This window comes from Lutra lutra, chromosome X (genome assembly GCF_902655055.1).
Source record: "Lutra lutra chromosome X, mLutLut1.2, whole genome shotgun sequence".
NCBI classification, from domain to species: Eukaryota; Metazoa; Chordata; class Mammalia; order Carnivora; family Mustelidae; genus Lutra; species Lutra lutra.
The window spans coordinates 65,660,981-65,805,159 of NC_062296.1; the positions used below are offsets into that span (position 1 = coordinate 65,660,981).

Genomic DNA, 144,179 nt, shown 5'->3' on the forward strand with positions numbered 1-144,179 from the left:
ATATATGCACATATACTATATCTACACATATTATACACCCCCCCATTTTCTTTACCCATTCATCAGTCCATGGACATTTGGGCTCTCTCCATGGTTTAGCTATTGTTGATAATGTTGCATTAAACATCAGGATGCATGTATCCACTTTGAATCTGTATTTTTGTCTCCTTTGGGTAAATACCTAGCAGTGAAATTGCTGGATCATGGGTAGTTCTGTTTTTAACTTTTTGAGGAACTTCCAAACTGTTCTCTGAGGTAGCTGCAGCATTTTGCGCTCCTGCCAACAGTGCAAGAGTGTTTCCCTTTCTCTGCATCCTCGCCAACACATGTTGTTTCTTGTGTTGTTAATTTTAGCCATTTTGACAGGTATGAAGTAGTCTCTCATTGTGGTTTTGATTTGTATTTTCCTGATGATGAGTGATGTTGAGCATCTTTTCATCAGTCTGTTGGCCATCAGGATGTCTTCTTTGGAAAGTGTCTATTCATGTCTTTTACCCATTTCTTAACTGGGTTATTTGTTTTTTGGGTGATGTTTGATAAGTTCTTTAGAGATTTTGGATACTAACCCTTTATCAGATACGTCATTTGCAAATATCTTCTCCCATTCTATAGGCTGACTTTTAGTTTTGTTGATTGTTTCCTTCACTGTGCAGATTTTTATCTTGATGAAGTCCCAATAGTTCATTTTTGCTTTTGTTTCTCTTGCCTCCAATGACATGTCTAGTAAGAAGTTGTTATGGCTGAGGTCAAAGAGGTTACTACCTACATTCTCCTCTAGGATTTTGATGGTTTCCTATCTCGTGTGTATGTCTTTCATCCATTTTGAATTTATTGTTGTGTTTGATGTAAGAAAGTGATCCAGTTTCATTCTTCATGTTGCTGTCCAGTTTTCCCAGTATCATTTGTTGAAGAGACGGTCTTTTTTCCATTGGATATTCTTTCCTGCCTTGCCAAAGATTAGTTGACCATATAGTTGTAGGTCCATTTCTGAGTTCTCTATTCTGTTGCATTGATCTATGTGTCTGTTTTTGTGCCAGTACCATGCTGTCTTGATGACTACAGCTTTGTAATATAAACCATAATATAGCTTGAAATCTGGAATCATGGTGCCTCCAGTTTTGTTCTTCTCTTTCAGAATTGCTTTGGCTATTCAGGGTCTTTTGTGGTTCCACAGAAATTTTAGGATTGTTTGTTCTAGCTCTGTGAAAAATGCTGGTTGGGGACACCTGGGTGGCTCAGTTGGTTAAGCAGCTGCCTTCGGCTCAGGTCATGATCCCAGCGTCCTGGGATCGAGTCCCACATCGGGCTCCTTGCTCATCAGGGAGCCTGCTTCTCCCTCTGCCTCTGCCTGCCATTCTGTCTGCCTGTGCTTGCTCTCTCTCCCTCTCTCTCTCTGACAAATAAATAAATAAATAAAAATCTTTAAAAAAAAAAAGAAAAGAAAAATGCTGGTTGTATTTTCATTGGGATTGCATTAAATGTGTAGATTGTTTTGGGTAGAATAGACATTTCAACCATGTTTGTTCTTCTAATCTATGGGCATGGAATGCTTTTCTGTTTCTTTGTGTCCTTTTCAATTTCTTTCATAAGTGTTCTATAGTACAGATCTTTTACCTCTTTAGTTTATTCCTAGATATCTTATTGTTTTTTGTGCAGTTGCGAATAGGATTGATTCCTTGATTTTTTCTGCTGCTGCTTTGTTAGTGGTATATAGAAATGCAACAGATATCTGCACATTGATTTTATATCCTTCAACTTACCTGAATTCGTGTGACTTCTAGCAATTTTTTGGTGGAGTCTTTTGGGTCTTCCACATAGGGTATCATGTCATCTGCAAATAGTGGATGTTTGACTTCTTCCTTGCCTATTTGGATGCCTTTTATTTATTTTTGCTGTCTGATTGCTGAAGCTAGGACTTCCAGTACTATGTTAAGTAGTAATGGTGAGAGTTGACATCCTTGTCTTGTTCCTGACAAAGATGATCCTTGTCATTGTTTATGATGATCCTTGTTCCCGATCCTAGGTAAAAGGATCTGTTTCTCCCCATTGAGGATGATATTAGCTCTGGGTCATTTGTATATGGCCTTTATGATGTTGAGGTATGTTCCATCTATCCCTACTTTGTTGAGGATTTTATCAGGAACGAACACTGTATTTTCTCAAATGCTTTTTCTGCATCTATTGACATGATCATATGACTCTTATCCTTTTTTTTTTTAACCAATATGGTGTATCACGTTGATTGATTTGTAAATACTGCACCACCGCTGCAGCCCAGGAATAAATCCCACTTGACTGAGGTGAACAATTCTTTTAATGTACTGTTGAATCTGATTTGTTAGTATTTTATGGAGAATTTTTGCATACATGTTCGTCAGGGATATTGGCCTATAATTCTCCTTTTTAGTGGGGTGTTTGTCTGGTTTTGGAATCAAGGTAATGCTGGCTTTATAGAATGAGTTTGCAAGTTTTCCATCCATTGGTATTTTTGGGAACAGTTTTAGAAAAATAGGTATTAAATCTTCTTCAGGGGGCACCTGGGTGGCTCAGTGGTTAAGCCTCTGCCTTCAGCTCAGGTCATGATCTCAGGGTCCTGGGATCGAGTCCCACATCGGGCTCTCTGCTCTGCAGGGAGCCTGCTTCATCCTCTCTCTCTCTCTGCTTGCCTGTCTGCCCACTTGTGATCTCTCTCTGTCAGATAAATAAAATCTTTAAGAAAAAAAAAAAATCTTCTTCAGTATTTGGTAGAATTCCCCTGGGAAGCCACCTGGCCCAGAACTCTTATTTTTTGGGAGATTTTTGATTACTGATTCAATTTCTTTACTGGTTATGGGCCTGTTCAAGTTTTCTATCTTCCTGTTTTAGTTTTGGTGGTTTGTAAGTTTCTAAGAATTTGTCCATTTCTTTCATTTTTGTCCAGTTTGTTGGCATATAATTTCTTCTTTTTTCCCTTGTTTTATAGTATTTATTTGATTCACTAAATAAACTGTCTTTTCATGTGATGACGTTATGACTTCTCTCTTATTTATGGAAATTGACTTCTTGATTTTTACCTTTTTTTAACCAACATATAGTACATCATTAGTTTTGATGATTTATTAGTTGTATATAATTTTTCCTAATATTCCTTTATAATTGTTTGTATTTCTGTGGTGTTGGTTGTGATCTCTTTTCTTTCATTTGTGATTTTATTTACTTGAGTCCTTTCTCTTTTCTTTTTGGTAAGTCTGGCAAAGGGTTTATCAATTTTATTAATTCTTTCAAAGAACCAGCTCTTAATTTCATTAATCTGTTCTACTGGTTTTGTTGTTGTTGTTGTTTTATATCATTTTTTTCTGCTCTAATCTTCATTATTTCCCTTCTTCTGCTGTCTGTAGGCTTTATTTGCTGTCGGTTTTCTAGCTGCTTCAGGTATAAGGTCAGGTTGTGTATTTGAGACTCTTCTTGCTTTTTGAGGAAGGCCCGTACTGCAATATATATCCCTCTTAGGATTGCCTTTGCTACATCCCAAAGTTTTGGACTGTTGTGTTTTCATTTTCATTTGCTTCCATGGATTTTTAAATTTCTTCTTTAATTTCCTGGTTAATCCATTTATTCTTTAGTAGGATGTTCTTTAACCTCCATGTATTTGAGGTCTTTCCCATTTTTTTTCTTGTGGTTGACTTCAAGTTACTTCAAGTTTCATAGCATTGTGGTCTGAAAATAAGCATGGTATAATCTCGGTCTTTTTGTACTTGTTGAGGGCTGATTTGTGACCCAGTGTGTGATCTCTTCTGGAGAGTGTTCCATGTGCACTCGAAAAGAATGTGTATTCTGCTGCTTTAGGATGAAATGTTCTAAATATATCTGTTAAGTCTGTCCAGTCAAGTGTGTCATTCAAACTCATTGTTTCCTTGTTGATCTGCTTAGAGGATCTGTCCATTGCTGTAAGTGAGGTGTTAAAGTCCCCTACTATTATTATATTATTATCAATGAGTTTCTTTATGTTTATTATTAATTGATTTATGTATTTGGGTGCTCTGAAGTTGGGGTCATAAATATTTACAATTGTTAGATCTTCCCCTTTTTTAAGTGTTTTTTTAAGATTTTATTTATTTGACAGAGAGAGAGATCACAAGTAGGCAGAGAGGCAGGCAGAGAGAGAGGGAAGCAGGCTCCCTGCTGAGCAGAGAGCCTGATCCCAAGACCCTGAGATCATGACCTGAGCTGAAGGGAGAAGCTTACCCACTGAGCCACCCAGGTGCCCCCAATTGTTAGAGCTTCTTGATGGATAGACCCCTTAATTATGATATAATGCCCTTCTTCATCTCTTGTTACAATTCTTGTTTTAAAATCTAGTTTGGGGGTGCCTAAGTATCTTAGTCAGTTAAGCACCAACTCTTATATTTTGGCTCAGTTCATGATCTCAGAGTTGTGGGATCAAGCCCCATGTTGGGTTCTGCACTCAGCATGAAGTCTATGGATTACTTCCTTCTCCCTCTGCTCCTCCCCCTGCTTACACTCGTTCTTTCTCAAAGAAGACCTTTAAAAATTAAATAATTATATCTAGTTTGTCTAATATAAGTATGGCTACTTTGGCTTTCTTTAGATGTCCATTAGCCTGATAGATGGTTCTCCATCCCCTTTCTTTCAATCTGCATGTTTTGTTGGGTCTAAAATGAGACTCTTATAGGTAGCATATAGATGGATCTTGTTTTTTTACCCATTCTGGTACCCTATGTCTTTTGATTGGAGCATTTGGTCCATTTACATTCAGAGTGATTTTTGAAAGAAATGAATTTAATGTCATTGTGTTACCCGTAGAGTTAGTGTTTCTGGTGATGTTCTCTCGTCCTTTCTAATCTTGGATGCTTTTGGTCTTTTTCTTCCCACTCAAAGAGTCCCCCTTTTAATTTCTTTCAGAGGTGGTTTAGTAGTCACAAACTCCCTTCATTTTTGTTTGTCTGGGAAATTCTTCATTTCTCTTATTTGAATGACAGCCTTGTTGGATAAAGAATTCTTGGTTGCAGGGGTGCCTGAGTGGCACAATTGGTTAAGTGTCTGACTCTTGGTTTTGGCTCAGGCTGTAATCTCATGGTTGTGAGATTGAGCCCTGCATCAGGCTCTGTGCTCAGCATGGAGTCTGCTTGGGATTCTTTCTCCCTTTGCCCCTCCTGCTTATGCTCTCTCTCTCTCTCTCAAATAAATAAATCAGTCTTAAAAAATTGAATTCTTGGCTGCATATTTTTCCCATTCAGCCCCTTGAATATATCCTGCCACTTTTTTTCTGGCCTTCTGGGTTTCTATGAACAAATCTGCCGTGAATCTGATCTGTCTTCCCTTATAGGTTAAGGGCTTTTTTCCCCTTGTAGCTTCAAGATTCTTTGTCTGTGTATTTTGTGAATTTGACTATGATATGCCTTGGCAATGATCAACCTTTGTTGAATTTAATGAGTTCTCTGTGCTCCTTGGATTTTGACATCTGTGTCCTTCCCCAGATCAGGGAAGTTTTTATCTATAATTCGTTTGAATAAACCTTTTGCCACCTTTTCTCCCTCTTCATCTTCTGGGACTCCTATGATACAAATGTTACTACATTTTAATAAGTTGCTGAGTTTCCTAAGTCTACCTTTGTGATCCATTACCTTTCTTTCCCTCTTCTTTCAGCTTCATTATTGACCAAGATTCTTTTACCATTAATTGATATTAAATTTTCAGGACAAGGGATGAATTTCTTCAAAAGATCAAAGAATAGCAGAGTTGATCTCAAAGTTCTGCTTCAATGATCTGTCATGTATTTGCCATACAAAAATAAACAGACACTTCACTTCCATTCTGATGTCTTAATGAAACTGTGGCAGAAACTGAGGCAAGACACTGAAGTGTCTCTATGTGTCTTATTTCAATCAAGTACAAAATGGTATTGAAAAAAATTCTAAATGTAAATAGTTGATGGTAGGGCCACCCCTACCAGATACTGGCCCTTTGTGTGACTTAAAATAAAACATCTATTCAGGCTTATGAAATGCTGAAAAATGTGCCCCCTGGGTAGACAGCTTATTAAAAGGTCACTCTTTTCTCCTGGCTATAAGGCCTGAAGGAAACACAAGACTTGGTAACTGAAGTGCAATCCAGGTTTCAGCCCTACTCACACCTTTCACCTGAGACCTTGGCACAGTGCACAAGTTTCACATCAGTAATGTGATGTGGAACACCATCAGTAATGTGTTCCCAGTTGTAGGAGTCTGGTCATTGTGACTAAACTGGTTTTCCATTCTTTGATATAACCTTTTAAATCTGTCAAAAGACATAAAGGCTACAAAATTGCTGAGTGGTGCCATGTCTCAAGATGTACTTCAACCACCTCCATAATATAGATGTTGAGGAGAGCTTTCAAAACAGAAAGGCCCCCCCAAATATATTCTGTATATACCATCTCTGTACGTATTCTTTGTTCATTTTTATCACATGGGGAGACTTGCCTTGACACTTTGGCATTGGGCTAAGGGGTCCCCGCCATTTTAACTGAGGTTCTAGGGTCACTTGCTTGTGTAGGAGGTCTAACATAGCATTGCCATGCTAATCTATGCATATTTGCCTGGGTATTCTACTATAGTTAAGTCATTAATGCAATATCAGTTAGAAATATTTGACAATGAATTACTTTTCTTAAGTTCCTAGAAACTTAAAATTGGGGGAAAAGAAACCTGTTGATTATTCTCCAACACTGAAATCATTGCAGTGTAATTACTTGATGTTTTACTTCCAATATTGCAGTGAAGAAAGCCTGGAAGAAAGGAAATCTTTGGCCAGTTATATTAAGTGGATAGGATCTATTATGTACACCAGAGACCCAAGGGTCATTGCTGGAGTTTTTGTTAATCTTTGCTGATGCAGTAGATATACAGAAAAAGTGATGAGGGAAGAAAACATAAAAAGTAAAAATAAGAGATTAAAAATAGCTTTGGAAAAATTAAGGCTATATCTTCCTTCCCTGTTTTCTTTATTCCTAATGTTATAAATAATGTCTTTGTAAGATGAAAAGTTAAGAAAGCAAATAAATTCCTATAGTTTTATGTTGAGAAAGATATTAAATTGGTGTATACATAAAAGAAAACTTTGGGGCTTATTGAGATAAAGTGATTACATTATGACAAGAAAATGATTAGAAGTTATTTTTGATTGAGTGAAGACTATACCTTCCATTTGGTTCAGAGAGTAACCCCTAAAGAGAGGTCATTAAAACATGGGCAACCATTTAGATAGTGGAAGTATACTTAGGATTATGTCCTTTATATATAGGTAGTTTGAGGGAGAGCTTCCACAGTGTATATGGCACCTTCTGGTTAAATCATTCTATACTCTCTACTGAAAGAAGATAGTCTGTTAAACTCCATTCTTTCTTTCTTGAGTGGTCCCAAGAAATTACCATAGACAAGAAAGTCAACTTTGATATTTACTAGAAAAAATGGATTTTTCTCTTGTAACATTATCTGCCTTTTCTCCCTAAAAATATATTTTATTGCATGTTCATTGCAAATCTAATTTGTAATTCATCTCTTACTCATTTAAGTCATAGCTATCTGCTAAAGAATATCTGTCAACCAGCCTGGAAACATTCTTCTAATAGTAGAGGCAGAACATAAAGATGGTTATTTTTTTTGTCCTCTGTGAAATACATTATTTTCTTAAAGTTCCACTTATGTTATTTAATATTTTGTGCAAATTTTGATCACCCACAAAAGCATGTAGCCTTAATTACATTATAATAATCCAGTGATGCAAATTTTTGTTATCCTGGTTAAAAATTGTAGAGAAAAGAATGGACTAAAATGTGGCAAGCAGTGCATTTATAGACACGCACAATAAGCACAAACATGAAAAAATTAAATTGCTTCTGCTAGAGAATTTGAACCTACGAAAATATCACTCTGCAATGGATCTTATGTTCCCACCTAGGTTTCCATGGTTTTGCCACTTGTTCACAAAGGCTTCTTTAGGCTTTTGACATTAAATGCTCATTACGGAGAAGAGGTGTGTGCTTTTAAAAAATCCTTCCCACATATAACCAGAAAAAACTCGAATTTGGGCACCGTTATAGCTGTTTTCCAAGAATTTCATCATTTCCTCTATGCATAAGTGAATGTCTGTCTACCTCATTTGCCTGAAAACTGTACTACATCAGCAGGATGGATCATTTGGCTTCCTTGTTGGTCCTGGGGGATATAAACACAGCCCACAGATCTACCAGCAGCTGACTGCCTGGTAAATGTTTACTTACAAATTAGCACGAGTGATAATTTATTAAGGTAATAAGCATAGATTACATTTAATGGCTTAGACATTATGCATTATGAACACAGTATTTTATGTTTAGTTGAAGCAAGTGTACACGACTATTAATATGATACCCAAACTTAACTCGAAATTGTGCATTAGAGAGTTTAAACCAAGTCAAGTCATGTATTGTAGTGCATCGGCGCTTAAATTAAGGCCTTCAGGAAGGTTTCACAATGGTAAAGCAATATCACATCATTCACCTATACTGTGTGTCAAGATTTGTTTATTTCTTAGATTCTCTTCTCCTTCCTCCATAAGTTGACTTATTCAGTTACTGAAGAACATTGTTTCTCTCTTGACAAACATCACTGCATCAAAACTTTGGTTTCTGAAGCTGAGGTGAATAATCTGTCAGCAGGGACACCATGACAGCCTAGGATGACACAACAAAGAAAGAGAAAGAAAGAAATGGGCAAATATTAGCAAGACTCTGCTTAGGGACCTAAGGAAGAGGAAATGGATTGCTGCTTTGAAGGTCTGTAGTTAAAATGTGTTTTCCCAAGGAAATGATAAGGGGACAGTTCTAAATTAATATTTATTTTTATTTGGATAGAGGAAGGTCCGGAAGGATCAGGCCGACCCAAATAAATGCAGAAACGCCATGCTTACTTAGGCCTCATTCCAGAACTAGTGGGTAAGAGAGTTGAAATGAGATACCATGGTGGTAGCCATGATTAGATTTTCCAGTCATAAGTGAAACCTAGGTATTGGTTGGTTTTAGAGAAATATAATCCCTCTCATCCTGATGTTTATGCTGTGGTTTGGTCACTTGTAACCTAGAGAAGTTTAGAATCAATCAGATGTAGAATAAGAAAAGTAAATTGTTTGGGCTAACAAATAATGTCTGCCTGAATCTGGGTCATCATGAAGGAATATTTATAATCGAGAGCATAGCTTCCCATTAGGCTGTGACCCACAAATGGTAATTTGCATTTTTACTCTTCCCAGCTTCCACAATAATGACAATAGTAATAATATCAGAAACAACCACAACAAATGCTTACTGAGTGCTTACTGTGTACTGGACTAAATGCCTTATCATATGTTGGTCACTTAAGAAATATTTGCCAGGCACTGTGCTAGGTGCTGCTAGGTAGAAATGTCTATCCATTATCTCATTTAATGCAATAAGCTTCTAAGGTAACTTCTGTTACTATCATTTATATATGGGAAAATCCTGGAAATAACAGATAGTACACAACCAGGTTTGGACTCAGGTTTCTCTGACTTCACCCTTAGGAGGTGGTTTTACTGCTTTACAGGTTCTTACTGTCTCCTTTTGACCATATTGTACATGTGTCCCTACCCTGTACCAGAAATGCAAGTTTTCTATTTCATAGGTATTCATTGAAAGTATTTACTGAACAGTTACCATGTGTTGGGCCCTGTATTGAGTGCTTTATGTACACCATACCACTTCATATCCTTCCCTACTTGTGTGAAGTGGTAAGAGAGAGGAAGGTGTAGGTATTTCCTGAGTGGTAGTAGTAGGGGATGGATTTGCATCTGCCTGTCCCTAAGATCTTAACCACTATGCTTAGATGACTCTTACTTCATTTAATCCTCATAAACTTATGAAGTTATTTCTATTTTTATCTCCATTATATGAATAAACTGGACTTGCTCAAGATCACATAGAGAGTCAGAACTTTAACTTGATTTCCAAAGTCTGTATTCTAGAAGCAATACCCTGTATCACCAGTAGGCTACAAAAAAAATGTTTTGAGCACAAATATAGGGTGTCATGCTCCCTTCCAGGTATAACGAAGAGCATTATAGACAAGATCGATGCTCTTATGAGGGCGTTTTCATTATAGTAGGGGGACAGGCAACAAACAAAAAAAATACCAAGTCGGGATAAATGTCATTAATAAGTAAAATAAAAAATGGAGGGGCACCTGGGTGCCTCAGTGGACCAAGTGTCTGCTTTTGGCTCAGGTCATGATCCTGGGGTCCTGGGATCGAGCCCTGTGTCTCTCTCAAATAAATAAATTTTAAAAATCTTTAAATAAAATAAAATAAAAATAAAATAATGTGATAACGGAGGCTGAAGAACCTCTTTAAGAGTAGGTAGCAAAGGAAATAGTCAACAAAACAAAGAGGCAGCCCACGGAATGGGAGAAGATATTCACAAAATTATACTACAGACAAAGGGCTAATATCAGATCTATAAAAAACTCCTCAAACTCAACACCCACAAAACAGATAATCACATCAAAAAATGGGCAGAAGACATGAACAGACCTTCTCTGAAGAAGACATACAAATGGCTAACAGACACATAAAAAAATTTTCATCATCATTAGCATCAGGGAGATCCAAATCAAAACCACATTGAGATAGCACCTCACACCAGTTAGAATGGTCAAAATCAACAGTACAGGAAACAACAAGTGTTGGAGAGGATGTGGAGAATGGGGAACCCTCTTACACTCTTGGTGGGAATGCAAGTTGTGCAGTCACTTTGGAAAACAGTGTGGAGATTCCTTAAGAAATTAAAAATAGAGCTACCCTATGATCCTGCAATTACGCTACTGGGTATTTACCCCAAAGATACAGATGTAGTGAACAGAAGGGCCATCTGTAGCCCAGTGTTCATAGCAGCAATGGCCACAGTCACCAAACTGTGGAAAGAGCCAAGATGCCCTTCAACAGATGAATGGATAAAGAAGATATGGTCCATATATACAATGGAATATTACACCTGCATCAGAAAGGATGAATACCCAACTTTTGTATCAACATGGATGGGACTGGAGGAGATTAAGCTGAGTGAAATAAGTCAAGCAGAGAAAGTCAATTATCATATGGTTTCACTTACTTGTGGGGTATAAGGAATAACGCGGAGGACATTGGGAGAAGGAGAAGAGAAAAGAGTTGGGGGAAATCGTAGAGCAAGACAAACCATGAGAGACTGTGGACTTGGAGAAACAAACTGAGGGTTTTGGAGGGGAGGGGGGTAAGGGGTTGGGTGAGCCTGGTGCTGGGTATCAAGGAGGGCATGTATTGCGTGGAGCACTAGGTGTGATTCATAAACAATGAATGTTGGAACACTGAAAAAATAAAATAAAATTTAAGAAAAAAGAGTGGGTAGCCAGTGAAGGCCTTGTTAAAGGAATGACATTTGAGATTTGAATGACAAGAAGAAACTAGGAAGGCCAAACTCTAGGATAAGAACACCTTCCAGGTAAAATATTTTACGCTTCTTTATGGGTTTTTAGGATCATATCTCAGTTTTGTTGTTTTTTTTTATTGTTAATGGTCATTGCAAGTGTCAAATTTATTTTCAAATGTTAAATCTTATAAAGTTAACTTGGAGTAGAGTTGCCAGATTTGATTAAATAAACAAATAAATAAATACAGACAGTTAAATTGGCATTTAAGAAAGCAACATTTTTTTTTAAACTGTAAGTATGTTCCAAATATTGCATGGGACATACCTATACTAAACAATTATTTGTTGTTTAGCTAAAATTCCAGTTTAACTGGGTATCCTGTATTTGATCTGTCACCCCTAACTTGGAGAGAAATAAAGTACTAAAATACTGTGAATTAGATTTGCAGTGGTGTTACATATCTAAGGATCATCCTGATAGCAGTGCTTTGAAGTATCAGCTCTACTGCTCAGTCCCTTTAAGTTACTTCAGGTCCACAGTAAAAATTGTAGGCGGAGGAAGAAAGGTACCTGACATTTTATGAGTTCTACAACCTTCCTAATTACTGAAAAATACAAAAGCAACCTTCGTGGGGAGGAGAGGGTATGTTTAAAAAACAAAATAAAACAAAGGGATCCAAAGGCTTGTGCACTATGGAGAGAATGATATGATTACTAGAGTGTTCTGAACAGCACAGCTAGAATTCACCCAACATGGAGGCCTTGAAAATCTCCTCTAAGTACTGAAAGAATATGCATTTGCTGGGGAGGGCATGTACTACGGTGAGCCCTGTGAATTGTGTAAGACTGATGAATCATAGACCTGTACCCCTGAAGCAAATCATACATTATATGTTAATAAAAAAAGTTATATGCTTTTGGAGCAAGCCCCACCCTATTTAGTTATGTATTTGCCATCAGTCATTATGGACATGTTAGAACTTGAGGCTAGATTGTATTTTTCTTTTCTTCTTCCATCCTGATTTTAAATGAAATTATGTGTGGAAATTGTTCTCTAGACAGTAGTCCTGTCCAGTAGAACATTCTGCAATTATCAAAATGTTCTATGCCTGTGCTGTCAGATACAAATAATGTAGCCACCAGCCATGTGTGGCTATTGAGCACTTAAAATGTGCTTAGTATGTCTGAGGAATACACTCTTACATTTCATTATATTTTAATTAGTTTAAATTTAAATAGAAATAGCCACAAGTGCCTAGTAGCTATTACACTGGATAGGGAATTTCTAGAGGAAAACAAGTATTGTGCCTTTAGAACATCCCAGAGAAATCTATCTCAGTAGTGTTGAGCCTAAATGCCATTTCAAATAAGTTACCTAAGAATCATTTCTTTCCATGTAAAATAGGAATTTAGACTAGATAATCTCTAGGGTCTCATCTCCCCTGAAAATATCATATTCCTATGAATTGTACAGGCTAACTGGGGACTACATACTATTCGTTTTTTTTGTTTTTAATCTCCAATGCCTGGCAGAGGGACCAGCACCCAGTAGATGCGTAGTATACAACTGCCAACATGAACTTCACTCAATGGGACCTCCAGTCTCTAACTCAGAGAACTGAAGAATGTAGCATGTGTGTCACCACCTCTCTTCTAGAATCCATGTCAGGTGTCACTAGTCAGTTATGTCACTTTCTTTCTGAGACCACAGGTAGGCTTAGAACCTTCTGAACATAGATAACAGTACCCTGTTGCTGAGACTGAGGACCCTATGATTAAAAACCATTTGCCATCTGTATAGTTTGATCTGTTGATCTTATCTGTGAGGAAACCAGGACCCAGAGAGGTAATACTTATCCAAGATGGCAGAGTTCACGAGCATTAAAGACTATATAAAATATATAAAGTATATGTTGGCTAACTGAAGATAAAAAAGTATATAAAGTATGCAGTATATAAAGAATGCATCTAGGGTGCAAGTCTTCTCACTCCCAGGCAATATTCTTTCTATTTTAGATGCTCTACCTTCATTTTAACATGGCTATGCCTCTTGTTTGCTTTGAAATATATTTTCCCCTAATAATAGTGGGCACTTCAGGAAGGTAGGGTATGGAGAGATGGTGGTAGGTCTTAGGCAGATGGAAAATAGATGGACATAAGATTTCCCTTTGTTTATGTATGTGTGTATCTATCTATCTATCTATCTATCTATCTATACGTATATATATGTATATATATTTATCCTTGTAAGCATCTTAATAATGTGAATACATGATGTATTTAATTTTTTAAAGTAAATTCAATTTAAAGATGTTGTTTAATAAGATCTTCAAAAATTCAGAAGTGCAGAACATCTCCATAAATGATATTTTAGCAACATTTCTTTTAATTTTTCCCCACTGAATTTCTGCAAAGGTCATGTTTTAACAGATTTGGGTTGATTTATCTTTGTAACTTCAGTCATCTTCTGAGAAAGACTAGAGCTTGAGGAAAATTTTTTGCCATGCCTCTTCCTGGGGTATGTGGTTGAAGAGCTCACATTTTCTTTTTTGCCATCTAGATCTTTGCTACTCAAAATGTGGTCTCCAGGACAGCAGCATCTGCATTACCTAGGTGCTTGTTAGAAATGCTGGATCTTGGGCCCCATCTCGGGGCCTATTGAATCTATCTGCACTTTAACAAGATCCCTAGGTGATTCAAATAGTTAGAATGGCAAAAATTGACCAGGCAAGAAACAACAAATGCTGGAGAGGATGAGGAGAAAGGGGAACCCTCTTACACTGTTGGTGGAAATGCAAGTTGGTGCAGCCACTTTGGAAAATAGTGTGGAGAGTCCTCAAAAAGTTAAGGCTATCCTATGACCCAGCAATTACACTACACTACCCAAAGATACAGATGTAGTGAAAAGAAAGGCTGCATGCACCCCAATGTTCATAGCAGCAATGTCCGCAATAGCCAAACTGTGGAAGGAGCCAAGATGTCCTTCAACAGACGAAGGGATAAAGAAGATGTGGTCCATATATACAATGGAATATTACTCAGCCATCAGAAAGGATGAATACCCCACATTTGCATCAACATTGCTGGAACTGGAGGAGATTGTGCTAAGTCAAGCAGAGAAAGACAATTATCATATGGTTTCACTTATTTGTGGAACATAAGGAATAGTATGGAGGACATTAGGAGAAGGAAGGAAAAAATGAAGGGGGGGGAATTAGAGGGGGAGATGAATGATGAAAGACTATAGATGCTGAGAAACAAACTGAGGGTTTTAGAGGGGAGAAGGGTGGGGGGGATGGGTGAGCCTGGTGATGGGTATTAAGGAGGGGATGTATTACATGGAGCACTGGGTGTTATATGCAAACAATGAATCATGTAACAATACATCACCAAAAACTAATGAAGTACTGTAGGGTGACTAATGTAACATAATAAAAAATTTTTTTAAATAAAATTATTTGATATATTAATAACTCATTCATAATAAAAACTTAGCTCCTTAAAAAAAAAAAATTTTTTTTAAAAAAGCTTTGGAAGCACTGGTCTAGATAACATGGCAGTCGCCATTTTGGCCAAAGATAGTGTCCTGAGGTGGCCAGCTGGAGGGTACAGTAAAAACAAAATCATCCCTCCTATTAGATATGACAAATTTAGACCTGACATATAACTTTCCATTGGAAAGGAAATCATGATTGGCTTTCAAGCAGCCATAGTGGAGCTCAAAACCCTCCTGGTCACCGTATTAGGTCAACAATGAAAAAGATGTCAGTGATAATAATTATAATAATACTTACAGTGTATTAGATACCATACTAAATGCTCTACATGTATTATTTTAATGCTCACAATAACCCTATCTATTCCCATTTAGATAAAATAGCCCTATCTATTCCCATTTAGATAAAATGAATTCCCATTAGATAAAAAAAATTACCAGAGTTTTTTCCAACTCATTTTTCTGTACTCCAGAATTTGAAAGTTATAAACTACTTTTCCCAAAAGCTACAGTGCTGACATGACACTCAACTGTAGGTACTCAAGTCTTAGAGTCATAAGTGAACAACGTGCATTGAAAGCCATGGTCTGAGAGATTAGGTCTTCTGGTCTAAGCAGATGGGGGGTATCTGGTTCAGCTGGGGCAGTGATAATGGAGTATCTGGCATTTAGTTTCAGGGGTCTTAGGTACCAGGCTTTGCGTAGCTGTGTCAGTGCTGTTTGGCTACTAAAGAACCACAATGTTGTTGGGTGATTTTCTTGCATGTGTTGTTTCTGAATATGTGGTGTCCAGGAATGACTTGCTGCACCTTCTTTCCCCAGAGATTCTGGGCACTGCTAAATGTCTCTTAATAAATTCCTATATTATCTTTTTATCTTTCCTAGAGTGGCCTCTGTTTGCCAGCAAGACCCCAGCTGGTACAGTAATTGAAATCAGTTAAATCACTAAAAACTAAAAAAACAAAAAACCAAAAAAAACAGTGGTACTAAATTATAGCACATGAACGTCGGTTTTTCAGAGAAGAAGGTGATGCTTGGACTATTGTAACACACAGATATAAGGTTAATATTTCCTAGAATAGCAGTGATGAAGATGAAACTTATATTAAGTGGAGCAGTATTTTGTTAAATTAGTTTTGTTGCAGTTCTGGAAATGTTCAGTACCTAAAGCAGATATATCTATAGAGCCAAAGTCAAGTAGAGAACCAAAACAATGATCTGGGTAAGTCATAAAAGGAAGAAAAGAGAAAGGAAATAAGATATCTTTAAATACTCATTTTGTGCCAGGCACTGAATTAGGAATCTTTATAAATTTTAACAAGGGGACTGTAAAATAAGAATTATACAATATAATGGTTGGCAGACAATGGTGGCTGGTGTTCAGGCTGATTAAGAGCAGCCTCAATTTTTATTAAAATAGATATATTTGGGGGCACCTGGGTGGCTCATTCAGATGAACACCCAAATCTTGATTTCAGCTCAGGTCATGATCTCAGGGTTATGAGACTGAGCCCAGCCTGGGGCTCCACACTTGGCATGGGACCTGCTTGGGATTCTCTCTTCCTCTCCCTCTGCCCCGCCCTCTGGCTCACTCTTGCTCACTCTCTCGCTTTCTTTAAAAAAATGGCAATAGGGGCGCCTGGGTGGCTCAGTGGGTTGAGCCGCTGCCTTCGGCTCAGGTCATGATCTCAGGGTCCTGGGATCGAGTCCCGCATCGGGCTCTCTGCTCAGCGGGGAGCCTGCTTCCCTCTCTCTCTGCCTGCCTCTCCGTCTACTTGTGATCTCTCTCTGTCAAATAAATAAATAAAATCTTTAAAAAAAATGGCAATAAAATAAAATAGATATATTTGGAAGGACATCAATTTTATACCATTAAAAATACAATATAAATGCTAAGAAGCAATAACAATCTATTATGAACTTCCTGGGAAAAAAATAGATGCCATATGAGTAAGTCATATAGGTAGATAATCTCAGTTGCTTATTATTTACCAAAAGGCATGAATGACCAAGTTAGGGCCACACAGAGAAACTCTTCTTAGCTTCCATTCCCCATTTCTTGCTTACCATGATTGTCCACTTCCTGTTTTCAGCCTCTGGGAATACTAGTGATCGTGGAGAATAAAACACCTCATCATCCACTTCTTCTGGCTTTCTGGGCAAGCAGTGTAAAAACGTCCAGTCAGAGGCAGCAACTTTAGCAGTCTAAAGAAGAAATAGGATGCATCTGTGTTTTGACTAGTATATATGGCTATTACTTTTGTCTTCTTCAATATTAAAATACACATATGGTGTGGAGTCAGAGACCAAATGCAAAGGGAGAGACAACGAGGCAGAGCGGTGGTTTAAATTCAAGGCACCAAAAGGAAACATAAATGGTACTTTCAACTTATGGAATTTTATAGTCATTTTTTTTAATTTGGGAGAATGTTACTCCAAATTAAACCACTAACTCAGTTTTCTGGTTCTCTGTCTAGAGGGATTGTGAACATTTCAGTAAAGAGTTCCATGGGTATAATGCGTGGCTGATAGCAAAAGTTACCCATTATGCCCCAATATATTTTAAAAGTTGCTTTTATGAGGTTATGTTACATTTTGAGCTTATCTACAAGTTACGGTTTTTAGCAGTTGAAGTATACTTCATCACTAATTAAAACACTTTTGAAAGAGAGTGTGCTGAGATAGGAGTGCATTAAACAGGATTATGGGCACTATATACAAGAGGTTTCCTTCTTAATGCAAAAGTCCTAACAGTTGTGATTTTCTCCAGCCATTAAGTCCTGAAAGCTACATTTTCCCATCCATTTCCATTGTTCACGTACAGAGTCAAAACTGCAGTACCTCATAATTTCTTACCTCAAAATTACTGCTTTTTACTAAAATTTTTACTTACTGTACTCGTTCGAGGTTCAGAACCTTCTGAATTTCTAAAATAATGGCTAAGTTACATGGGAAAGGAATAACATTTGAGTCAGTCATACATCAGTGTGATGAATGTGCTTCAAGCCTGCAGTCCTAACACCACAAAAATGCCTAAGGCTGGTCAAGGCAAGGACGAGGTAAGCCACAAGGAATTTAGAATTTCTCCATGAACGTATTTCCACATATATGCCAACAGATTAGCCATAATGTATAAATAACTCCTATAACCAATAATGGCAAAAAAATAGAAAATGGGCAAAGGATATGATAGCATTTTAGAGAAAGACACATGGAAATGGCCAGTAAACAGGAAATAATGTTTAGCTTCATTAGTAATCAAGGAAATGCAAAATTTAAAAAGCATGAGATACAGATTTTAAAAATTAAAAATGTAAATAACTAAGAGTAGAAAGAGTATGGAGAGAGTAGAAATTATCAATTCTTTTTGGATGGCTATTTAGCAGCATTTACCTATTTTAAAAAGTATATACCACTTTACACAGAAGTTCTTTTTCCATGGATCTATTCTCCAGTAATACTTGCACAGAGAAATATGTATAAGGATATTCATTGCGGCATTGTTTGTAATTGGGATCATTAAAAATAGCCCAATTTATCAACATAAATCATAGTTCCCCCAGACCTTGGAATGTTATGCAACCATTTAAAAGAATGAAAAATATCTAAATAAATGGACAAGAAAATCTAAGATTTGTTAAGTGGGGAAAGTAAGTCAGAATAATATGTCCGATATGCCATTTACAAGACATTAATAGTTGTGTGTGTGTATATGAAGTCATATATAAATACACAGAAAAGGTCTGCAAAGAGATGCATCAAATTGTCGAGTCATGGCTCCCTCTGGGAATAGTCACTATTGAAAGGATAAAGGAAAGACACTTTCACTTTTTATTTTCCAAACTTCATTCTATTGACATGGATAAATAAGGAGCTAGTATTTACATATTGCTTTATCAATAAAATATCTGTTGTGTTTGCTCAGTCTCTTTCTCCACCAAAACAGACTAGCTGCTCTGCTGACAAAATCCCAACGTATACTTGCCTGGTAGAGTATTCCTCCAGAAGAGCAGTTCTCAAAGTGTGACCCTGGAGCAGCAGCATTGCATCACCTGGGAACTTGGTACAAATGCCAGTTCTTGGGTCCCACCTCTAATCTACTAATTCAGAACCCCAGGGGAGTGGGGTCCTGCCAGCTGTGTATTAAGAGCTCCAGGCAATTCAGAGGCACCGAGAAGACTTGCTTCAGATCTTAATGAAAGACATCAGAGTAGATGGGATTCCCCTGGGAATGCCCTGGAAGCCGTAAGCAAGGCTAAACTGGACTCGAGTGTCCTGAACAACTAGAGGCAAGGACTAGCCTGAAGAACCTAATTATGCAGCTTTTCTTAGAGGAGAAATAGGAAGAAACTGAATGCAACAGAAGTAACAGTGTCTCTAGACACACACACAGCAAAGCATTCTGATGCCTCCACGGCCCCATCACTGTGAGAGGGAAAAGCTTGCTTCTCTCTTCTGCCTGATTGCAAATGCCTGCATCCAGGACAAAAGAGTCTTTCCAAAGGACATCCATAGCTAAGCTTCAGGAGGAGAGAAATCCCTGGAGGATGCAGTCAGCACATCCTTTATAGGGAAGGAGAGGACAGTCTGCTGTCCCCAAAGCGAACGAGTGATCAGATGGTTCGGCCCTTTGTGAATGGAATTAATGAACCTTCAGAGAGACATCAGTTTGTACCTTCATTGTAACCTGGTAACCTTGGAAAGCCTGGAGCCGCTTTTTCTTCTCCTCTTCTTGTCCCATGCTTATCCACGTGTCTGTAATTAACACATTGCCTCCACGAGCCGCTTCCAATGGATCATTTGTCAGTGACAGCTTGGTGCCATTCTAGCATACACAAGCATGGCCGTTAAACAAGTTCATGGGACAGAGAAAGGCCATTGTAAGTTTACATATAAGGAGCATACCTCCTTGGCATACTGCTCTGCCACCTTGGTCACACTGGGATCTGGCTCATAACCCTGCAGGGGGAAGAAATCAACTGTTATTTAGGCAACTGTTTTGAATTAGGCTGTCTTATATATGCATTATTTTCCTCTCAACAGCATGTCCGCTGTCTTTCCCTTTGCTGCTTCAAGTGGGATATGGTATTGACATCTAAATTCCAAACCTTCATAGGGCTTTGGGGAATTTAACAAGGTAACTGGCTGCCCCATCTTTCTCTTATTATCCTTCACCTCTTCAATTATCAGATAAACAGGGCATGGTGCTTTCCAGCTCTCAGTAGGGCCCCTTCTCCTTCCTCTAATAGTGTTAAGAGGATTACATATGTAATTCTACAAGCAGGTGCCATTTTGTCTCCATCTTTCCAGGAGTTGTGTGGGGTTTTTTTTGCAATTTTTTTGTTTTTGTTTTTGTTTCTGTTTTTGTCTGGGACTCCGTTTGCTTCATGTGGCTAACGCTTTCAAGTCTCAGCTCAAATGTCTCCTCCGCAGAAGAACCTTCCCCAAGCACCCAAGCTAAATACTCACAGGCCACGTGCCAGTGTTCTGAGTGCAGGACTCGTGCTTTGAAATGCCATTTACACCACAAGCACCCTGCTTTTGCTCAAATATATTTGTTTGGGATCGTTCGGCGAAAGCAGGGTCAGGGCTTGGGTGAAGCAAGTGAGGTGCTGGGACACAGAGTTTAAGCAGAACTGTCAGAGTCTTTGTGAGCACAAATGGCGCACCAGAGGGGCCTCGCTTGCTTGGCTGAGTCTCAACTCTGGGTGAGGGGACATTAGAGGGCACTAAAGCCTCCCCCGAGCTATTCCAGACGCCCCAGGTAGCCCTGCACCTCCCCCTCCCCCTCCAATCTGTTCTGTCAACAGAAGCAAGGATTGTTCTCTCTGAAGCCTGCAATGTTTACCACTTGTTCCTTAAGTCCAAGCTGATTAAGAGTATCAAGGCTTCCCCCTGCCCCCACATTCCCTGTTTCTGTCTCTCTTAATTCTTCTCAACATCTTGCTGTAGGAAAGGCAATCTTATTGTTATCTCCGTACTATGTCTTGCCCTTTTCTGCCATCTCAGCCTTTTACCCTTGAACACCTCCTCCTGTCCCCTCCTGGGGGTCTTCGTTGGAACATGTCAGCTCTTCTTTTGTCAAACTTTAGCCCAGCCCCACCTCTGGACCCTCCATATGGAGGCCTTGTCAGTCCAAACAGCACAGTTATTCTCACCTTCCTCCATCCTTCTCATTTTCCCGAATTCTTAGCATTTATTATAAGTTGGGTTTTAGAAATTCTCAGTGGAGCATTGTGATACACACTGTGATATGCCACTCACATCCCCCCTTCATGAATAAAGAACTTATTCCCCCAGCTGCTGGGCGTGCTGCCAGAAGCTGGCTTTCAGCCGCCAGCCCTCTTTGGGCAATGCCTCAGCTGCAGAGAGCTGACTCATCCAAGGTCACATCCCCTTCTGGGACGACCTACATTCAATGACTGATTGACAGAAGGGGTTGGAAACTTGACTCCCTCCTCCCAACTTGGAACAGCTCTAAATGGCCATCTCGGATCTAGAAGTCTCTGTAAGGTCAGACGAGGCTGTTGTTCGACCTGCAGTGCGGCTCGGCTTCTTCCTCTGCCCACTCCTGCTTTCCTCCCTTCCCTTCCACAGGTGTTGGTCTCAAGGGCGTGCCCTAATAAGCATCCTGCATACCAAACTCTGTCTCAGAGTCTACTCCCAGGAACCTCAGCCCGTCACAGGCACGTTCAGGTTCATTCCTTTGAAACTGTCTATTTGCACATGAGTGTCTACCATAGTTCCTTCTCATAACAAAATTCTTGAAAGAAACTACACATGACGCTGATGATGGTGGCACAGACATTTTAGACCACCCTCAAATAGCCATAAGTTCTAGAGCTCTTTTATAGGGATGTGGAGAAGGTAATTAATAAAGCTTTGCTAATTTAGTAACTAATGTGACCATTCATACCAGTAAACATAAATGAAGAGGCTTGGCCATTACCCCGTGTGCCTCCTGCCCTGAAAATTTAGCCTTCCCTCTAGAGAGCAGGTTTTATACTCCCTACATATAATCATTCTTACAGAAGGAATCAATAAGTACTTAGAGAACCAACAGAAAGGTTTGGAAATTAGAAAATCACCCAACCTTGCTTGCACTGGGCCATGACTGAGAATACAAAGAGGAATTCTTTACTCACAGCTCAGCTTTCAATACTAAATCACTCATTGGCTTTTACATAAATCTTAAAACCAGAGGAAGAAGGTGATTAACAAACCCAGTTCAGTCTAAATATTCACTTAGAACAATGTTAAAATCATTACCATCAATAGTTTATGGAGCAATTTTACAATCAAGGACAAAATTATGTTTTCTTGAACATGTAAGTGATTCCCAGTTGAAGAATGGGGAAATAGATTAATTATGGCCTTGGAGACTTCAGGGCTTCTTAAATTTACAATAAATCTCCTAGCTTTATCTTGAAAGGAAATAGGCCTACTTATAAATTAACTGAACAACTTCTGCACTATCACGCTTTCCCAAAGACTTCTTAAAACTCTTACTCCCACCAAGATTTGACAAAGTTTTTTTTTTAAGATTTTATTTATTTATTTGACAGACAGAGATCAGAAGTAGGCAGAGAGGCAGGCAGAGAGAGAGGAAGGGAAGCAGGCTCCCTGCTGAGCAGAGAGCCCGATGCGGGACTCAATCCCAGGACCCTGAGATCATGACCTGAGCCGAAGGCAGTGGCTTAACCCACTGAGCCACCCAGGCGCCCCAAGATTTGACAAAGTCTTAACGCTGTCTGTCATTTAAATGAGTTTTTGCCTAAGAACAATATCAAAATTACTTTGTAAGATTCAAATTTTTTCCCTTTAGTGGTAATAAAACATCTCTGACACACCATAAAATGTTTAAATCCTATATTTTTCCAACAGAATAAAACCTCTCCAGAAGCATCTTCTATCAGGGAACAGTTACTGTTAATAAATGTTGTCACTGTAGAAACTAAATGCAATCACAGTTTGCATTAATACAGAGCTTTTCTTCCAACTTGATTTGGGTGACAGTGTGTTAACTCTTCCCATAAAGTGAAGGAGAACCACCTTAAGCACAAGTCGGATCTGACCCTTCATTTCCATTTATGCTGAAAGAAAGAGAATTATCTGCTGTAAGAATTCTCTCTCTGAGGGGCACCTGGGTGGCTCAGTGGGTTAAAGCCTCTGCCTTCAGCTCAGGTCATGGTCCCAGGGTCCTGGGATTGAGTCCCGCATCGGGCTCTCTGCTCAGCAGGGAGCCTGCTTCCCCCTCTCTCTCTCTGCCTGCCTCTCTGCCTACCTGTGACCTCTTTCTCTCTGTCAAATAAATAAATAAAATCTTAAAAAAAAAAAAAAAGAATTCTCTCTCTGAGTCCCCACAGTTTACTATAATAGGGTGGCTTCTAATACATGCTGTTGTCTGTGTCTGCCATTTCTTCTATGACAAGTGTATTAGGTAGAAGAGTGTCCTCCCAAAATTCATTCTCAGCCAGAACCTCAGAATGTAACCTTATCTAGGAGGGTATTCACAGATGTAAGGAGTTAAGATGAGGTCATACTGGATTAGGGCGGGCCTACTTTTTACATGACTGATGTTCTCCTATGAAGAGGGGCATCTGTACAGAGAAACAGAGACATAAAGGCAAGAACATGGAGGAAGAGACTGGAAGGATGCAGCCACAAGCCCAGGAAGCTTGGGGCTGTGGAGAGAGATGAGGATTCTTTCCTAGAGACTTCAGAGAGAGCGTGGCCCCACCGCCATCTTGATTTTGGACTTCTAGTCTCCAGAACTGTAAATAATAAATTTCTATCATTTGAAGCCACCCAGTGTGTGGTACTTTGTTATGACAGAGGGCACATTGACTCAAACTGGTTCAGCAAGAGCACTAGAGAAAAGCATTTTGTTTTCTTTTTCTTTGGCAGGAGACAGTGGACAATGCCGGTGCTCTACGCAGATGCCATCGTAGGATTTCTTTTCACAGCTTTTGCTCCCTCTCCCCATTTCAATGGGCTTTTAACAGCACTTGCAGCTCTTCCTCAGAAGACAGCCCTCTGGCTACCCAGCTGCTTTTCCTGCTGAAAGTGCCAGGGGATTTACTACCCCACCTCCCCTTGCTGCCTTTGACCAATGACTGGTTCAAAGAATGAAAGCCCACCTACTTGGGTGTGTGGCTGACACAGTTGGTTAATCATCTGACTTTAGATTTTGTCCCAGTTCATGATCTCAGAGTCCTGGGACAGAGCCCCGCATTGGTTCCCAGTGCGGAGTCCTCTTGGGATTCTCTCTCTGCCCCTCCCCTCGATTGTGCGCTTTCTCTCTCTCTTTCTTTCTCTCTCTCTCTCTTTAAAATAAATAAATAAAATCTTAAAAAAAGAGGAAGCAAGCCCACCTTCCTTGCCTCAGGTTGAGACAACTCTGGGGCATAAGTTACGCTTTTGAGCTCACCTGTGGGATCAGGCTGTAGCTTCCTTCTGTAGGATGATGCCTGACATGGCACTAGAGTGACCAATCATGCCCTTTGCTTGGGAGTCTCCCAGTTTTAGCACCGATAGTCTGATGTCCCTGGAAATCCCTCAGTCTTAGGCAAACCGGGATGGTTAGTGACTCTAAATGGCCCTCTTGCTTAGATTCTTCCCTCTCTCTGTCCTTCTACTTTCCTACAGGTCTTCCTTAGGAGTACTCCTTTAATACCTGTACACAAATCCTCACTAAATCCCTTGTAGGGAACTCAGCCCAAGACACTGGTGGAGGAAGGGGTGAAGAGCGCATGAAAGCCTGGGGGACTGGGGAATTTCCTATTAGAGAAATTCAGTCATTAACCCATATTGTGTAATTCATGTTCCTGGTGATTGGCAAATAAACATCTCAAACTCAAGAAGCAGAAGCAGGGAGTAATTTTAGGCCTTAGTAATTTTAAGATGCCTCTGGACGTCTTAGTTTGTTAGAGGGAACCCTCGCACTCACTACTGAAATAGCAGCAAACAGATGCCTGGTCAGAAACACACTAGTCCACAGTAATTGTGAAGAGTTGCTCTTACTGACAGGGCCAATTTTATCTTTCACTTTGTTTCTCTCTGTCTTTCTGTCTCTGTCAAATAAATAAATAAATCTTTAAAAAAAATCCATTAAAAAAAAAAAAAGACTTCCGATTGGATATCATTAGCCAATCAGAAACATAATGGGGAAAATATTCAGTAGTGATGGGATTTTTTTTTTAGGATTTTATTTATTTATTTGACAGACAGAGATCACAAGTAGGCAGAGAGGCAGGCAGAGAGAGAGGGGGAAGCAGGCTCCCTACCGAGCAGAGAGCCCAATGCGGGGCTCGATCCCAGGACCCTGAGGTCATGACCTGAGCTGAAGGCAGAGCCTTAACCCACTGAGCCACCCAGGCGCCCCAGTGATGGAATATTTAAAAGGTTCTGTGGGGATCCTTCAGTTCTGGTTTGTGTATGAGTCTCTTGTACATTAATTTTTGTCCTGTAAAAGGCTTATTTATTTTGTATGAGGCAGGGAGTGTCTTAACATAGGGCTTCTCTTGGAGGCATCTACACTTTTTTATTTGGGTGTATTATTTATGGATTTATGTCATTATGTAGGTAAAACATTAACATGTTGAGAAATTCAAACCACATAAAAGGATATACCATGAAAATAAAGTCTCCCTCCTATCTCTGTCCTTGAACCTCCCACTTCCCCTTCTCAGAGGCAGCAACTATTACCAGCTCCTTACATATCAAAAGTGTTACTTTTGAAAATAACCTATGAAAGAAGTCATGCCGCCTGTACATTCTGTGTGAGATTAGCAGCAGAGTAGGAAGTAAATTGGGGACATTTTCACAGCTTCGTGGGACTCAGATTCGAAAAGCTGCAGGGCCCCTGGAGTTGAGTTTGAAATATTAAGCTGGTATAGAAGCCATCACTGTGACCTTCACACTAGATTGGCATTTTTTCTACTAAACTGCAGTATTAGAAAAGCGATGACATTCTTTCTATGCCTTGGGAATTCTACACTGTCTGGATTTCATTGCTTTCTTCAGCCTCTGTTGTAGCGGTGCCCAAGGATGCCAGTCATCTTACTGGCTGGCTTCAGGGCCGTCAAAGGGATAATTCAGAGAGGCTTTTAAGAAAGACACACAGATGAGAGGCTTCATGGGAATGGGCACTCAAGAGGTCACATAAATGTAATAGTAATGCTAGTTACATAGCCTTAAGTTTGTGGCCTCACCTGTGCCTTCCTTGAATGGAAGACTGGTTTGTTTTCACTGGTAGTTGTATCTGGGATGATTTAAGAGGGGCTTAGTCTCAAGGCAGAAAGTTCCCCTACCTTTGGAGTGGCTGCCTGAAGGTGCATCCCGAATTTTGCAGCACTCATCATGATGGAATGCAGAATGTTGTTCCCATCCCCAATCCAGCTGAGGGTAAGGCCTTTCAGAGAGCCATAGTGTTCCTAAAAGCCAAGCGAGGAGGAGATTACATCCAGGAGGAAAGCCACTTGTGTGAAACAATTATTAGAGCTAAAATAAAGGAAAGAGTCAGCCTTCACCTCATTTTTTATAGCTTTGTTGGAATGAACAAACTACTAGTTTTTTGTTTTTGCATTATATAGAGCAATTCAATAATATGAATGTATAATCACAACAAATAGCAAAATGACTTAATGTCTTAAACCATGACATCATATGAACTCATACAGAGACTCATAGTTTCATACATTTCCAAATCTGAATCTTTGTTGGATTCACTCATTCGTTCATTCATTCATTCATTCACTCAACAAATTGAGTGTCCAGAGGCTTTCCTTGGTCCTGGAGATAGAACAATGAAGAAAGGAGAGAAAAAAAAATCACTACCATTATGGAGCTTACATTCATTGGTTTTAGAATGGGGAAACACAATGCATCTTGAACAGTGGAACATGGTGTCTATGTTTGCATTTATATAAAGTTAAAAAACATGCCCATTAATATTTTGGTTGTTTACAGATATAGATGTGTAGTCAAAATATAAACACATGCCTGGGAATTATAAATACAAACATCAGGAAAATAATTTCTTTGTCGGGTGAAAGGAAATGGGATCAGGGAGAGTTACACAGTAGGCTTCAACTCTTTATAATATATTATTTAAAAACAAAAAAAATTTCTAAAGTAAGATTTGACAAAACTATGTAATAGGCTTAAGGGCGTTTGTTTGTTTTATTTTTCTTGAAGTGTCTGTAGGCTTCACAGATTTTATATATTCACAAAGATAATATTTTAAAAATAGAAAGGCTAAACAACTTTGAGATCGCAGAACTACTACATGATGAATCTAGGATTTAAATCCAAGTCCATCTGATTTAAATGCCATGTTCTTAATAAGCTGCTATTTATTCACTCAACTCCTGCTTTGAGTATCTTCTATATGAAGGCATTGCACCAGGCCCTGCAGGGGACAATATGATGAATAGGAAATTTTTTTTATTGTCCTTCAATGAATCTGTAATCTAGTAATGATGAAGCCCCAGGGGGGGAGCATTAAATTATCTGGCATATATGTAAAGCCACACCTGCCAGCAGCCACTTGGTATCTAACATTGCTGTATCATCTTCTCTGCATCAATCCTATCCTCATCACCAAAGAGTTCCATTTCATTTTGAGTTTAACTTCACATTCATATGTGTGTGGCTCATTCAAATAAGGAGGAATATGGATCCATCAGTTCTCCCTGTCTTCCAGAACAGTCCATCCACACAGAAACCATGATTGTCAGGATTCCCGATGGCAAGACCATGTAGATTGGCTGTGGCAAGCCAAATGAGATGAATCTTTTCAAAGTTATTCAAGTTTCTAATTTAAGGGGACATGGCTAATTTTGCCTCGGTTCTATAAATTCTACATGTTCTTAACTCCAGTCTCAAGCAATCAGTTTATTAAAATGATAGAAAATGGCCTCCCTCTCAGAAAGTGATTTGGTAGTGGACCATTTTGAATATTCAAAGCATACTCAACCAGTCTTCATTCCCAAGCCACAGAGCCGGATGTATGTAGGATTACATAAAACATTTCCATTCTGTATGCTCCAGCATTCTCTGTTCACCCATTGTGTTAAATATGTCCCAGAAAACAGTGATTGAAAGAAGAGGGGATGGGGGGGTGGGACTAAAAGAGGTTGTGAATTGAGTTGAGAATAGAAGGATCTGATGATCTGTTTTTAACAATGCCCTGTCTCCTTTGGAGATCTAGCATTCACACATATGCTGTAGTTCTTTGCCAAAATGATATTTGAAAACAAAACACCAATACCATGATTTAAATGGTTCCACTCAAAGCTAGTTGGGAACAATTTATTTATTTTGCTTTTATGTAAGGCAAAGAAATAAGCCAACCTGGAGCGTGAGGTAATCAGCCAGGATCTGGATAGGATGGTACAAATCTGACAGCCCATTGATGATTGGAATGGATGCTTCTTTAGCCAGAATATCTAGATCTGATTGTTTGTACACTCGAGCCAGCACTGCATCTGTCATGCTAGACAACACACTGCAGGAGACCAAGAAAAGATAATCTAAGTTATGCTTAATAATTCCTTCTTTAGACATGATCTTAAACAGGAATAAGAAATGCTAATAAATTAGAATTGTTACAAAGTTACAGCTACTTAACATGACAGATTTTAAAGCTAATATTATGGCACCTGGGGGGCTCAGTCAGTTAAGCATCTGCCTTTGGCTAAGGTCATGATCCCAGGGTCCTGAGATCCAGCCCCACCTCAGGCTCCCTGCTCACTGGGGAGTCTGCTTGTCCCTGTCCCTCTGCCCCTCCCACTGCTCATGTTCTCTCTCTCATACTTCCTCTTTCTCTCTCAAATAAATAAATAAAATCTAAAAAATAAAAGCTAATATTAAACATGTAGTCATTATAGGAGCCAGATGTTGTTCCACTGATCTCATCCAGTGACCACTGCTTTTACTGTTTTTTTACAGGGGTAAGAAATCAATTGTGGGCCTAGCAAGTTATGACAATGAATTATAATTGATAAGGGGCAGTTGGTAAAGTTAAAAGGACAAGATCAAAACAAGGTATACACAGTGACATTAATGGTCTGGCATGTGGCTCATTTTCTTTGATGTCATCCCACAGACATATATACATTTTCAATGTAAAATTGAAAGTACGTGTGTGGCAGCCATGAATGTTGCACACACCGGTTGCCGCACAAGAAAGAACCTTCTGGGAGGAGTCTCATTAGCCGACAACCCCCAGCTGCTGCACTTTTGGGATACACTGTAGTGTTTCCACTAAGGCCACACTTCCCCCATACTATATTCCCAGCCAATGGCTGAGCAGAGTGGGGGCAACAGAGCTGAGTTACTCTGCCTGACATGGGACTGCTCCAATGGGCAGTCTTTGCTCTGAGGTTCCCCATTGTCCTGGCCAAGACTTTCTCAGACCTCTGCTGCAGTCTCAGGTTCTTTTTACCCTACTTTTTCCTCCCTCTTCTTCCTTCAATACAGTATGACCTGCACTGTGGTCTGAAGGCTTTCCCTGCCTACTTCTGCTTCCTCCTTCCTTCATCCTTCAGAGTTGTTTCCCCCATCAATCTCTTGCAAGTTTAATTTCATTTTGGAGTCTGCTTCTTTATGAATTTGAATGACACAAACCACAGTAAACTTCTGTAGGGGCTGAGCCTGAGAAGGCATTCAGCCCTTGTACCTGCACCCTACATAGCTATCAGCATCTCTGAAAAAAGACAGAAAGTGTTCGACATCATAAACACAAAAATCCACCAAAAAGGCAAGGCAAACCAAATCATGGCCATGAATTCGAATAGCATAGAGAAAGGTGAATGTTATTATTCTCATTTCATAGCTGAAGGACCCAAGACACAAAGAGGTTAAGTAACTTGCACCAGACCACACAGCTAAGTAAGTTGGAGGAGCTCATATTCAAACCAAAGTCAATTTAAGTCAAAACTCCATGTTCACTATGGAGTATTATGCCTCCATCAGAAAGCATGAATACCCAACTTTTGTAGCAACATGGATGGGACTAGAAGAGATTATGCTGAGTGAAATAAATCAAGCAGAGAGAGTCAGTTATCATACGGTTTCACTTATTTGTGGAGCATAACAAATAACATGGAGGACATGGAGAGACGGAGAGGAGAAGGGAGTTGAGGGAAATTGGAAGGGGAGGTGAACCATGAGAGACTATGGACTCTGAAAAACAACCTGAGGGTTTTGAAGGGGCGGTGGGTGGGAGGTTAGGGGAGCCAGGTGGTGGGTATTAAGAAGGGCATGTATTGCATGGAGCACTGGGTGTTGTGCAAAAACAATGAATACTGTTACACTGAAAAGAAATTTAAAAAAAAAAAAACACTCCATGTTCTTGGGGCCCCTAGGTGGCTCAGTTGGTTGAGTGACTCTTGCTTTCCCCTCAGGTCATGATCTCAGGGTCATGAGATTGAGCCCTGTGTCAGGCTTTCTGCTCCACAGGGAATCTGCTTGAAGATTTTCTCCCTCTGACCTCTTCCCCATTTGTTTCTCTCCCTTTCTCTCTCTCTAATAAGTAAATCAATCTACCAAGAGTATAAGAGTGTTCCCCTTTCTCCACATCCTCGCCAACATTTGTTGTACCTAGGGAGGCAAAACTGAATGGGAAGAAATCAGAGAGGGAGACAACCATGAAAGACTCTGAACTCAGGGAAACAAACAGTATTGCAGAAGGGAGGGAGGTGGGGGAATGGAGTAATCGGGTGATGGGTATTAAGGAGGGCTAGTGATGTGAACACTGGGTGTTATACCCAACTGATGAATCGTTGAACACTATATCCAAAACTAATGATGTACTATATGTTGGCTAATTAAACTTGATAAAAATAAAAATAATTTTTTAAAAAAATAAGTAAATCTTTTAAAAAGTCCATGTTCTTACTGTTAAAACACATTTCCTCAACTCTGCACGTGTAAATATCTGGAAGGAAAGCCTGGGATCCATATTTTAATTTTTTTCCATGCATCAGAGTGATGGTGTTTCCTCAGCTAAAGCTTCAGCCTTACAAAACTAGCAAAGATGGCCTTTGGTTTAAAATCTCATTTTCTTATTATTTAAAGGGAAACCTCTACAATAGAGGCTTCTAACCATTTCAGTTTTAAAGAATCTTTTTTTTTAAATTTTTTTTATTTTTTTTATTTTTTCAGCATAACAATATTCATTATTTTTGCACCACACCCAGTGCTCCATGCAATCCGTGCCCTCTACAATACCCACCACCTGGTGCCCCCAACCTCCCACCCCCCACCCCTTCAAAATTCTCAGATCGTTTTTCAGAGTCCATAGTCTCTCATGGTTCACCTCCCCTTCCAATTTCCCTCAACTCCCTTCTCCTCTCCATCTCCCCTTGTCCTCCATGCTATTTGTTATGCTCCACAAATAAGTGAAACCATATGATAAGATCAACGGGAAACCCAGCCAGGACCAAGTTCACCTACTAAAGAATCTTTTTTTAATGACAAAAGAATTTGGAAAGCCACTCATAGTAGCAGTTAGAGTAAATATAATTATGATTATAAAGTACCCATTGGGGCTTGTTCTGGTTCTGTAACTTAATGAGCTGTGTGACCTTGGAAATGTTATAAAATTTCTCTGTGACTTAGTTTCTTCATCTCTAAAACAACAACAGTAATATCTATCCTATTGAGTTGTGAGGATTACATGAGATTACCTATTTAAAGGGAATAGTATGATGTCTTATTCATAGTAAGAGATCAGTAAGTAGTAGATATTATTACCATGTCAAAAGAAATCGCAACTCAACAACAACAACAAAAAAATCCAATTAAAAAATGGGCAAAGGACCTGAATAGACATTTTTCTAAAGACATGCAGATGGCCAACAGACACATGAAAAGATGCTCAGCATCACTCATCATCAGGGAAGTGCAAAAAATAAAAACCACAATGATGTATCAATTTACACCCATTCAAATGGCTAAAATCAAAACCAAACACACCAACTTAAGAAAGAAAGAGAGAGACAGAGAGAGAAAGAAAGAAAGAAAGAGAAAAGGAAAAAAGAAAGGGAAAGAGAGAGGAAGGGAGAGAGGAAGGATGGATGAATTTCAGAATCACAGGCCCCACTCAAATTTACTGAATCAGAAGCTGCATTTTAATAAGGTTTCCAGGTGATTAATTTGCATATTAAAGTTTGAGATCCCTAATAGAGACAGAATTGAGGCCACTAAATTTTTTTTTAAAGATTTTATTTATTTATTTGACAGAGAGAAATCACAAGTAAGCAGAGAGGCAGGCAGAGAGAGAGGAGGAAGCAGGCTCCCCGCTGAGCAGAAAGCCCGATGCGGGGCTCGAACCCAGGACCTGGGATCATGACCTGAGCCAAAGGCAGCGGCTTAACCCACTGAGCCACCCAGGCACCCCAAGGCCACTAAATTTTTAAAAGTACCATCCATTCATTTCTTAGAACCCTAACCTGGCCAAAAAAAAAGAGAAAACTATCAAGAGATGGCAGCCCACAAAAATAGGATTCTGTCCATAATCTCTGGCAGAGAGTGCTTTCTAGTTCAATTGAAGGAAAAAGGCATCTCAAATCCTAAGAAATGAATAATCCACTCCATTAAGGCCTCCCTTGTTAGAATAACCAGGTGCCCTGAGCCATCCGATGACCTATGGCAATGGTTCCCAAACTTTGGTGTGTATCAGAACTAAATAAAGAACTAATAAACTACAGAGCCCCAAGCTCCTGAAATAAGGGAGAAATCTGGGTCTTTGTACTATTACCAGGTTTCCCAGGTAACTCAGATAACCTTACAAATGTTGAGAACCACTGTCCTAAGGCATAAGCTTTATGTTAAAAGAATTTTAAATCTTCCTTTCTTCAAGATCTTAATAAAAATTCCCTCCCCAGTACAGATATACTGATGCTTCATGGTATGGAATGCAGGCTTTTAACTCTATCATGATGAAGTCACTTAGATGGAGGTAGATATCCCACTAAGGTTTATAACTGTAATCACTTATCAGTTCCCTATTTCAGAAGAATTGGTTAATTTTATGATACCTAAAATCCTGAGAGAGAGAGGTAGAGGAGTGTTTGACTGGAAAGGACTTCTTTAAATATGCATCACTTCCTAAACTGTGTACAAATAGGATAAAAAAAAACAATCTGGATTAACCATTGCAGTTGACCTTATTTTATTTATATTGTAGCTTCTCAAATAATTTTAGTGTTCTAGAACCATAGGTCTCCAGCCTCTTAAGGTTTTTTTAAAGATCTTATTTATTTATTTGACAGACAGAGATCACAAGTAGACAGAGAGGCAGGCAGATAGAGGGGGAAGCAGGCTCCCTGCTGAGCAGAGAGCCCAAAGGGATTGTGACCTGAGCTGAAGGCAGAGGCTTTAATCTACTGAGCCACCAAGGCGCCCTTCCAACCTCTTAAGGTTTCAAGAATTTTACAATGTATTGTTGAGTTTTGCTAGATTTAGTGTGTGTTATATATAAATGTTATCTTAACCTCATAGATGAGGAAACCAAGGCCTTGCAAACCTTGAAGTAATTAGAGCAAGGTTAGAAAGAATGAAGAATGATGAAGCTGAAAGAGGGAGACATGAGGGTAGCAGCTGGAGAAGTCAATGCCTTATGGACATGAAGATTTCAAGATGATTGGAAAAGAGCAATTGTGGTTCCCTCCCTTGAACAATTCCAAGAGCTCTCGAAGCAAAGCAGCCAAAAGACAAACATGCATTTACTTGACCTGTTTATAATGTGAAGTTGATGTCTCAGGAACCTATATGGTAGAATCTTATGGGAGAGTACCTGGCCTGCTTTACTGAGATTGCCCAACACCTCCTAGGACAGAGGTTCTTGACCTTGGCTGCCCATTAAGATCACCTATGGAGCTGTAAAAATCCTGATGCCATATTCTGCCCTTTGGAAAGTTAAAGCAGAGATATGGTGGAAGATTCACATCGATATTTTTAAAGCTTACCAAGTTATTCCAATATGAAGACAACAAGACTGAGAATGGTTGTTCTCAAAAATAGAAAGAGGAGGTGGGAAGAGAGTGGGATCTTCTGCTGTGGGATGGAACAATGGAGAGCAGAAAGTCTCAGTAGTCTCAGAATCCTATAGTATAAGAAAAATAAGAGCTAAAAACATGATATGCTATACTGGAAAGAACAAGATCTTATACACTTATAAAAGAGGCATTTTGGGGGTGCCTGGGTGGCTCAGTTGGTTGAGTGGCTGACTCTTTATTTTGGGTCAGGTCATGATCTCGGGGTTGTGAGATCAAGCCCTGCCTCAGGCTCCCACATAGTGTAGAATCTGCTTGAGATTCTCTCTCTTTCTCCCCCTCCCCCCAACTTGCTCTCTTTCTCTCTAAACAAATAAATGGATAAAATCTTGAAAAAAGAAGATGTATTTATTTTCCTTTCAGCTCAGTCACTACCAGGAACAGTTCAATGGCAGCTGCAATAGCTATAATCTTTTCCCTTTCAGCACTTATAAGTATCCCTAGTGCCCAGAATTTGGTCTTAATATTGTTCTATTAAAAAGAAGAAGAAGAAAAAGAGTGGCACCTGGGTGGCTCAGTCCTTAAGTGTCTGCCTTCAGCTCAGGTCATGATCCCAGGGTCCTGGGATCCAGCGCCGAATCAGGCTCCTCGCTCAGCAGGAAACCTGCTTTGCCCTCTCCCACTCCCCCTGCTTCTGTTCCCTCTCTCACTGTATCTCTCTCTGTGTCAAATAAATACATGAAATCTTTTTTTAAAAAGAAGGGGGAAAGAGAAACTATTACAGGATAGTTGATTCCATGTCCTTGGGCTGGACTAAATCATTACAGGTCTATAACACCCTGTGGTTTCCAGGAAGCAAAAGCAATTTTAAAATGGCAGAGGCAGTGCTAAAAGGAAAAAAAAATCAACTTGAAGAAGCTCCCATTTGTCAAGTTGTGGTCACTTATAGTACCAAAAATCATCAAATAAAATAATTTGTGCCTCTAAAAGTCCATCATGCTAATAAAGAAAGAGTTAATGCAAAGAAAATGTACAAAAACATAATTGTAGCATCAGTGAAGAATGGCTATTACCATGTACATTTGAATTTATTTACTAAGTAAGAAAGTATTTATATATATCTACATATACAGATAGATCTTTGTGGGTTATTGTTAAGTATATTTCTCTTTTTTATTATGTTCAGTTAGCCACTGTATAGTACATCATGAGTTTTTGATGTAGTGTTCAATGATTCATTAGTATATTTCTATTTATAAAGCATAGATACATACCATTATAATGTGTATAAATCACAAAGAATTACATTAACTTAGAAACCAAATTCCTAGAACTGGTAGAAACCATAACACAAATGGGCAGATGCCGTCAGCATTTGTGGTTTTATAGAAAGTGACGTAGAAAAGGAGTCTAGCAGTTAACTAGCACCAGTTGCCATATACAATTTCCAATTAGAAAGATGACATGACCATTTATTCCAAAATAATGGTCCTGAAGAAGAATCTAAATTTTCAGCCTCACCTTCCTGCCTCCCTGGGAATAAAACTTCTTGATGACCTGACTAATTATAAAACAATGTCATTAAGAAAGGCATATATTTTAAAATATCCAAACCAGGCCAGGTTAATATATCATGAAGACATTACAGTGGGTCTGCCAGAGATGAAAAACAAAGAAAATAAAACTTAAAAGATACCTTATCTTTTAATTTCTGTAAAAAGTCAGAATCTATATGAAAAAACTAAAATCAGGGTCCTATGGTACATACAATAATGCCCCCCACCCAAACATGCCCATGTCCCGGTACCCAGAACCTGTGATTAAGTTACCTCAGATAGAAAAGGAATTTTGTAGATGGGATTAATTAAGGATCTTGAGACAGAGAGATTATCCTGGGGAGGGCCCAATGTAATTACAAGGGTCCTCATAAGAGAGAGGCAAAAGGTCAGGAAAGAGAGAAGATGCTAGCTTCTTGAAGAGGGAGGAAGGCTAGAAAGGGTGAGGACTTGGATTCTCCCCTGGAGCCTCCAAAAGGAACACAACACTGTGGACTCATGTTAGACATCTGACCTCCGGAAGTGTAAGATAATAAATTTGTGTTGTTTGAAATCACAGTGTATGGTAATTTGTTAAGGCACCAATAGGAAACCAATATAGATCTATGATAAAAAGTGAAAGTGATGTGCTCAAAATATATTCAGTCTAGTGGCCAGCCATGTGAGTTTAGTTCATCTTGACATTAGCAACCAGTTCCCACAACCCAACCAAAACTGAGTGTTCAGCAATCCACTTAACCTGCATTACTAGCCTCCCAAGATGCTCTTTCTTTTTTTCCCCTTTCCGGTTTGGTAGAATTACAAAGGTAAGTTCTGAAAAGGTATCAAAGTAGTCTTTTGTAGGATTCCTGACAAACCAGCAATGTAGAGAAGTTTCAATTCCAGGGCTATAAAAGATAAGAATAAAAGTAGGGATAAGAATGTAGAGCAACATCTATGATATTAATAGCATGGTGCCCAGTTCTGTTGTTAAAATATTAATCAGCTCTGTAATCAATGGGCTATTTTTTGTGTATCTTTTCCTTTTTCAAAATGTTTAGAGCATCCAAGGAAATCCAAAACACTAGGCTTGTGATTAAGTTAAATGTTTAAGAGCATTTGATTTAAGTTTGCAATCAGTGTTTAAATGGTTGAGGAGACTTGTTTTGTTCAGTTAATATGTATTTGACTTATTGGTTAAGTAGTATGTGACTGTTTAAAGCAGTTGTTCTGAAACTTGAACACACATCAGAATCACCAGGTGGGCTTGTTGAAATACAGTCAGTTGGGTTTCTGATTCAGTAAGTGTGGGTTGGGTCCCCAAAGAACTTGCATTTCCAACAAACTCCCAGGTACAGCTTATTCTGCTGGCTTGGGGACCACACTTTGAGAACCACCAAGGAATGTTAGCTATTTTATGTTTAAAGGAATGCTAAGTGCTTGATAAATTCATAAGATTAATATTTTGGGATGTCAACAAAGTACAAAAAATAGGGTTTATTGGTTTAGGCTCAGAAAGCCCCTTGGAGATTAAAACATCTATGGGCAAAAGGGAGTATGACGAAGCTTGATAGAAAATGCCACTTTGATCCTTCTACCACAGAAGCTGAAGATGAAGTAGAATTAATGATAGAAGTGGAAAAGGAACAGTTTCCAGGTTGTTTTCACACTGGAATCACTTATGGAAACAAAGACATTAAAGACCTTTAGTTACTTAGTTCTATTTTTTTGTCAATAATGCTGCTTTCTACTTAATGTTTGTTTTTGTTTTTTTTTTAAAATTTTATTCATTTATTTGACAGGCAGAGATCACAAGTAGGTAGAGAGGCAGGCAGAGAGAGAGGAAGGGAAGCAGGCTCCCTGCTGAGCAGAGAGCCCGATGCGGGACTCAATCCCAGGACCCTGAGATCATGACCTGAGCCGAAGGCAGCGGCTTAACCCACTGAGCCACCCAGGCGCCCTCTACTTAATGTTTTAAAGTTGCCATAAATCATAAAGAAATTACCACTCTTATTTTTCTTCTTCCAGGTTACTAAAGATCTTTAAAGAACAAAACAAAACAAAATAACCTTTTCACTGGAAACAATGGCAAAGCTGTAACTAGAGCTGGACTTACAGAGCCATTAACAGTAATTTGAACTTTCTATGCCTCTCCATCAATTTTTACCCAGCTTTAAGTATTGTAAGAGCCGAGTTATATGTGCTACAGATGAAAGGCTGACAAGTTAAAATACTCTCTCTAGCTCTGTAATGACTTGATTTTTGTCAGTTTTCATTTCCATTGAATATATAGAATTCTGTTTGCCATCTGGTGGATTCCTGCAGCTTTGTAGACTATCTTGGGCCTCTGTCACTGATGGTAACAAAACAGCTTTTACAAAATCCAAATTACCCAAATTTAAAGTTTCTCACATGCATCAGTTTCCTCTGGATGTTTGATGGCCAATATTAGGGTTTAGAAAAAATAATCCATAAGTTAAAACATTTATTCAACTTGATTCTACTTGAATGTTTAAAATGTGGTCTACTCCCCCCTATACTTACCCCCATCACTTCTTCTCCTAGGAAAAGAGGCATAGGACTTTAAGTGGAGAGATGGTTCAGGAGATAAAATGTTAACATTGATTATTTTAGGATGATGGCAGTATTGGTGGTTCTGTCTATATTTTTATAACTCTTTTAGTATTTTCTACGAAAAAGATGATTACTGTAATAACCAGGAGAAAAATACCTCATACCATTCAAAAAAGGAACATTTCTTCCAAACACGATTTTGAAAGTAATTGAGAATAAATTAAGGCTTCTTAGAGCAATGGCTAATTCGTGGCCTTGGTAAGTAATGAAATGTACGGGATGAGCCTGGAACATTTTGCCATATCAAAAAACAAGGGAATTATCAAAGCCTGAGAGAGTTAGGTCAAAACGACCCAGTAGCCAGCTTGAGAACAGATCACACTGGCCAAATATGGGTAATTTGAGCAACAATAAGAATAATAACTGCAATGAATTGAAGCCTTTGCATATGTTAAAATACATGTTTATAGAGAGATGAAAGAACAGAAGAACATTGACAAGAGTCATAACGACCAATTTCAAGTTAATGTAGAAGAGAACTCTCAGGCAGTTTGTATAAACTCTCATCAGAACAATCAGACCGCATAAAAATGAAACAAGATTGCACGGTATGTAGCAAGCCCTGATAGCGGATAATTTCATGCAAACTTCAGGACAATTCTGAAGAAATGGTGTGGAGGAGGCATGAAAAGGATGGATGATCTAAATAACCCATAAAGACCTTTCCAACATTGAATTTTTATGATTCGTTGATGTTTTATCCTTTGGTATAAGATCAAAACTTTTTTAGGAATTAATTAAAACCCCAGAAGACCAGAACAAAACAAAACAAAAAATACCATAAGCAAAGTTCCCCATGGCCTCAGGAAAGCCCCTGCAGAGTCTTTGTGGTTGGATGAACAGACGCTAAAACAAAACAAAAGAAAAGAAAACAACCAACAAAACAGAAAAAAAACACTAGGAGTGTCTTGGGCCAGATCTTACGAGCAAGCATGGATATTGGTGAGCTGGACAATCATACAATAATCCTGATGCTGTTAGAAGTTGAGTTGTTCCTAAACTTAATGGAACGTGGTGAATGTGTTGCAAAAGCCAAAGGCAAACAGAACTTGTATTCTCATGGGGTCCTGCCCCCACATTCTTCCTTTTGTCCTTATCCTGCCTTGAATCAGACTGTGTGCCCCCTAAATTCCAGTTTGTTATCAGTGACAGCCAGATTTTTTTAGTTATATCAATATAAGAATAATGAGGACACAAAATAATACCTTTAACAAAGCCAGATGGGCTCCTCTCAAATGGGCTGGTGTTGGAAGAAATCCAGGGATGCTGAATAATTGCTACATGAGATTTATTCATGAAAGCTTTTATAATGGCCAGATTACTTTGACTTAGGTATTAGTGCCTAGTTTTGAGGACCTCGGGGATAAATGGGTAGGGCATAATGGCATTGAGAATGACTTCCTCAAAATGTGTCATAGGAATTTCAGCCTTGGGTCACTGTAAGCTGACTAGGAGACCACGGTGATGTCTCAAATCAGAGCTTTCCTGAGATTGAATCAGGCCATAACTTGGTTCAATCAATATTACTTGAATTTATTCTGTGTGCCTGTCCTTTATAAGCATTATCTCATTCATCCTCATGTAATTCATTGAGATAAGTATTTGTATCTCCACTTTACAGCTGAGGAACCTGACTTAGAAGCAACTAGTCCAGTGTGGTATGAGTTGTGACTTCAACCAAACCCCAACCCTGTTTCAAAGCCCCTGCAATTTCCACTGTGGCAAACTGCCTCTATACTATGAAGAGTCATAGTTCATGTTGCGAAGGACTGAATTTTGTTACCATTTACCCAAGGACATACAACGGCCATGACTGCTAGCTTTTTGGTGACCTCTGTAAAGATTCATGGAGATATCATATTTTCAATTTATAGATACATCAATTTATTAGTACCTAATTCAGTGTAATATTTTAGAACGTTTTAGTAAGAAATCTAAGAAAGATTGCCTTTTTCGGTCTTAATATCACTCATATAAATACCTTCAATAAGAGTTTTCCAGCTTTTTAAAAACATTCCTTTCAACATGGCAGTGGTTCACTCCATTATTTGAGGACTGTGTTCCATCCACAAATCCCTCTGTAACCTCCATTATTTGAGCTGTCAGAATGAGAAGGATTTGAAACCTTTCCATGCTGTTGCAGGGGCATGTGGATGTGTGATTATGTAGTGGGTTGAATGGTGTCCCCTAAATTCATATCCACTTGGAAACTCAAAATGTGACCTTGTTTGGAAATAGGGTCTTCATAGAAGTCATGAGTTAAGATGAGGTCACACTGGAATAGGGTGGGCCTTACATCCAATAACCAATGTCCTCATAAGAAGGGGAGGGGATACACAGACATACAGAGAAGACGCCCAGTTGAACATGGAGGCAGAATTTGGAGGGATGTAGCTACAAGCCAAGGAACACCAAGGATTGCCAAAAGCCTTCAGAAGCTAGGCAAGGCAAGGAAGGATTCTACCCAGAGCCTTCAGACACAGCATGTCTTTGTTGACACCTTGATTTTGGACTTCTAGCCTCCAGAACTGTGAGCAAATAAATAATCTCTATTGTTTTAAGCCACCAAGTTTGTGGTCATTTGTATGGCAGCCCTAAGAAATGAATTACAGTGGTTTCTGCTGATTTTCTTTTCTACTAGTTTTACATTGGTGGAACACATTTTAGTAATCTCCACCATAAGTAAATTACACCTATAGGGAAAGTAGTTAGAGTAGAACAAGGTTACACTGGTTTTCTATGGAGCCTTTCATACACATCGTTCCTGAAGCTGCATCACTAGGTGCTGTATGAAAGCGAAAATGAGGGTAAAGCTATTATGCCCCTTTCAACTGCGGATTCAGAGTTTAGGCACCAACAAGCCGTCATTATGGAAGACACAGAAAGCCTTGAACCTGGAGAGATAATGTCCTACTGCCGTGGTGAAGTTCCATCCAATTTTAAACTTCCAAGGAATCCATGATCTCAGTCATGCTAAGGTGTCACTTCTGGTGTTATATCTAAAAGGATAAGGTCAGAGTGAAGGCAAAAATAGACTGCCCAACTCTTAACCCCAGTAGAGTACCAGAGAATTGACAAAATCTGAAAACACCTTCAAGTCTGAAGCAAGTTTAAATGAAAGAATGTGTATTTTGTGTGTCTTGTGATATGTTAGGGGATGGAAAAGAATTACTAAGAGAGATTTTTCAAAAGAGGGAAGTGAACAATGATTAATTCTGTCTATTGGGAGCTTGGCCCTATAGGGATCCACACTGAACAGAGGAAACAGTTCGAATCTTGAGGCTTTCCTTCCATGGGTACAATATATACTCCCTTACCAGTTAGAGTGTATCTAGGTAAAGGACGTTTAGCAAAATCCATAAGAGATGAGAGCCCAGTGGTGCAAAACATGAGTTAACACAGCAGTCCTAAGATGGCTGTCTTTGAAATGCCCACTTACAGGGTTGGCCCTTGGCTGGCATCCTGACCTTGGACTTTGGAGGGTTTCCACCATTCTTGGATATAGTAAGGATGGCTCACTGCCTAAATCCTATAAACACTATGGATTACACCGAACACTTCCCTTCCTTCTGGGATTCTAGAATTTGGGTTTATAATAGGCTGAGGATGTCCATGTCACCAGCTGTCAAAAGTCTTGAGCACTGTGTCTCTAACAAGCTTTCCTGATAGACAACATTTGGCATGTGTTGACACAACTCATTGCTGGGGGTAATTAAGCATGTCCTGTGTGGCTCTACAGGGAGAGGACCCTTGGAAGCTTGTGCCTGGTCTACCCTGGACTTGGCCCCATGTACATTTTCCCTTTGCTGGTTTTGTTTTACAGGTTTTTGTTTTTGTTTTATTTTGTCTTGTAATGGGTCTTAGCCATTAATATGACCATATATTGTGTCTTATGAGTGAGTCCTCCTAATGAATTCTTGAACCTGGGAGTGATTTGGGGGACCCTGACACACGAGCTCTTCCACAATATCAGCCAACAGTTCCACCTCAGTGTGCCCCTATTCCCCATTAGCACCCTCAGATTACACAATACTGAACTCAGACTTAGCTAAGGAGAATTTACCCACGATATTTTGAAGAGTGGACAGGTTTTATTCTTGTAGTCAAGAAAGTAAAGAGCGACACATTTTATTTTGGATGTGTATTTGGGTACTTCTTGGTCTGGTTGATCTTTCCTTTGGTGGCTGAAACAGGACGAACTTGTAAGGGTACTTCTTAAATTATTTGAATATCTAAAATATGTTTACTTGCAAATTTTAAAATACTGCTTGCTGTCCTTCTGTTCCTGAATACATTAAACTTGTTCTTGCCCTAAGCTTTTGTAGCAGCTTTTCCTGTCTGTAGTGCTTTTTCCCACAGGTTTGCATACCTGCCTCTGCCTTTTCAGTCCGTTCTCAACTGTCATCTCCCTGGAGAGAGGCCTTTCCTGACCACACTATCTCAAGTCAGCCCCACCCCACCCACAGATCACCTTGCTTTTGCTGCATCATAGGACATATCCCAACCTGCTGTTCTATTCATGCTTTGTTTAGTGAAAGCCTCCTCCCACTGAAATATAATTTCCAACAAGGATTTTGTTTGATTTGATCAGCATTTTATTCTGTGCTAAAACAATTCCTGGAAGAAAAACTAGGCATTCAATAAATATTTTTGAATACACAAATAATTAAATCATTTGACTAAATAATTAACAATTTAGAAATTGCACTTAACAGCTTTTAGGAGACTAGCCCAGTTTTGCCTTTTATTTTTCTTGTTGCCATATTCACTGTATTCCCCCTTACATTCTCCTTTCATCAATGGGCAGTCACTGTTTTCATTTCACCGGACCCCCAAAGTAGCCAGACAGGCCGATCGAGAAGCAACACCATCAATCAGTGTCAGGTGTGCACCATCTTCTTGATTTGAAAAGGCCAGCACTGTCATTTAAACATCATCCAATCTCTTTGCATCTTACAAAGTTGGATTTCCACAAAAAGCAAGAAGGCAATTGCTATGGATTGTATGCTGCATATTGGCAGGGTAGATGTCATTAAGATTCACTTCCTTGCTTCTCCAATTCAATTGCTTCTGTGAAAGGCAGTGGATTTCTCTTGCCTTCTTCAATTTAGATTTATTGAATTTCTGAATTTCAGCCATATCTTGTTTGTCAGATATTTTGGCAGATTAAGCAGTAATGGGGTACATAGAAGAAAGTCAGATTCCATAGAAGGTACTATGCCCCGCTCTCTGACGTCTCCATTGCTCATTTCAGCGTCTTCTGTTAGTGCACTATGCTTATTCTCCTTGTACCCTAAGTATTTCCTTCTGCCTTCCCTAACAGGACCTGTCCTCAAGGTTCAGCCTTCTGCAATTCTCCCACAAGGAAATTCTGGAGCTCATTTTCTACCACTGAGTTTATGGTTCTATTTATCCAGCTCTCAGCTTCATCCAAGGTCTATCTCCAGTGGCTTGTGGACATTTGCATCGGAGGTTCAGCCTTTAATGCAATATGTCTAATACCTAATCTAGCACCTACTCTCCAAAGCAGAAACTCCTTTCAATTTTCTGCTTCTGCTAAAGTACCCACATATATTTTAAGAATAACAAATCTGAAATCATTCTTTCTCCACTATCAATGTACCCTTCACAATCAGTTATCTTGAAACCATATACATATTTTATTACCTATCCCTTCTTTACCATTCCCTTCACTCACACTCTAGCATAGATTGACAGCACAATACCCCAAGATTACTACAGAGCCTTCTAATTCAGGGTTTCGCAAAGTATGGTCCAGCCACCCAGGCAACAGAATCATTTGAGGAGCTTGTTATAGATTCCTGAAAACGATCTGAGCTCTCACTGCAGAATGAAAATTTCTGAGTGTGGGGCCTAGAGTTCTGCATTGAGATACACCTCTGTGTAAGGACCACCACTTGATACCTAATCCGTTCACATGCAATGGAGAGTATAAATTGCACCTTAAGGATCAGAAAGCCCTCATTTTATAGAAAAGGAAACTAAGATCCAGGGAAGTTTTCACTTATGAGTCACAGTGATAGGTAAGTGGCAAAGCTTGGACTAGATCTCAAGCCTTATAATTTTCAAGCCATGCCTGACTGGTAGCCTTTTAAAAGCCTGCATGGGGGTACCTGGGTGTCTCAGTCGGTTAAGCATATGATTCTTGATTTTGGTTCAGGTTATGATCTCAGGGTTGTGAGATCAAGCCCCATGTCAGGCTTAGTGCTCAGGGTGGAGCAGAGCCTGCTTGAGACCCTCTCGATATTCCCACCCTCCTACTCTCTTTCTCTCAAATAAATAAATAAAATAAAATAAAATTTTTTTTGAAGAAAGGCCTACATATAATGTTGGCCTTTGGATGGCATCTGGGAACTTTGATTTGGAGAGGGTTTCCAGGACTGATAACAGTGGCTTATTGTGCCTAATTTTTTTTTTTCTTACAAAAAATATGGTTTAAAGTGAACACCAGCTTTCCTTCTGAGGGTCTGGATTTGGGTACATGTCAAACAGAGGATGCTATGTGAACAGCCCCCAATAAAAACCCTGAGTACTGAGTCTCTAAAGAGCTTCCCTGGTTGGCAACATTTCACAGGCATTGTCACAACTTGTTACTAAGGGAATTAAAGGTGTCCTGAGTGACTCTACTGGGAAAGTACTCTTGGAATCTTGCACCTGGTTTCCCTTGGACTTTGCTACATGTGCCTTTTTCCTTCATTGATTGTGCTTGGCATAATTTCACTGTAATAAAATCACAGCTGTGAATATTATGACTGTATGCTAAGGCCATGCATCCTCCTAGTGAATCATCAAACATAGGGTGGTCTTGGGGACCTCATGACATGCAAGCCAACGCTTTCCATAATGTATTTCACTGCCACTCTTATGGGCTATATATAAGAGGTGGTAGGAATAGTCAAAAGAGCATCACCTTAAAGAAGAAAAGAGCATGATCTAAATGCTGACTTAGTTGCTAAGCTCCATTACTTTTCTGAGTCATGCTTTTGTTGTCTATAAAACTAGGCCAATAATATGTAATTTTTAAGGTTTTTACAAAGATTTTGATATAATAGTACAAGAAATCCACCTTCTAGGGAAGAGCTATTATTTTTATTCAGACTCTTGGATAAGATGGAATGATCAGAATTAATTCTATGGATCCACATTTATGTATCCATATATCCATGTAGCAGTGGAACTAATTATATAGACTAAAAGGTTCCAATTATGTTGGAACTTGTGAGCAGACTGTTTTTCTCAGGATCTGCGTAGAGCTCCTCTAACTAAGGACTTGCAGTGGGAATTGTTGTGTGGAGAGCGAGCACAGAAAGAACTCATTTATACTCATTCTCAGCTTTCAACCCATGCTTGGTTATTTGTCTATTGCTTTTAAGGGGTCCTGCCCACTCCACTGATTTCTGGGTCCTGACCTCTTTCTCATAGCCAGTCTGCACTCTGTAACCCTTTATTGGATGCTCAGCTACTCCTCTAGCTTTATTCTTTTCCAGCCACTACTTCACACGGGACTTACTCACCATCGTTCTCTTGGTTCTCTGTGGCGAATCCCCACTAAAACTTCTCTCCTGGATGTGCCCTGGGCTTCATCCCTTAACCTGCTTGTAATATTTGCTTTTGAGTAAAGTTTAGTTTACTTTTGTGGAACCAGAATTATTAGGCAAATGTAATCCCAGTCAGTGGCAGCATAGTTGGAAGAAAAACTCATTTATGTTTACTTATTCTTTTAGTTCCATGCATCCAGAAGATGAACACAGCACTTCTTAATACTAACGTTGTCCCATCTGAAATAATGTCACTAAAAGGCTTAAAGATGAGTTATTTCAAATCTCTTTAGCAATTCAAATGGGGTAGAAAAATTCTTTTGTGTTACCAATCAGGAATATCCACACTTTGTTAGCCACCAACATTTTGAGATTTTATATTATAGTAGCTAGTATGTTCCTAATTAAGTTGTTTCACCTCTTTATGCCAATCTATTTGGGCTGTTATAGGATTAAATGAGTTAGAACAATGCCTAACACATATTAAATGCTCAATAAATGTTAGCTATTAATAGTATTACTTGCTCTGATGCTAACTAGTTATGAGTCATTGACCATGTCAGTTTCTCTGGACATCTATTTCTTCAACTGTAAAATATGAGTTACACTTGACACTTTCTAAGTTTCCCTAAGTTTGAAATTTTATAATCAGTAATCTCTTCAAAGATTGCAAAGATTGCTAAGAAGAAAATTATCTTAAACCACAGAAAGTGACCAGAGGATGAAGGGAGAAGCATTCGGAACATCAGGCAAAGAGAGAAGGGAGGAAACAGAGAACAGTACAAAGGATGCTGAGCAGGGGGAAAAAAACCTTATTTAAAGAGAAGTATATTTTCTTTTTGAAATTCACCACTTCTGAAATAAGCTTTGAAGAGAAGATTTACCAACCGGGCTGTGTCTGTGAGACTTTCATTCACACCCAGATGAATGTCTTGTGTGGTAAGAAAACAAGGGTGTCCTCCCAGAAGTGCAAAGCCTATAATAAAAGAAAAAGAAAAAAAAAATAGTCTTTTGGGAAAAAAAGAACCAAAGTAGCAAACAAAATTATGAGGAATTGGCACTATCTCAATTGAAAAGTCAAAATCTTTAAAGCTCTCTATCGTCTCTGCGAGGGAATTCTGTACCCTCAACTCTCCTTCAGATATGTACCCATTTCTCCTCCCTATTGTTAAGAACCTGACAATAATGGGGCATCATTCCCTTTTGGAGGCCATGCCTGGTGTTGGTTCTTTAAAATATATGATGATATTCATCCCAGAAAATGGGAAAATAAACTATAGTTTGGGATATTGTGGATTACAGTGGAATATTACTCAGTAATAAAAAGGAATGAGCTACTAATACATACAACATGGATCAATCTCACAAACATTAGGCTAGATGAAAGAAGCTACATACAAAAGAGTAGATGATGTATAATTCCACTTATAGGAAGTTCTGGAACAGGCAAAACGGCCAGACAGTGGCAGAAATTAAAAAAATGCATTTGCTTCTAGAGAGGGTGAGTAGCTGGGAAGGAGCATTGGTGAACTTTCTAGAGTAATGGGACTATTTTATACCTTGATAGAATTTGTAGGTCAAAAAAAAAAAGGAAGTAAGTAGTTCCTTCTGAAATGGAATGAAATAATTATATCCTACCTATCTTATACTTTTTAAGAGTGTTGGCTTAAATATGTCCAAACCAAATGGTTTTTAGCTAGAGGGTACTATGTTCCGACTCTAGCAATGGCTATTCACAGAACATTACCATAAGCTGACACTTAATAAACATTCTTCCATTGAAACCTTCACTCTAACAAAAGTACAGGAGATATTCTATATAAGAATTTAGAGACAAGGATTCTGAGAATCAAGAGCTTAAAACCTTGTTCAAGATTGTTTTTAAGAACTTGTAGCCCTAAGGTTTGCCACAGGGGAGCCATGCCCTGAGCCGACTTACATTGGAATTTGCAAAGACAGGACAATATAGTGGAGCTGGACTCAGTCTTCATCTGGAAAATCAGGCAACTGGCCTAGATCCCTAAGATCCCTTGCAGATGTGCTGTGCTACATCCCAGGTAAAATCAGACAACATGAAACACAGTAATGATCCTACTTGCAATGGGTCCTGTAGTAAAGAGTCTGACTCCAGTTATGATGTTTAACTACTACCAGTTGTAAAGCCAACCATCACACTTCCTTCTCTTTCTACCCTGTATCTAGGCAAGCTAGTAAGAAAGTGCACATGCTCCTTCCTTTGGCACTAGCAGGAGGTTCAAACTAAACAAGGCCTGCTCTGTGCATGGGAATCTTCACCCCAACCTTACCTCCTATCCACATCCAGGCCAGTATCATTTCTCCAGTCTCTAATGCCACTCTAAGGCCAGCATGGGACACAGTCCTACCCTACCCAGAAAGCCACATTATGTGAGTAACAAACCTGTTCATACCCTTCTGGTACATGTGTGGCATCCTCACCATCAACAATCAAACCAAATTTTGGTGGAAGGCACATTTCTTCTCTGTAGAGTGATCATAATAGGCCTTGGCATCGCAGCATGGTTCTGAAATTTATTCATTCATTCTAAAAGCATGTGTTTGGTGATACTCTATGCACTGGGGAAAACATTATAAACAACAGGGTACAATTCCCTGCTTACATAGAACTTACATTCCAATGGGGAGAGCCAAATAATAAACTGAATGAGTTAATTAAATATGTTGTATGTTAGATGTTGATAAGTGTCATAAGAAAAATAGAGTGGGGGGTGGGGATAGGGAATGTAAGGAATATGAGTTGTCATTTGAATGTGGTCAAGGAAGCCACACTGAAACATACCAGATGGTGGAAAGAGAATGTCCTGAGGTCCTTAGAAAGGAGCATGACTGGTGGGTTCAAGGCACAAGAAGATTGGTAGGGAAGGTGCAGAGTATGTGAGGAGGAGAGTAGTAGGAGGTGAGGTTGCAGAAGGTAGGTAGAGAGGAAGCAACAGCTTTGACTTTTGTCTGAGTAAGACAGAAAGCCCTTAGAGGACTGGAGCAGAAGAGTCACATGGTAGACTTATGTTTTAATACAAGCTCTGTAGTGGGGCAAGGGCAGAAGCAGGGAGACCAGTTCCTAGACCCGTTTGCAAAACTTTGGGTGAGAGCTGATAGCTTGGACCAGGATGGTAGCCCCTGAAATGATGACAAAGTTAATGGAGTCTTCATATGTTTTGGAAAGTAGAGCCGGCACTCAGCTGGTGACCTTGCTTCATGGGTCACTAAAAAGACAGTAGCAATCAGAGAACTTCCAGATTCCACCACCCATTTCCCCACCTGCCAGCATCTGTACCCATATATTCTGCTTTCCTTCCTATTAAGCATAGATGATCTTTTTATATCCTATGTGTGTACTAGAAACCATGCCTCCTTGCGTACTCAAGAACATTGCTCTAGCAATTCTTTCCTTTCTCCCTTACATTACCTCCATCATAAAAATTCTCTTCTCATTTTTTCACTCATTAATAAAAAACAAAGGCAAATTTTCTCTTGTCCCTATTTCCCCTGCTAAGTAACCCTTTAACTCTTTGCTCACTCTGCAGCAAAACCATGTTTTTTCTTTCTCTCTTGAGTTTCTCTTTTCTCATTTCCCTCAAACCTATCCCCATAAGACTTTGCCCGCCCCCAACACTGCACCAAAACTCCTTTCATCAGTTACCAGTGATACATCTAATGGCCATTTCGGTTCTCAGTTTTCTTGAATTAGCAGCATTTAACAAAGTTGTTCACCATCTTCTCCTTGATAAACTTCTTCACACATTGCCCAGGACAATCTTTATAATTTTGATGTCCCCCAGGCCCAGTCCTTGGTCTTCTTCTTTCCATCTATACTCATTCCCTTTCTAATCATATCCAGCCTCATGGCCTAAAATGCCATCTATATGGTGATGACTCCCAAATATCTCTAGGATAAATCTCACTCCCATACCCCAAACTAATAGCCAACTGCCTTCTCAACATCTTTGCTCATGTATCTTAACAGACTTCTTAAACTCAATACTTCCCAAGCTGAACTCTTGATCTTCCCTTCCATCCTGCTCCACCTGGTCCATCCTGCTTACAGTTGCTTAGGGAGAAACCTTGAAGTCATCCTTAAGGTCTCTTCTCTTACCCAATACATCAGAAATCTTTTGGCTGTCCCTTTAAAACATATCCACAACCCCTCTTACTCCCCCCTCCCACTGCTACCACTCTGCCCTTGCCTCCATGTATTATGCTACCTACTGATGGATTTCACTGCTTCTATCTTGTCTCCACCCCCAACCCCTGCAGTTTATTTTCAACAGACCCGTCCAAGAGAGCTTTTTAAAATGGAAGTTAGATCATATCCCTCTGTTCAAAACCCTCCAAACAGGAGTGCCTGAGTGGCTCAGTGGGTTAAGCCTCTGCCTTTGACTCAGGTCATGATCTCAGGGTCCTGGGATTGAGCCCTGCATCTGGCTCTCTGTCCCTCTGCATCCCCCCCTCTGCCTGCCTCTCTGCCTACCTGTGATCTCTCCCCCTGCTTGTACTCTCCCTCTCTGTCAAATAAATAAAGTCTTAAAAAAAAAACCCTCCAAAGATTCTCCATTTCACTCAGAGCAAAAGCCAAGTTCAAATAATGGAGTAGATGTTTTGCCCTCAGTTCCAGGAACATTCTTCTCCTTGTTTCCAACACACTGTATCATCCACTTATTTATTATGTCTATTGTTTATTGTCTGTGTACCCACTAGAACATAAGCTCAATGAAGGCAGGAAAGTTCCTCTGTTTTGTTCACTGATTTATCACTCTCAAGAACCTAGCATACTGGTACATAGTAAGGACTCAACAAATCCTTATTGAATGAAAGTAGGAGGGATTTTGACTCTAGGGAGGGGACCCATTCTTTTCATTTGCAAACGTCTCCTAATGTTATTAGCAGAAAGAACAGAATTTTCTATTATGTGAGAAGTGGACTGATGGGAATTTAGTGATTATAGTCCATAATCACTCTTGAGTATTTAATCTGTTTCTAAACGGGGAACATCACCTAAACAAATGTGAATACCGCACATTTACCAAGAAAGTATTTATTGTGCACCTACTGTACGCCTAGTACAGAACTGAATGTCACTGAGGGTTGGAAACTATGGAGGGAGGTTTGAAACAGTTTAAGACCTCTCCGCAGGTCTGCTCCAAGTCATACTCTTACTTTGACTAAAAGTTATTTTGCTGTAACAATGCAGGATTAGGGTGCTGCCTTTTCACTTTCCTCTTTGAGCTACAAAGAAGATTCACATCAAGCCTGGGCTTATGAGATAGGAGTAGGGAGAGCGGTTATAGAAAATGTTAAGAAGTGGGAGTCCAAGCCTTCAGCAGTTCCTGAAGGAGATAAGATAGGGGGACATTGCCTCTGAGAAGGAATTTCCTCTGCAATTGTGGTCACTGGTCAGAAAGGAGCCTCAGACCCCAGTTTAAAAGCACAGGTCAAGCATTTGCCAGCTTACTGGACCTGGCTGGTGATAAGTGCTTCTGGAGAGCATCAGGGATTTGGAGAAGCCTCCAGGAGCCACCATTGCTGAGGAGAGGAGGGCAGAGGAATGGGGCTCGCCTCTCTCTTCACCCTTCATCCATAGAAGTCTGCTTTTATCTGTGATCTGTTTATGCATTCTTGTGGGATATTTTTGAACAAAGATTTTCTTCTGTTAATATCTTGGTTTCTGCCTGGGAAAATAAGTGTACATCTGATTTTGCTCTTTCCCTCACAGATCCGTGCAAGCTTTGGAAGGAAAGGTATAAATAGAATTCATGCACTAGAAATGTGAGGGCTCTGAGGGCTCTTGGTGGTAAAACTAAGGCAGCCATGAGCCTCCCTGTGCTTCTTTTTCATACCTGCAGAATAGCATCACGATTTTTTATTTTGTCACCTTCGTAAAGATGATACATTTGAAATAACTTGGAAAGCATCAGCTTCTTTGTCGCCTTGAAAGTGAAATGCCAAAGTTAAATAATGAAAAGAACCCTCTCTTAGGATGCCTTGTGTGTTTTTTCTATCAGCTACTGCACTTACTGAGATTAATAAACGTATCCCTCTATCTGCTCAATTAATTTGCAATAAAAGAATATAATCATCGGTAGACACACAGGAGAATTGCACAGTTTGCCTGGCAGGCGTATACACAGAGTGGGGGAGGAATAAATGATCTACAGCTACACACAGTGACGTCGGCACATCTCACTAACATAGTGCCGAGCAAAAGAAACCACACACAAAAGAGCATATGCTGAATGACTCCATCACAGGCAAAAGGAATCTGTGGTGTTAGAAACCAGGATCATGGTTACCCTTTGGTAGGGGGAGTAGCAACTAGAAGGAGATACAAGGGAGGGCTTCTGGGTGCTCTTAATGTCCTATTTCTCTCTCTGGCTATTAATTACAAGGATATTTTTACTGTAAGAATTCATCGAACCATATACTTCAGGATTTGTGCACTTTTCGGTAGGCATGTTACACCTTAATGAAAATATTACATGAGCAATTCGTATGGCTTAAGTTGAGTGGCGAATTTTATTCTGTCCTCTGAGATAAGTAGAAATACGGTTGTATCTCTGCCACTCAGGCTGGGGATGGAATCCTCCAGGACTTGCCTCTGAGGAGGCTGGCACAAATCCGAGGCAAGAATAGGCAGTTTTAATTACATCCTACTTCCATTCTGAATAGCAACATAACAGGTTTTGATGAAGAATTGTGCCAAAGGACAACGGATGAGGCACATGCGCATTATAGAAATGCTCTGCTGTGATTTTGTTTGAGGTTTACTGTGTTTACTGTTTCTGTAAACATTTAAAGCAACTCCTTACTCTGACAGATTCTCCTCCTGTTGAGTTTGACTGGGTGCCATGTACAATTAGACTCATGGATATTTATTGAAGATAATAGTGACTACTCTGTGAACCATAACTTTTTATGGTCAGATGTTGCTTTTCTCATGTATTTGTTGTTACAGTTTGCAATTTGGGGCCTGTTTCAGAGAGCTTCTATATAGAAAACCACCGCCTAACAAAATGTTTAATGCCATCTGTGGAAACAATTTTACTGGAATAAAACATGACTATGACGTGTTCAAATTAAATTAGATACTTAAAAAATACATTTAGTCCTAGCTTCCAATCCTGGGTCTGCCATTTATTAGCTATGTGTCTGTGGGCCATTTGCTGAACCCGTTTCTGCCTGTTTTCCTCAATGGTCTTGTCCTCATGGAATTGTCATAAGGATTAAGTGAGATAATCCCTGTAATTAATGTGGAACACTTGGCACAGGGTCTGCACCCGAAGGCTTATTAAGTCTTCCCTCTTGGTTTTATTAATAGCTTAACTACCACATTATATGTGAATGGCAAAACTGATCAGTTATTCAGGGGTATTTGACATCAAAAATAGCATAGCGTCTGTACAGAGAAAAGTTGTAGAAAACACCAACAATTAAGAAAAATTAATTTTAGGGGCGCCTGGGTGGCTCAGTGGGTTAAAGCCTCTGCCTTCGGCTCGGGTCACGATCCCAGGGTCCTGGGATCGAGCCCCACGTCGGGCTCTCTGCTTAGCGGGGAGCCTGCTTCCTCCTCTCTCTCTGTCTGCCTCTCTGCCTACTTGTGATCACTGTCAAGTAAATAAATAAAATCTTTAAAAAAAAAAGAAAAGAAAAATTAATTTTAAAAACCTTAAAATTGAGGTATGTACTCATCCATTCTTTTGATGACTTCAGAACAAGAACACCTCTCCTAAGTACTAATGATAAAATAAAATTCTGCCCAACTCATAGAAGGTCAGTGTTATAAAGGAGCAGAATTTGCGAATTACTGACTGGTTTATGCAATATTTATTTTTCCTCAAATGTCAACATGATTTCTTAAAGGAGCCATCTTTAAAAAGCAGTATGTAGGGGCGCCTGGGTGGCTCAGTGGGTTAAGCCTCTGCCTTCGGCTCAGGCCCTGATCTCAGGGTCCTGGGATCGAGCCCCGCATCATCGGGCTCTCTGCTCAGCAGGGAGCCTGCTTCCTCCTCTCTTTGCCTGCCTCTCTGCCTACTTGGGATCTCTCTCTCTCTCTCTGTCAAATAAATAAATAAAATCTTTTTTAAAAAAGGCAGTATTCTCATATGTTTTCTTCCTGGGACTAAAAGACAAGGTGACACATTATGAGTGTTTCCCCTCACCCTCCTTTCTTCTCTCCAGGGTCAAGGGGAGTGCATTAGTAAGAACAGTAAACCTGAGATCTGAATCCTGGTGCTATTTGTATTACCAAGTCACTTAATCCCTCTGAACTCTATTTTGCTATATATTTGATGAACCTCATTACTGATTATTACAAGGCAAGAACTACATGAAGTAGTTGTTTGCTTCTAAACCCTAGAAAGCTCTTATGAGGCACCTGGGTGGCTCAGTTGGTTAATCGTCTGACTCTTGATTTCAGCTCAGGTCGTGATCTCAGAGTTGTGAGATCTAGCCCCGCATTGGGCTCTGCCCTGGATGTGGAGCCTGCTTAACATTCGCTCTCTGCCCCTCCTCTCTCTCTCTCTCTGTCTCTCTCCCAATCTGAAATTAATTAATTAATTAATTAATTGACCCTAGAAAGCTCTGATGCTTGTAGATAGGATGAGATATTTGAAGAATCAAGTAGTGTGCTTTTGTTTGTGGTGCCTCCTCCTTGAGCCTCTCCATTTGTCCATTTGAGCAGTCATGTTATTAATTCAAGGGAGATCTGACAGAGCAGAAATGCAGAGAAAGAAAAGAGGTGATATGTGGCTTATGAGTTTCAAAATGGACTTTTGGAAATATAACAGAGTTAATAGTTTGAGAAAAAAGAAATTCTGAGTTTCCATTCCTTACAATTCCAGGCACAAACAGTAGATCTGAAAGAAATCTTGGATAGTCAGAGCCAGTTCTTTCTTCCTGTTTTATCACCTAGCCCCCGATACTGGCACTTGAGAGCAGAAAATGAGGAGCAGGAGAGAAGCAGCAACAGAAACAGAAATTGATGGACCTTTGACACTGTATCCTGTGGTCTGTCCCGCAGGCCTGCTACTGAAGTGTGGGAAGCATGATGGAAATTTCCGGTGAGTCTGGGGAATCCCAAAGCTGATAACACCCGTGTCTCGCTTTTAAGACAGAGCTCTAGGAGACAACACATGTTCTAGAACTCCCTGGCACACAGCCTGAAGAAAGAAGGAGAGAGAAAGCCTTGCAGTATCTCTGTACCCAATATGACATGGAGAGTTGTCAAGGGGTTGAGAGAGTCAAACCAAGAAACATTTCAGGTCTTGTGATCCGAGTGAAGCAAACTGCAGCCAAGGTCCAATGGGGATATAGAAGTCCCAGCAGAGGGGCGCCTGGTGGCTCAGTGGGTTAAAGCCTCTGCCTTCAACTCAGGTCATGATCTCAGGGTCCGGGGATCAAGCCCCGCATCGCATCGGGATCTCTACTCAGCAGGGAGCCTGCTTCCTCCTTTCTCTCTGCCTGCCTCTCTGCCTACTTGTGATTTCTGCCTGTCAAATAAATAAATAAAATCTTTAAAAAAAAAAAAAAGTCCCAGCAGACCCCAGTGTGGATATCTGCTGATGATACCCTGATTACCAATGCCCCGATCCCCATAGTCCTGGACATCTTCTTCACATACTCTCCAGGGCTTACCCATGACTGTGGGGAAAGAGAGAGGAGAACCTACATTGAGGAAGGAAACCCTAAAATGGTTGAGGATGCCTAACATTGAGGAGATTCAGTTTCCACCATCCTGCAAAATTAGAACAAGCAAGAAAAAATTCTTTACCTGTTAGGAAAAAACACATTTCTTGCCCACATGAGTTTGAGGGCTGAGATTTTGTGTCCACTCACATTTTGTACTGAACCTGAAAAGCTCTTTGGGACTCGTAATCAAGTCTTCATGGAATTCCTACAGATGACGCTAATCTTTCAGCTTACAGCTTCTTTGAGAATTGTAAAGAACACCCAGAGGCTCGCACTGCTACTCCCAGTGACAGTGTTTTCCCTTTGTGCTTGCTAACAAGACAGACAAATTCCCCCACTGGGCGACTCCTCCCAGATCCTCACCCTCTGGCCCCCTCCTCAGCACAAGCACAAGTCTGTCTGTGGACTCACCTGTTTCTGTGGAAAGTCTTGTTCGAGTACTTCTTTTTTCAAAAATCATGCCTAAGGACTTCCCTTGTAATAAGGGCAAATACTGAAAATTAAGGACAAGAATACAATTAAAATGAAAAATATTTTATTTCCAATATCAAAGATTATGTTTCAAAAGCTATTCTTTACATTATCAGGAGATGTAGAATAATTTATCACTGCCTCCAAATGAGCATTCAAAATATTACTTAAAAAGTGAATTTAAAGTGTTCCTTTTTTCATGTTCTTTACAAGTAGAGGAAGGGAACAGGAAAACTCCTACAACTTATTGACTTGTAATTAGAAAATATTAGTTGCTCTGGGTTCAACCTGAATACTTGTTCCAAAGTATGCTGATATTTCCGACTAGAACCATCTTTTTACCTAAATTCATGGAAACCCATATCAGTGTTCAAGGACCTTGAAAACGCTTGGTTCAGAGGTGTTTTCTCAGCTAGATGCAATGCTACTCTGTCACAACATGGGGCATTTTAAGACTCCTAAACATGAAGCCCCAGCTACACTTTCATCATACATCCTCCTGGGAGTGCAAAGACTTTGTTTCTGGAAGTCATTTGGAAACAATCTGGAGAGTTTGGGTGTGGGGTGGGGCTTTCCTCCTTCCTCTTCTCAGAGATAGAGTCTCTCGATAGGATGAGTTCTGGAACAAACAGATTCCTGCCAGCTGACTTTCTTTATACACAAAGTATGAAGAATAGGCCTGGGGTCTTGGGGACCTTTTTCTCCTATTTCAGGTCTTATATGAGAATGTCAACTCACAGCAGTTGGAAACTCTCCTGTTTTCTGAACTTGGAGAGCTAGTGAAATAGATAAGAGAACCGAAGTTGTATAAAACTTCCTCAACCTGAAACCAGCTCTTTAAAGTGCTTTGAATCAGCTTGGAACACAAATATGCTTTCACAATTAAGCAGCCTAAATGAAGCTGCTGCATTAATTAATTGAAATTGGTTGCCAGGAAAAAAAAAGTATCATCCTTATTTTTAACTTGATAGAAAATGCACAGAGAAAAGAATGAAGGTAGAAAAATAAAATCTTTCCAGAGAAATGATTCCTTAGGTCCTGATCCAATTAATAATGAATTTCAACATTCCACATGAAAGAAGTGGTTTCATTACTTAGCTACTGTTTAGGAATTTTAATATATTTTCTTTCCCCTCTTTCTTTGGAAAGGCTGTCTTTAAAAAGACGGGTTGGTAGTATCAGAAAGAAAATGCTCCATACCTCTCCTTTCTGTTTTATCCTGAATTTGAGATCTGCCGATAGCCATAACATATACTTAATTTCTTCTCCTGTAAAATCCTTTAGAGTGAGGAGGTCACGACCCTTCAGCTGTACTTTATTTTGTAGTGGTTGTCCACATCTACAAAAAAAGAAAGAAAGAAAGAAAGAAAAATAAAGAGAAATATATATTTAAGGGAAAAAAATGCATGACCTATGGTGATTCGTTGTTTTATTCTTGAAACCAAACAGCGAATCACCTGGAGCCTCATGTGTCTCTGCAAAGTATTAAAGCATTAAAATTGATATGGCATTGGTTTACATTTTAGATATCCAATATGTTGGATATTGAGAGAAAAGAAACATTTGAGGAAGGAGTTGAATTCTTATTGGCTGGGAGTAGCCGTATCAGTGGTTTTGCCACTTACTAACTGGCAACTTCAGGCAAGTTAACTAATCTCTCTCTGCACCTGAATTTCTCGCTCACCTAGAAAATGAGTATAATAATCTTACAGGGCTATGAGGATGAAATGATTTAATACATGGAGATCATACAGGATCTGCCATATAATAAGCATTTGATAAATTTTAGCTGTCGTTATTGATTATCTGATTGATTATACAAACAGAATTTGCAATGTCCATACAATAGAAAACATTTTCATTCTTTTTCCCCTACCGCCTTTCAAAGCTGTTCTTGGAGATTTGCTCTTTACTTGTCCCTGGTCAAATACAATGGGCCTTGTGGCTTTTCTAGTAACTTTCAGGAAATAAAGTTTAAAAAATCCTCTATGCTTACTTTATTCCCCCACAATGAGCCTCATTAAAATAATATGTAATAATAATGATGATTTTTTTAACTTTAAGAAATGTACTGCAAGTTAACACCCTCTTTCCTTCCAGTTCATGCCTAATTCAAGCTGGACCACTCTAGAGGGAGGATGGACCACGAGCTGTCTCCTTTATTTCCCCGCCTTTAGTCCCTCCAAGTAAAGCCTCAGGAAGGTGAGGAGTTAAGAGTCAGGTAAAGTCCGGTTCTGTTCTAGCAATCTAGCAATGGTATAGGTGCTTGAGGCTGTCTCCTTCTCTTCTGGGGTGCTTTTGAGGCTCTTTTGGAGAACTCTGCCATCACTGGGAATTTCTCACAGTAGTCCTTGGTGGTGGACAATTATATTTCTCATACCATCCAAGGGAATGCATCTTGACTCCTTTTGCAGAGATCTCCCCATCCTTCAGGAGGTCTCTTGGCCATCATGTGAAACAATACCATGCTAGGTCTCTTTCTCAGTCTGTATTGGTTCACGGGAAGCTCTTCATGTTCTATGTTCTGACAAGAGTCAGTTTCATTCCAGTACAGACTCCTCTATTGTTCTGCCATCAAAACAGCTAGTCAGCCCCTCCCTCTTACTCTAGATTTCCCAGGTAGAGGCCTGGATTTGGCCTATGGTGTCCTCAAGCTCTCCTATTAAAGAGAACGATGCCATTAGAGTCACTTTCCCTAGGTTTAAGGTGAGGAGAGAGTACCTCTTCCTGTCGTACACAGTGGTAACACTTTAAAAATCCTCTTCTAATCAACAACCCAGCTCTTGGTTTCTGTAGTCCATTTTAGAAGCTGGAAGTGGTCACCAGTGGGTTGCAAAACTAATTCTTGTGTATCTCCTTTGCTCCTGTTTTAGTGGCATAGCATTTTATGTTGGAATGAGGGAAGAGTCAACACCTGTTGGGCCTGAGCAGAAACTGAGATGGAAAGAGTCCCATTTTAACATTTGGTTACATTGTGATGACAATAATTATTATTTGGGATAATCAGTATCTAAAAGTGGAAACATTTATTCTTTCATTTACCCAGTGTTACCTCTATTTAACAATAATTATATTGTATACAATTAGAAATTATGAGTAACGAAGGGCAAATTGTGGTTCACCACAGGTACTAAACATTAACCTTATTAGAAGTAAAACAACGTCACAAAATGGTCATGCTTGAATTTCAGCCTAACAAAAGAGCTTGGGCTACCTGAGATGAAGAATAAATCCTCTGGTGGGATTTATGTATGTCTTGCAATGATGACAAGAGGATAGGTAGGAAAATCACAAATTCACTCAATTTGTTGTTCCCACTGCATGATGTCAAATAACTTAGACCAAGGAATATTTTACTAAACATCCAACTATCTGGCAGAGTTGATTGGTTCATTTAGTCTTTGATAGATGAATAGATCTTTTTCAGTTGACTTTTTGTGATGTTAGGTCCTTCAGAGATTCTAGTTAGTAAGGAAAGGAACTTCCATAAAGATCAAGGGTTTATGAGTTAGTTGGCTAATGGTTGATTGATTTATTTAATGTAAGACTAATGACGGGGGCGCCAGGGTGGTTTAGTCACTTAAGCATTTGTCTTCAGCTCAGGTCATGATCTTGGGGTCCTGGAATCAAGCCCTGTGTCAGGCTTTCTGCTCAGTGGGGAGTCTCCTTCTCCCTCTCCCACTGACCTTCCCCTTGCTCACACTCTTGCTTCCTCTCTCTCTCTCAAATGAATAAATAAAAAATCTTTTAAAAAAGATACTAATGACATTTAATTCTTTTTTAAAAGATTTTATTTATTTATTTGACAGAGAGAGATCACAAGTAGGCAGAGAGGCAGGCAGAGAGAGACAGGAGGAAGCAGGCTCCCCACTGAGCAGAGAGCCCGATGTGGGGCTCCATCTCAGGACCCTGGGATCATGACCTGAGCTGAAGGCGGAGGCTTTAACCCACTGAGCCACCCAGGCACCTCATGACATTCAATTCTAATAGAAATTAGTGTTTTCATCTTACATGTAGATCAAAGTTTTGGTACATACCTGTTTCGAAGATGTACCATAGCCTTCAACTTTTATTTTATTTATTATTATTTTTTTTGAATTTTTCTTTAAAATTTTATTTTAATTTTAGTTGACATACAGAGCAATATTGGTTTTAGAAATAGAATTCAGTGATTTATCACTTACAACTTTTAAAAATATGTCCTTCATCTACACTCTAAATGGAATTTTCTTTAAAGCAGTGGTCCACAATTTATTTTTTATTACAGACCCCTAACATTAAAATTTGGGGGGGGGGTGCCTGGGTGGCTCCATGGATTATAAGCCTCTGCCTTCGGCTCAGGTCATGATCTTAGGGTCCTGGGATCGAGCCCCACATGGGGCTCTCTGCTCAGTGGGGAGCCTGCTTCCCTTCCTCTCTCTCTCTACCTGCCTCTCTGCCTACTTGTGATCTCTGTCAAATAAATAAAATCTTTAAAAAAAAATTTTGGATATGGATCTACAATGTATGTTTGCTTATTTATATATGTGTTACTACCCTAATAGACTGTGTACAAAACAAAACATTAAAAAATGCAGAAGTTTAGACTGAAAAGAATCAAATATTTAAAAAACAAATTTGTAAGTATACAAAAATATACTGGCTAACCAAGTTTCTAGAATAGACCTTCATTTTCTTCCTTCCAATGGAACCCTAGTAAATATCTTACAAAACTGTGTCCTAGATTTGGATAATACTATTCAGAATTTGATAATTTAAAGACATGGCAGTTAAGCAGAAATGTACTTTTACATATGTATTTTGGTTATGTGTTTGGTTCTGATAATGTTTTTTTTTTAAAGATTTTATTTATTTATTTGACAGAGAGAAATCACAAGTAGGCAGAGAGGCAGGCAGAGAGAGAGAGGAGGAAGCAGGCTTCCCGCTGAGCAGAAAGCCCGATGTGGGGCTCGAACCCAGGACCTGGGATCATGACCTGAGCCGAAGGCATCGGCTTAACCCACTGAGCCACCCAGGTGCCCCTGGTTCTGATAATGTTAATTAGTGATAATATTAAGCAACACTTGGAATATACAAGTACTGATACTGTTGAGAAGTAAACCCTTAGACTGATATTGTATTTTTTAGAGTCAGTTGGATTTGGGGATCTGTAAACAGGTTTATCATGTCTGACCTGAAGTGGAGGCATTGCAATTTATACTTTCCCAATTCACAGGTCATGTTTACAAACATTTTTTTTTTCTGGAACAACGTCCAAGTGAGATAAAATCACAGGGGATAAACTCTCTTGACTCTGTATCTCAAATAAAACATTAATATTCTATGGCTTACGACTTCCTCCAGTATTATTTTTAAGGGAAAAAATCTTTGCTGGAAACCCTGCTCCCCAGGATTTAAGAAAATTTTTTATTATGTTCAGTTAGCCAACATATAATATTTGTGAAACATCGCTATGGTTGTTAAACTCCCATCGACAACAGGAGAAGCCACTCATATGCTAATTTTGAGGACTTATTTTTTTGCCCAGAGCTCAAGATCATTCTCCTGGTAATTTTGGAGCCCACAAAAGCTGAATCATCAGGGTACCTTTTAAGGGATTAAGAACCCTCCCACACTCTCAGCCCTTGCAGGATTGTGTTGTATCTACTTCCTTCTAAACACTCACAGGACTACAAGTTTCATTCAAGAGAATAGCATGGATCTTGCAATTGTGCTGCTGATGGTCTTGGTGTTGAAAAAGAAAGGAAAGGATGCGTGCTACTTAATTTTTCTCCCCCCTTCACATGAGAGAAAGCAGGAAAATAATGGTGAAAAAGGAGACCCAACACCACCTTCAGCTACTTCAGAAAAGCTCCAACTTCCAGCTCTTATAAGCAGGAGACAGAATGGGAGAAGTAAAATGTCTCTGGGTGTTTCTCAGATTTGTCCTTATGCTCCAAGACATTGGGATTAGGGTTAGGTTTAGGGCTGGGTTAATGTGCTATTGGGATTGCCTTGTGAGATGAGGCTCTTGCTATTTCTCCATTGACAGATTCAAGTTTAAAGATAAAAGAAGACATGAACATCCTGCTTGAATCTTCCCATTTTGTCCAGACCTTTCATTTTAAAGTTTATGTAGCAACAGAAACCTTATTTCAAGATATTTCTTTTAGACCATAAGTAATCAGAAAAATACCTCTTTGTGACTCGGGTCTCCACAGGGCAGTTACTGATAATATCGCCTTCCCTTTTGCCCTAGGGTTGCACCTTCAATAGGTATTAGCAGATAAGCTTTTTCTTTTTCTTTTTTCTTTTCTTTTTTAAAAAAATACAGTTTGTTCTGAAAATACAGTTTGTTCTGGTTTACATGGTAGTGTGGGACTGTAAATGACCATTAAGCCTGCAACCATGCATAGCAACCATAATAATAAGTTGGAAAATTCACAATCGTTCCATGACTTTTAATTTTTTGTCAAGACATTAAACACTCTCATATTGTCAGTTATAAATGTGTAGGGAAATGAAAAAAATAGTAAGATAAATATATTTATTACACTGTAATTTAGAACATTAGCAATATTGAGAAGTACAGTGTTTTATTTTTATAAAGACTGTCAAGAGTAGTTTGAACCATGCATGCTCTCTTATTATATAGCATATGTTACAGAACAAACATCTTGTCTATGCTTTGGTGAATTGCCAGGCTTTCTAAGTTTGGATCAACTTCCAACATTTTATCCTTTGCACTTTCAATATGTAAAATATCTCTGATAATTTCTTGAATGTGTAAGCGTTTTGCTGGTGTCAGTTCCTACATCTTTACACTTTGTGTCACAACCACTTTGCTCATTTATGTCGGTAAGTTTGTCTTTGCTCAAGACCTCTGACTGCATAGCTAGAGCCTCTCAAACAGTAGCAGCATCAACAATCCCACCATCAGTTATTTCTTCTATAAATGCATTCCCATTTGATTCAAATGTAACTGCCAGTGTTATTTTTTTTTTTATTTCTCTGCTGCATTTTGGTCTCTGTCAGACAGTTCCTCCTTTCAGTTATTCATTTTTATCAAACGGCACATCAGTTTGTTGCTGGGAGAAAAAGCAGCACAACTCTACACTTCGTTGTTCATATGTAAACTGAATAACAGACACACAGTGAGCAATCACCAAAACTTGATGTGATTGGTCACTGACCATGATGTGCAGCTATTATTTACATAGCAATTTATGTACAAAAAACCAGCAATGAGGTTTTTACTTTATGCAACTATTCACAATTAAAATACTATGGCAGCTGAAACTTGAACTGTGTACTTGAAAGACTGGCATTATTTGACTCAACTGCGCTAATTGAAATTCCCGCATATTGGGGCCTTGCAAAGGTAGGACTGCCTGTGCTCCAAATGCTTTCTCATTGTAGGACTCTCACATACCATTCTTTCTATCCAGAACACTATTATCTCAGTAATCCTGGCTCCTTCTCATCCTTAAGCATAAATACCACCTCTTGGGAGATTCCTTCCCTGACTGTACTAAGTAGTCTCTATTTTGCCTTCATTTTGTTCATGATATTTATCAAAATATTTAAGTATATATTTATGTGTCTGTTTATATTACTTACTTTTTACCTTCCCATTGAACTATATGATTGATGGCAGGGATCCTGCCTGTTTATTTATTAATATATAGGCAGTACTTATTGCAATGCCTGGGATAGAGTAGGTATTCAATAAATATTTCTCAGGTAAAAGGATGAATGAATGAAATTATGTCTCTGGGCAGAAGTACAATAATTTGTTTAAGAATGAATTCAGCATTTTTCTGAGAATGAAGTTAGAGAAATTTGCCATGATCAATTTTCAATATTCTGATCAAAGTCTGATGACAAAAAAAAAAGATACCAAGAGCCCCCAAAACAGAATTAAGGCTGAGGGAAAGCAAGGGCCCAAGCTGAACACAAGGATTGAGTGTCATGGAGGAAAACTGATTGTGGCCTAGTGTTTTGCTAATGCTGAAATTCCCCATGGCTCAACTACTCCCACATAGTATTTACACTCCTGGGGAAAATAGTTGGACACATGCATGTGAAACAAGAGCATTATAACCTTGGGGCTCAGGCACAGCAGTCTGAGTCAAGTCCAAAACCCTGGAAAACTGATGAGAGGATCTGGTGGGACAAACTTTTGCCCATAGCACCATGAGAGCCAAATCCAAAGTGCAGTAACAGTGAACTGTACCAATACTTTGGTTCCCTCTGTCCATAAGCCCCTCTTGTACAGAATAAGTCCCTAGGGCTCTTGGGGGCAAAACGGGTAGAGAGGTAGATCCTGGAAATTTTTTTAATTGCATCTCAATCAGTGAAGGGGGATCGTACTGTTCACCACTGGAAAATCATTAAAGTAGTCACCACCTTTCTCGATTCTATTCAAGAGGTGGGGCAGGAAATGTTTGCGTAGGAAAAATAGCTGTTTTTCATAGATATCGAGAACTAACCAGGAAAATTTATCACTGGAAGGAAAGCAAACACAATGGTTCAAGTTTAAGTCCCTATCCTGTTTACTGTCTCCTCATAGACCTACTCTTGGCTCTGAAATGGAGCTGCCACACCTCTTTCCTAAGCTATTTAAAAATTCGAGAAAAGTAGAAGAGTTCCACAACTGTACCATGTTGAAATGCCTCTGCCACAGACCCACTTTTTTTCTGTATCAAGCATTTCTTGCTTTCTCATGATAAATCCATACTTGAATTAGCCAGCTAAAACCACTGGCAAAAATGGCTTCTAAGTTCTTATAGAGACCCTGTGCCTCAGTTGGAGGCAGGCTTCTCTGGTTCTGGAGCACCTGAACCAGGGCCAGAATACTATTTTAGTGTTCCCATAAAATACTTGGTTTTCTTATATTTCAGTGTGTTTCCTTGGTAAACCAGACCTAAACCACATTATCATTCTTCAGCCAACACATAATAAGGAGGATATAATATTAGAGAAAACAATGGGAACCATGTACAGATTTTCTGTCAAACTGTCATTGCAGTCTGGTTAAAGCCAGAGCTTTTGAAAAAAGCAAGACTAGTTCCTTGCATTAATTGTATCCCTTAAATAATAATTACAGAGATTTCTCAACCCCAGATCACTGAGTGCTAAGAAGTTAAGCCAAGGTAATAGTAGACATTTGTGTTAGTTTTACCCAAATATCTTCCTAGCTAGAAAATGGAAGCATATTCTGTATTGGCAGAATAAAACCTTTCATTGCAAGAGTCTGCGTTTTCCAACTCTGGTAAATTGTTTGGAGCACGGGAGGAGATCTGGATGTGTTCCCTTATATAATTGTATTTTGTTGGAATAAAAAGTGCTTGATCTGAGTAAAATGTGGTCAGCCAGAAATAAACTTCACCAGAATAGGAAAAAATTCAGTGTTAAATGGTATCTTGATCCCCATGGAAAATTTGAGATGAAGACTTTATCTTCTGGAGGCCTAAGAGGGAGTCAGTGGGCCTTATGGCTGAGATTTTTGTGTTTCTTTAATGTTCCAGATTGGTGCAACCATTAAGGCATATTTTTTCTTATTTTTTTTCTTTACTGAGATATTTTGGCTGTATTTTTAAAAAGGAGATTGTGCAAGGGTAGAATGGCCAACTTGATCAGTTTGGAAGGATCAAAGTAATCAAAGCAGTGGAAGAAAAAGGGCAGTGGTTTTAATTATTCCAATTCTAGTCCTAGTTCAACTATGACCTTGGGAATATCATTTGCCATCCTTGGCCTCAATTCCTGATCTGAAAAATTAAGAAAATCCACTCAAAATCAGTGATCCATCTTGTCTTTGTCTTCCACAACACTCGTGAAGTTTATAAACACAAGATTTCCCATGGGCCATACTGGAGCCATCTGAATTCTCAGTGACCTGCCTTTAATTTCATCCCTTTATTGCCATCTCAAGAAGTCACATTGCAGTGCATGCAAGAGACAGTGACTTTGTTTTCACAAAACTCTTGAATCTCATCCTACTGATCTGAAAAAAAAAAAGCACCGATTAAAATTTCTTTACTTCTTTAACAACAATAATAATAGTCTCTTACTAAAAATTGACCTGCAGCCTTTCTCACTGTTGCTGCATGTTCATATATGGTATAAGTCACTGTTGTAACTGGGTGACTAGTGGTTTCTAAGAAACCTGATATTGTCAACCCAAAATGGCGTGACTTCCCATCATCTGAAAATTGAAGAGGGTTAGCTTTGTGCAGATGTTATTAAAAGGGCTGGAACCCCAAAACTGTTGAAAATCTGTATCTGCCTCTACTTCTATTTCAATTAAATCACTAAATTACTAAAAATAACAAACCAGAAATAGACCCAAATTTTACTGTTGGCCTAGGGAAATATCATGACAAGGTTCTCAGACCTTGTAGTTTTCTGAAGTCAGGAAATATGTTTTTAAAAAGCATTCATTTTAAGTTATGACAGAAGGTGTGAATAATCAAAGAGGACTGTTTTCTCTCCTCTAGGCAAGAGCATGGATGGCCTATAATTGCTTCATCTGTATGTCCATGCTTGTAGAGAAAATGTGTGTGGGATGGCGGGAGCCTAATGAGTTATGTAAGCCCTTAAGAGAGGTCTGGAATGAAATACCTGAAAACCAGTCACCTCCACCCCAATCCATAACCTCCACAAAATTGGGTGGCTTAGCTCAATATTCTCTGAAGAAATTTCTATTTGTGAGATGAAATTGAACTGCACTTACAAATTGGTCTTCTCTGATAAAGACAGAGATTTTTTTAGTGGTTTCTTTAAAAGCTATAAGTGGTTTCCCTAATAGGCAACAAATCATGGGACACTGTCTATTATCCAAACACCGCCAGGCTCTAGAGCCTTGTTTGTGAGATGAAAAGCATATGGATTGGGTGTTTTCGGCAGTCTTGGTGTCTGATCCTATCGATTTTGGAGAAAAAAAGAAGTAATAATTGACTAAAAATGATTGATTTGGGAACCTGCATGAATGGCTTCAGCCTCACTTAAGCTGTTATTTTTATCCTGTCCATGGCGATATGGCTGCTCACTTCAAATCTCTGCAGTCCCTATTTTGTGGCATTGCCACACCCTAACCACACATTTCTTATTATTCGATAGTGTTAAGATCGCGTGATATGTTCTGTAGCGAGGTCTCTTCACCTTTTCCAAGAGATATGGGGGAAATAAAGAGCTCGAATCTCTGTGGAAGGCTGAAAATCAAAGTAAAAGTACAATACAGGCAGAGTTGATGGGAGTTTTCTCTGTTGTTGAGAGGTCATCCAAAGCCAGAGGTCTTACTGAAGATCAGCAATTCTGAGTTCATCTCGCTGACAGGTAGCATAGCTAACTAAAAGAACTGGAAAAAAAATATCCATGCCACAGGAGAGCGACACCATTTCAACATTATCCCATTTTCACGAAAGGCTTATGCTCTTAAGTCTCTAATGACATGGGTGATTCAAGGCTTTCATATTTTCAAATAACAGGATGTATCGATTTGGGCTGATTTAGACATGTTTTTGCCTCAGCCCCCATTCACTGTGAGAGATGGCTTGCCAAGACTCTGTGAATTACAGTCTGGCTATTGGATATAGATGATAGATTATTAGTAAATACCAAAGAAGCCCAATTATTTGGAAGGGGTTTTACTTTAAAAACTTGAACTTGTTATCATTATTTTAAAAATCAGTCATCACTGTAATTTTCTTTTTTTCTTTTTTTTTTAAAGATTTTATTTATTGATTTGACAGAGAGAGATCACAAGCAGACAGAGAGGCAGGCAGAGAGAGAGAGAGGGAAGCAGGCTTCCTGCCGAGCAGAGAGCCCGATGCGGGACTCGATCCCAGGACCCTGAGATCATGACCTGAGCCGAAGGCAGCGGCTTAACCCACTGAGCCACCCAGGCGCCCCATCACTGTAATTTTCAAAGAAGAGTATAAGTTTAAGCTCCAAGCTTTGTTTATTCATTCAGTTGATTATTTTCAGCTCAGTGATGATTCTTTATTAGAAACTATGGAAAAAAATTTCATCATACTTTTATCTGATATAACTCAGTGGGATGGAATAATAAAATAATAAACATTCGTCTGTCACTTTACAGTTTTCACACTCATTATCTCACTGATTATCAGTAGACTGTGACTTCATGTGTCTGGTATGAGAGACTTTCCTTACCTTCTTTGCCACTCTATCCCCAACACCTTGCAGATAGTGTGGCACAAAGTAGGCGCTCAACAAGTATTTATTGATTTATTGATTTTTATTGTGTTATGTTAGTTACCACACAGTACATCATTGGTTTTTGCTGTAGTATTCCATGATTCATTGTGTATAACACCCAATGCTCCATGCAGTCCATGCCTTCCTTAATACCCATCACCGGGCCAGCCCATTACTTGCCCCTCCCCCTCTAAAACCCTCAGTTTGTTTCTCGGAGTCCATAGTCTCTCATGGTTCATCTCCCCCTCTGATTACCCCCCTTCCTTTTTCCTTTCCCTCTCCTAATGTCTTCCATGCTATTCCTTATGTTTCACAAATAAGTGAAACCGTATGATAATTGACTTTCTCTGCTTGACTTTCAATATTTATTAAATGAATCATTGAACCACCTTGTGATGTAAGCAGAGCAGATATTACTCTTTTTCCATTTTATAGGTGAAGCAACATTACAGAAACTTTATTGACTTGCTCAAGGTCGATATAACCAGCAAGTGGTGGTACCAGGCCTTGAACCTAGTTTAGACTCCAAAACCTGAGCTTTCCTCCACATTCTTGGGTTGTGTGCTCTAACTCTAGTACTAATCAGTAAATGCCATCATCTGCCTAGGCCTCGTTGACCTTATCTGTAAAATAAGAGAAGGCTAATATTATTCTATGGCTCTGTGGTCCCAACTAGGTCGAATACTACTGGCTTAATTACAGTATCATCTATAATGTCATCTGGCTTCCGAGAGTCTTCTCTTCACCAAAGAAATGGTGCTCATGGCAGAGTCCAGAGAGCACAGAGCTTCCAGGTGGCCCAGAGGAGGGACTCAAGGCCACTGTCACAGGTCTGCTTCCTAACAGTGGGAGAGAACTTCAAACTAGAAGTTTCTCCCTTTAGGAAGTCAGTGAGGTTGTTTTGAGGTACCTTGTAAAGAGCCTCTGAAAAAATTCTATGGGATTATTAACATGCAATTACTCTAGAAGCCTTCTGGCAATGATGTGCACATTTCATGGCCTTCCTTCCTTGGTTAACCTATTATCCCTGTCCCCTTCCCCACAGACACACGCCATGCCACCTTCCACTGCATGTTCACTAGCTGTAAGCAAGATGTCACTTTTATAATGAATTCACTGGAAACGGCCTTCTTTCACATGCTACCAAGAATCTCAAGGATGGATTTCAAATGTGAATTTTAGTTAAAAAAATATATTATTATCCTCAGCATACCTAAGTTTCCTTTGCAGCAGCTTCATAAATATTTATCCAGTTGTTATTTGAGGTCTGTTTTTTTTTTAAAGAACTGATTAATCCCCCTCCCTAGAATGATAGATTATTTTCAAGCAAACCCAAATACAAGCTGAAGACCCTGTGTAAATTAGTTCTAGTTTTCTTCAGGCAGTAGTCCATTTAAAATGTACACAAACAGAAGATGTCAAGAACATTTAGTCCATTTTACCTGCCGAGGTTAGCACCCCCCACCCCGCCACACCAGCCTGCTATGAAATCTGATTACACAGGACTGAGAAATGAAAGCTCAGCTGGAATTAGAGACAGCAGGCTCAAATAAGGGTAGAACCTGGCATTACACCCTGCAGAAAGAGGACTTTTCAGGCTGCACTCCTTTGCAGACTAGAACTTCAGTTATCACCATAGTTCCTAAGTCAGACTCCAATCTCTGGCCATCACTTACCGAAATTTTCGAACCACGAAACTGTGACCATTTCTAAGAGCTGCATTGTTCAACAGGATCCTCAAATTAAGCAGCATCTTCTTTTGATAATGAAAAAGATGAGTCTATGCTCTTGAAAACGCCTCACTAAGGTAGACAGTGGGGTCCACCTAAAAGCTAAGAATGATTTCAATGGCAGTGAGAGAGCAAAGGTACTATCACCCTTCAACTACCTTATCAAATTCCCCTAGTTAGAGATACGCAGGGCAGGGTACAGGAACACTTGAACTTTAAGCCAAGCTCCACCTGTGTGTGTGTGTGTGTGTGTGTGTGTCTGTGTGTGTGTGTGTGTGTGTGTGTGTGTGTCTGTGTGTGTCTGTGTGTGTGTGTCTGTGTGTGTCTGTGTGTGTGTGTGTGTGTGTGTGTGTGTGATTCTTTTGGAGTACAGACTTGATTCTTTTGGAGTACAGGCTCCTCATTTTTCATAATATATTTACACTGTCACATACCCATATGAAGTCAATTGACAAATAACTCATTGAGCACATGATATATGCAGGGCATTGCAGTACTGGCTGCTGCAAGGATACATAGAAATAACACTTTCAGAAAATGTGAGTCATCAGTGTGAAACCCCAGAGGTAGACATGACAGCCCTGAGTATTTCCAGTGATATTACTTTTGTAACTCAAAGTCTCATCTTTCCCACAAAACATTTGTTTTTGTGGGAAAGAGAAGAGCCCTAGAGCTATTTTTTGGTGGCAAGAAGCTGGAGTGGGGATAGAGGTCTAATAAAAAGATCTCAGTCCTGTACCTCCCATTGTTCCTCGCACATAGTAGGTCTTCAATAAACAAGTAGTTGCCTATTCTAGCAGGAACCCACAATCAGTAGAAGTGGGGATGGAGTAGCCTATGCTCCTCCTCCCCTGGTCGCCTCTCCAGATCACTAAGTGGTCCTCCAACACTTTACATTCATTTATTCATCCACAATTATAAATCAGATATTTTCAAGATCAGTTCTGTGTTGGATATTGGACTAGCCTGGAATTTCAGTGAAGGAAGATGCTCTCACTCTCACAGAGTTTATAGTTCAGTAAGGGTACATGACCTGTAAATAGATACCACAATGCAGACCCATAGGAGAGGTCCAGATAAAATGCTGCCATATCACAGGGAAGAGAAAGTTCTCGAAGCTGGGAAGGGTGGGAGGCAGGAAAAGAGTGAAAGGGCTAGGGGCTGCCTCTTCTGGTCAACTGACACAACTTTAGGAAACCCAGGTGAACACTTGCTAGAAGGGCATGCTAATGTAAAAGCCTGTATCTTAGTCAAGTGTGCTACCTCCACAAACAACACCTATTAGCAATGCTGGGGGAGAAATCAAGAAGTGTCTTCCATGCTGTGGTACAGAAAGGGGGCAGCACTTCTGAGATGCCAAAGCAACTGAGAAACCCTTGTAATTCTGTGGAGGTAGGAGCTCAGTCCCCCAGAGGTGACTCAGAAAACTGAAACAACCCATAACCCTTAGGGAGGTTGGAATAGAGAAGCTGCACTGCAAGTGGGATGAGGTTAGGGCAATTTCACTGAATCTCAAGAGGTAAGATATCCAGGTAACATGTGGGAAAGCACCTTACAGGATTTGACATTAGTCCTCAGAATTCATCCAGAGGCTTTTCTTGACCCAAACCATGACTCCTCTAATTCCACGTCAACTGCCTGGTTTGGCTCCCGACCTCGTTCCCTTTGTTCACCCAGTCCTCCATTCACTCATTTTTCTCTTCCACCAACAATAGCTGTTGCAGCTCTCGCAGGATGGGTCTCTGTACCAGGTGGGCTCTGAAGGATGGAGTGATAAACAGGAGCAATGAGTGCTTTCCCACGTGGAAATGGAGTCAAACATTTGGAATACTCCAGAGGACAACTTTTGTCTCTGTTCCCTGACCCCAGGCATTCTAACCAGTGGAGAGGGGTTTATTCTCTGCTCCTTTATATCAGACCCCATGGGACCTCCAGCTTGGCTTGCTCTTCTTCCAGCTTCCACCATCAGGGGGTAGGGTAGGGAATAGATGGGGTTCCTGGAGGAGGTGGCAATGATCCTTGATGAGTTGAGAAGAGTTATAGAGTTGTCAAAACTGAAGGGAGCTACAAAGGATATTACAGCAAAGGAAGAAACCGGAGAGTAGACCCAAAGGAAGGAATAAATAGGGTGTGTGGGGTAACAACAACTTTCACAGTGATGAATCTGCCTCATCATTGGCCATTCATTTTTATTTTTTAAAAGATTTTATTTATTTATTTGAGAGAGAGTGAGCACAAGTTTGGTAAGGGAGAGGCATAGGGAGAAGCAGGCTCCCTGCTGAGTAGGGAGCGTGATGTGGGACTTGATCCCAGAGCCCTGAGATCATGACCTGTGTGAAGAGAGATGCTTAACCAATTGAGCCACCCAGGTGCCCTATCATTGACCATTTAAATGACGCCTCACTACCACTCAGGAATTTATGTAAAACATAAAACCATGAGTGTTCATCTCCTGTTTGTATCCTCTTTGCATTCAATCTCCCCTACATACCTGCCACTTGTTAATGAGAACACCCACAGCTGTCTGCCTAAGAACACTCCTCACCCCTGTGTGCAACCATGAGGCATATTTTACACAATCCCCTAAAGGGCCTTGGTAGTACTGAGCATTTATTACCCGTAGTTGTAACCTGTTCATCAGTGTACCCTATATTAGCTGCTGTCCCTTCATTGTCTCTCTTCCCTTATTCCCCTAACCAGTGCTTCCTGGGATCATCTTCCAGATAAATCGTTTGACCTCAAATTCCTTTCTCAAAATCTGCTTCTCTGGGAACTCAATATTTGCCCAGATCTACCTTCTCAGTAATTTTCCATGCTGTCTCATGTTCTCTTCCCACAGACCCTCTTATCTCTTATTTGGTACCTGGGCTTTCAGTGTCATCTTTGTTCCCACGCCATATGGAACCCTTACTCTCAGATTGAGCCCTGGTTACCTTGAAACTGGCAGTGTGCTAGCAAATGTTTAACAAACAGCTCTTAAAAAAGAGAAGAATAGAAAAAAAAAAAAAAACCTTGTGATCTGTGGCATTGACTGATCTGTGTGGTGTAAATGCTCCCATCGCGGCCAGATTCAGGCTACCAAAGTGACATCACTGAACATGGAGTTGGGAAGAGAAGTGTAAGACTGGCTCTTGCAAGCCATTGTGAGCACACCACTGCCAGCAACTCCCACCCTGAAAGGAGAACCCTCTCTAGGTCTGGAAAGGAATATTGGAGCCAGATTGTTGAGGGCCTTGAAAGCCAGATTATGGGATTAAGAATTTAATCTGTAGTCAAAGGAAGATTACTACAGTTTTAGAGCTGGGGCAGACAGGTGGGCATATGTTATTATTTGCATTGTATTTTGAAAATATCAATCCAGCAGCATTGTGTAAGAAGTACGGTGGACAGAAAATTGAGGCAAAGAGACAAAGGTTATTGTGTTCTAACAAGGACATGAGCACATACTGGGGATGTGGAAATAGAAAACAGGATGGATGCAAGAGAGATTTGGCGATTAGATTCCACCTATCAGAACAACTGATAGGATGTTGACAGAAGGGAGATGATAAAGTTAGTGAGACTCCCGGATTTCAAGTTTATCCTGTCATTTGACATTTGAGTCTAAAATTCCAAATGGCCAAATGTTACCATTGGGGATATAAAGAATGTTAGTTTCTTGACATTTAAAGCTTATAAGCATCGTGTATGAACTTGCAATATTCCTTTGAAATTGCTACTGTTTCCCTAGTGAAGTCCAAGCACTGAAGGGGGAATCAATGTGATATAAGGAATTGTGGGAAGGATGCTTGAAGATCAAATGTGACCTCTGGCTGGGTTCCTAACAGATACTGAATTTGGCCAAATCACTTGGTTCCCTTAAGACACTCAGAGTCCTCACCTGTCTAAATAAAGGTTTTATAAAATGAGCTATTACACTACTTGGGAAACTTCAACATGCTAACCAAACATGAAGTACAGTGTCTAAGTGCCTTGGCATGGCTATTGCCAAAGATGTATTGCAAATTTCAGCTCTGTACAAATAAGACATATGGCTGTTACTGCAGTGAGAAACTCTGTTTATTTCAGTGTTACTAATTACATGAATACTTTTTATAGCTGGTTGTCTAGAATCTTTAGGATCCTAAGAAACACAAAGCATTTGCATGCAGCACACTCTTCAGTTACAAGCTCTATGGGATTGTTGCTGGCGCTCTATCTTAGGCTAGATAAGGACAAAAAAAAGCATGTATTCCTATCTGAGACCAGAAGCCATCCCATACCCATGAAGAGAAGCAAGACCAGAGGTCATCCTGTGGCTGTGAGGAGAAGCAGCCTTAGAATGAAGCTGTGCTTTGCCAGAAAGTAAGAAGGAAGGAATTTTAGTCATTTATGACATCATTGAGTTGCAAAATCAACTGACCTCATGACCCTCCCTATCACTAGACACCTTGTTATATAAAGTAATAAATTTCTTTTCATTTAAGTCACTTTGGGTTGAGGTTTTTGTCATTTACAACCAAGTTCATGCTAACTAATACATAATTTGGCTTAGGTTTTTGAAGGTTTATTTCTCATATAACAACAGGGAAAGAATAATGTCCTTCAAAGACACGGGTTCTAATTCAGAATCTATCATTTATTTTATTGAATGACCTCAAGCAAGTCAGTTTCCTTATCTGCAAACAAAAACAATATTCTTTTTCTTTTTTTGAAAAATGTTTATTTATTTTAGAGAGAGAGTTGTGTGAGAGAGCATGAGTGGAAAGGGCAGAAAGAAATAGAATCTCAAGCAGACTCACCTCTGAGCGGAGAGCCCCATATAGGGCTCAATCTCATGACCCTGAGATCACAAACTGAGCAGAAACCAGAAGTCCAATGCTTAACCAACTGTGTCACCCAGGTGTCCCACCTTCATTCTTTTTATTTTGATTAAATGAACATACTTATTATGATGTGTAATTTAAAATTATTAAATTAGCATGCAGTAAACTTAACCTTTTTTTGTTTTGGCGCACAGAGCTGTGAGTTGTAGTGTATTAACAACTACCACAATCAGACATGGAACAGTTCCATCTGCCCCCAAAATACCCCTTTAAATTCTTTTGTAGTCATGCCCTCCTCTCACCCCCAATCCCTAGCACACTGATTTTTCTCTCTCTCCTATGTTTTCTCCATTTACAGAATGTAAAATAAATGGAATCATGTAGTATGTAATCTTCTGATATTAGCTTCTTTTACTCAGTGTAGTACCTTTAAGATTCATTGTATACTGTGTTTATCACTAGTCTGTTCCTTTTTATTGCTGAGAAGTATTCCATTGTGTGTGTGTGTATATGTGTGTGTGTGTGTGTGTGTATCATAGTTTGTTTATTCATTCCCCATTAAAACACATTTGGTTTGTTTCCTAGTTTTAAAACTTATAAATAGAGTTGTTGCAACATTTGTATGTAGGTTTTTGCATGAATATAGGTTTTATTTCTCTAGGGTAAATATTTAGGAATAGAGTGGCTGGATTATGTGGTAGGCATACATTTAACTTTTGAAGAAACTGCACAAGTATTTTCCAGAGTGGCTATACCATTTTGCAGTTTCCCTAGTAATGCATGAGAGCTCCAGTTGCTCTGCGTCCTTGTCAGCACTTAGTATTATCAGATTTTTCACTGTTACCATTCAGATAGGTGTGTAGTAGTTTCTAACAGTGCTTTAAGTTTGCATTTCCCTAAAGGCTGATGATGTTAAGCATCTTTTCCATGTGTTTATTTACCAACCATATATCTTCTTTGATGAAGTGTCTGTCAAATCTTTGCCTACTTTATTTTTTGTCCGTTTTTATTGAGAAATAATTAACATACATCACTGCACATGTTTAAGGCATACAGCATGATGGTTTGATTTGTATGTGTTGGGAAATGATCACCACAATAGGTGTAGCTAACATCATCTTCTCATATACATACATTAAAAATAATAAAAAAGGGGAAAAAATTTTCTCTTTGTGATGAGAACTATTACTTTCCTACATTTCATACAGCAAGCCTATTTAATTTTTTAATTGAGTCATTTGTTTTCTTACTGTTTAGTTTTGAGTGTTCTTTATATATTCTTGATACAAGATCTTTATTGGATATGCAGTTTGCAAATATTTTCTTTCAGTCTGCAGCTTATCTTCTCATTTTCATGATAATGTTTTTTGCAGAGCAAAAGTTTTAAATTTTGATCAAGTTGCACTCACATTTTTTTCTTTTTATAGACTATGCTGTCAATGCTATATCCATGAGCTCTTTGCCTAAGCCAAGGTCACAATGATTTTCTCCTGTCTTCTGGAAGTTTTATAACCTTCCAAATTACATTTAGATCTATGTCCATTCTGAGTTAAATTTTTTCTGAGGTATGAAATTTAGGTTGAGGGTTTTGGGGGGTGGACATACAGGAATTCGTTTTCCCTTTCCGTAAAAGCCCTCTATGTCCTGGGTCACATTCAGTTTGCTGAAGAATCCAAAAAATCCTTGTATGTTAGTGTCCCTGGGATGCTTTGCAAACTGTAAATCTGTGTTCTGTTGTATTGAATGTATTTTTTAAAGATTTTTTATTTATTTATTTGACAGAGAGAGAGAGATCACAAGTAGGCAGAGAGGCAGGCAGAGAGAGGAGGAAGCAGGCTCACTGCTGAGCAGAGAGCCCGATGCGGGGCTCGATCCCAGGACCCTGAGATCATGACCCAAGCCGAAGGCAGAGGCTTAACCCACTGAGCCACCCAGGCGCCCCTATTGAATGTATTTTAATGTGGCTTGGATATGCATGGGAATTGACAATAGAAAATAAATTAGAATTATGATTGTAAAATAAATCACCCATCCACTGGCTACTGTTTTTCTCTCTCATATATATATATCACCCACAGAGCTCCTGCTTTACAGAGAATTTGAAAATTACTTTTTAATTAACAGATAGTAATAGGACTTTTTCAAAATATTGATTCAGGGGTGTTTTCTTGCTGCATCACTGCTAAGTATTTGTTCAAACATGCAGGCCCTAGGGGAAATTGTGAAATCAGTGAAGATTATCTCTGATCCCCTCTCCACCTCTTTTCCCACCATATCCTTTCAACTGAGGCATGTGAAGAAGGTAGACAGAGTCCTACATGAAAACCCAAATTCTGAACCAGAGCGTGAAATGCTGATTATCAAATTCAAGTGTAATCTCTTTTCTCTCTTGTCATAAAATCACATTTCCACTGAAGTCACTCATCTGTTAATCATTTACTCTGGCAGTTGGTGATTTTAAGCAGGACCTTGAATTTTTCAGAGCTTAGATAGGGACAGAAATCTCAAGTTTTCCTACCTGGTGTTCTTTGTTTTGTGATCTGGTAAATTCTGGCCTTAGAAGGCAATATTAAGAAATGCACACACAATTTATGAGGTAGGAAAAGGGCAAATAAATATGGTTAATGATCCAACCTTAGTGCTAGAGGCAGATGAGATGTAAAAGGTGAGGTTATCTATTATGGGTGCCCTTTTATTTGCTTAAGCTCCCACCCAGAATCCTAGAGCCATCTCTTTCCCAATAGGCTGATTCCAATTCCTCCCCTCCAAAGCACAGAGGTCAATCTGTGCATAAAGGAGATTTATTAGCAGACCAAAGGCTATCAGGCATTAAGCAAACAGGGACATCACAGAGATTCAAAGTCCACCAAAGGCCTCAACAATCATACCTGATGCTCCCCAGGATGGCCAGATACTTCTAGAGTTTGAGTGCTGTGGGGGCCCTGCGAGACTATGGGCAGTTCTTCCTGCTGCCCAGCACTTGGTCTAGAAGCACTGTCCCAAAAGTAATTTCCACAGCAATATTCTCACCTTGAGCCCAAGGCACATTTCCTCGATGTCCTCAAAATTCACTGTTTGGTTGGTGAATGCCTTCCCCACCCCTTTGTGGGTCTTGATGAAATTCTCTCTGTGGTTGCTGCCTCTCTCCAGACACTACTTGTGAAGTCCTGTTCATCTCCTCACAATTGTTTATTTGACCACATCTTCTAAGCTCTGCCCTCACCTTAAGTGACTAGTTAAACACAGCCTTCATCTTTTAAGCCTGCTCTACTGGTAACAATTTTGTGGCCTATAAAGATGGGACCTAACCGGGGCCCAGATGATAAACTATGAGTATCTTGTCCCTAAAGTGAGAGAGAACAAGCCCTATCCCTGGAGCTTTGTTGACTGTTTGGAGTCTGGGACAGGGGATTAGGCACCCACCATGATCGATTCCATCCTCCACAATTCTTCAACTGGAATTCAACATCATTTCTTCCAAAGAACCAAGGAGTTCATGGATTCCCAGGTCAACCTCTATAGTTCCCCAGTGTGTTACCATTAAGAAATGAGCAAATCATCTGGGAAGTCATATAAAGAGATTTAATCCAGAGATTTCAGAGTCAGTTACAGTTGAGCTTTTTATTGTGAGCAAATTACTCAGCCTCACTAAACATGTTTCATCCTCTGTTAACTGGTGGTATTATATCATGACTTTGTTGTGAAGATGAAACGTGATTGATGGATATAGTGACTGATGGATATACTCCATATGCTACTATATACCATATTGCAGTAGTCTACCTTGCTTGGTGTTCAATAAATGTTAGCTTTTAGTAGTTACAGGCATCAGAACATGCAGTGAGAGCCCCTACCCCCTCCCAGTTGTTGGTTTATTATAGTCACTCTCCTAGAAATAAAAGAGAGGCGCGTCCTGCTATTTTCCCCCCACCATTGTCCTCTAAACTAATGAAAATAAGGAAGAAATAAAACCAGTGTTTCTCAGTGAGGACCTATGATGTGTTTTCTTCTCTCTTTTTCTCTTCCCTCTCAATGATGGGAAAACCAGGGACTTTGTTCTCCCTCAGTACTTCACTAACTTTTCATATTCTGAGTCTTTTACTACCTCATAGTATTTTCCTTCTGGAACCCTGCCATGCTAACCAACCTATCCCATTTGAAATGGAAAGAAGATAAAATAATTAATGATTAAGTGCTTTGAAAATACAAAGGGCTCTGAAAACGCCAACAGCCAGTGTTGCTTTCCAGTATAATGAAACAGTGTAATAAAAACAGATCATAAAATCTTTTTGATACCACAGCCACTGCTCTTTTTGCCAGTTAAAATTTATAGTTGTTGCCTGTTTGTTCAAAGCAGTGAGGGGCATGAAAACAGTCCAGTAAATTTTCCAAAATAGGTGTCCTATTCAGCATCAGCTGAATGCAAAAAGTCTGGAGACATCAGCAATACGTTTTGTGAAATTCATATGAGAATAGCACATCATAATCACCTTCAGTTTCAGATGATATGACTGACTCTTCCCCCCACCCACAAGCCCTTTTTTGGCAATGGATGTTCCATTCACATCTCATGTCTTGTGTGAGTTAGTTTATATCACTACCAGGTGTTTCATGTTATTTTATTTTATTTTCTTTATTTGAGAGAGAGAGAGAGAGAAAGAATGAGCAGGGGGGAGGGGCAGGTAGAAAGGGAGAAGCAGACTCCTCATCGAGCAGGGAGCCTGATGTGGGGCTCAATTCCAGGACCCTGAGATCGTGACCTGAGCTGAAGGCAGATGCTTAACCGACTGAGCCACCCAGGTAAACACTACCAGGTGTTTTTGTGCACAATGCATCATAAGAGCAGGACACTGGATACAGAGGATAAATAATCCAGGTAACCTTAGATTAGGTAGGGGGCAAAGAGTAAATGCACTATTGAGTTTAGAAGTAACTGTTTGATCAACTTAAAGTGAAAGCTATTTGCTAGTTTTCCTATTGTAATTCCAAATGGGACAACATTTTGAAGTTGCTAGGTGTAACTGCCATACCTTGAAAGCCACCTACTTCTTGGTGTTTAGGGAAGCCTGGGAATTTTAGCATGATTCTACAAATGACTAAGACATAGTGAAGAATCCAAAGAATTAGGTTTCCATTAGAGGCTCTGGACACATTCACCACCCGGGATTCAGGGTTGTTTTGGAACCCAACACATATAAAAGTGTTTAAGCATTTTGAAATTGATCACAATTTTCAGAACATTTTGTGCTATTTGTTTCTTTTTCATCCCAACACTACCCTTTCATTTAACAAAGTAATATTGGCACCTGACACTCTTCCTTAACTCTACTAAGTAGTATAATTAAAAGTTATTGACGTTCAATTATTTGCTTATCTGCTCCTTTGATTGTGCTTTCTCTTTTCATCAATGCCAATTTTAGGTTCATTTAATCAAAGTGGTGAAATAATTAGATAGATAAGAGATTTAAAGTAAAACTGATGTATCAACCTTGATAAAACCCTAAGGCCTCCTGGAATATTAACTTGCTTTATCACTGTTCTCCCTAAGGTTCACCTTGATTTTTATACACCTCCTAACTTGGATGGCAGTTACTGGGGAAGCTATTAAAATCAACATGAAATATCAAAAGGCAAGTACAGTTAGAATGCTTCAATATCTAATGTCATAGGAGGAGTTCCACAAATATTATGATTTGCTGATATATGTAGAAGCTTCAAAGACCATGAGAAACTGGGTCAAACTGACCATTTAGGACTACTCATTAGAAAAAAGGAAAGAGGGGCCCCTGGGTGGCTCAGTGGGTTAAAGCCTCTGCCTTCGGCTCAGGTCATGATCCCGGAGTCCTCGGATCGAGCCCCGCATCGGGCTCTCTGCTCCGCATCGAGCCTGCTTCCTCCTCTCTCTCTGCCTGCTTCTCTGCCTACTTGTGTCTATCAAATAAATAAAAATCTTTAAAAAAAAAAAAAAGAAAAAGAAAAAAGGAAAGATTTTAGACTATGCAGCTATTAAACATTTAATGTAAGCATAATATCTTCCTTACTAGATCCTTGAGAGGTCTGAGATCATGGAGTGTTAGACATAGATGGACCCTGAATATCTTAATCCAACTCTTTTCTCCAGAGGACCAGGGAAATACAGCGACTTTCTCAACGTTGGGTAAAGGAGGGAGAATGAGAAACAGCAAGTGAGAGAGTGAGAAATATAAAGTGGCTTCTCAACTGTTAAGGAAAGCTCTTTCCATTACTGATTGACAAAAAAAGGAGGGGTTTTCTCTGCCCAGCATTTGAAATCCCCTCTAATTCTCATTGTGTGTATTTTAGTGTAGTCTTAGCGTAAAAGTCTTCCCTCCCTCCACCCCCTGCAAAGCCAGGTCATGGACACATAATCAATCCAGCAGACAGGGGCACCTGGGTGGCTCAGTGGGTTAGAGCCTCTGCCTTCGGCTCAGGTCATGATCTCAGGGTCCTGGGATCGAGCCCCACATCAGGCTCTCTGCTCAGCAGGGAGCCTGCTTCCCCCTCTCTCTCTGCCTGCCTCTCTGCCTACTTGTGATCTCTGTCAAATAAATAAATTAAATCTTTAAAAAAAAATCCAGCAGACATTCTCACCTGCGGCTTTGAATCTTGAAAGAGTAAAGAAAAAGAGCCAGGGAGATAAGATACAATGATACAAAGATACAAATGATACAAAGATACAATGCTATGATCTACCAGCATTTCTGGCTGTGTCCAGTGGCTAACACCCTCTTGCCATGGTGACTAGGCCCAGTAATGGCTGTGGACTACAGCGAAGTCAGCAGCAACATCCTTCCCCAGTCTCTGGCTTCCTTGTCTCCCTAATCTTTCCCCTTTTCTCAGGCTATTCCTCTCCAGACCATCTGTTAATTCTCTGGGTTCCTGATGATTTCCTACTAACCCTTTTCTCTACTCCCCTACAAGAACTCTGGCTGATTCAGAAAATGGTACCACAAAGTGAGTCACAGACAACTGACCCTCAGGGAAAAGTGATAAAATCAGTATAGGTTGACTGACCTTAAAACCTCCCCTTAGAAATACAGTGGCAATACAGCCGATTAAACGATTGCTTATGGTCACCTGGAATGCTGGCTGAGAGTACAATTTAAGGAGAAGCATGTGAAGGGTATTGAGGAGTTCAGTGACAGCCAATGAGATGGCTGCTTCTTATAATGCATACCGTAAAGGTGAAAAGTCATCTGCCTCACCAGATCTGAGAAGGTCAAAGATAAACTCAGACTTTGTTTTGATCCTGTGTGCTGATGAATTACAATATCAGTGGTATTCACAGCCCTGGTTTCAGAGGTGCATATTGTGGCATTATCTATCTGGGTTAGACTGGAAGCTGGAAAATTCACACGGAAATATATGAGAGGATTTAGAGAACCCTAAGCATGCTGAACCCTTCATTCTCATTGATGCTCCCTTGCCAGCTCAAGAAATTTCTCCTACCTTGTCTAATGACCCTGTTCTTCCCTTGGTTGAAGATGTTTTTTTGTTTGTTTGTTTGTTTTTGTTTGTTTGTTTTTTTACTAAAGGGAGTTACCTTGTAAGATGAAGGCAGTTCTCCTCATCCTCCCCCACCAATTCCCAAGATTGTCAGATCTCATCATAATTCTGGGAAGGGGATGGCAATGATAAAGTCAGAAGCCAAGGAAGCCCAAAGAACTGCTGGATTTAGAGTTTATAGTGAAGAAAGTACTCTGTAAAGTGTGTATGAGAATAGAGTAAAAGGATGCTTGATCAAGGATCAGAGATGTAATCTGGGGTTGGTCTGGATCCAACAGTTCAAGATTCACTGTAGATTGGGTAGCTATATTGAGTCCAAGGAGTAAAGAAGGGAAATGCTCCTAGTGGGCAAAACTTCAAGTAGAGTACTTTGACAGGCATTCAGCCTGGAGGGAGAGAAGCCCTGAGGCATAGATCTATAGCAATTCACAAGCAGTTGTTAATGGTTTGGCCAGATGATTAGGGACATGGAAGGGACAAGATTAAAGACTAGGGACAAGTGTTTCCTATATGAATTGCAGCTAAAAAACACCAGCATTGTATTGAGAGAAATACATGTTCAATGAAGTTTAGGTATTAACAGCCCAAGAGATTTAGGTGTTCTATCAGGAAAACATTGATTAGGACATTTTATTGGGTGGACTAATACATATATACTTTTGATTGCCCAGCATTTGAACCCCTAATTAGACTTAAAAATCTTATTGCTTGGGGTGCCTGGGTGGCTCAGTGGGTTAAAGCCTTTGCCTTCAGCTCAGGTCATGATCCCAGGGTCCTGGGATGGAGCCCTGCCTGCATCGGGCTCTCTACTCAGTGGGGAGCCTGCTTCTTCCTCTCTCTCTGCCTGCCTCTCCGCCTACTTCTGATCTCTGTCTGTCAAATAAATAAATAAAATCTTTAAAAAAATCTTATCGCCACTCTCTTAATTAAAGATCTAGAGACATAAAAGGAACTTCCTAAGATGGGGAAATGCGGGAAGGAAGAAAATGAGAGAGAGAAAGAGACCAAGCAGTGAACTAGAAATAAAAACCAAATCTCTGTACTCTTCCTGATAGTCTTACTGTTGCGGATTAATGAAGGATATCTAGGATGTCGTTTGGTAATGGAGATTTGCCTTTTTTTTTTAAAAAAAAGATTTTATTTATTTATTTGACAGAAATCACAAGTAGACAGAGAGAGGGAGAAGCAGGCTCCCTGCTGAGCAGAGAGCCCGATGCAGGGCTCGATCCCAGGACCCTGAGATCATGACCTGAGCTGAAGGCAGAGGCTTAACCCTCTGAGCCACCCAGGCACCCCAATATTTATCTTTTTTTAAGAGAAGACAGAACTGTCTTGGTTTTGAGCTCTTGCCAATTTTCTAGAAATCCCAAAATGTGTGAGTTTTAAAAGAAAGCAGCAGCCCAGTTCCCATCAAGAAAGCCAAAGGAAGCAATATTGCCTGTATTCTCTCCCCTTGACAAAGAGGGTGAACTAGTAGGTGAACTAGCCCCAGCCAACTGGATGCTTCCACCCAGGACTTTGCTCTCGAGAATGTGACCAAAAGACGAATGGACAATGAGATTAGAAGCATGGTGAAAGCAGTGGCTTTGTCTAGCAGTGATGTCCTACCTAGACAGATTGCTCCTGCTGTGTAGCTTTCCTTGATCTATGCCTTTTTATTTTTAAACAAGCCCCATTCCCCAATCTTCTCACTGATTCTCTGCTTTAGTTGATAGCCTCAAGTGCTAGATGTCAACAAGGAAAGTTGGTTTGCATGGGCTATATCAACGAGCTCTCTTGTCTTCTAGCTTCTGCTTGGATTTGGCCATTAGAACCTCAGCTGGAGAATAGAGGAAGGGAGGGAAGTGAAGTCAAAAGATTTATCCTTCTGGTTTCTCAGGAGGTCACCTTTGGTTGGCAGTTCCTCAAGAGAAATTCACTGTTCCTCCCAAGGTGGCCCACTCTACACAACTCTCTCTCTCCTTCCAAGTTCTGATAAGCTCACCATCTCTTCATCTTTGGGAGCCAAAGCTGTCTGCCTTGTGTCCTTGCCCTATGCCTTGCAGTTGCCCCAACCCCCTCCCAGCACTTTTAAATTAGGTCCTTTGTAAATAAACCGTTCTCCAATTATCCTAATAAGAGGGTGTCTTCTGTTTGTCAGAAACCTGACTGATATGCCTTCATTTTCTGGTTAACTTTGTGCCAAAGAAACCCAACAGACTTTGCATTCTGACAGGAGGATAAAGAAGGAGCAAAAGCCCAGAGTTGGGATCAAGGGTGAAATTTTCAGTGAAGAGTGATAAATGAGTCTGAATGTAGCCAAGGGAGTCTGTTAGGAAAAAGTTGCCCATGGAAAGGCATAGATAAAAATAGCTCAAAATCCACTTAAAGTCTTCAAACCTGACCCCTAATCGTAATGGGCAATGGCTAACAGTTGATGTAAAATGAAGCTTCTGTTCACAGACATACAATTGCTGAAGAGCTGGGCCATTCATTTTTAAGTGTCTGGACAGCCATTAATTCCTCCCTCCCTCTCTCCCAAGTCCTGTGGTGTTTTACACAAAGGAAAATGCACATGGGTTCTTCCACACGTCTCCTCTACGGTTTTCTTCGCTGTCCGAAAGACACAGCTGCACCCTGTTTGGAGCGATACAGCATGAAAAAGCTATTAATCTAGCTCCATCTAGATGCACCAAGCCTAACTGCAGGGCTGCCTCCAGCTTCATTAGAAGGATATGTACAAAGTAATGAAATTCTAAAAACATGGACCGTGAAACAAAAACTGGGAATTACAGTTATGGGAGAAAGTAAACAATATGTGAAGAGCCTACTGAAAAGCCAGACACCACAGATTTTGTACACATAATCTCATTTAAACTGTACAGTCTTATAAATTTGTAGTTATTCTCCTGATTTAACAGGTGAAAAATCAGGGGCAGAGTAAGCAACTCTCCCAGATTACTCACATAACAAGTGGTAAATCCACAGCTCAAAGCCATGCTGTCAAACCCGTTTTCAAAATTGAGGCAAGGGCCCCCCCAGGAGGTGCTCGGGACAATCCATTTTGGTGGAGCAAAGCCAACGTTAGAACTTTTAGTTATTTTTTTTAAAAAAAAGATTTTCGTTATTTTAATTTTTATCAGATTATCTGAAATCTTTGTGTGCATGTTTCATAATATACGTAATATATTCGTACAGTAGTACATGCAGGTAAATATGTAAATGCACATGTGTGGTTTCTACTGGGTAGTTTTCCTCGATCTTTGTCTTTATTTTTTCTGAGCCTCATCCCTCAAACTACTCGCTGATCCTCTACACCAGCTGATAATCTAGGTATAGACCCAGGAGAACTGATTTGCATGGGTCACCTCAATGAGCTCTTGTCCCTTCTGCCTTCTTGTTGGTTGTAAGTGATGGGTGAGCCAAAAAATCCGAAGACCACTGCTCTGTGCTCTTTCAAAAGGCAGTATAGTGTAGTTGTTGGGAGTGTGGATTCTGGAACCAGGAGGCATGTGTTCAAACCTCAGTTACCCCATTTTAGCTGAGAGATGTTGGATAACTTAACCTCTTTGTGCCTCAGTTTTCTCTTCTACAATATGCAGATTTAAATAATTAATACATAGAGTGTTTAGACCAATATCTGGCAAAAATAAGAATATAATAATATAAGCCATTGTCCTCACCTTACATGATCCTTCAAAGTCATAAACCAGGAAAGCACCTTGTCATACAACTACTGTCCTATATGCCTTATAGTTCTTCTTTAGGAACAGCTTCATTTTACATCAACTGGTTCGGTATTTGCTAATAGAATCACTTCAGATCATTAACATCTGTAAAGTGATTTAAAAATTAAAAATAGAGCTACCTTATGACCCTACAAATGCACTACTGGGTATTTACCCCAAAGATACAGGTGTAGTGAAAAGAAGGGCCATCTGTATCCCAACGTTCATAGCAGCAATGGCCACAGTCGCCAACTTGTGGAAAGAGCCAAGATGCCCTTCAACAGATGAGTGGATAAAGAAGTTATGGTCCAGGGACCTCTGGGTGGCTCAGTGGTTTAAGCCTCTGCCTTCGGCTCAGTTTATGATCTCAGGGTCCTGGGATCGAGCTCCGCTCAGCGGGGAGCCTGCTTCCCCCTCTCTCTCTGCCTGCCTTTCTGCCTACTTGTGATCTCTCTCTCTGTTGAATAAATAATTTTTTAAAATCTTTAAAAAAAGAAGTTATGGTCCACATATACAATGGAATATTATGCCTCCATCAGCAAGGATGAATACCCAACTTTTGTATTAACATGGACGGGACTGGAAGAGATTATGCTGAGTGAAATAAGTCAAGCAGAGAGAGTCAATTATCACATGGTTTCACTTACTTGTGGAGCATAAGGAATAACACGGAGAACATTAGGAGAAAGAAAGGATAGGTGAATTGGGGGAAATCGGAGTGGGGAGATAAACCATGAGAGACTGTGCACTCTGAGAAACAAACAGGGTTTTGGAGGGGAAGGGGGTGGGGAATGGGTGAGCCTGACGGTGGGTATTATGGAGGGCATGAATTGCATGGAGCACTGGGTGTGGTGCATAAACAATGAATCTTGGAACACTGAAAAAATAAAAGTTAAATAAATAAATAAGTAAATATTCCTTGCTGCAGGTTTGGGGTGAGAGATGAGCTCAGTGAGGTGGAGAGTCAGATGTTTTGGAATACTGTTAGGATTATGGCTTTTATTTTCAGTGAGAAAGGAAGCCATAAGAAGGTCTTGAGGAAGAGAAAGGTATGTCATGCTCTTAAAAGAATCCATCTGACTCCTGGGTTGTGAGGACTGTTAGGATGGAGACAGGGACACCTGTTAAGAATTCATTATTCATTAAGAATGAATACCCCGGGGCACCTGGGTGGCTCAGTGGGTTAAAGCCTCTGCTTTCGGCTCAGGTCATGATCCCAGGGTCCTGGGATTGAGCCCCACATCAGGTTCTCTGCTCAGCAGAGAGCCTGCTTCCCCGCCCCCTCTCTCTCTGCCTACCTCTCTGACTACTTGTGATCTCTGTCAATAAACAAATAAAATCTTAAAAAAAAAAAAAGAACGAATACCCAGCTTTTGTATCAACATGGGCAGGACTGGAAGCGATTATGCTGAGTGAAATAAGTCAAGCAGAGAGAGTCAATTATCATATGCTTTCACTTATTTATGGAGCATAAGGAATAACACGGTGGACATGGGGAGATGGAGAGGAGAAGGGAGTTGGGGGAAATTGGAGGGGGAGACGAACCATGAGAGACTGTGGACTCTGAGAAACAATCTGAGGGTTTTGGAGGGGTTTTGGGGGTGGGAGTTGGGGTGAGCCTGGTGGTGGGTATTGTGGAGGGCACATATTGCATGGAGCACTGGGTGTGGTGCATAAACAATGAATTCTGGAACACTGAAAAGAAATTTAAAAAAATAAATAAAAATTTAAAAAAGAAAAAGAAGTGATGGCAGTGGTCCAGGTGTTTTGGGACAGGGAGGTGATGAAGTCATAGTGGAGGCGATTAGACATAATGAGCTTGCATATATACATACATACATACATATATATATATTCTTTTATTTGAGCATAGTTGACACACATGTTACATTAGTTTCAGGTGGATTTGACAAGTTCATACTTTATGCTATGCTCATCACAAGTGTAGCTACTACCTGTCACATACAACGTTATTACAATGTCATTGACTATACTCCCTATGCTGCTACGCTGTACCTTTTATTCCCATGACTTACTCATTCCATGACTGGAAGCTTGTACCTCCCACTTCCCTTCACCTATTTTGCCCATCCCCCATCCCCTGTCGCTCTGGCAACCATCTGATTCTGCTTTTTAGTTTGTTTATTCATTTATTTTGTTTTTTAGATCCCACATATCAGTGAAATCATTGGTATTTATCCCTCTTAGTCTGAAAATTAAAAATAGAAATACCATATGATCCAATAATTTCATTACTGGGTATTTACCCAAAGAACATGAAAACACTGATTCAAAAAGATATATACACCCCTATGATTATTGCAGCATTATTTACAGTAGCCAAGATTTAGAAGCAACCTAAGTGTTCATAAATAGATAAATGGATAAAGAAATCTCTCTCTCTCTCTCTCTCTCTCACATACACACACGAATGTTATGCAGCCATAAAAAGGATGAGATCTTGCCATTTGTGACAACATGGATGGACCTAGAGGGTATTATGCTAAGCTTGCAGATATATTTTGAAGCTACATCTTTCTGAACATATATTTAAAGGGATAATGTAGGCAAAAGGCCTCCTATGCAATAAAACCAACAAAGGGACATAATCGTTACTACTTCATGCTCAAAATTTGTACAATAATCAGTGAATGGCCAGTTTGTTCAGAATTGGTATGAACTAAGATCTCGTAACTTATTTTTTTCATTCCTAACATATTTTAATTTTTCCTCAATAGGCAGATAATATGGTCCTGAGAGCTAGGGTTCTGTAGCCAGACAGATATGGGTTCAATTCTTGGCTCCACCTCTTACTGTTTGACCTAGAGCTAGTTACTTAACCTCTCTGTTCAGTGTCTTTACCTGTAAAATGAGGAGATTCAGTAAAATATACCCAAGAGAGTTTTGTGAGGATTCACTCAGTTAATGTATGTAAAGAATTTAGAACTGTGCCTGCTACACAGTAAATGCTCATGAAATGTTAGCTATTATTGTTGACTAACTTCTGTTAGTTGTTTGATTTCTTATTTTTCGTGTTGAACACTTTTGATTGAAAAAGCAAATGGTGTTAATTGTAAAAAGAAAATTAAACCCATACAGATATGTATGACTTAGAAATTCAAAGTCCTCTCTAATTCCACTCCCCAGAGGGATGTACTATTAAACGGTGTAGTAAATGTTCCTCCAGATTTTACCTATGTGTTTATCACACCTATTCATGTATGCACATATGTTAATTTACTTTTTATGAAATGGGATAATACTCTGCATATTATTTTGCAATGTGTTTTTATCACTTAAAATTCGATCTTAAGTATTTTTCCATTTAAGTTCACATAAAACTATTATACATGATTGCATGGTATCCCATTATATGGAAGCCCAATAGCATATTCATTCAGTTGCTTATTGAAGTCATTTAGATGTCTTTATTTTTCCTTTTTTACTGTATCAAACAATGCTACAGTCACATCCTTGCCCATGGTCTTGGTGCAAATTTCTATATTTCTGCAGGAAAAAGTTCGGAAAGAACTCATCTATAGAAATGGTTAGAATGAGTAAGAATGATATACCTTTCTTAAAATATTGTAATTTATATTGCCAAATGACCTTTTGAAAAGATCATATATATTTTTTAAATTCCCACAAACTGAATAAATGTGCTTATTTGCCTACTAACTATATCCTGGCAATCTTTTTAATCTTTGCCAGTTCAGTAGGGAAGATAAATAAGTTTTAAGATTTAATTTGCACTTTTAATACTGGAGTTCATTGTTCAAATGTTTAAAGTTTAATTCTTTTTGTACATACTCTCTATTTTTGTGCATTGAATTTTTTTTTTTTTTGGTTGGGTTCTTTTTATTTATTTTTTCCTTTTTCTCCTCTTTAAGATTTGGAAAAAGCAAGCCATAGGCTGGGAAAAAATATTTGCAAAACATAAAACTGACAGCAAACACTAAGTATCTACCCAAAAGAAGAAGTTTGAGATTTGTACACACACACACACACACACACACACACACACACACACACACACACACTCATGAATAGCCATAGCTGCTTTATTTAAACCGGAAAGGACCTAAAGGTCCATCAACAGGTAAATGGATGAATAAATTAAGGTAGATCCGAAAAAGGAACAAATTACTGATAAACCCAGCAACATGAAATCATTTTAAAAACACTATGCTGGGGGTGCCTGGGTGGCTCAGTGGGTTAAGCCTCTGCCTTCGGCTCAGGTCATGGTCTCAGGGTCCTGGGATCGAGTCCCACATCGGGCTCTCTGCTCAGCAGGGAGCCTGCTTCCCCCTCTCTCTCTGCCTGCCTCTCTGCCTACTTGTGATCTTCTCTCTCTCAAATAAATGAATTAAATCTTTAAAAAAAATGCAAATTCATAGGGCCCACCCAAGAGCTGCTAAATCAGAATCTGAATTTTAACAAGACCACTAGATGATCTGTATGTGCATTCAAGATTTTTAAATACTGGATTAAATGATTAAGAAAAGTGCAAATTTTCTTCCTTGGGGTAATAGCGTAGTAGTCCCCACCTAATTTCTGCTACTTTCTTATAAATGAAATTCCCCAGCTTTGGACCTATATGTCCTCAGTTCATATATCCTGGAGCTGTACCACAAAAGTTCAGAAATCAAAGTAGCTACTAGAATCGGATTTATTGATCTCCGGGTCGTGAGATTGAGCCCTGCCTCTGGCTCTGTGCTCAGCACAGGGTCTGCTAAGATTCTCTCTCACTCTGCCTCCCCCTGTTCCCCAGTGTGCGCGTGCGCTCTCTCTCAGATAAATAAATCTTAAATATATATATTTTTTAAAAGAATCTCATTTGTGAGTCTGGATGTCTACAAGATTTGGTAGTAGGGTTTTCCAAGTGGAGATACACCAAGTGGAGATACAGGTGTATCTGATTGCCGAGAAGGAAATGGTGTTGGCAGTGGCATTGTAATGTCATTCAAAATGCAAGCCTTGGGGGTTTTGTTGACTGCTGCTAAGAAAGGAACTAGTTCAGTGAGGAAGCGTACTCCATCAAATGTCTTCCTTGTTTGTACATGCTTCTATTTTTAAGTTGACACAGAATGCTCCAGAACTGAATAACAACTAGAATTAATGGGGGGAAATTGCCCAGAGTTGTGCATGTTGTCAGACATGTGATGACTTCTCTGTATCAACGTGATGTCCTGAGGTTGGCCGGCTAGGAAGGGGAGCACTCACGGTGAGAGCACAGGACCGCAGCCAAGAGTCATGAAATTATCCCTTAGCACTCTCTGCCTTCTCCAACATGAGGAAAGTGACTCCGCAGGTTGAGACCATCTGGCTACGGGGATGTGGTGGAGACACGTACTTCTTACTGACTGTCACGAACTCTCCCACCTTTCCCCGCCTGCCTGCAGCGCATGGGGGCCCAGAGCACTGGATCTGGCCACGGGGTGGTAAGAAGCAGAAACATGTTACCTCTAGCCGGAAATATTTCATTCCCCACTTCCCCCCTCTCTCTAGACCTGCTGCGGCCACCAAAGAGGTCAGGAGTCACAAACTGTATAGTTACAAGATCGTCAGACCTCCGTCAGTGGTCCTGGCCCCGGAGTGATCAGGTAAAGCAGATCCCCCCGCTGACCCACAGTGGACATGTAGCATGAGTGAGGGAAAGAACACTTCGGTTTGTGTTAAGCCACTGAGATTGGAGTGTCGCTTGCAATGAACCATAGCCTGGGTTACATGGATACAGTGAGCAGAGCTGACTCTGCCTTATTCGTGAGAGCTAACACCATTGAGTGATACCCTCTAGCCCAGGTACCACACTGTAAGCTCCACGTGCATGATCTAGTCCCTCAGCTTCTGGGATAGACAATAGTATTATCATATATTATATGACATATGCAATATGCATCTGTATCATATGAATCAGTTTTATGTATATATGATATATAGATATATATGACCTATATATATATATATATATGACATCTATATCTATATCTATATATAATATATATCATGGGCATAATGTGCAAGGAGGTTTGCTTCCTTTTCTCTTGTTATGCTAAAAGTAGTGTCTCCCCTTCTAGCTAAGACTAGTCTCTCCACAGATCTGGATGCCATCTCTTCCTCCCTTAGAGGATTGGTTATTCCTTCACTCTCCTAAATCTGTTTTCTCTCCTACGTGTTTTGCCCCTCACCATTCTCAAGTCTCCCCAAACTTTTTTTAAAAAAGATTTTATTTATTTATTTATTTATTTATTTGACAGACAGAGATCACAAGTAGGCAGAGAGTCAGGCCGAGGTGGTGGGGTGGGGGGTGGAAGCAGGCTCCCTGCTGAGCAGAGAGCCCGAAGTGGGGCTTGATCCCAGGACCTGAGATCATGACCTGAGCTGAAGGAAGAGGCTTAACCCACTGAGCCACCCAGGTGCCCCTCAAGTCTCCCCAAACTTAACAGAAGCCCTCTATCCATGTCCCTTCCCCCTCCAAATACTATCTCCTGTCCCCTCCTAGCCCATTTCAGTCTCCAATGTCTGAGGGGTTCACCCTCACTTGTTGCTCTCAGCTTCTCCCACTTTCTACTCCAGTATTGTTTCTTCTTCCATCACTCTACCGAACACCTCTTTTCAGCACTACAAATGATCTCTTCATCGCGAAATTCAAGGGGCAGTTTCCACCTAACTTCATTTCTGAGCATCACGTGACACAACTGACCACATCCTTCTGTTGAACCCCTAATCTGGGAACTCTCCTTCTGTGGCTACTCTCTGCTTTTCAGCTTCATCATTTCTTGCTGGGCCGTTAAGTGTTGACCTTTAGCACGACTCATCCCAGTCTCTCTTTCCTTTTCATTCTATAGTCACTTTCCAGTCTTTCACCTAGAAGTGTTTCCTGAGGGTACCTAGACCCAGGCACCCCCAAATATGTCCCTCCACCTGCGGCTCCTACTTGCCAATTGGCTGCTCCGCTCAGCACTTCCACTTTGATGCCTTAGTGGGCTTGAGGCTGAACTGTAATGTTCTCCTCCCCCTGCCTACCTGACTCCACCCTTCCTTCCCTTTCCACGGTGTTCCCGATCTTAGTGAGTGGCACCAGCCGTCCCCCATTTGCTTACGTTGGAAACCCTGGAGTAGAGCTGCATCAGTACCTTCTGGAACGCTCAGCAGCAAAATGTGCTTTCTCTTTTTGAAATAAAACAAACAAACTTGGGGCACCCAGGTGGCTCAGTGGGTTAAGCATCTGCCTTCAGCTAAGGTCATGATCCTGGGGTCCTGGGAACGAGCCCCACTTGGGACTCCCTGCTCAGGGAGGAGCCTACTTCTCTCTCTCTCTCTCCCTCTCCTCTCCTGTTCCTGCTCTTTAGCTCTCTCTCTCTCTCTCTCTCTCTCTCTCTTAAATAAATAAGTAAATAAAATCTTAAAAAAGAAACCCTAAAGCATACCATAACTAAAGGAAGTCTTTAAAAATTCTTCTTTTCCCACAGTGTCCTGCACTGCCCAAGAGTCAGTAGTCAGTTACCAATTCCTGGTGATGCTACTTCCGAAGACGTTTTTAGGTTGGCCTCCTCCAGATTGGCCAATACACTATATTCTAAGCCATACTGACTGGTTGTCATTATATCTGCAGTAGCCTCTGAGCCCTCCTCCTTGCTCCAATTTATTCCCCACAAATCAGCCAGGCAGGATGATTCCAGGAATACACATAGCTGATCCTGTCACTCCACTACCTAAAACCTCTCAATGACTCCCCACTGTCCTTAGGGTGGAATCTCAGTCCTTCACAGGTTCACAACCCCGCCACTTTGCCATGAGCTAGTGTCACCTCTTTGAGCTCCTGCAAAGAGCTCTGTTCTTTATGAGCCTTTGCCCACGATTTACTTTCTGCCCAGAGCTCTCACCTCTCCCAGCTTCTTCCAGTTCTTAGATTTAATGATGTTTCTTCAGATAAGCATTTCTTAACTTCTCACACCAGGCCAGTGCTCCCCATTAAACACTTTCTTAGTACCCCCCACTTTGCTCTGCAAGTAAATGATTATTTGTGTACTGCCTCGTTTACTCTCTCCTTCTGGTTTTAACCAAACTCCCTGAGAAAGTCAATAATACACTCTTCTCCACACAAGGTTCTTGAATCCGGCTTCTAGCTGGTGCCCACAACTACCACATGTACATACATTTCCTCATCCTGGAACATAGCTTTTTGCCTTTTTGTTTTATGGTGTATGGGAAACTAAAGTTTGTAGGAAAATATCTCTGAACGAATTCTAAAGCAATGGTGGTCTGCTGTTTGTGAATCTCTTTGTGCATTTCCTGTCAGTAGTGGATGTCACACCTCAGCCTTCTCAGGGAGGACAGAGGGAGAGGTCCAAAGGACAGGTTGGGCTGGCTAAGGTAGACCCTAGCTCTCCTCCTTTGTATAATCAACACATCCATGAGGGATTAACATGAACCACCTTACAGGATTGCGGTAGGATTCATTCATTCGAGAAAGATTTAATGAGCATCTAGTATACGGTCTCCGGTTACATGCTGGGAATACAAATGCGTTTTGGATATTTAGCAGAGTCCCTATTTCATTTATAGTTAGAGATGGTCACTTATTACTAGTATTGTTACGGTTATGTGTCGACGTTTGCCTGTGTCACATAGTCTGAGTGACAGAGTATGTGATATTTGTGACGTTTGTCATTACGCTTACGAGGTCCCTGCCGGGCCTAGATAAACCACCACCATCAGCGCGCGGGCTCAGAAGCATCCCTGCGCGCGGCGTGGCCGCCCCTCTCCTCCCGGCCACCAGAGGGCGCGCGGCCTCTACCGCCCCGCCCGCTGCGTCTGCGCCTGCGCCCGCGCCGTGCCTGCCGCCCGGCCCACTGTTCTCGTCCCCCGTCTCCGGCCCCGCCTCGCGCCCCAACGTTCCGCCTCCGTTGCCCCTAGCGGCTGTTTGTTGACTTCCGGGGACGCGGTAGTAGCCGATGTCCGGGGTGTCGCTATGGGGGCCCGGGGGGCTTCCGCGGCCCGCGTCGGGACTGAGGCACTGCCATAGGCCCCACCGAGTCGCCCCCGCCACCTTTCCGGGTCAGGCGCAGGCTCCCCGCATCCCCCTTGGCATGGGGGAACCCGAGGAGGTGGTGCCCGGTGAGTCGCGTCCGCGGGGGTGGTGGCGGGCCGGGAGGGAGGGTCCGCGGGCGGGCGTGCGGCCAGGTCCCGCCTCCGGGCGGCCCCGTCGAGGGAAAGGCCCAGGCAACGGCCGCCGGACTGGGTCTGGAGCTCGGGCCGCGTCTGGTTGATAGTCTGAGAGGAGCAGAAAGGAAGGGCAGGGGGAGCACGGGGAAGGGGTGCTTGTGTTTTTTTTTTTTTTTTCTTTCTTTCTTTTGAAATAAGCTTTCGATGAGTTTCTCGAACGCAGGGGCAGTTTTTACCTCCCTATAAACTTTCCCAAAGTACCCCCTTCGAGGTCCCCAAGACCCAGTTATGTATTGAATGCAGTAAAGAGTGGGTGACTAGGGGGCGTGGGGTAACAGACGAGAGGGGAAAGCGACTTAGAGAAAAGGGGCGGTGCGAGCCATTAACGAGTGCTCCTGTAAAACTTTTCCCCTGAGCTGCAGAAATACGTTTGACATTGTGACGCTGTGCCACACGTATAGTGTAACAGAAGTAAATGTTTCATGAAGTGGTGCTTACTCTAACCACTTGGTTGCTCTCAGATCTGTCGTATAGTACATTCCTTTGAAAATGATAATCGTGACCTACTAAATTGATTTTCTCACCCACTAATGGGTCAAGACCAAAAGTTTAAAAAAAAAAAAAGTACTGGATTACAGCAGTATCAAGTGTGTGTGTGTGTGTGTAGCGTTTTCTGCCATGTTCTTCTCTTTAACATGATTAGATTCCTGACCTGGAGTTCACAACCTAGTGAGAAATACTAGAAGGTAAACAAAATGATAGTACCATTTCACAATAGATAATAACTACTAGGGGACAGAGCGAGCCACCAAACCTTGGCTTGGGGTGAGGGTATCAGGGCAGGCTAACTGGGAAGCCAGAATAGAACAAAACGAAATTACTCATTCTAGAAACACCCAAAGTGTGTTATAGAACCTGGCCTCTCCAATCTAAGTAATTGGTTTCAATTGACACACCTCACAATTGTTCTCAAAGGGTTTTTCATAGTGGCTAGTCCCTGGCACATTATCATTTATTATTAATACTTATGTTCCCTATATTTATGGCACCCATTAGTTTCTTTCTGTGTGATTATTCTCCTTGAGATTTCCTCAAAAGTTGGATCTGGCCTCGTGTGTGTGTGCGTGTGTGTGTGTTTAAATGGTTATTGAGAACTGGTAGGGATTTTTGGTCTCTCTCTAAAATGGTACTGGACCAAAATAGTTTGTGAATACTACTCAGATCAGGTAGTGTTTAATGACTTAAGAGTGTTAAATCTCAACATGCTCTATGGACATGATGCTAATAATGAAACTCAATACTGTCCTAGTCCCGTATGTGGAGAGAAGCCTTCAATCAGGCTAGACCATGAGGTGTTGTTAACCAGTGTTAATAGGGCAGGATTGTTATCAATCAGCTCATTCCAGGGAGCAGATGGTCCACCTGGGGAAACAGACTTTCAGTAATGGAGGACTGCCTTACCTTTTTTTTTTTCTTACTTTCCTCCAATAAATGAATAATACCTATTTAGTAGATTTCATAAATAAAACCACAATAAAGTCTGAGGAGTAAGACTGAATTAAGGTAGAAAGAGGATGTAAACAGTGCTGGAGTGGAAGCAGAGCTGCCATGAGACAAGGAATCTGTACAGATAAGTTACCGAAAAAAATATTTTGGTAACAGACGACATAGTAAAAGTTGTAAAATAGAAACTGTCATATATTTGCAGGTTCGGGTGCTGTGTTTACATTTGGAAAAACTAAATTTGCTGAAATATTCCCAGCAAATTTTGGTTTAAAAATGACATACCTACATTTCTTTCATGTGGAGATGAACATACTGCTATTGTTACAGGTTAGTACTGAAATCCTAAGTGAGGATGGTAATCCGGAAAGAATCCTATATGTTATAGATGAGCCGTGTTTCGAACATGTTGAATATACTTTCCTTTACCAGAATAATGTTTTTTCTGTCTTTCATCAGAGATTTCTTGATAATGTGTTGCATCAAGAGAGTGTTTTAAATTTTAAATCCCCTTGGCATATTTAAATAGGATTTTGTATAAATGCTACTTTCTTGGAATAAATTTATTTTAATATATCTATATAATCAAACGTGATTAATGCATAATCTTAGACACTTTTTACACCTAACAGAATCTGGTAACCTGTAATGGACAGCTAAAATAATTCCTTTTAACCTGGGCAAGGTAACCTGTTTCAACACGGGAAAGCAATACAACTTTTAAGTGTAGCCTTTTTTATTGCTTTGTGATGACTTCGTCTCTCATCACTTTATGTTGAAAATGCTTCAATTTCTTATGTCTTTTTCCTTCCCACCAGGAAATAATAAACTTTACATGTTTGGCAGTAACAACTGGGGCCAGTTAGGATTAGGATCAAAGTCAACTATTAACAAGCCAACGTGTGTCAAAGGTTTGGGGTCTTTTCTTCTTTATTGCTTTAAATACTTAAACCTCATAAAGTACTTTTGTATTGATTGTGATGTTCTTTAATATTATATTAGGATTAAAAAAAGCCTTAGTTCTTTATTTTCCATTATTTACTTGACTATTATTGGTGTCTGACTTTATTTTTTACATGATAATCAGAACTACTTTTATGTGTTAGGGTCTAAAAATCACATTGCTTTTAAACCCAAAGAACACAAAGGAAGTAATGATTCTTCGGTATTACACTTGAATATCCTTTTATTTTGCCTGTTTGTTAACCTGCTTAAATATTACTGTTATTGTATATACAAAGACTAACCAATACAATATATAAGAATTTTGAGCTTTGTCTCATTTGTTAAAGTTGTGGGCATCATGGTTCTAGGTAGCTGTTGGCTTTATGAATTATACTTGACCCTGCTGTATATAGTGAGTAGATGTACTGAATGAGACATTGGGCCTAGGGGTTGATTAGTAGTGTCCTTACAAGAACAGGACAAAATATTTTAAATCAGGACTGTCCCAGAAAATATGGGATATATAATACCTTTACAAAGCTTTCCTGGCATTATGTGTAAAGCTTCTGTTTGGCTGTAACCTGTGAACAGGTGATGGAGATTCCTTGGGATGTGACAAGAGCAATATTCTTAATCTTCCTAGCCAAATTTGTAATTTCAGCTCAAAATGTCAGTGTAGTTTAGCATATCCATGCTATTTACAGATAATGTTATGGAATTTTCAAAGTATTCCACTTGGTCAAAAAGTATTTATTGAGTACAATCTACTAAGCCCTGGGTTTATTCACATGATCTTTACTCTCAAATATCTAATAGCTGAAGTAACAGGATTGTCTAGACTATGAGATCTTTGACACCAGAGACTCTGTCTTAGTGATTTTTGCAGCCTCTATGGTAAGCACGTAGGCAGTGTTCTTTAAATCTCTTTTGAACATGTAAATGAATGAGTGAAGAGCTTTACCATAGGTTATACCTGTGACTCTTGGACTTGTAGTGTTTCACTGTGTGAGATAGAAGGTGAGCTTGGCAATGGCGATAGCAGATTAGGGACTAGGTGATTAGTTTGGTGAGGAGGCAGCATAACAGTGCCATGAATCTCAGTACATATTCATTACCTGTGGACATTTTAAAAACACTTAGATGCCTAGGCCTTACCTCAGACCTGCTGACTCAGATTCTCCAGGGGTAGGGCTGAGCTATCTGTACTTTTCTCAAAGCTCCACTGGTCATTATGATGCACAGCTAGTTCTGAAAACTTTTGGCTTATTAATTAAGAACAACTTTGGAGTCAGATGGGCTTGGGTTTAAAATCTCATTTCTACTGGTTAGTTACCATTTGACCTGTGTTATTTATCACTGTTGTAAACATAAAATCTTTTGTCATTTTTTAAATATTTTTAGCTTTAAAACCTGAAAAAGTGAAATTTGCTGCCTGTGGACGGAACCACACCCTAGTTTCAACAGGTATAGTATTCAATCTGTGTGACTTCCTTCCCAATTTGAGGACAGCGTTCTCACTCCAGTATGGCTTTATAAAATTAATAGAAATGGTACCTTGGCAATAATAAGATTAGGATTTTTTAAAATATAAATGGTTAGCACACTTGTTTGCCTTTGAAAATACATAGATAAATGTTACATGCCTGCAGAAAATCCTGGATTATGTCAAGGGGCAGCCCATCCTTACCTATGTGTATACCTCGGGGGCCGCCCGCTCCTGATCTTGTGCTTTCCTCTTTTCTGAGGGTGAGTGGGACCTACCCCCAAAAGGCTATTGATGTGAACACAGTTCCAATTAAAATCCAAATGGGCTGTGTATGTCTGTGTGTAGAAACTCACAAGGTGCTTTTAAAGTTTGTATGGAAGGGGCGCCTGGGTGGCTCAGTGGGTTAAAGCCTCTGCCTTCAGCTCAGGTCATGATCTCAGGGTCCTGGGATCGAGCCCCGCATTGGGCTCTCAGCTCAGCAGGGAGCCTGCTTCCTCCTCTCTCTCTGCCTGCTTCTCTGCCTACTTGTGATCTCTATCAAATAAATAAATAAAATCTTTAAAAAAAAATAAAATAAAGTTTGTATGGAAAAGCACAAGACCCAGAATAGCCAAAACGGTTTTGAAAAAAACAAAAGCAGAGGACCACCACTACTGATTTCAAGACCTCTAAAGCCACAGTAATCAAGACATCGGGCTACTGGCAAAAAGAGAGACAAAGATTATCAGAACAAAACAGAGTCCAGAAGTAGACCCCCACATATATGCCCAACTAATGTTTGGCAAAAGTGCCAAGGCAATTCAATGGAGAAAAGGTAGTCTTTTCAACAAATGCTCCTGGAACAAATGGACATCCAGGCGCTGATCAGCGAGCTACCTTTCCTACCTCCTTCCCCCCACCCCCTACCGCCCGCCCCCATAGCCTCTTCTGTGTTCAGGTTATTCTCATCGTCTCTGGCTCCTCCTTGGCCCTTTCCCCTCATTCATACCTTTGCCTTGCTAAAATGTCTTTCTCTTATTCAGATTCTTGTCTTTTAAGATCCAGTGTAAGTCTTCTTCCATGGAGCTTTCTGTGGCTCTTCAACTTTGACTCATGTCATCCTCTGAACTGCTTAAGCATTCCACCAACTCTGGTTCACCCGATATGTGTTAAATTCCATGGCCTTGTCGTATGTTCCATTGGAAAGCTAGTCTTGGTTCCTCAATTAGATTTCATCTTTTCTAAAATAATATCTTAAATTTTTACTGACTCGGGCTGGTTTTGCTCACAGTTTCCCCTATAATTTAGTGAGGCTTTAACTTCGTGTGCATCTGTATGACAGATATAACTAATTTTTAATATGTGTGTTTTTAAAAATCTTCATTACTTTTGAGCTTACTGATGATTTTTATTATCTAGGCATGATATACTTCATATTTAATTAATAAAGTAATTAACACACATTTATATAGTGTGTACAACAAACAAATGCCGTTCTAAGAATTTTATAAATGTCAGCTAATGTGATCTTCATACATGATCGGGCGCGTTCAGGGTGGTATGGCCGTAGACTAATGTGATCTTCATAAACAGCTCTGTGAAGTAGGCACTATTCTTATCCCCATTTTGCAGATGAGTAAAATGAGAGCCCCTGTGAAGCACAGCTTGCCTAGGTCACACACCTGACGAATGGCAGGCCAGCATTCACACCCAGGAACTCTGGCTCTCCAGTCCTTTCTCCTAAAACACAATACTATACTGCTTTCTTGTTTAGCGAGAAAATTAAAATACACATAGAATTTTCATGTTTCTAATTATATTCTTTTTGGATTTGCCTCATTTTACTCATTACATATTATATCTCAACTTTAATGGGTATGGAAGTTAAAATTAATGAACCACATCTCTTTTAAAATAGTTTGATTTGGATTATAAACTAATTTGGAAATTACTTTTCTCTTTTTGCTTTGATTTAATAAAGCAAGGAAATACATTCTGCACATTCTGTGCATTTCAATTGCTACTTAAGCTCTAGACCAATTTAGAAAATCTCACAAAAATGTATAACCTTGCTTGTTTTGCTTGATTTTTGACAACGAATTGAAGTTGTTCACCAAATGGTAGGATAATGTCAACTTTCGGCTTTCTTCACTGTTAATAGAGGAAATATCTGGAAACTGGCCTGTCTTGTAAAGATGGTGACTGTAGTATATGGATGTTTCTTTCCTTTTTCATGTGCAGAAGGAGGCAAAGTATATGCAGCTGGAGGAAATAATGAAGGACAGCTGGGACTTGGTGACACTGACGAGAGAAACTCTTTTCATCTAATTAGTTTTTTTACTTCCCAGCGAAAGATTAAACAGCTCTCTGCTGGATCCAACACTTCAGCTGCACTAACTGGTGAGACTTTGTTCCACATCAGGCTGGGAACCGTCCCTTTCCTTTAGACCAGGATAAGCCAACTGAGTCATCTGACCCCAGTGTTCTGTTTCGTTTTCTTTCATTAACCATGTGTTTTCAGAAGACATAAAAATTGAACTTTGAATCATTACGTCTAACCCCAGTTTTGTGCTTATCTGGGGTTAGACGTAAACACACACGTAGCTGCCATGCTTCCATCTACTCCTGTAGATACTAAATATTCATCCTGTGTTCTGGACATTATATTTGCAGCTCTAATAAGTTGCTGTCAGAAACAGAAATCGGTTGGATATGTGTTACCAGAATATGGTCTGGGGGGTGCCTGGCTGGCTCAATCGGAAGAGTACGTGGCTGATCTTGGGTTGTGAGTTTGAGCCCCACCTTGGGCATAGAGGTTACTTAAATACACTTTAAAAAACAAATTACACAGTCTCTATTGGTCATTGCATCTCTCTGCCCTCCCTCTCTAAGCCCATATGAGAAATGTCTTTAACATGGGAGCCAAGGTACCCAGGGTGTCTGTGAAGGAGCTACAGTGGGCTTCTCTGCTCCAGTAGGGAAGCTGAGTGGCCCCTGGCGCTGCCGCTCCAGCTGCCAGGAGGGCTGGAGTCACATGGCGGCCCCGTGCCCGCAGTACGGTCCACCGTCCTTAGCCTCTCAATGTCCTCGTGGTTCTGATTTTCCATTTTCCTTTCATTTGGCTTATTATTAAACCACTTCAAAGTTTTAAAAAATTTAAATGAATTAAAAGACGTAAGTCTTGATAATTTCCTTCCTAAAATATTTTGCCTAGCTTCACTTCTTCTTCCCTTGAAACCCTAATCAGAAAGAGCACAAGCTGCTGCTTTCTGGAGATGCTCTGTGTGCTCAGGTGGTTCCCTAATCTCTGAGGTTGCAGTGTGTGTTTTCAAGGATAAATTGTAAAACAACAAGAACAACAACAACAAAAACCCTGAACTGCATTTCTTTTTCTTTTTTGTTTTTCTTCAAAACATTAAAACGTTTATATAGTGTTCTTAAGAGTAAGGTCCTCCAGGCCCTTTTGACCAGGGACTTGTCCAGGAAAGGTCCCGGGCTGCCCATGCTGTCGTTCAGTTCGTTTGCAGTCTGAGTGCTTGAGAGGAAGAAACATTTGCTGTTTGGAGATGGTAGACTAAGAAAAGGGAAGAATATTCTGTCTTTGCTGTTGAGATAAAAATATGGACACGAAATGCATCATGTTATCCTCTGTCCTTTATCATCCTAGAAGCCTTTCCTGTTAGAAATTAAACTCTTATGCAGCTAGCTGGTGTGAATGTCTTAGTAGCACTTTTCTATCAAGACACATAGTTTTTCTGAATTAAAGAGTAAGTGCTGTGTTGGAAAATATAATAACTTGATAGCCTTGCTACCTCCTAAAACCTTGTTTTCCTCCTTGTATTTTCTTTGTAGAGGATGGAGAGCTTTTTATGTGGGGTGACAATTCCGAAGGGCAAATTGGTTTAAAAAATATAACTAATGTGTGTGTCCCTCAACAAGTGACCGTTGGGAAACCTATCTCCTGGATCTCCTGTGGATATTACCATTCAGCTTTTGTAACAAGTAAGACAGAACATTTTGGATTCATCATGTTACCTCCTATTTCTAAGTGTTTACTCAATTGATAATAAAATCTAACTCTCTGCCATACTGTGGAAATAAGGCCATGGCAGTCTGTAATGAAATAATTGTGGTCCATTTTTGGTCACACTGTTTTCTCCATTTTAATAATGAGAGTTTACTTTCTCTGAGACGTTAACTTTTTTAGTGAATATTAGAAAAGCAAAATGTGTATGTTAGAAACTTCTAAACCTTGGTTCTCAACTTCTTGGATTGCTTGACATTGGAAGTGAGATCTATGGGCCACTTTCCATTGGGTGCACTTGCCTCTGTACTTAGACCTCGTCTGCTCTTGTCCTGCTAATTTGCTTTTATTGGTTCAGTAAGGGAGTCATAGACTTCCATTGTGAGAGCAGGGATGTAGAGTAGCTGGAAAGGGAAGATTGCTCAGTATGAGACAGGATTTCCTTTGCCGAACTTTGCTTAGCATCCCCAATCTCTCCCTTTCTGGGGCTCCCTGGCAACCTTTATCTGCCTTAGTTAAATATTTGAAATGTTAGAGTCTGTGTCTACACAGAGAGTGGTAGAAGTATGATCATTCCATCTTATTGGTGTTTTTTTTTTTTTTTTTTAACAGCAAAAACACCTAGAGGAAATAGTTTTCTGGCCCCTTTTAGAGATCTCTAAGTCTTTGTTATACATTCTGTGCTCCTCAGATTCAGATTTAGAAAGTGCTGACTGACCCATTACTGTGGCCCTCAGATTTACCGGTGAATTGGTAGCACCATGGTACCAAGAGAGGGCAAACTCTGACTCAGCTGCCATTGTTTGCCACTCTATCAGCTTGTATCTTGGACAGACTAATAATAAATATCATCAAATGAGGGAATAAGTGAATAAACAATTAACTGTGTTCTTTGGCGCAGTGCTACCTACCAACTTACTGGCAACTTTCTGGCTCCTGGGGTTGGTGTAGTGCTCACTTTGTTTATGAGACAAACAAAAAACACAAACGGAAAAACACAAAAATCCCAAGCAAGAGCATTGTCTTATTTAGATTTTAGCAAAACTGACAAATTCAATTTTATGACTAAACTCTACTTTCAGCCAGTAGGAAAACAAGGAATTGCTCATTGTAGCCAACAGGCATTACATGGGGCTTTTTTGTTTTGTTTATATTTATGCCTTTTTAAAAAAAAAAACAGCTTTATGGGGTGGAATTTAAGAAAGAAGACAAACGAGCAAAGGGGAAAAAAAGAAATTAAGAATCAGACTCAACTGTGGAGAATAATCTGATGGTTGGGGGCAGGTAGGTGGGATGGGTGAAATAGGTGAAGGGGATTAAGGAGGGCACTTGTCATGATGAGTACCTGGTGGTGTATGGAAGTGTTGACTCACTATATAGTATACCTGAAACTAATATTAAAATTAAAATTTTAAAAATTAAAAAAAACATACACAAAACCAGCTTTATTGACATATATAGCTCACATACCATACAATTCACCCATGTTAAGGTGTGAGGAGCAGCAGGAATGTATAGACAATAGTGGAAAGAAACTCATCTGCACCTAGTAGCTCTTTTCATATCAGAGGCAAGAGGCATGGGAAAAAGAGGAAGGGAGCCAGAAGAGCATTTCAGTGCCGGTGCTAAATACTTTTTAGAAAGCTGTGCTTCAAAAAATTTCATTTTCTGTGCAGAGCACTCCAGAAAATCAGTAGGGCTGGGTTTGTAGTATTTGACCAAGTTTTCAGTGGTGCATACTATGTGTGTTGGATGTCCCACAACCTCCCTAAGTTCTGTTTTGCTAGGAGAACTCTCAAGCTGCAATAGCTTGAGTTCTACTCACAGCTAAGATTTATCACATCAAAGGATACAGAGCAAAAATGGCTGGAAGGAGATCTATGTCCTCCAGGGTAGTCTCACATACACTTCCTAGTCCTTACTCTTTGCGGCACAAGACATGCTTTGAACTACAGGGATGTGTGCGTAATGTCCCTGCCCAGAGAAGCCCACTCTTCTCAGGGTCTTTGGCTTCTGTGTGGGAGTGCTGATTGTGTAGGCACACCCTGCTAGCAACTACTTACCGCCACTGAAACTCTGATCCCTTAACAATGAAACCAAGTGTACATCATCAGTGTTGATGGTTGTTCAAAGCAACCCTAAGGACCTCAGTTGGCGTAATTTGCTGTTTGGGTTACAAAACAAAATCATCAGTCATTAACATAACACTCCAAGGGCCACATTCCCAGGGGTTGGTCAGTGACCAATCATTGTTCTCTTAGAGACACGCAAATAAATACATAATAAACAACCAGATTTACTGTGTTACCTCTCTCCTGACATGAATGGCGACAGGTTCTGTGTCAGATTAGGTTATATATCTACAAAGGTTTTTAAATTCTTGCTTGTAGAACTCCATTCAGTTCATAGAAATGAATTCTAAGAAGTTCCTGCTTTCAAGAAGCTCATAGTCGTAGTGTGATAAGTATAATAAGACAGCAAGTTAGTAGTGTTGGTATGGACAAGACCGTGAGTAAACGTCATGAGTTCCTTGATAAAAGAGAATCTGGAGGAAGTGCCATTGAATTGAGCAAAATCTTCTATTTTAAGGCTCAGTCAACATATTCACACAGAAATGCATTTCCTTAAAACCAGTTTCATAAAAGCAATTATTTATTTAACAAGCATTCATTGAATATTTCGTATACCAGACATTGCTAGGTTCTTGGAATACCCAAGTGAACAAGACAAAATCCATGTCCTAATGGAGGCTTAGTGTCTAGTCATTTTTGCTTTACTGTAAAAGGAAGTAGAAGTAAGATGGTTTCTATGTGAAACAGCTAAAATCATTTTCTACTTCATTTGTAGCGATGGTCGTGAATTCATAAAGAAATTGGATTAGCATAATCAAGGAGAAAAGAAAATCTTAGCTTTATTTCCTTACCATCCAGTAAAAATACCTTAAGGAAGTGTAAACTGATCAAGTTGTCATTTTCTAAATTTTTTATTGAACATGAGAATGTGTACCCCAAACACTAGTATTTTGTCCATAATTATGCCGTCCTTGATCATTGTTATTTTCCTTCAACAGCAGAGGGAGAACTGTACACATTTGGAGAACCAGAGTCTGGGAAGTTAGGTCTTCCCAATCAGCTGCTGGTCAATCACAGAATGCCCCAGCCAGTGCCTGGAATTCCTGAAAAGGTGGTCCAAGTAGCTTGTGGTGGAGGGCACACCGTGGTTCTCACAGGTACGTGTGGCTCCTGCTGCTCCATTCCCTGCTTTCTGGGGTGGCTACTAAAAAAAAAAAAATTACACTCATTTTCTTCTTTTGGGATAAAATACTTAACATCTGATCCAATCTCCTCACAGATTTTTAAGTCTTTAATACACTATTGTTATCTATAGGCAGCGTGTTGTACAGCAGACCTCTAGACCTTACCTTGCAAAGCTGAAACCTTATACCCATTGATGAGGGGCACCCCTTTCCCCCTCCCAGCCCCTGGCGCCACCATCCTAGTCTGTGCTTCTAGGAGCTTACAAGGTTTGCATCTCTTTTCATTAAAATCTCTAGCTTTGATTTCCATAGTTACTACACATCTTTGGCCTATGGAAGAAAACTGTAAGTAGAAAAAAATAAATCTTGTGGAATTGTTTTTGCCAACATAATGGACATTTTCATGATCTTCACATGTTTATTGGCAGAAGATAATTGTTTTTAGCTTGTTTTCAAGGATAGACTGTTTTCCTCGTGTGTGTGTGTGTGTGTGTGTGTTCTGTATTTCTCTAAAATTGGTATAATTTTTCCTGAAATACCTTCTTTCCCCTGTTCATGCTATTTTCTACATGTCATTGATAATTCTTCTCTTATGTTAAGAATATAAAACTTGGTAATTTCTTTTGCATTTTTGTGTTCTATTATAGTAATTCAAAAAGTGTTAAGATTTTAAATTACAGATAATAAAAGAAAGTTAGAACCTTATTAGCAATGTCAGTTTTGACTTCTGAATGTTATATTTGGTATGACATGTCATTTTTCAGGGTTCCAGTCAATCTGGTAAGATATACACACTACTTGATAACATGCTTACTGAATCGCTGCCTCCAGATTTGTTCAGCATTAACTTGAGTAGCGTACAGGGAATACAGCTAGTGAATTGTTAGATTTTTTTTTGGTCTGAAAGAAATTAACAAGTTTCTGAAGTCACCACTTAATCTTCAGTAACCCAAAGTTAGCAGTGTTGTAGGCAAATTTTGAATAATACCCAGTTCTCAGATGATATGCTTAATGTTGCTAGGTGATTGTGCGATATTTTATCTTTTGAGTTTCCTCTCTTACATCGCTTTTCCTTGACTTTTTGTTCTAGTCCAAGTCATGCTTTTTAAGTGGTGATTTCCCAGAATTACAATTCCCAGATGGAATCTGTTTCCAAGTTAGAAATAATTTTTTTCCAAGGCCTCCATTCTATATTTGGAAATAATTCTGAGGTTTAAGATTTCTTTGAATTTCTGTTAACAAAATGGATTTTCATATATTTTTGAGAAGATTTATTTTAGGAATTAAACTTAGAAATTAATCTTTATAAATTATCTGAAAATGCATTCTGTAGGCAGAAATTCAACTTATTCTTTATGTGTTCTATAATTTCTCTAGTTCAAACAAATTTATTAGGTGACTGAAGGTTATTCTAAAGAACACAAATGTCGATTATATAAAAATAACATCTCAACTATATATTATAAAGTATTGTTACATAAAATGAGCACCCAGATAATCCATGATACTTTTAATTATGCTTAGAAGTTTAAATACACAGAAGTGTAGGGTTTTTTCTTTTTGCAATATTATAGGCGTTTAGCTTTCTGTGGACTTAATTTTGAGGTTAAAAACTATGTTGCCAGAAATTATTCTGTCTAGATTTTTGCAGACTTTGGGATCTCACAGACCAGTAAAGTTATTGTATTTTAAGTTTTTTAATCTTGTGACACAAATATGAAGACCAACAGATGGTTTTGATCTTCTGATTTGCATTTGACTAAATGAGGGCATTGCAGGCCAAATGCAACCTTTTCACCATTATATCATAAATAAAGGGGCATTTCAAAATAAAAATTAAGGAGCTCTCACTTTTATTGTAAAAGACACCCTCTTAAATTATATTCACTTATCTCTATGGAAAATTTACTGCTTTGCCTATTTATCACATTTCCCCATGGACCTGTGAGAGCTTTATTACAAGCCAGCCCTGGTGAGAAAGCTGTATTCTGGAGTACAGTATGGATATAATAGTCCTAACTGATGAAGAAATGGACCTGAAGCACATACTGATTATTAGTTTGACTAAGTACTAAACGGAATACCTAAGAGTTTATAGGATACTTTGAAGACCTTAAATGAAAGAAAAGAATAGCTAACCATCTGTTCTAGATCTTTCCCCTCACCAAAGGAAAGGGTTTGAATAAGATGATTTTATGGGGGGCCTTCCCTAGCATTGTTTTTCCTTTTGTCTATAACTCTGATCTTAAAATCTTTCTGGGTACCATTCATAAAAATACTTCAAAGATAATTTAAATTAGTTCATTGCCAGTGAATTTATTTAAAATGTAATACTCCATGTGACCATAAGAGGTGAGAAAATTAAACTACTGGTTGTGGCGATGCTATGATTAGTTTCTCCTTTGAATCGGGGAAACAATGGACTGCTGAGAAAGGGTAAGTGAGGCAGAGTGATAGATGTAATCTCGTATGTCTTCATCAGCGTTAGCAAAAGCCAAGAAAGTCCTGGTTGTAAGATAGGGTCCACAACGAAGTCTGGATCTCAAGGAAAAATAAGAACTTACCTTCTCTAGATTATATATATTTTAAAGATCTTATTTTTTATTTTATTTGACAGACAGAGATCACAAGTAGGCAGAGAGAGAGGTGGGGGGGAAGCAGTCTCCCTGCTGAGCAGAGAGCCCAATGCGGGGCTCGATCTCAGGACCTTGGGATCATGACCTGAGCTGAAGGCAGAGGCTTTAACCCACTGAGCCACCCAGGCTTCCCTCTAGATTATATATGGACAAACTCATGATCTCTACAGGGCAACAAGTTACTGTTCATGAAATCAAATGTATTCTGAGAAACCAGAGTAGTATTCATATGAAGCCACCTACTAAAACCTGTTTTCCTAATAGGGTATCATTTGTCAGCATCGAATTACATTGTTAAATGTTAAAAAGATAAGACCGAAAATTATATTAGTTGTTACATGTTTAAAAAAAAAAGAGTGTTAGGTCATTAAAAAAAAAGAGAGAGAGGAGACAAACCATGAGACTCTTAATCTGACAAAACAAACTGAGGGTTGCTGGGGGGAGGGGGGTATGGAGAGTGTGGTGGGGTGATGGACATTGGGGAGGGCATGTGATATGGTGAGTGCTGTGAAATGTGTAAGCCTGACGATTCACAGACCTGTATCCCTGGGGCAAATAATACATTATGTGTTAATAAAAATAATTAAAACATTTTTTAAAAGTGTCATTGCTGCTGATCAGCCAAGTACCTGAAAGCAAACCCAACAGGGTAAGGAGCAAAACTTTTATCACGTGATTCAGGCTGCCTAAATGGCCTCTTTCACAGGCTCATCTCAGCCCACGTAACCTAAAGTGGTCATTGGCCAGCTAGAGGTGGACACTTGTTTTCATTTACCCAGCATTCTACTGTTCACCCGACATTCAGAATTGGTGACATGCCATGCGGTTATTAAACTAATTTTTACATTAAAATAAGGATGTTTTGGGGGCGCCTGGGTGGCTCAGTGGGTTAAAGCCTCTGCCTTAGGCTCAGGTCATGATCTCAGGGTCCTGGGATCGAGCCCTGCATCGGGCTTTCTGCTCAGCAGGGAGCCTGCTTCCTCCTCTCTCTCTCTGCCTGCCTCTCTGCCTACTTGTGATCTCTGTCTGTCAAATAAATAAATAAAATCTTTAAAAAAAATAAGGATGTTTTGCCATAACCTCAGTGTGGCTTCATATCCTTGACACAGCCTGTTTTCTTTAAGAGGTATGAGCTCTCTGTCTTATTTGTGAAGTGTTATTAGACAGGAAGAATGTAAAACCATATGACAGTAGATAGTTATGTGTTCATCAGGATCCTCCACTGTCAGAAATGAGATGAGTTGATTAGTTTTTAGAGAAATGTTCTTAAAACAAAATGTCCTAGTGTGTGTTAAAATCTGCCTGAATGTTTTTTCATGTAAGCCTCCCAGCAACTCTGTTAGAGAGGAATTATAACATCAGAGAGTTTAGGTAACTGGCCTGCTTTCCCCCTCTAGTAATAATGGAGGTGTGGACTCCTCCCCGAAACCAAAGGTCTTCTTCCTCTTCCTTCTGTAGCATAGAAAGGTGATGTGTTGGGGTTTGGAGAAGAGACCATGCTTCCTGACTCAGGGCCAGCCAGAGTTGTGTGTCTAAAGGGACCCTTTCATCACCACTCACTTAGCCTGTTTTTGTGCTTTTCCATCTCTCGAGAACATGTGAGCTAATGTTTAATAAGTTATTGGAGGTCCTTTGGAGTCACTTAAAAAACGTTAATATCAAGGAAAAGCTTTTGTCCCCCTTTCATTATTACGGCACTTCTTAGTAAAAGAGCTTTACCTGTGAGTTAATCAAGCATATCTACAGTGAGTTTCAATTCTCATGCAAATTCTCCTCTGAAATTGTTTTACAAAATAGATTGTTCTGTTAAACTATTTTTGAGAAGTAGGAGTTTTTCTGTAGGAAACACTACTCTGTTTGTTTGTTTGTTTTTAGATTTTATTCATGTATTTGACACACACACACACACACACAGATAGCGAGAGAGGGAACACAAGCAGGGGAAGCGGGAGAAGGAGAAGCAGGCTTCCCACTGAACAGGAATCCTGGATCCTAGGACTCTGGGATCATGACCTGAGGGGCAGACGTTTAACGATTGAGCCACCCAGGTGCCCCACTGCCCCCCCCCCCCCCCCCCCCCCCCCCGCTCTTTTAAGGCAATGAAAGGAATTAGCTTAATGACAACTGATGCTATTTTGAAAGAGCTAAGTGGTAATTATAGGGACATGTTAGGTAGCTCACTGACTGATGTGTCTTTAGCAACTCTTTTTATGGTTATATGTAAAAGGTAAAATCAGGCCCATGCCCTAACTTTTTTCCTCTCCTTCATCATTGAGAACGTGTACCTAAGTATTCGGTATTCTTACACCGATATTTCAGAGGCACCTAACTTTCATTATGAAAGTTTGAATGTCACAGTTTTCTAGATATGACGGTGACAGTTTCTGCTTCCCTGCAGTCTTTTTCTCATATTTGCTTATTCCCTTTCAGAGAGAGCCGTGTATACCTTTGGGCTCGGACAGTTTGGTCAGCTGGGTCTTGGTACCTTTCTTTTTGAAACTTCAGTACCCAAAGTCATTGAGCATATTACAGATCAGAAAATAAGTTCTATTTCCTGTGGAGAAAATCACACAGCTCTGATAACAGGTACAGATGAGAATTTCTGTTACATATATCTAGAATGGGGTATGTCTTACTACGAAATACAAACTGTGTGGAATGAATGTATCTAGCGTAAGCAAAGGAATCAGTGACTGAGAAAATGGAAGTTCTTGTTTAATATGCCAAAGTGTAAAATCGTAAACTCTTTTTTAATATTTTAGTTCAATTTCAAATCAGTTAGTTTAGTTCAAATTTCAAATGATCCAAAGATTAGAACCTCAAAACAAGTCAGTGCTGTCAGAGGTAATATCATAATATTATACTTTGTCAGAAGGCTGGAATCTTTTTGAAATTGCATCAGTTTGAAGGCTCTTAACTCTGCTCAGGCCAGAGGGAAAAGTCTTACAGGAAAGAACTTTTAAAACGTTCTCCATGTTCAGTCTGACCCAGCTACGTACAGGCTGAGTTAATGCCTGTGAAGCTTTTGCCGCTAGGAGGTGTTTTTAGGAGTGACTCTTTGCTACTTCCTCCGCAGGGATAGAAAGGCACCTCAAAGGGCACTAGGCAGATACCTGGCTCCCCTAGACCCTTTACTCTGTACTTTCTTCTTTATCCAGGGAGACACTGCTTTGGGCCTACTTCTCAACCTCAAAAACTAGGTGCTGCTAATATGGACTCAGTAAAGAGTCTCCTCTAGAAATAACTCACTTCCCTGTAGGTAATTGATAGACTCCACAGTTGTGATTGCTTTGGAACAAAAGCCCCTGAAATTCACTATTTCTATCTCACATTTCTATCTGCAAATGAAGTAAAGCTTTAAAAAGGCAGAAATCATAGAGTATTTTGAAATAAACGAGATACTGATATTTCTCCATTTGTTTCCTTCTTTCTAAAAAAGCTACTGCTAAATGGAACTCATCTAATGGTATCTAGTTGGGGCAACTAGTAACCCACAAATACAACGTATACTACCATACACTGTTCCTCCTTCCCCAAAGAGCCTTTCAGAGAGAACTACCTGCCCATTTTCAAGTGTCAATGTCCATGTTAATATAGCATGAAATAGAACTATATAGAATGTAAAGAATTATTATTCATTCATAGTCCCAGAAGAATTGTTGATATGTATCCCTTACTGCAAGGTCCTAATGTCAATTCACTGTCCTTAAACTGCTGTTTTTCATCATCCCTAAATTGCCATTGATGGGAAATACATACTTTTTATGGCTCATCTAACACACAATTAGATTATTTGGTTAAACTTTCATGCTACTATTTCCCCTGATGAAAGAACGTATAGCACAAACAATTGAACGTTATTTTTGCTTGCTTTTTGCTCATAAAGCTTCCTCAGGAGAAAGGTGTTATGAATGTTTTTCCAGGACTAATGAGAGGTGTGTAGTGAGTTATCTGTAAGTTCTTACCAGTTCCGCATTATGTAGCCAGTGACTCGTGGTTTACAAAAGTTTTCAAGTTGGAAGTGCAATCAGGTAGCTTGGATCAGAGTTTATCTTTTCTGGCCAAAGATAATCAAGTTAAAACACAAAGCCTAAAAATTAGCACTTTGGGTAAAGAAATCAAGGGTCAAAAGAGGAAGAAGAAGAGAAAAGAATGATAAGGAATGTATATAAAGAAGGGAAATAAGTAGCTGATGATAAGAATTCTAAGAGTCTCAATTTGGGGGTTAAATACTGGTTATTGTTTATTAATAGGGGATCTTTTCTGCCTATTAGTTTTTTTTAAAGCTTTGTTTATTTGAGAAAGAGCGGTGAGTGAGAGGGAACAAGTGCACAAGCACGAGGGGCAGAGGGAGAGAGAATCTGAAGCAGACTCCGTGCTGAGCACAGGGCCCAACACAGGGCTTAATCTCATCTGACTCTGCGATCACAACCTGAGCTGAAACCAGGACTCAAACACTTATCCGACCACGTCACCCATTCGCCCCTCTGTATTAATTTCTGAGCTTGACACTTACTGAATTATTATTTCTCAGCATTTTTCCTTTGGTTCTCTTGGATTTTCTTAGTATGAGATTACTTTGCCATCTTAAACTAGAAGTTCCCACATGTGATCTTACCATTTCCTGGCTTAAAACCATTCGTTCAATGTATTGCCATTAAGATAGAGTTCAGAAATTCTTAATATGAACCAACAGGGTTCTCTGTGGTATGGTTCTTTCCTACCTCTTCAGACTCCTCTCATAACACTGTCCCCTTTGTGCTCCAAGCACACTGGTTGCCTTTCAGTTTCTTGACTGTGTTATGCTCTCTCTTGATTCAAAGCATTTGTATGTGTTTTCCTGTAGCTAAAATCCTAATCATCCTTCAGGTCTGTTTAAAAGCCTTCCCTAGGGGCGCCTGGGTGGCTCAGTGGGTTAAGCCGCTGCCTTCGGCTCAGGTCATGATCTCAGGGTCCTGGGATCGAGTCCCACGTCGGGCTCTCTGCTCAGCAGGGAGCCTGCTTCCTTCTCTCTCTCTGCCTGCCTCTCTGCCTACTTGTGATTTCTCTCTGTCAGATAAATAAATAAAATCTTTAAAAAAAAAATAAATAAAAGCCTTCCCTAATCCCCAGACCAGAAGGAAACTCCCCCTCTTCGGCAACCATCCTGGCCCCCTTTCCTTCCTTCTGCTTCCATGGCACTTTCTGCCAATTGAGAGAGTGGGTGTGAAGGAAGGCCTGAGAAGAGTACTGAAGGTTTGGAATAGTTGCTTTGGCAGTGGGCAGAGGGGTGAACTGGAGAGCAGCAGGAAGACCCCTTACATTATTGTGGACCGTAGAGGCCTTGCCATTGCTATGGGGGCTAGTCACTGGGGTCGATTTACGGCACTTCCCTCAGCAGCTTCCATAGCCCCAGAGCTGAACTGATGAAAGAGACAGTTGGATTGATCTAAGCCACTAGTTTTCCACCAGTGGCCATCTTGTTGCCCCGGGATGCACAACAGTGGAGACGTTTTTGATTGTCCCAACTGCAGAGGCAGGGCGTTTTATGGACATTTAGTAGGTAGGAGCCAAGGATGCTGCTGAACATCCTGCAGGGCACAGAACAGACCCACACAACCGAGAATTACCTGGCACTAAATGTCCAGGGTGCCAAGGTTGAGAGACCTCAGTGTTTTTCCACTAGATTGTATCGGGACATAGGGGATCAGACTCCAAAAATCTCCTTCCCCCGGAGAAGATGGTGTGTATCTAGAGATAGCTCATGCTGGGTTGCTGCTGTTCCACACAGTCCTCACACGACTGGGCTTCAAATTCACAAACCACCAATGGCTTAGTGATTTATTCTCAGAGTATCTATTGCCTAGTGTTATGTGCGGGACCACAGAGACCATAGAGAGTGTGGAAATATCAATGGATCAGAATAAACTTGGTGCAGCATTTGAGGGGGAAATTATAATTGCAACATAAGAAATAAGTAAATATATTTATTTACAAATAGGTCCATACAAGTAAGTCTTTATAATTCTCTCTTTTTTTTGCATTTTAGATTTAGGTCTCATTTATACTTTTGGGGATGGTCGACATGGAAAATTAGGACTTGGACTGGAGAATTTTACCAATCAGTTCATTCCCACTTTGTGCTCCAATTTTTTGAGATTTATAGTTCAATTGGTAAGGACATCACATTTCCCCGTTTACATTGTCATATTCCTATATTTGAGTCTTAGAGTATTTCATAGAAAATAGGTACTTTTATGTCTGTGTGAATGAATATCATGGCTATATCTAATGAGTATACTCATTTCCTAAAAGCCAAATGTCAGACATCATGCCACTCAGAAAATCTGTCCCTTTCCTAATTCTCCTTTGAACATTGTCCTTTTCACCCTAATCTTGACTCTCCTGCTTTGCTCCCCTGTGTCTCTTGAGAACCAGAACTGTGCCATGCCTGAAAGCTTGTTGTCTCCTCCAGCAGCCAGCAGAGTATCTGACAATCACCTATAAATATTTGTTGAATTAGATATTACTGAGGTTTATTTAAAATAGTAATAATAATTTCACAATGTTATGAAGGAAAGGTTCAGAGTATGCGTTCTTATAGCCACTGTGAAGAACACTATAAGGTTGCTTTAAAAAAATCTGTGTATTACAAATACTACACAATGGTTTTTTAGGCATTTTATTGAAAATCAGTTATTTCTCAAAATTCTTTGAATGCTGGTTTAATTTTCATGTTCCACCATCATGCATGGTTACATTTTGCTCTAAGGACTTTAAAGCATTGAACTTCAAAAGTGTTCATGTAAAGAAAAAGGTTTAGAGATAAAATTATCCCAAGAGGTTGATTTCCTCTTGGATCACTTTTTTTCCAAGTAGAACTTCTCTGGGTGATTTTTTTCAAGGTGTTCATGTTACTCTCAGATTAAAATAGCATTTTCTCAAGTTTGTGAGGAGAAACAGAATTGGAAGGAAAATGGTGTGTAAACTTGTTCTAATTTTCAATTGTAGTGTTTAAAGAAGACACGTGTGTGTGTGTGTGTGTGTGTGTGTGTGTGTATGTGTGTATGTATTTGGGAGGAGGGGAGATGGCTGACTACCTAGGAAGTTTACCACTAAGTAAATGTTTTGTAGCTGAAAACTTAAAAACCCATTTGTGTTTGAAACCAATGTTGATTAATCAAATCTGTGGTTTTATGCTACAGGTGGCTTGTGGTGGATGCCACACACTTGTTTTTGCCACTCCGCGACCCGGCGGGACAGAAGAATTGGAGTTAGAAGAAATCAACGATTCTTACTTTCCTGCAGCGCCTTCTCTGCTCCTCAGCGATCTGAGCTCAGGCAGTGTACTGCATAGAACTCTACCAGCACGTGTGCGGCGAAGAGAGAGGGTATAGGCTTGTGGCCAGTTCTATATCATGGCACTGCAAACAGAATGGGAAAAAATTCATTTTCTTTTTAAACCAAAAAGGGTCTTTTAAGATAGATTTACTAAATAAAATGGTTAGAGTTGGAGGCCTACAAACTTAAAGCAGATTCAGAGTTAAGCTGTTCAACACACAAGTGAGAAAATTCAAATAATCATGGATAACCTTGACTTAATAGAGAGTGGATACAAAGCAAAGATACAAAGCATCCTTTTAGAGGCCTATCTTCATACTTCAGGTTGAATGCTGAATTATTTTCTCAACTCTATATGGAGTGACTTCTACTTTGCTTTTTATCTTCTAGTTACACCTCGTGAGCCGTGGAAGGGTATACACTATAAACAATGAAATGTAGGAAACAGAAATAAGGACTGCAGTTCAAGATAGGGAATGTTCTTTCTTGCTTAAATTTAGAGGTTCTCATTCTGCTTTAAAATTATTGTTTCAGTGGCACTTGTATTTAAAAACCAAGAAGAAAATGCCAAATAATATTTAAAGGAGACATTCCTTTTTTAAAAAGTTACTTTAAGTTCCAAAACATATTCCCTTGGAAGTAAAAAGGTTAAGTTTGGCTTTTGGTTATGGAAAAGTATATATGGAAAGACTGAGAAATAGCAGTATTTTGTAGTTATTGTTTTTTAGGTCTTATGACTAGTTTTTTGTTTCCTAAGGAAAGCAGAGAGAATATACATACACTTTTACCCATCGTGTGAAAAACGGGCTTCTAAATTAACAATTTAGAGCAACTTAGATACAGAGATGACAGAGCAAAACATTTTTGCGTCCTTGGTGATAATTTAAAGATGAATGTGGGACAGTGGGCAACTTTGAAGTCTCTCTCTTAAATATTTTTAGCAGCGGGGGGGTAGTTGCTGTCAATACTAAACATATAATATCATGTAACAGTTTATTTAACCTGTTTATTTTAAGGAGAGATCGCCTGATGCTTTTCAAATGACACGAACACTACCTCCAATTGAAGGAACTTCTGTGCCACCTGTTAGCTTTTCCCCCACCCCAGTTCCTTTCTATATGTCTGCAGGTAATTGGCCAGGGAAAATGATACTTGAAAAGGAGGACCCCGTGCAACCAGCGGAACCAGGTAACCGCTGATACCCTGTCTGCTCCCAGGAAAAGGGTCCCTTTTATTCCTATTAGTGTCATATTTATGTTAGGATGTTCTTGCAAATTAAATTGTTTTCTTCCTAGTTGGAGGCTGACATCTCTCATTCGAGTTCCAGTCCAGATTACTCTTATAAATACAAAGCATCACTAGTGACCCTAAAAACCCCATAACAATAGCAGCATATTTTTATAGAGCAATGCATAGCATATGTAATACCTTCTCTTACCTTATCTCCTTTAAACCCAAAGCAACTCCGTGAAATCCGTGGGAGTTCTAAACTCTTCATTTTGGTAGATGAGAGAAGCAAGGCTTGAAAAGACTGAGTGACTTGGCCAAGGTCACTCAGCTTATAAATGAAGAGAGTCAGATTTGAATGTGGATCTTCTGGACCTATGTGAAGTCTTGCATTTAGGCAGTATACCGTAGGGGTCAAGAACATGGGATATGGGGGCACCTGGGTGGCTCAGTTGGTTAAGCTTCTAACTCTTGATTTCAGTTCAGGTCATGATCTTGGGGTTGTGGGATTGAGCTCTGCCCAGCATGGAGCCCTCTTAAGATTTTCTCCCTCTCCCTCTGCTTCTAACCCTCCCCTGCCCCCACCTGTATGCATGCGTGTGCACACGCGCTCTCTCTCTCTCAAGAAAAAGAAGACAAAAAAGAAAAAAAGAGCATGGGGCATGGAGTTAAATAGAGCTAGGGTCAGATGCCATCCCTGACATTTATTAACTATGTGAATGACTTTGGGAAAGTTACTTAATTCCTCTAACCCTTAGTTTTCCTGTCTTTAAAGTGGGTATAATAATACTCCTCTAGAGTGATTGAGGTTAAATGAGATAAGGTATATAAAATACTTAGCATTGAGCCTAGCGCTTCTAGGAAGCTCTTTATAGTTGGTTATTATTAACACTTCTACCTCACTGCCTTATAGATACACATTATATTTTAAATTGTAATCCCAGCTCTTCAGTTATTATACATCTCTTGTAAAGAATTTTGTTTACAGGCATTTTTGTATCTTAAGAGTGTGTATGTGTTACTGCAGAGCACATGCTTGAATAGAAGGGACGGGACAAGGAGCCAGGGTCAAGAGATTAGAATAAACAGTAGGTTTGGAATTAAGATTATCTGGGCACCTGGGATTAAGAACCATGGCACAGATAAATTTTAGTATCTTTGGGATCAAAAGTTGAGGTAGTAAAAGCAAGAATTGTGCACCGTGGGAATAGAATATTATCTACAACTAGAACCTTGATCATGAGCCAGTTTCTTACTGTATTTTTTCCAAACGTTTATTTTATTTATTTTGAGAGAGAGAAAGAGAGAGAGAGAGAGAGCGTGTGAGTGTGGGGAGGGGTAGGGGGAGAGGATCTCAAATATGATCCATGCTGATCCCAGGACCCTGAGGTCATGACCTGAGCCAAAACCAAGAGTCAGAGGCTTAACCGACGGAGCCGCCCAGGCGCCCCTGATAATGAGCCAGTTCCTTGCATCTCACAGAGAACTTTTTTATGCTTTGCTTTGAGGTAAGTGTCACTGACACCTTTCAGGCCTGTACATGGAAAAAGTGGAGTTTGGCAACAGTGTGTACAAGGAAAAGAGAAGTTTGTGGTTTGGAGGAAGGTGTTTCCCACTTCAAGAGATCTGAATATGAACATATACAGAGTTTTATAGCTAGAGCCAAAGGAAAAGCTATTCCTTATCTTTTTGTGACTGTTTGCTGAAACTGTCTTAAAAGTATTCTGCAAGTTATATCTAACATATAACAGGACCTCTTCTAAATTACATGCAGACTTCAGTGTTTATCGTGGAGGGAGGAAGGTCAGGGAAGACTTTGCTGAGAAGGTGACATTTAAACTAAAACATAAAGGATAAGAAAGCCACATGAAGAGAGAGGTTATGTGCATTCTAGGCAAAGAAAATAATAGAGGCAAAGCTTTGGAGGCAGTTTATAAGAAAAGGAAAGAAGACTGTTGGAGCTAGAGAGTGCAGGAAAAGGCTAGACAAGATGTTGGAGAAAAGAGTGAAAAAAGTATTCATGATTTTATAGGCCGTGAGAAGCCTGTTTGAGTGTTTTTCTTAAGTGCAATAGAAAGTCATTAAAGGTTTTTAATCAGTGGAGTGATGTGCTCCAGTCCAGTTTACATTTTAAGATGCTCACTTTTGCCTCTGTGTGGATTGTAGGGAGGAAAGACTAAAGGTAGGAAGCATACTTAAGAGCCCATTGCAAGAGAGGATGGTGTGTGGTCCAGGTTGCTGTGAAGATGGAGAGAAGGGGGCAGATTGGAAGTGCATTTGAGACCTAGAACTAGCTGAATTTACACATGGAGGTGAAGGAAAGGGAAGAATCCAGAATGATTCCTAGGCAAGAGCATGGTTGACAAGCTTGAGGGAAAAAAAATCAAGCTTGAGATACCTGCAAAACATTGAAGCAGAAATATGGAGGAGGCAGTTGAAGATGCCAGCCTAAAGTTCAGAAGAAGAGAGGTCTGAACCAGGGAGATACATTCAGAACCCGACAACACAGAATTGGTATTTACAATCTGTGGGACTTGGTGAAAGCACCTGTTAGATAGCAGAGTAGCAAGAGAAGAGAGCCCAGGGTTTGACCCGAAGAACATCTAACATTTTGAGGGCAGGGGAGGAAGAGCTGGCGGCAAAGAAACTTTCCTCAGCCCCACCAGCTAGAAGGGTAAGAGGAAGGGAACCAGGAGAGAGTTGGGTCGTGAATTCCAAGTACTGGTCAGAGGTCAAGGAGAGAGCTCAAAGAAGCATCCCATGGATTTGGCTTTGTGGAGAGTGTCCTTGATCTTGACAAGAGTAGCTTCAGGGGAAGATAAGAGCAGAAGCCAGAGGGCAAAGAGTTGAGGCATGAATGTAGAAAATTCCTTTGCCAATTTTGGTCACTAAGAGGAGAAGGGAAAAGGGCTGGCAGCTGGAGGGAAATGCAGGGTCAATGGGAAATAGTAGAGCATTTTTGTATGCTAATGGATGTGAGCCAGTAGTCCCAGACAGACCGATAGCACGAGAAAGAGAAAGAGAGAGAATGAACATGAACATCACAGTGGTGCTGGCATACAGAGCAGTCTTTGGTAAGAGGAAAGACACATCCTATATTTCAACAGGAAAATGGAAGTAAGTGTGTACATTTGTTGGGGGGAAGATAAGGCAGATCAGGTCTGATGACTTCTGTTTTCTTAGTCAAGTATAAGGCAAGGCCGTGAGCTTCAGTGATCTACTATCGATTTTTCCAAACCTCCATTCTCTGCCCTCTTCAGTCTATCCCATTTAGAACTTTCTACATTAATCTTCCTCAGGCACAGTTTTAGTTCTCCTTTGCTCCAGTGGCTTCTGATATCCATAATATTTGTGAAAATAAATGTGAGTTTCCCCATGTAACTACCACCTGCTTTTTTTTAAAAAAAGATTTTATTTATTTATTTGACAGAGATCACAGGCAGAGAGGCAGGTAGAGAGAGAGGAGGAAGCAGGCTGCCTGCTGAGCAGAGAGCCCAATGCGGGGCTCGATCCCAGGACCCCGAGATCATGACCTGAGCCGAAGGCAGTGGCTTAACCCACTGAGCCACCCAGGCGCCCCCTACCACCTGCTTTTGTAGCTCCATCTCTCAGTAATCTTTTTCTTATAACCTTAATGCAGGTCACAGGTCTGTAAAGTGAGCCATGTCCAGCCGGCCACTTGTTTTTATAAACAAAGTTTTATTGGAACCCCGTCACACGATTCCTTTATGTAGTGCCTCTGGCTGCTTTTACATGACAGCGGCAGAGTTTGAGTCATTAGGACGGAGACTATGCGGCCCCAAAGCCTGAAATATTTACTAGATGGCCTCTTATAGGGAAAGTTTCCCAACTCTTAATTTTGATCAAACAGAGCTCTTCACAGACTTGGTAGAAAAGGCTGTAAAGTCAAGACAAACCAGAGACCGGCACTTGGCACTTCATTTATTCCTTTATGAAGTGTGGGGACACTCTGCTTACCTCTCTTGTTGTCATGGAGGTCATGTGACATGTGTGAAAGCATATATTCCCAGCACATGGCCAACCTTTAGTACAAGCCATTGCTGCTGCTTCTGTTAGCACGGGGCTTCGCTTCCTTCTCTGTCCACCTCCACCTCCCAGAATTCTACTCACTCTTCCCCTCACCTCTTTAGTGAAACATTTCCTGATTCCCAACATTTGGATGTGATTTCTCATGCCAGTGTATCCTCTATTTTATATTCCCTTTAGATGATAAGCTCATTCAGAGTGAGCCGTGAATTAAGTTGATTATCTTGCACATAGTGCCGCACACGAAATAAGCACAAATGAATCATTTGCTCCTTTGCACTGAATGAATTTACAACGGCAAGATCAGTGGGGACTGGCGTTTTTAGCAAGGACTTTGTTTAGGAGCTCCTCTCAAATATGTGGGTGCTAAACAGGGTTGTAGTAATTGAGAAAAATGTAAGATCAAGGAGAGCTCGTTAAGTTTTAGTTACCTGCTCGATGACATAATAACCTTGTCGTTTTCCATGAACATTTCTAGGTGCTTGTACTAGTTATCTGATTTTTCATGTAACAAGTTGCCTTAAAACTCATCTCACAGAGTTTGTGAGGGTCAAGAATTGAGGAGCAGCCTAGCTGAGGGGTTCTGGCTCAGGGCGTTTCATGCAGGTGCAGTCATGCTGTCAGATGGGGCTGGAGTCACCCGGAGGCTCCACTGGGGCTGTAGGATGCTCTTCCGTGCTGCCCCGCATGGCCATTGGCAGGAGGTTTACTTCCTCAGCGCGTGGGCTTCTCCCTAGGAATGCTCCTAGCATGGCTTGCCCCCAGAGAAAGTGATGCAAGACAGACAGACATACAAACTGTGGTAACATCACAATTATGGCTGCTTTGTTTTGTTGGCTATATAGAGCTACCTGGTAAAATGTGGAAAGGAATGACATAAGGGGCCCCATCTCAGGTGGATGTGGGTCACCAGGGCCCTTTTTGGAGACTCACTGTTACAGTGCTTGATACCTGGGTAGTAGTTCTCCCAAAGGTTTGCCTGTTCATATGAACGAAGCAGTTCCTATTTCACCAGCACTGGTCTTTAAACTTTCAGAAAGAGACTTTAAAACCTCTTATCACTGTGAATGAATTCTGTTCAGTTCCCTTAACATGAGGTTAAAGGACGTCAGTAAAATTATGCCTGCACTTTCTATTAGAGAATAACTTATTGTCCATTTGTCTTTCAATTTTCCATTGAAAGCTGGTTTTCTCTTTTCCCTTTTAATCAGATTATTTTCGTGATAAAATGGCCAAAGGGAAAGAGGCAGACAATTCTTCAGCCGGAGATTCAGAAAGCCTTGGAGAAACTACTGATGTCTTAAATATGGTATTGGTTTACTTATTTATCAATATAGATATGTTTGGATTTTAGTTCATGTATTCATATTTGTGTGTTGAATACATGTGCTGTTCCTTGCATTAAAAAGGGTTTGCTTCCATTTTGTTATTTTTGTATGCTATATGTTTATTATTTTATTGAAGTATAGATGACATACAGTATAATTAATTATGATCTTCGTATCATTAGTATGCAGTTGAGTGTAGATTATATTACTGTCTGATATATCTATATTTATATTACTGTTATATAATCTATATCACTGTTATATAATCTATATCTATATTACTGTTACTGTTATATAAGAATATGTAAATATAATCTTATATATACTCTTTATTCTTTTTAGAACATATATTTTTTATTTCTTGCAGACACATATGATGAGCCTGAATTCCAATGAGAAGTCGTTAAAATTATCACCAATTCAGAAACAAAAGGTATAATATAGAGGGTTCTTTTCACTGTGGTGGGTAAGAACCGTTTATATTTTTTTCTTGAAAGCTTTCTGAAAAGAATACGTGAAAGATAAGTATTCGTTTACTTTAGATTTTGAAAGAGGAATACATTGTAGATGGCCTCAACTTGGGTTTGTTCTGTTGGTATGTATTTCAGATATATGGCAGGATTTCATTGCTGAAATTTGCTTTTTGTTGTCACTAACAAGTCGTAGTAGCCACATTTTCTTATCATCAAGGCAAAGGATTATTATGGCAGTTCATAAGCGTTGGAAGAAGCTACTAGCGTTTATCAGAATGGTTCTCAGACTTGGGTTGAGCATGACTTTGGTTGAATTACCGTGTTGTTCTCAAAGATGATATTAACATCTTTTTGAGCTCTAAAATTTGGTGGTTTTAGTGAAAATATTTGATAATTGCTTTTCCAGTGTACAGAATAGGCTTTACTCTATCATGGAATTGATAGCATAAAAACAAAATTAAACATTTGGAAATTAATCAGAAACTATGCATGGGTGATAAAGAGAGGTTTTTAATGAATAACAAATGAGTAGCAGGAGAAAGGAATAGTTGTTGCTTTTCACAACCCTGGAGAGACAAAGGCCTGACCTGAAATCCTTTGCTTCTCCCGGCTTTAAGGACCAGTGGGGTGAAAGAAAGGAGGGGTTTGAGGATGAGAAAAGTAAATTGGAGAAATAGAAACTGAAGGAAGAAGGCTTATAGACAATATTTAATTTATATTTCCAGTGCCTTTGTCACATTATTAAACTAAAATTCCTCAAAGTCAAAGTCACTGAAATGCAAGAGAATCTTGCTGACTTTTAAAAATTTGTGCCAGTCTTTGTTAAGTCTTATCTCTGTTTTACCGAGAGGCAGAGGCGTGGTGAGTAACAGCATTCATTTTGAATATGGGAGAACTATTGTCCTAACCCGGTGTGGAAGCTCAGCGAAGGTTGGCTGACTTTATTGACTGACTGCACTTCCAAGCAGACATCTGTTCCTGTCTCTCCTTCCTCTTCTCTTAGACTCAGGGCTCTGCCTCTTCTGTGCTATTTGATTATGCTAGGGAAGTAAAGGCACATACATTTAGAAATCATTTCTGGCAACTGGGCCTCTGCCTCTCTTTAGGGCTCTTGAAAGAATTGTGACTTTTTAAAAAGTAGGACCTAGAACAAGCAGAAGGAAAGCACTTCCTTTTAAGCTGATATTTTATGCTTGACATAGTCCTTTTAAGTAGAGGCTCAACCAGACCTATTTTAGTGAATTAAAAAAATAATTTACTGTAGTATTTCCATATATTAATGTTTAACTTGTGCTGTTTTAATTTTGGGGGGGCAAAAAATGACTTCTTCCTGGGCCTAGCGCTCATGACAATTTATAACACTTGATTTATTGAGATTTCACTCTCCAGAGACCCAAATTTATCAAATATTTCAGTTCATTAGCTTACAGAATTTAGGTCAGTGGTTTGATTTTTGCCTTATTTTGTCCAGCAGGAAATGAATTTCATATTCGTAATGTATCATTCAAATCGCAGTCTTTAATTTTGTAGCTTTTATAAAAATCTTGCATTTTACTGCAGATACTTTTCCACATAGTGGTTAGTTTCATGTATGTAAGTTATTATAATTAAAGAATACAATAGATAAAAGGAAGGGGGTCAAAAATTTGAAAACTCAAAGATTTGTTTTGAAAAGAAACGTATTTTTTAGTATACTGATTAAAAGTTTTGTAGTTTTCATTTCAGATTTTCCTTCTAGGCATAAGCTATTCATTTTTTCCAATATTAAACAATTTCATATTTTCATTAATTTTCTTTAATTCTGTGAATTTCACGGAATTCAAAGACCAATCAAAGTCTAACAATTAAAATAACAGGGAAGGTAGGAAAAAAGGAAACCGAACCTGATTTCATACAAGAGAAGTGTACATTTTTTTTTTTTACCGGTATTTTGCACAATCTGTCTAGAAATATATTCTCTTTAAGACTCGATTCCAGTTAAGGGGTGGAGAAGACATCCTGACGTGAGTTGACCTGTGTGGGTGGAGGCAACATGAGGGTAGGTGGTGAGTGCGTGCAAGTGAGATGCTGACCTGTGTGCCACGGCGGAGTTCCAGGTGCCGCAGACTCAGAGTGGTGGCGGTTCTCGCCAACAAGAGGCCAGTCTGAGCAAAATGTCTGGGAAAACTGGACATTTTTATTCTGCTAGCGAAACTTAGAGTAATGCAAAATTTGGGCAGTGTTTTGTAGTAGATAAGTCCCCTTTGTCAACTAACAGTAGTATGACGATTACTTCAAAAATTTACAGAAACAAGAAACAATTGAGAAACTGAAGCAGCATACAGCTCACTCTGAAAACGATGATAGTAAAGGATTTGCAAGTGAAGAGAGGTCCAAAACAGTGAATGAGGGAAGAGTCTATAAACAACTTTTGGCAAAAGGAATGTACGTGATGCAAGCAGCTATGACTACGGAAGCATTTTCAGATGAGGACATAGGTAGTGACTCAGGCCAGCCTGGGCCTCGAGCTGACACCCGTGCAGAGGGTGTGCAAAGAGGGCTGTTCAGACGTGAGAGTAAGCATGGTCTTTATCCACCTGACAGGAAGGCCATAGCAAAGGCAAGTGATGCAGGCCAGTGGCAGAAGGATCCAGATGCAGAAGAAATAGTCTCTGAGAAGGAAACTGAGCTGGCCGAAATGGCAGGTCTGAAGGCTAGGAGACAAATCGAAGAGAATTTAAGACATATTAATATGTTCTTTGACAACTTACCAAATAGAGACATAAATATTGATGATGAAGACAGTAAAGATTTTATTGAGGACGGTAAGAGGAACAAGCGAGATATGATTTTTGACAGCGAAAGAGACTCTCTAGACGAGCCAGACAGTTACTTGGAAGGCGAAAGTGCAAGTCAGCAAGGCACCACTGACGGCTTCGAGCAGCCCGAGTCAGTAGAATTTAGTAGTGGAGAGAAAGAGGATGACGAAGTGGAAATGGACCCAAACTTGTGGTATAGCAGAAAATTTATTGAACAAGGACATGAGGAGGAGACTGAACACAAACTGTCCAAATTCCTGGCAAAATTCGATTTTAAATGTGACCACTTGTCAGAGATCCCTGAAGAGCAGGAAGGAGCAGAGGATTCAGAAGGAAGTGGAGTAGAGGAGCCAGAGGTAGAGGCAAGTGAGGAAAATGTGAAAGTGCCCGCACGAAAGCAGGAGGAAGAGATAGAGATCCTGTCAGACGACCTGACAGACAGAGCGGAGGTGAGTGAAGGCAAGGGAAAGGCAGGAGGTGGAGGTGAGGGAGTCCAGCAGGAGGGAAGTTCAGGAGTGGATCAGAGGCAGAGTGAGGAGGGTGGGGAGGGGGAAGACAAGGGAGGAGGAGAGATGGAGGGCTTGGGTAAGGGAGAGAAAGACCCAGAAGAGGAGGAGGCCCAGGAGCAAAGGGAGGGGGAACGAGGCCATCAGGAAGGAAGAAACAAAAGGATGGAGGAAGAGGAAGGGGAGGAGCACAGAGATGAGAAGGAAGGGGAGGGAGAGGGAGGAGGGGAAGAAGACGAGGAAGCGGAAGAGGAGGAAGAAGGCAAGGAAGAGGGAGAAAGGAAAGAGGCGGAAGGACAAGGAGAGGGGGAAGAAGGAGAGGAGGAGGGAGAGGGGGAAGTGGAGGAAGGAGAGGAAGAAGAAGAGGGTGCAGGAGAGGAAGGAGAGGGGGAAATGGAGGAGGAAGGTGAGGGAGAAGCAGAGAAAGGGGAGGAGGAAGCAGAAGAGGAAGGAGAGGGGGAAGGGGAGGAAGGAGAGGGGGAAGTGGAGGAGGGAGGAAAGGGGGAAGGGACAAAAAGAGAAGGTGAGGGGGGGGAGGAGGGAGAGAGAGAAGCAGAGAAAGGAGAGGGGGAAGGAGAGGGAGAAGGGAAGAAAAGAAAAGGTGAAGGGGAGGAGGAGGAAGAGGGAGAAGCAGAGAAAGGAGAGAAGGAAGCAGAGGAGGAAGGAGAGGGGGAAGGGAAAGAAGGAGGAAGTGAAGGAGAAGGAGAAGAAGAAGCAGGGGAGGAGGAAGAAGAGGGGGAAGCGGGAGAGAAGGAAGAAGAAGGGGAAGTGGGGGAGGAGGAAGAAGAGGGGGGAGCAGGGGAGGAGGAAGAAGAGGGGGGAGCAGGGGAGGAGGAAGAAGAGGGGGGAGCAGGGGAGGAGGAAGAAGAGGGGGGAGCAGGGGAGGAGGTAGAAGAGGGGGGAGCAGGGGAGGAGGAAGAAGAGGGGGGAGCAGAGGAGGAGGAAGAAGAGGGAGCAGGGGAGGAAGAAGAAGAGGGGGGAGCAGGGGAGGAGGAAGAGGGAGAAGCAGGGGAGGAGGAAGAAGAGGGGGGAGCAAGAGAGGAGGAAGAGGGAGAAGCAGGGGAGGAGGAGGAAGAGGGGAAAGCAGGGGAGGAGGAAGAAGAGGGGGGAGCAGGGGAGGAAGAAGACGAGGGGGGAGCAGGGGAAGAAGAAGAAGAGGGGGGAGCCGGGGAGGTGGAAGAGGGGAAAGCAGGGGAGGAAGAAGAAGAGGGGGGAGCAGAGGAAGAAGAAGAAGAGGGGGGAGCAGGGGAAGAAGAAGAAGAGGGGGGAGCAGGGGAAGAAGAAGAGGGGGGAGCAGGGGAGGAAGAAGAGGAGGGGGGAGCAGGGGAGGAGGAAGAAGAGGGGGGAGCAGGGGAGGAGGAAGAGGAGGAAGGAGGGGAGGAGGAGGAAGAAGAGGGGGAAGTGGGGGAGGAGGAGGAAGAAGAGGGGGAAGGAGGGGAGGAGGAGGAAGAAGAGGGGGAAGCAGGGGAGGAGGAAGAAGAGGGGGAAGCAAGGGAGGAGGAAGAAGAGGAGGAAGGAGGGGAGGAGGAGGAAGAAGAGGGGGAAGCAGGAGAGGAAGGAGAGGGGGAGGGAGAAGAGGAGGTAGGGGAGGAAGAGGAGGAATGGGAAGGAGAGGGGGAAGAAGAGGAAGAAGAGGAGGAGAAGAAAGAAGGGGAGGGGGACCAGGAAGGAGAGGAGGAAGGGGAGGGGGAAGAAACAGAGTGGGGAATGAGGGAGAGGGAAGAGGAGGATACCGAGGAAGAAGAGGGGAAATACGAGGAGACAGGAGATGCAGAGAGTGGAAAGCAGGGAAGGCTGGGGGAAGGAGAAGAGTCCAACAAAGCAAGCAAAGTCAGAGGATCTGTGAGATACGGCAAAGATAAGGCGCACCCCCCAAAGTTTCCCAGTAACACAGAGGGGGAAGGGAAAAAACACGAGGTTCAGAGGTTCAAAATGCCAGTGCGGTCAAAACAACTTTTAGAAAATGGGCCACCGGGTTCCAAAAAATTCTGGAATAATGTATTACCACATTATTTAGAATTGAAGTAACAAACTTGAAGTTTGAAAGTTTGTTAAACTTTTTAGATTTTTAAAAATTTAAATTTTAAATTTAACAACCTTTAAATTTAAAACTGTTGGCCAGCCAACAGTTTGAGCATCTTACACGTAATAGGCATTTAATACGTTTTATTAAATTGCTTTTTTGTCATGGTTACTGTATCTGTAGTACAGTAACGACTGATAAAGACGACACAAAGCACTGGCAAATTTGGCTTCTCTTTAGTATTTGGTTATATTTTCCCCCCAAATTATAAATCTGTCACTAGGAAATATGAAAAGGTCATAGCAGATAATTAACATAATATATTCCCCAGTAAAGACAGATTTAGGAAATAGGAGTATAGTATAAGAATGTTGCATTTATGCATATAAACTGGTCCCTTTAAAGATGGCACAGATCCTAAAGGGCTAGAAAAGCATTTCTTAGGAATTCTTTTTGATCTCTGATTACAATTTGCCTACTATATAGAATAGTTTTATAAGGTGGATAGTATTGTAAAGCTGAAGTGAAGAATTCACATTTTTTTTAAAAGTGCTTCTTTTTTTAGAACCTTTTATGTGCCCTTTTTGCAACAATCTACAAGTGTCAGCTAGATTCAGAGCTTAGATCTTAATGTGATGTCTTTTAGTTCCTGTCTGGGCCAATGGCAGTGTATCCCATGAAATAGAGGTGAACCTGAACATATATTCAGGAAGCATGTAAAACTTCTAAGTGCTTATTGGCCAGACAGAGCGCCTCACTTTTTTTTTTTTTTTAAGATTTTACCCATTTATTTGACAGAGAGAGATCACAAATAGGCAGAGAGGCAGGCAGAGAGAGGGGAGGAGGAGAAGCAGGCTCCCTGCCAAGCAGAGAGCCCGATGCGGGGCTCAATCCCAGGACCCTGAGATCACGACCGAGCCACCCAGGCGCCCCCCCCCCTTTTTTTAATGTGCAAATACTATTTATACAAGTATTTCATTTTTGGTAGTTTACTTACAGTGACTTTTAGATATAGCTGCATAGTACCCTCAGAAGGTACTTAAAATTGTTATGTAAACTTAAAACGAATTCTTATGGCTACAAGTGTAAAATGAGGTATAAAATGAGGTGGATTAGATGATGGAACTATGTCCCTCCTAAACCCAATTCCTTCGTTCTAACGGGCTGATGTACTCCCATTGTGTTTGTCATTTGCACAAAAGCTGTTTAAGGAAGAAAAATTGCACTTTAAAATTAAAGGAGTTTTCTATAAATTATATATTGTTCTTTCCTCTTAAAAACTTAACAAAGCACTCTAATGTCTCTTGTCTTCTGTCATTCTGTATTTCTAAACTATAACTTCTGAGCTTTAACTGTACTATTGGAATCCTCATTCCCAGTGTCTATTACGTACCCTCAATGTGTCCTTTGACTACCCTGTAATTCTGTTTGTTGCTTCTCAGAATGATTCAAGTAAAATAAAATGTAAATGTATACCGTCAGTAGTTGTTTGTGGAAAGAGAAACTAACATTAGGTATTGAATTTTAGACATGCTAGATTTCTATTCGCGTATATTCCATCTAACCTTGCAATTTTCAGTATTTATCATACAGCTAGATCGTCTGATTGTTCTTTATTCATAGCTCCCTTTTCAACTGATTTCCTGCCCCAGTCCCTTCCATATCTTGAGCAGGAGGGATTTCTTACACTTTGAGCAAGGAGGATCTCAGTGGCAAACTTCCTGTGAATTTTGTGTTGCCGGATCCTTTGCACATTTGATTCTCTGTGAGAAAGAATATGGGGGGGAGGAGACTAGAATACAAAGAGAAGAAACTCTTAGGAGCAACTGTAGATTTTGTTTTAGCTGCAGGGATCTCTGGTCATTCCCCCTAACTAACCAAACACACTAATTTGGCATTGCAGGGTTCTACCAAATTCTGCCACATTCAGTGAGTGTCAGTGGAATGGAATTGGTACTTTGATCTAGTGTGTACAGCTCTGTGTTGTTAATGCTGGGGCCCAACATGGTTATTTAAAAAGCTGACTTAAAATGATTAACTGAGATGAGTGACAGAATTAAGTTCATAAAGGAGAAGCCTTCAGGGAGAAAAGAAACTCTTACCCTCAGGTTACTAATGTCAGAGGGGAGACCTCAACTAGCCAGCAGTACTGAAATGGCGTTCCGAACGTGTGCCCATCTCAGTATTAGAACTGGTCTAGAGAACCACTTTTAAACAGCATTCCCTTCCCATTTCTTCACATTTCCCTGGCCAACGAAAGTGCCCTGTGCTCTTTTAGAAGCAGTAGCTCAGGCAGGCACAGTGTTCTGGTCAAGAGCTTGAGCCTCCTCGTTTTGAGATGCAAATTAGCACGTGGTTAAACAGAACTACTCAGTTACTCAACTGGCTCCTTCTTTATTGTCCCCATCTGCTGGTTGATGGGGCTTTGATCAATGTAGTTTCTCACTGGCTGTTACTGAGGCCTGTGTGCAGTGTGTGTGTGTAGAATCCGTTGAGTTCTAGTTTCAAATGAGGACTCTGGCAGAAAACTATTTTCAGGTAAGCGACAAAGGAGTACCACAGAAACAGCTCTTGAGGTGAGTGCAATGAAATGTTTTCTGTTACTTCATTATAGAGGTAAACTTGCTATACACGTGTGTATTCAAGATGAAATGCTACCATAGCGGAAGGCACCGTTCTTCCTCCTTCCTTCGTTCTTTCCATTGCACCTGACCTGTAAGTTAATATTTGGTACATACTCTTCATTCAACAAATAAGCATGTATCAAGCACCCAGAAGGGAATGGAAGCTTTCCCAAATCAGGGAGAGCTCAAGAAATGAGCGCTGCTTACACACAACCTCCTGTGGCCCTTTTACCTATCAGGGACATCAGGTAGGTGCAGATGACTTGAACACCAGGTCAAAAGAGTTCCTGTGACCCTGCCTTTAACTGTGGCTTAACAGCGCCCCTTTGTTACCTGATCTCCCCTGGCCTCCCGTGTTCTTTTTAGCCAGGGCTACCCAAAGATAAAAATAGGATCTGAAAACAAATCCATGGCGTTCCTTCATGAAGTCCCTTAATTAAGAAGATGGTGGTTTTATGCCCTGAGTACGGCGAGCGTGAGATACAGCTCCTGATCTCAGGGAACTCACGGCTGTTTATATAGGCTGACCAGAAGCTTCACACATAGCAGAGAGCGTTTCAGGAGTGGCACTCGGAGAAGGGCCAAGGAAGGGCTTCCAGGGAGCCACAGGGAAATGTCAACTGAGTCGTGAGAAGTCAAAGCTAGCCACACAGGCAGCTGGGGCAGGGCCAGAGGGCTTTCCCGGTTGACGGCAGCCCTGAGACCATTTCAGTGTGATTGCAACTTAGAGTATTCTTTTGGTTCTGGATAGAGAGGTGGAGGGCCTTATGTGTTTCTGAAAGACCTTGAACAGCAAGAGTAAGGTGATCACTCTTGGGCTTTAGTAATGGTCTGGCAGCAGCATGCAAGGTGGTTTGGAGAGGAATGGGACCCGAGCCAGGGGTTAGGAGGCAGCTCGAGGAGAGCAGACAGAGACAGGAGAGGAGACTAGAACAGTGTGGACAGAGAGTCGGGGACCCCTGTTACCAAGAGAGCTGTAGGGATAGAATCGGAAGGCTTCGTAAAGAGATGCCACCTGGAGGGAGGGAAAGGCCAAGCTTGTTTCTGTGTGAAGAACAGGTGGAAGGAGCGCCACTGGAAGGGTGAGAATGGAGGAGTAGGGGCAGGTTTAGGAGGCTGCTGGGCGCTTGCTGATCCGGGACCTGTGCAGCAGACAGATCCATGTCTGGGCTGGAGCTCAGGGGAGATGGCTGGGAATCACCAGCTTTTATGGGTCCTTGAAACCATGGAGTGGAGTGAGAGGCAGCATTCATAGTACGAGAAGAAGAGAACCGAAGACAAAGTTTGAGAAAACCTCAATAGATAATGGGGAGGTTAAGAAAGGGAAGTCAGAGAAGGAGGGCAGGGTTGGGGCACTTTCTAGAAAAGAGGGGTGCTGCCCAAGCCCAGGAAGGCATGGTGGCGGGCTGCAGAGAGGGCTGGGTGAGGCCTGGCTGAAGGCTGGCCAGAGCCTACGTTGCCAGCAAAGAGGGAGCTGCGGGAAGGCCGCCTTAGAGTCAGGGACTCTGGTGCCCTGGGGAAAAACACCTTAGACTTGCACTTGCTGCTCCTATATGCAAGGGCACATAAGCACAGGATGTTGTTGAAGTGAGCTGATCAACAGGAAGAGCCTGCAGTGCTCTTGGTCTCAGCGTGGGGGGTGGGGGACAGCTCTGAGGGCAGCTCTTCCGGTCTGCACATATGTGAGCAGAGCCAGGAAAGAGCCTGGGCACTGGCGCCCGGTCGGCCTGGAGTCAGACCCCAGCCCTTCACGGATTAGCTGTGTGGACACCTGGAAATGCTTTTCCTTTTTTAACCTGAGTCTTACTGATTTCTTTTTATAAAAGGGAGGGGTCTTTGGATAGTTAAATTAGTTAACACATGAAACATGTTAGGGGTCCTCATCAAATGGTAGCCCGTGTCCCTCTAATTATCCCCTCTGACCACATCAAGTCAGGTGCAGAACTACCCTCCATCATCTCCAAGTCACTGACAAATGTGCATGGGTTTAGTTTTGTCTACCTGACTTCTTTTTAAATCCAACATAGCTGTTAGCCCTCCACCCCACATTGGCTTATGGAGGTAGATCTGTGCGAGCGAAGTAACAATAATGATAAACCCCTTAAATATGGGATAGAGTGAAAGTCTGCACACCATACGTGGGTCCAGTACTGCCCCTCGATGGTTGAAGTGTGTTGAAAGGCTGATGGTATGGGACAACAGATTAGGACAACTGTGTCCTAATGTTTTTATCAAAATAGATTTAAAAATAACTCACATGTAAAGAGTAAAACTGCCTACCAACAAGAAGTTCTGTATCCTCAGCATTATGGCCACTTTCACAGGCCTGTTTATCAGAGTCATACTGGAACAGATTTGGTGGCAAAAATACCAGATTAGGAATGAACTAAGGGATTGGTACATAGGAGAAGTTTAGAGATTATAAAGTAGTGACATTCAAAGGCAATGATTTGGAGGTCACACTGGGAGCCCTAGGTACAATCTGGCTTGCAGACTCATTTTCGTTGGTTACAGAGTGATTTTGGTAATGTTTGAATCCATTGCCAGCACTGAAATACTGGGAAACTTCACACTGTAACTGTTTTCCGGACATGACTTGGACCTGAGGCAGCACTTGCCCACAGTCCCGCCAGGGCGCCCCTCACTTGCCTGTCGTCCTAGACTGCTCCCTCTTCCCTTGCTTGGTCTAGCTGCGGGGGCTCCTGGCAGAGAGTAAAGGGAGCTGCACAAGAAGGTAGAACAAATAAGCGAACACTTTTAAATCAACTATTTTGTAGTGGTAAGATCTGGGACATTATGGCAAAATGGTACCCAAGCATCTTGGTTTTTGTTTTGTTTTTGTTTTTGTTTGATGGCCCTCAGTGTACACTAGAGAGTCTTAAAATCTCTTATATTTATATGCAGATGCTCATTGCTTGTGCTATTTTCTCTGTAAATAATCTTTTTAATTTTGATACAAACTCTCCAAGGTAGGTATTGCTGGGTCACTTTCCCGTTTTACAGAAAGACTGTAAGGTGACGCTGCTCAGGCCATGATTGATGGTGCAAAGCTTGGAAAGCAGTACTTAGGTCTTTGTACTGAATGCCTTCCTGCTCTCTCCTCCTGCCTTTGTGAGCTCTAGTGTAGTATAAAAGTAAACTGCCATGTTAGCCCTTCTTGTCCTAAGAAACCTTGAAACTGAGATTTTAAATATATACACTTCCCTACCTGGTGTTATGTAGCTATAGTTTAATGTTCTATTAACCTATTTGGAAAACACCGTCTACCCTGTACGACATGGAGGCATCTCATAAATCGAGAACCATAGCACAAAATTTTACACTTTATAGCCCCTTTAAAAAACTTGTTTAAAAGTCTTTACTGAGATTAGTAACATCTAGAAAAGAGCCTCTCTCATGCGTGTAGAGCTCAGTGCATTTTCCACAAAGTGAGCATGCCCGTACAGTCAACACCCAGATCAAGGGAAAGTGCTTCCCAGTGGCTCCCCTTCCCAGTGGCTCCCAAAGCCCCTTCCAGGCATTTCCCGTCCCCCCAGGGTGACCACTCCGCCAGCTGCTGAGAGCCCCTCTAGTTTTTCAAGCATGCAGTGTAGTCGTATTCTTAAGCAAGCTGAAACATCGTGAGGAACGTCGGGGTTTCTTGGTATTTGCCCATAAGCAAATACCCTGGCCCTGGGGCAGACCCGGGACTGCAGCGACCTGTGCTGTGCCTGACCTTTGTGAGAACCAGGCCCGTTCACTTCGTTACTGTGGCCCCAACACGGGATGGGTTTCCGCTGACTGTTCTAGACTACTTAATGTCTTACATAGTTCTGGTGACAAGATTGTATTTAAACTTTGCCCTTTCTCTTTGTAAAATAACAGTATTCTGCCAATGTCTCCTAAATTGTTTCAGTTTGAAGGTAAGTACTGTGATTTAAAGTAGTAGTCCAGATGTGAGTAGATTAATTCTCAATGTGCTTAAGTGCAAAGTTCTGCAGTTGATGTGATTTCTAGTGAAAATGTTTTCTAAGAGCTTTCTCAAATTTAGAAAATGATACCATTCCAGCAGTTATTCTTTGTTACAGATTTTCATAAAGTTGTGAGTAAATTTATAGTTCATTATAAAAAGAGATGAGTGTTTTGCTTATTTCTAAAATAAGATAAAACGTCATGTTCCTTTTTATAATAGCATGATATTGTCCTGTGGTTACATTAATATCTTCGTTAACTAGCATGATTGGAGTTGACTCAGGTGCTAAACTAGCAGAATTCTTCAAGAGAAGAGGACTTTGCTGGAACATAGCTCACCGACCCCTCCCCGTGGGAGAGAGATGCACAGAGTCTGAAGTTCTCTGTCTCAGGAGCACTGTTCTTTCCCACTGGCCTTTGTTTTATATACATTCATGAATACATCTGTCTATCAGCCATAAATCTTAAATCTAGTAATCTTGCTTCCCATTCCCCTCCAAAGTAGTCTCTGATCATTTTACCTTCTCATATGTGCTTCTGGCCAGGCATAATATCCAATGTAAGCCACTTAGAGGGGAAGTTACACAGGAAAAAAAAGAAAGCTTTAGAAATTACTGGTGAATGGTAGCTACCTCGTAGTTAACCCTATCTAACCTAAAAGTGCAGCATGTCCTTCAATATAGCTATCTACCCTGGTCCCCTGTCTTCCTCTCTTGCCTTCCCCTCCCACGTGTACCCCTTGTGACCTTTGCTTAACCTAAGTCAAGCCCTCCCAGCATAGCTGCCTAACTGCCGAAACTCTTAAATTTCCAGGCTTCCCTTCCGGATTGCTTGTCCTTAGTGACAACGCTGTAAGGGCCACACCCTTAGTGCTGTTGGCCTGAGGATGCCACTTATGTCTGTTACTGAGGTGTGAAATATAAACATATCCTCTCCCTAGCCTGAACTCTCACATTTGGTATTTTTGCCAGAAGAAAGGTGAGTTAAATATGAGAGGTGTTATTTTCAAAGCACCCACTAAAGATTCTTTCCGGTGTCCAGCTCATCCTTAGCCAAACAGCAACTAGGAAGGTGACCACGAGAAGCTAGTTACTGTGTTGAAGGGATATAAAGGGTGTCTATCGTCTGAGGTAAACATGGCCGAGGTGAACTTTGTAAAAACATTCTTCAAGGGCGTAAAGGGCACTAATTACTTACTCCCTTGCCTATTTTGAGGGCCATTAGTGAAGTGCATAAATGAAAAGCATAAGAAAAAAGTCCAATCAGAAGCCTGATCTCTTAATGACAAAAAATAAGCAGTATTCCACCCAAAATATGAAACTGCAAAAAAAAAAAATCTCAGTATAGAATAAAGAATATAACTAATATTTTCCGCCTAGACTTAGTATTACATGATTTACTCTATCAAATCCATAGACAGGCAGACTTATAATTTGGATTAGTTGGACAGGAGCCAGATAGACTTAAGTTCTGCCTGTGTTTCTCCCTCTGCTTTAAATAACCAAGAGCAAACCATTTAAACTGCCTGTGTCCCTTTATCTTCTTTCTGGAATATAAGTAATTATACTTAACTCTCTTTCGTGAATATCAGTGAATTGTACTTCTGAAGTGATTTTAAATCCCTGTGTTTTGGAAAATGAATGTAATATATAGATATGATTATATTATAATGCTACAGTAGAAAGCTTTTTAACTTCCCTAAAGTTTAAAAGCATTCTTTTGAGACAGCTCAGAAAGCATATTTAGGGTTTTTTCCCCATTTTAACCTTGTAGTAGACGCTAATAGAATTTTGGGAATCCTAGTCATTGAAAATGCTGAAATAGATCAACGTGCCGAAAAACCTTGTTTAATATAGTAACTTGATATGCATGATAGGTTATGCAGCATTTTCTTTGCTTTCAGTATTTGAATTCTTATTCTCTGTGTTCTTTGAGATGGTATAAATTATTTATGACCACAATATCAAATCTGTTTTTAAAAAAAAAAAAAAAGAAAATCTTACTTCTTCTCTGATTATCAATTTTGACACAGGATCACGAATTTTCAGAAGATGAATTCGAGGACGTGGATGAGGAAGTTGATGAATATCCAAAAGGCAAGAAGAACATACCAATGGATGAAGCCAAGGACAACTCGGTTGAAAAGGTATTGATTGACACCACTGAAAAGGTATGATGATACGCGCTTAAATCCTGAGATCCTGCCCAAGAGCAAGCATATGGGTTCCATGGTCTCTGCAGAGAGCAGGCTGCAGTTGCCTTTGGGAGCAGAAATACTTCTCTGAGAAACTTGGTTCTTGTGCTGTAGGAAAAGCTTTAGCAGATCTTTGAATCAGGCATACTTTGTTTCTCACACCCTTTCCACACTTCTTGGTAGCATTCTGTTCCCCGCTTGGGTGGAAATGAACTGATACGGGTCAGTACAACATACTGTTGAGAAATTAACCGAGAAGTTCAGCACTGGGTCCTTAAAATGATGAAATTATAAAGTTAGGAGCCCTCTACTGGTGGCAGAAATGGGCTGTGTGTGTGCACACATACATGTGTATATTTACATGTATGTAGACAACTGAAAGCTGTTCACAGCAGTGTTTGAGGCTGTGCTCAGTGCTGCGTAAATGCAGTGTAGAAGAAAGGAATTGTAGGAGGGAAAGGAGGAGCTATAACTGAAGAAAGGGAAGTCATCCTAAAAGTGGTGCTAGGAATGTCAGAAACATCTCTTCCATCTGGCAGTTTTTGTCCAAGAGGGACACTGCTAGGAGACAGTTGGTAGGTTTGAAATCATTCATTTGCTAACACTGCTCTGGGTTAATTTCACAGGTAGGGAATTCAGAAACCCAAACTGAATGACGCCATGTCGATTTGTTTCCATTTTCATTTTTTGTACCTCTTGCACAGAGCACTGAGTCAATCATACCTTCTTGTTGATGAATCACTTGCATCTTTGGTCTGCGCAAGTCCTCCTGATTTAAATTGATTCCCTTTTAGTTCTCCTTTTTCATAACACAGACAACCGCTGAAACATGCTCGTCCTTTTATTTGAATGTGTACTTGTAAACCTGTGTTGTTTCATGTGCATGTATTTTTCATTTACAAATGGGGCTGTGCTGTCGAGGTCATTTTCTTCTTTAATTCCTTTCTCAAGACTCCTTCCTCACACTGAGGGAAAAAAAAAGCTTCTAGCAGTTATTGTTTTCTTTCGGAGGGTGGGAAAGATTTATAAGGAATATTTATGAGTTCCAGTTTGGGTGGTCCCTGAAATTGTTTAACATAGAATAACTGAATCTCCAATTCGACAGTATAAAATGTTGAGCCAATTCATATACCAGCTAATGTTCCTGAATCATCTTTGAGTAGAATTCTTGAATCATACAACTTTTTGGAATCAAAAAACTTGAAACTAGAAGGGACGTTAGCAATCACTCAGCATCTGAGGCAAAAGCCCAGCAAAATGAGGCAGTTGTCACATGTTTATGTTGTTAGCTAGAGGCTGACTCGAGAGCCCTTGCCTAAAACCTAGATGATGTTTTCCAGCCCATCACAATTATGTTTTTTATTATATTGCTTCTTTATCATTTATAGGACAAGAAAACCAACCATGAAGAACGGGCTATTTGTGAATACAATGAAAATCCAAAAGGTGTGAACACATTTGACTTCAGTAGGCCAGCTACCTTAACATACACACATGCATGCATGCATACGTATACATACATGTGCACACGTATGCAGTGGTTGAGGCATTAGAGCTTACACGTGTGTATTTTATTTCTTGCTTTTTACTGTCACATGAGCCTCATAGCAAGCAATGAAATACGTGACCCAGGTGTACTTGTTTTCATTAATCGTCACTCACAGCTACTCACTTATCAGTGTTAAGTGGTTCAGGACAGCCTTTTCACTACCCTTTTTTTTTTTTTTTTTTTTTTTTTTAACTTTTCAACCAGTAGTATTAAGTTGGGCTTTTGTCCCACATCTCAATTTATATCTCTGGTGGGCACTGCCAGACCCCGTTGCTAAAGACCAGGCTGGCCTGGAGCCACGGCTGACCAGCCCATTATTTTCCCCAGGGCTCAGACTTGGGTCTTTCATCTTATCATGGACATTTAAGGCAGGTCCTGTCCCAGGCCTTCCTGTTGGTGTCAGAGAACAGGTGCCACAGAATTGAGGGGACAGTGATTACCCTTGAGACCTACATTTTGTACAGCCAAATCATCTGAGTTTTGTTGTGCAACCCTTATATTATGTTTCCACACCATCACATCAAAGTGTGCTTTTTGCTGTGTCCTCATTAAAAATAACCATTCATAGTAGTGGATATCTGATCTGAACTTGGGCAGGAGGAAGAGTAGTTCCTTCATACTTTTTTCCTTCTAACTTCAACAGAGTAGTAAGTTTTAGAATATTTGAAGCAAAATGTTAAAATATTATAAGTATTCTTAGCAACTAATTAAAAGTAAGATTTAAGTAGTTGATAATATAAAATTATAAGAAAGCATATGCTTCATGAGTTTCCTTAAAAATTATTATTCGGTTATATAACTGGGTCGATTTCAAACACCATGTCTGTATGAGTACAAAGAATTTAATTATAACTAGGTTAACTAAAAAGAGTAATTTCTATTTTATGGAAGTCTTTCCTAACTCTCACTGTTACCTTTGTAGCTGTATTTGGGTACTGGTCATGCAAACATCTCCAACATTGGTCAGGTCATTCTGGGCTTTTTGCCTTAACTCAACCTTCTAGGAAGTAGGCTGTATAGACCTTGTCTGCTGTTCCAGTGGTACTGGTACACTCTCTTTAGTACTCCCCCTAAGTCAGGCTTGATAGAGTTGCACTGTGGGCATCAGGACTTTTCTTTTTCTCATTACTTAGGAAAACATAATTCTAAATATATTCTATTGTAGGAAACATGTGTGATCGTGCAAAGAGCAGATCTTCTGAAGTCCTGGAAGACAGTGAATCAACACCAAGTAAAGACATCAAAAAATCAAAGAAGGTAAGTGAAATTTATTTTTCATTTAGTGTTAAGTATTGAATTGCTCCTTTTACCTTTTATATAGTGATCCACATAATTTAACTCCTCAATATGAGCTTTTATGGCTCCAGAACATGCGACGAATTTCAAGTGTTGTTTCGTGTTTTAACATAGCTGTTTATTTGCTGGGTTTTAGATGGAGTCAGGTGACCCTGCCAGAGTTTAATAGCACATTCCTTTCAATGATCCCATTCATAGAGATTCAGCTTACAGGAAAAGATACACAAAAGAACTTTCTTGCATAAATTATGAGTGTAATCATGAGAGTCTAGAAGAAAGTAAGGCAAAACCAAGAAATAGGATAAATGCAAAAAATAAGGATGTTACATGCTTAGGAAATGTGACCACAGGCTACGTCAGCCTTTCCTACCGAATACCTGTTTGGGAGTTAATAGTCTGAGAGAGATGGTTCTTCTTGAAAGTTACTCTTCCCACTTGCCGGAGAACTTTCTGTAATCATGAGAGCACATTTCCAAGTTGAAGCTTTAGGAGGAAATGTGGAAGAAAAGATCCATGAAAGGCCTTATTAATTCCTGTTCGACCTTTGGGTTTGAGCTTCAAGTAGTTATTTCTACATAGAGGACTTCTGTGACCAGCTGCACTTAGATAAATTATGTCCCATTACTGTCCTCTCACGTAACCCCCTTTTCTCATCCTTCTTTGTATTTATCGTAATTGGCAATTTCACAGTGAAGTGTACATTTATTTGCTTTATGACTCACTCTCTCTCCACTGGCCTTCCGCTCTGTGGGCCAGAAACTATTTTCTGTTTTGCTTTCCAATGGATCCTTAGCAGGCAGCACAGTCCCTGGTACATGGGACATGGTAAATGCCTAAGAAATATTTTTGGTTGATAACGAACTATAAAATGTAAGGAGGTAAGAAAGAGGCGAGGAGGAGGGTAAAACCAGGAGCAGCCCTTAGAGTAGTAAACAGCCTGTCTCTTGCCACAGAAGTTTTCAAGCGAAAATTTTGGTACAGGTCCCGGGTTGTTTATCTTTTACTAAAAATTACTTCGTGAGTATTCTTACTTTATAAAAATTGCCTTATATTTAGAGATAGCTGTGACCTGGCTCAAAGGATACTCTCAGAATTACTCTCCTCCTTAGAATTATAATGTGTGTCGTAGAATTATAATTATAATATAAATAATATTATATATTATAATATAAAGTGTTAGGAACATTCTCTGTCTAGTAGAAAGGAACATTTAACAGATACTCTACTACATAGCGATCCCGTGAAGACTTTTTTCCAATTTTAAGAGCTTAGGGAAAGACTCTGGAAAAGAAAGTCAGATTTGAGGAAGAGAGATGAAAAGTAAAGGAGTCAGGAGACAGAAGAACCTAGGAGGAAAAGTGAAGTGAAGCAGCAGAAGAAAATATTCGAAACACATCTCAGACTGAATGAAAACGTGTGTTCTAGAATACACGATCGAGTTTCGGGACTTTTTCAGGCTGTCCATTCTTCAGCATGGCATTGCCCACTGGTGGGAAGATTTGGATACCCAGGACTAGGAGAGGGGGCTGAGCCAGGGGAGAAATGCCATGTGGGAGGCGGAGAGGCCTGCTCCCGAGCAGGCCAGGCAGGGGGCCCGAGCACTGGCACAAGTGGACGGGACAGATGGGAGGTCAGGCCAGGGGACAGTGGGCTGCAGGTGCCAGGCTCAAGGATGTAGTCTTTAACTTGGATTCTGCTCAAATTCTCATTGATACATAATGGAAGAATATACTTCAGTAAATGTACATGTCCTTAGTTAAAAGAAATAAAAAGTAATGAAAATCATATTTAAAAAGTCAAGTAACAACAAATGTATTTCTACTTAAAGAATATACTGTTATTCTACATATTTTAAAAAGGACATAGATGATTTAGGTGAGATTTTCTTTTAGTCAATTCCACGTGACCTTTTTTAATCTAGAGTGTCTCTAACCTCTTTATACCATCCAAGCCAAACAAATCAAAACTTTTTAAAGCTTGGAAAGTAAAAGATGCATTAACTCATATAAAAAGAATATTTAGACAGACATTGCAAAGATAATCCAAAAAAGGAAAAGAAGGAACTGTACTCTTGGCAGCTACAGAACAGAATTCACCTCTGAATTTTGTTTTGGTGATTTTAGATGTTTCAGATTGGCAGGTTAGGACCTATGATCTTAACTGATGGCAGAGATCTTTTAGTAGGTGAATGGTATATCTAGAAATTCCCAGATACTACTTTTCTCCACTGTAGCCACTGCTGGTTATTTGGATCCACAGTTAGCCACTAAGAAAAATGTGTTATTGGCTTCATTTCCACCTAAGGTAGCTAATAAAAAAAGGGTAGTAAACTTTTCAGCTATTAAAAATAATTTCTTTATGTTATAGAGGTAGTTTATTCATGTATTTATTTAGCATATACTAATTGGTTATCTCTTAATGTGCCAGGCACAAGGCCAGAGACTGCAGATACAGAGGTTAAAGTTCGAGTGCCTTCCCTCAGAAACTAGCTGCAACATGGCAGATCCCCTGGGTAGTTCCAATGCCAGTTCAATCAATAGATTTCCTGTTCACTGTCACTACCATAAATAAAAGACGCTGAGATGAGAGTGTCTCCACCAAAAAAGTATGCTTGTGAATTCTTGCCTTTCCTAGTTACTGCCTTTTCTCTGATGGTATGCTTTGTTCCCCATTGCAAGTTACAAATGAGCATGCTCACTTCAAGTACACAGTTAGCCAGACTTTATATTGTGAGAAAAACTGGAGGTAGATTATACCTGTGGTCTTCTGTCATTGTCTGTTTTTTCCAAAGCTTAAAACCTGAGACAGTCTCAGGTCACCCAATAATGACTCCCCTGCTTTTTAAAAAGAGCTATATTGAGATATAATTGACATATGCTAGATGACACATACTTAAAGTATATAATTGGATTACTTTTGACATGTGCATACACATGAAATCAGAAAACCAGTGCCATTATTGGCAGAGGGTTCTTTGTGCCTCTTTGTGATCCCTGTCTATCCAAGCCACTGATCTTCCTTGTATCATTGTACATTGTTTTATAAGTTCTAGATTTTTATAGAAATGAAATCCTAGGGGTGCCTGGGTGGCTCAGTGGGTTAAGCCGCTGCCTTCGGCTCAGGTCATGATCCCAGGATCCTGGGATCGAGCCCCGCATCGGGCTCTCTGCTCAGTGGGGAGCCTGCTTCCACCTCTCTCTCTCTGCCTGCCTCTCAGCCTACTTGTGATCTCTGTCTCTGTCAAATAAATAAATAAAATCTTAAAAAAAAATGAAATCCTACACTATGTACTCTTTGTTTGGCTTCCTTTGTTCAGCTCAATTGTTTTGAAATCCATCCATACATGTATCAATAGTTCATTCCTTTCTCTTGCTGAGTACTATTCTGAGTCAATTTTTTATATGGTGATGGTATGAATTGAAGTTCTTTTTTTTTTTTTTCCCGCTTATGGGCATCTGATCATTCTAGCACTATGTGTTGAAAAAAGATTATCTTTTTTCTACTGAATTGTCCTCACAGATATCAGTTAACTTTTCCATGTGTGGGCACATTTCTGGAGTCTGTATTCTGTTCCTTTGATCTGTTTATCTTGTGCCGGTCCCATACTGTCTTGATTACTGTAGCTTCATAATAAGTCTTGAAATCAGGAAGTGTTACTCCTTCAACTTTGTTATTTTTCAAACTCGTTTTGGCTCTTCTAGGCCCTTTGCATTTCCATATGAAATTTTAGGATCAGTTTGTCAATTACTGGAGAAAAAATGCCTTCTGGGATGTTGATTGGGATCGCTTGGAACCTACAGATGGATTTGAGAAGAGTTAAGATCTTAACAATATTAAGTCTCCTAACTCATGAAGATACTTCCCCATTTATGGATGTTTTATATTTTTCTTCACAATGTCTTATAGTTCTTAGTGTACAAGTCTTACACAGATTTTGTCAGTTTTTTTTTATGTCTTCTGTTTTTTTATTCCCTGATTAACTGGTTAGAAGTTTGTCAATTTTATTGATCTTTCCAAGGAACTAGTT

The 144,179-nt window shown here is 40.2% G+C and overlaps 2 protein-coding genes and 1 pseudogene across 2 annotated transcripts in view; 1 reads left to right on the top strand and 2 right to left on the bottom strand.

Moving 5' to 3' along the window:
- Nucleotides 1-8,263: 8,263 nt before the first annotated feature.
- On the bottom strand, nucleotides 8,264-69,966 carry OTC (ornithine transcarbamylase). Its single transcript, XM_047716754.1, has 10 exons — nucleotides 69,730-69,966; nucleotides 57,053-57,191; nucleotides 55,793-55,874; nucleotides 46,550-46,637; nucleotides 28,286-28,439; nucleotides 26,242-26,364; nucleotides 19,835-19,888; nucleotides 19,605-19,754; nucleotides 16,997-17,134; nucleotides 8,264-8,692 (listed from the first exon to the last, which is right to left on the bottom strand). Exons 1-10 carry the CDS (start codon nucleotides 69,804-69,806, stop codon nucleotides 8,633-8,635), a joined length of 1,065 nt encoding a protein of 354 aa, XP_047572710.1. The 5' UTR covers nucleotides 69,807-69,966; the 3' UTR covers nucleotides 8,264-8,632.
- Nucleotides 43,135-43,253, bottom strand: LOC125092345 (thymosin beta-4-like; annotated as a pseudogene).
- A 24,606-nt stretch (nucleotides 69,967-94,572) lies between the features above and the next one.
- The window catches only part of RPGR (retinitis pigmentosa GTPase regulator), a 54,314-nt gene continuing 4,707 nt past the window's right edge, over nucleotides 94,573-144,179 (top strand). Inside the window, 18 exon segments of the mRNA XM_047715696.1 lie at nucleotides 94,573-94,939; nucleotides 96,696-96,734; nucleotides 96,737-96,820; nucleotides 97,309-97,401; nucleotides 98,837-98,899; nucleotides 101,142-101,300; nucleotides 102,753-102,902; nucleotides 105,995-106,153; nucleotides 111,247-111,402; nucleotides 114,845-114,969; nucleotides 116,001-116,186; nucleotides 117,153-117,324; nucleotides 122,622-122,719; nucleotides 123,106-123,171; nucleotides 125,499-126,458; nucleotides 137,146-137,259; nucleotides 138,696-138,753; nucleotides 140,022-140,113. Of these exon segments, the coding sequence (XP_047571652.1) occupies nucleotides 94,777-94,939; nucleotides 96,696-96,734; nucleotides 96,737-96,820; nucleotides 97,309-97,401; nucleotides 98,837-98,899; nucleotides 101,142-101,300; nucleotides 102,753-102,902; nucleotides 105,995-106,153; nucleotides 111,247-111,402; nucleotides 114,845-114,969; nucleotides 116,001-116,186; nucleotides 117,153-117,324; nucleotides 122,622-122,719; nucleotides 123,106-123,171; nucleotides 125,499-126,458; nucleotides 137,146-137,259; nucleotides 138,696-138,753; nucleotides 140,022-140,113 (2,937 nt within the window). The 5' untranslated portion in view covers nucleotides 94,573-94,776.

Coding starts and splice junctions, on each gene's coding strand:
- OTC (XM_047716754.1), bottom strand. CDS start 69,806: ATGCTGCTTAATTTGAGGATCCTGTTGAACAATGCAGCTCTTAGAAAT. Junction 55,875..57,052: donor GGATAAAACAGAAAGGAGAG/GTATGGAGCATT, acceptor CTTAATTTTCAG/TATTTGCCCTTATTACAAGG. Junction 28,440..46,549: donor AGTCTCACAGACACAGCCCG/GTTGGTAAATCT, acceptor GGTCTCCTGCAG/TGTGTTGTCTAGCATGACAG.